At 39.5% G+C, this 144,179-nt stretch overlaps 10 protein-coding genes across 12 annotated transcripts; all 10 read right to left on the reverse strand.

Annotated features, from left to right (window-relative positions):
• Nucleotides 1-8,114: 8,114 nt before the first annotated feature.
• LOC119731730 (plexin-A2-like) lies at nucleotides 8,115-84,134 on the reverse strand. 3 transcript variants are annotated; one of them, XM_038204956.1, is made up of 33 exons: nucleotides 83,863-84,134; nucleotides 81,148-81,149; nucleotides 61,377-62,595; nucleotides 60,790-60,984; nucleotides 60,214-60,345; nucleotides 46,672-46,787; nucleotides 40,705-40,843; nucleotides 39,650-39,806; nucleotides 37,452-37,657; nucleotides 36,159-36,290; nucleotides 32,382-32,483; nucleotides 30,766-30,868; nucleotides 29,718-29,896; nucleotides 28,141-28,289; nucleotides 27,514-27,640; nucleotides 26,477-26,622; nucleotides 25,153-25,320; nucleotides 24,546-24,687; nucleotides 23,122-23,382; nucleotides 22,585-22,734; nucleotides 21,676-21,904; nucleotides 20,374-20,531; nucleotides 19,877-20,142; nucleotides 18,970-19,087; nucleotides 17,871-17,966; nucleotides 17,497-17,653; nucleotides 16,741-16,850; nucleotides 15,577-15,658; nucleotides 14,311-14,483; nucleotides 12,593-12,753; nucleotides 11,057-11,269; nucleotides 10,232-10,385; nucleotides 8,115-9,446 (listed from the first exon to the last, which is right to left on the reverse strand). In XM_038204956.1, exons 3-33 carry the CDS (start codon nucleotides 62,523-62,525, stop codon nucleotides 9,351-9,353), a joined length of 5,766 nt encoding a protein of 1,921 aa, XP_038060884.1. In that variant the 5' UTR covers nucleotides 62,526-62,595; nucleotides 81,148-81,149; nucleotides 83,863-84,134; the 3' UTR covers nucleotides 8,115-9,350. The 3 variants fall into 3 exon arrangements, with proteins under 3 accessions (XP_038060884.1, XP_038060883.1, XP_038060885.1); XM_038204955.1 differs by lacking the exon at nucleotides 81,148-81,149; XM_038204957.1 differs by lacking the exons at nucleotides 81,148-81,149; nucleotides 83,863-84,134 and adding an exon at nucleotides 65,151-65,273.
• Nucleotides 84,135-88,886: 4,752 nt separating this feature from the next.
• Nucleotides 88,887-90,149, reverse strand: LOC119732310 (gastrin/cholecystokinin type B receptor-like). Its single transcript, XM_038205768.1, has one exon. The coding sequence runs from the start codon at nucleotides 90,147-90,149 to the stop codon at nucleotides 88,887-88,889; it is 1,263 nt and encodes a 420-aa protein (XP_038061696.1).
• A 3,272-nt stretch (nucleotides 90,150-93,421) lies between these two features.
• On the reverse strand, nucleotides 93,422-94,955 carry LOC119732597 (ficolin-2-like). The gene has a single exon (XM_038206172.1). The coding sequence runs from the start codon at nucleotides 94,748-94,750 to the stop codon at nucleotides 93,701-93,703; it is 1,050 nt and encodes a 349-aa protein (XP_038062100.1). The 5' UTR covers nucleotides 94,751-94,955; the 3' UTR covers nucleotides 93,422-93,700.
• An 11,418-nt stretch (nucleotides 94,956-106,373) lies between these two features.
• Nucleotides 106,374-107,961, reverse strand: LOC119732642 (ficolin-1-like). Its single transcript, XM_038206266.1, has one exon. The coding sequence runs from the start codon at nucleotides 107,798-107,800 to the stop codon at nucleotides 106,751-106,753; it is 1,050 nt and encodes a 349-aa protein (XP_038062194.1). The 5' UTR covers nucleotides 107,801-107,961; the 3' UTR covers nucleotides 106,374-106,750.
• A 1,885-nt stretch (nucleotides 107,962-109,846) lies between these two features.
• LOC119732312 (ficolin-3-like) lies at nucleotides 109,847-110,900 on the reverse strand. The gene has a single exon (XM_038205769.1). It carries the CDS (start codon nucleotides 110,898-110,900, stop codon nucleotides 109,863-109,865), a length of 1,038 nt encoding a protein of 345 aa, XP_038061697.1. The 3' UTR covers nucleotides 109,847-109,862.
• Nucleotides 110,901-116,068: 5,168 nt separating this feature from the next.
• Nucleotides 116,069-117,388, reverse strand: LOC119732313 (microfibril-associated glycoprotein 4-like). The gene has a single exon (XM_038205770.1). It carries the CDS (start codon nucleotides 117,143-117,145, stop codon nucleotides 116,069-116,071), a length of 1,077 nt encoding a protein of 358 aa, XP_038061698.1. The 5' UTR covers nucleotides 117,146-117,388.
• A 2,346-nt stretch (nucleotides 117,389-119,734) lies between these two features.
• Nucleotides 119,735-120,829, reverse strand: LOC119732314 (ficolin-2-like). Its single transcript, XM_038205771.1, has one exon. The coding sequence runs from the start codon at nucleotides 120,827-120,829 to the stop codon at nucleotides 119,774-119,776; it is 1,056 nt and encodes a 351-aa protein (XP_038061699.1). The 3' UTR covers nucleotides 119,735-119,773.
• Nucleotides 120,830-128,243: 7,414 nt separating this feature from the next.
• Nucleotides 128,244-129,299, reverse strand: LOC119732315 (ficolin-2-like). The gene has a single exon (XM_038205774.1). It carries the CDS (start codon nucleotides 129,297-129,299, stop codon nucleotides 128,244-128,246), a length of 1,056 nt encoding a protein of 351 aa, XP_038061702.1.
• A 5,357-nt stretch (nucleotides 129,300-134,656) lies between these two features.
• Nucleotides 134,657-135,898, reverse strand: LOC119732316 (microfibril-associated glycoprotein 4-like). The gene has a single exon (XM_038205775.1). It carries the CDS (start codon nucleotides 135,713-135,715, stop codon nucleotides 134,657-134,659), a length of 1,059 nt encoding a protein of 352 aa, XP_038061703.1. The 5' UTR covers nucleotides 135,716-135,898.
• Nucleotides 135,899-139,546: 3,648 nt separating this feature from the next.
• On the reverse strand, nucleotides 139,547-141,204 carry LOC119732523 (microfibril-associated glycoprotein 4-like). Its single transcript, XM_038206081.1, has one exon. The coding sequence runs from the start codon at nucleotides 140,962-140,964 to the stop codon at nucleotides 139,930-139,932; it is 1,035 nt and encodes a 344-aa protein (XP_038062009.1). The 5' UTR covers nucleotides 140,965-141,204; the 3' UTR covers nucleotides 139,547-139,929.
• Nucleotides 141,205-144,179: the final 2,975 nt, after the last annotated feature.

Raw genomic sequence — 144,179 nt, forward strand, 5'->3', positions numbered from 1 at the left:
TTTCGTTTTCAAAGGCTATTCCTCCAGGAAAAGGGTTGGAATGCATTCTAGGGTGTCTGAGGCAGCTTCCCAGAACGTTTGGAGCAATTTCATTTTTTGGCCAAAATTGATAAAAATGTAAGGGGTTAGCCTTACTTTTTCATCAAATTTGGCCAAAAAATAATTTTTCTTCAAACTTCGCAAACATGACTCTTGATGGAAGGGGAGTTTCATTCAATATTGAAAAAGCTATATTCTTTGAAGATTTGGGCAAAAATAATCATTTTTTAAAGAAAACAATAATTTTGACTGATTTTAACCCATAATATCGACGCAATATTTCGTTTTCAGAGGCTATTCCTCCAGGAAAAGAGTTGGAATGCGTTTTAGGGTGTCAAAGGCATCTTTCCAGAACGTTTGGAGCAATTTCATTTTTTTGGCAAAATTGAAAAAAATGCAAGGGGTTAGCCTTACTTTTTCATCAAATTTGGCCAAAAAAAGATTTTTTCAAACTTCGCAAACATGACTCTTGATGGAAAAGGAGTTGCATTCAATATTGAAAAAGCTATAATTTTGAAGATTTGGGCAAAAATAATTATTTTTTAAAGAAAACAATAAATTTTGACTGATTTTTACCCATAATATTGAAGCAATATTTCGTTTTCAAAGGCTATTCCTCCAGTAAAAGGGTTGGAATGCGTTCTAGGGTGTCAAAGGCATCTTTCCAGAACGTTTGGAGCAATTTCATTTTTTTGGCAAAATTGAAAAAAATGCAAGGGGTTAGCCTTACTTTTTCATCAAATTTGGCCCAAAAATAATTTTTCTTCAAACTTCGCAAACATGACTATTGATGGAAGGGAAGTTTCATTCAATATTGAAAAAGCTATAACTTTGAAGATTTGGGCAAAAATAAACAGTTTTCAAAGAAAACAATAATTTTGACTGATTTTAACCCATAATATCGACGCAACATTTCGTTTTTAAAGGCTATTCCTCCAGGAAAAGAGTTGGAATGCGTTCTAGGGTGTCTGAGGCACCTTTGCAGAACGTTTGGAGCAATTTCATTTTTTGGCCAAAATTGAAAAAAAATGTAAGGGGTTAGCCTTACTTTTTCATCAAATTTGGCCAAAATATGATTTTTCTTCATACTTCCCAAACATGACTATTGATGGAAGGGGAGTTTTATTCAATATTGAAAAAGCTATAACCCTGAAGATTTGGGCAAAAATAATCATTGTTTTAAGGAAAACAGTAATTTTGACTGATTTTAACCCATAATATTGACGCAATATTTCGTTTTCAAAGGCTATTCCTCCAGGAAAAGAGTTGGAATGCGTTCTAGGGTGTCTGAGACATCTTTTCAGAACGTTCGGAGCAATTTCATTTTTCGGCCAAAATTGAAAAAAATGTAAGGGGTTAGCCTTACTTTTTCATCAAATTTGGCCAAAAAAAGATTTTTCTTCAAACTTCGCTGTAATGAATCTTGATGGAAGGGGAGTTTTATTCAATATAGAAAAAGCTATAACTTTGAAGATTTGGGCAAATAACAATCATTTTTTTAAGAAATCATTAATATTTTGACTGATTTTAATCCATAATATTGACGCAATATTTCGTATTCAAAGGCATTTTTCTGCAGTAATGGATTGGGAATGCGTTCTAGGGTGTCTGAGGCATCTCTCCAGAACGTTTGGAGAAATTTCCTTATTTGGCCAAAATCGAAAAAAAATTGCAAGGGGTTAGCCTTACTTTTTCATCAAATTTGAAGGGGAGTTTCATTCAATACTGAACTTAGTGATCCCTTTTCTGTTCTGACAACAAAATATAAATATCTCAGCTGGGCAGATAATGAAATACAACGTTGTTGTCTGAAAGAGGGCGCCCTTACGTGATGTCACTTAAGTTTGCAGACCAGTAAATCGGTCGGAAATTGCCTGCGCCGGCAAATATCACGATTTGCATGCCCTCAAAATCTTCGGTATTTGAGCATGCTGTGGGCAATGAACTCGAGGGTTTGTGAAAAATTTGGGTGGAAGCCGTGCACAGAACTGTGAGCTTGTAGTTCCGTTCAATTTGGATGAAATCGGGGCCCTTAAAGCGCTCTATTTAAATCTACAGTATTTGAGTATGCTGTGAGCCTTGAACTTGAGGGTTTGTGAAAAATATGGGTGGAAGCCGTGGACAGAACTGTGAGCTTCAAGTTCCGTTCAATTTGGATGATATTGGGGCCCTTAAAGCGCTCTATTTTGCAATGGAGTGTATGCATCGTTTTTCAACATGGCGATGGGCTTCAGGACTATTTTCAGGGGTGATCATCTTTGGATGGAATGGAAATTTCTCCTAAAAGTCATTAGTTAACCCCCCGAAAATTGAAAAGAAAATGAAAGATGATGAAATAAGCTTTAATTTGATATGTGTCTCGAACACCTTGGAGAGTTGTGAGTATTTTTCCCGAATTTCTGAAGTGTGAGCATTTACCATTGGGGTCTATGGAAGTTTATTTACTGGTCTGCAACCAGTAAATCATTGCATAAGACAATTAAGCCTTAAGCCTAAAGGGGCCGGGGGCGGAATCCCGTCAACTTTTTCCGCGATAGCTTAAAAAAATTTGTTCGCAACTCGAGCTGTTTTGACGTTTTAGCCTCAAGCCTTGCGCATCTTTTGATACCAAAAACATAAAAGTCGGACAACGGGTTACCACGCAGCGAAACATTTTGCCGGCGCTACGCACCGTGAAAACTGAATTTTCCCATATACGTAGTGTACACAGAGCAGAATTACCATTCATGCATATGGATAATTAATAAGCCATAATTTCAAAACCCTTTGACCTATTGTCATGAAATTTCTTGGGTATGTTAATGATACATTGTTCTGTGCATGTACCGAGTTTCAAATTATTTAGTCACTCGTTGGCCAAGATCTTGGGGGGATCCTTCTCCCCCCTCCAGAGCTGATCAAAATAGCCCCCGCCCTTTTAGGGCTAAGGACAAGGTCGTTTCCGAAGTACTTGTCTGGTACGGCTTAAACTTTCACACTATATAGGAAGTGGCTTACAGAATTGTCATAGACTCGTGTGTGGTTTGAAGCCAGAGCCGAGCCTCACGGCCATATATTCGGTACATGGATTTATGTACATAGAATATGAACCTCCAATGTCTCTTATTAAAAACATCGGGTGCCATGCTCTGATGAACAAAATGAAACAGTAGTAACAGAACACTGATACGAGAAAAAAAATTGTTGCTATGTGGTGCTGAAAAAACAGCAGTGACGCAAAGGCCATGTCGCAACCTCGTGCCTATAATAGCACACCCACGCCTAGGCTATAGTATTGTATTATCATGCAAATCAGCCTCCCCCGCAAAAATATAAAGAAAAAAAAAGCATAATATACTCAGACGAGTTGAAATTCACAAAGGGGAATTGGTAATCAACAAATGCATTTGAATTTATTTATTGGCCTACATCTCAAAACTGCACTTTAATAATTAAAATAATAGAGGCTACCGTTAACGTTTATTTTAAAGGTTTATTTGAAAACCGACACATTAAAGGGGCAGGCTATTTGAAACTGAAAGGGTACTTGATTCAGAAAATGCAACAATGGATGTTGCCCATTGACGTTATTTATTGCCCTCATAGTCATAGCTGTACAAGTAATATTTGAGGGAAAACATTTAGGAATAAAAACAAATCCATTTAGAGCGCACTTTCTGCCCAGCCCCACCCAACCCCACCTGTCACACAGAGAATTAAAGTGGCATATTTGTCTGGTTTACCTGTTCTCTCTCTCTCACAGCACGGCAACGACCAATCCTTGTCAGATCTTGTAAAATTCCATCTCCATTCTATCTGTACTAGGCTTGGTGAGTTTTTACTTCATCCACTTGACATTCAGGAGATTAAATCCACACTTTTGTCTATCAAGACTGCATGAAGATCGAAGGGAAGAAACAGTAAGAAAATCCGCGTACCGATTAGGGGAGTTCCCCGGTTTCAATGGCGGCCGGCGGCGTATTGTTACTGCTAGGGCGCGGCGGGTAATGAATAATTCAGTGTTTTCCATCGCGGCAGTATGTTTATTCATGATTCAGAACAATGATGTCAAGAGCATTGTTGTTATTTAGTCATCCAGTTACAACATTTTAAGGTCGTCGTCGAGCTACCACAGTCGCCTTGTGGATAGCGAAATGAGCTATGGATATAAAGATAATCGAATCCACGTCGTTGCTGCTCATTTTCATCGACTATTTTTTTCTTCTCTAAATTTATAGTTGAGATAATTTTAATTTAAGGGGAAAAAAAGAAAACGAACCTAGGGCAAATTAAAAAAAAACCCAACATGTTTCTCGTCCCCGCCCGCTTCCTTTTAAAAATTATTTTATATTTTTGAATAAATGCAGTAAAAAAAACCACCAAAAAAGTCCACAAATTCGGCGGTTAAAGCAAATGCATCTAAACTGTTCATTGTAGACCAAAACAACTCTAAATGACACTGTAAATATGTTCAGTTCCTCTTGTCCAACTTGTCTTTCATTTAAAAAAGTGTCTTTGAACAGTGGAGACACCAACGATTGCAGGAAATTTTCAAATGGTGGCCATCTTGAAAAAAAAAAAAAAAAGCCCCTCTCCCCCCCTTTTTTTCTTCAAAAACCCGGACGAAAAACATGTTTTTTTATTCGGCCTTAGAGTCTTGCAATGATTCAAAGGAAAAACTGAATTATGCATATAACCCCCAATTCTCCTTGGGAAAAATATGCCGGCTCCCACCAGTCACAAACTCTGGCAGAGTAGTAGCGCAAGTCTGGATATACAAGTATGTTATTTGGTGTCAACAATTTGTATGTTTTACTTCACACTAGTATACACATGATCTTTTGCCTTTTGGTAAATAAAGGGAAATGCTTTCAAATATGGATTACACTGTTTGCCACACCACTCTGCCCTCCAACCCCAAACCCCTCCCCCCAAAACAACCGAACAAACAAACACACAACCAACAAACAATCCAAAAACAATAGAAAAAAAACCCAAGCTTCAAAGCAATGCAATATAGATTCAAATGCTCTGTTTTAATTCCAAAAAGTGTTAGATTCAACTCTTTGCCTCAGGCTAAGCGTTCTTTTTGACAGAATAAGGTCAATCAAGCTTTTATAATCTGCCGATCTACTATGATTCACTGTAGACAAAGAGTTCAACAAAAATGCAGAGTAATATGAACAAGTAGCAAAAATATATTTTTTGTCCAAATAAAAAGCCAAATAATAATATGCAAATAATACGCAAATATACAGCCATAAATGCAATCAATAAAAATCCAAAGAATAATTCAAACTAATATTAAAAAAAAGAAGAATATGTCAGAAAAGTTAAGAAAAAGTCAATCTTATACTAACTCAAACAATATGTGGTGGTTTCAACTTGTTATTCTGCGATGTAACAAAAAATATAAGACAATTCAGATCCTTGATAATCAGCAACAACTCCAAATTTAATAGTTATCTGGTCATTAAGTACAATAGAAAACATTCTCATTGCATTGGCAAATACGGAGAACTACAATACTGGATCTTTTGTGCTAAAAACTTTGCAACATGTTAGTACGTATGTGAAATATATTGTATACTCTGCATCAAGGGACAATTTCCTAGAACACTCAGGTATGATATTTTGGCTAAGCAAATTGCTTATACGCTATAATTAATCTTGGTTAAGGGTATCTTCATTATCTGCTAACATACTCTCTGCTTACATTGATTCATTTCAGGTATTCTTCAGATCTTAAATACAAAGCAAGCCTACATTCATTTGCATAGCATTTGCATAAACACCATGCAAGATGATTATACCTCATACATATTCATGATTTAACCTTGCACTGCCATTGGTCAAATGTTTCCAACTCATTTCAAGTTGACAATGACATTTTATTCTTTCTCCTGTAGATAACTCGAGAATAATGAATACATCGAATTTAAGGGTGTAAAACTTTATGCTTGTTGCTTTACATAAACGGGCAAAGGACATTAGACAAATTGCAGAAAATATCAAGAATATCTTTGCAGGGTGGTGTAGCAGTTTATACAAGGTGCTTCAATAAAAATGACAAATTGTGAAAAGTAAAAAAAAAAAAAATTATATTTCAATACAAAAGTATTACCTCATTAGACAATGTGACATTCAAAATGCTGTGATAAAAGTAAAATTCAGTTCAAAGAATTTTGGAATGGTATAAGAATTCGAATGTGTTAATTTTTTTCTTTAAAAAATATTTTCAATTATCTTACAAATGTGGAAAAGATCGGTAAAAATACATCTCGTGCAGAGCTTCAGTAAGTACTGATTCTGTTTTGCGTTAATAAACTGCACAATTATAAGAAATGGACGTACATGTACAACATTAGTCCTTTGGAATTTGCATAATATACAATCTGATCTTAATCATTCTAGCACAAATATTTACAGAATTAAGCGATAATGCACTGTCCTAATCTACAATTGCATAATTTCTGGAATAAAATATTCTTCAAAGGAATCAGTTGTGAAATCATCAAACACTTAAAGACTAAACTTTAGCTTAACTTCCAAGAGTCCCGTAGAAAGTATCTAGAAATATGAGACAAAATTATTACATATATATATCAACTACACTGTATATCACATCTATATAATCCCAGACGAACTCATCACACATTTATTTCCTGAAGTTTGCTCCTTTAAAATACTCAAGTGTTCACTTCGACGTACAGCATAAGGCCAAAAAAAAGTCTCCGGTTTCTGGTATGGAGCTTGCCCAAAAAGTGGTGCGGCGACGCGGCTTTTTTTTTTTTACCTGATTTTTTTTGCTTCAAATGTCGGCTGATGACTGCAAATGGTGCCCGACTAAACTTAGTGCAAATATATTATGGGAGTCCAGAGAGGCCACATAAAGCTTATTCTTGACCATAACCCAATCTAAAAACACGTTAAAATTGTGCAGCAGCAAGATTCCAGTCAAACCAGTGAGTTTGGCGGTTTTGAGACATCATCTTTCATTGAAAAAAAAAACTTTTCCATTTTGCCGACGCGCATGGCTACGGCGACGCGCGCGCATACCAGAAACCGGAGACTTTTTTTTTTGGCCTAACACCTGTCATTCTATAAAAAAAATTCTACACAACACATAAAAAAATGTACTATCTGAAAATCTGTGTTGGATCTGGGTCCAACCCAGGGTCAGTGAAATGATAGTGTGAAAGTCCTGATGTGTAGTACAAAACATATTAAGTCATGAAAACTTGCATAGTACCTTGGGTAAAACAAGTTGAATTAACACTTGCAGATGAGCACGATCGGCACACACGTGTGTATCTGCGAATACCAGTGTATTTTACTGTTATTTCTCACTTGATTTTTAAAAGCAAAGAGCTTCAGTTTGAAACTGAAGCAAGATTCATTTTCCTGAATGCTATGTACAAGAGCAACCGTGGAAGACAGAACATTCTCCATGCTGCCAAAATAGAAAATAAATATATTTTCATGCTTGCAATAAGTTATATCCAATATCTTACTTTTATCTACTAACACGTTAAGTCTGTTTATAATTTCTTGATTATAATGAAATATTTGCATAGCTATTCAGCATATGAGTGTGCCAGACATGTTTTCAAATGTATTTGCAAGATTTAACTGAGCCACTTTCTGACCTGAATCTACTTCATCTTACCATTTCAATAATGGAACAGCCCAAGACAAACACTCAACATGATTGGCTGACATCACAAACTTGGTGGTAATCCACACGCTCTCATTGGCTGTACACAACTTGGTTCATACCAAATTTATGATTATGGTATAGTCCAAGTACACAAAGTGGAATAACCCAGGCGCAACTCTTGTTCTGATTGGCTGAATTCAGGGAGTTAACTCCACTGTCAACTCCATTATTAGACACTGTAACAATTTAGGCCAAGTTCGCGCAAGGACTATAGTTGACCAATGGTTAACTAACGTTTGCCCGAACTCTGTCTAGTCAACGGTGGTTGACTACGCTAGTCGACTATTTGGAACCAGCTTACTGGGGTTGGTTGCTTCGCTGGTAACCAACAGCCGCTCGCATTCATAACGCTAGCAGAGAGCCAGGATCCAGAAGTTTTGCGATGACATTTTGACCAGCATTTGACGAGAGACGTTCGCACGTTGCTATCAGTGCGCAGGCGTAAGGTACGTCACAAATCAACCACTAGTCGACTAATGGTCCTTGCCCTAACTTGGCAATAACTTAGTAAGCTAAACCTTACCCAGAAAAAAATATAATAAATATGGCGCAAGCAACTTTTGACCATAAAGTGTTTGTGCTATTTTACAGCAAGTTTTGCTCTATCACTTCAAAAAAAATGCCAAGTGCAGAGATACTACCCAACCTCTAATTCCACTAGAATAACTTAAAACTAATAAATGCTTGGAAAACTACGAACTCGAAGGAGTCCAAGATCTGACTGCACCTTCCTACAACCCCGAAGACACCAACGGACAATGATTTCACATTCTTGTGATAAACACAAACTGGTCATAAGACAATTGGATTAACCTATTGGATAAGTAGTACAATTAGGAATTGTCTTTGATAAAATACTAAAAAAGCTGAACCGTTTTTAAGTATCGATTATACTTTCTCAGAAAACTAGTATCATAGGAAAAGTTCAAATTAAGACTCCTGATTAAATAGAGAAACATTTTGTTATAAAAATGTCCTCATAAAAACTATCCTTTTTTTTTAGATACTTTATTCATTTTTTTTTAATTCAGTATTAACTTTTCAACCTTTTTGAAGGTTATATCAATTAATTGATACTGATTTTCCTAAAACTGTTACATTTTGTGCTTACATTGATTTACATTTTTAACCATCCGCTTGCAACAACTTCAACATTCCTAAAATAAGACAGAACTATTTAAAAAGAAATTGTGAAAAACTGGATTAATGAAACATTAATAGTGAATGTTAGTGACTGTAAACTTATATGAATCAAACATTTACTGTTAAATTTGAAAATCAAAGCTGTGAAAAGTGGACACAATAATTGAACAGGGTCCATACCTAAATATCTGTCCACAGATATTACTCAGGCAAAATTTTCATGGAGGTGAACACCAGTGTGTGAGTGGTACAGAAATTGCACAATATTTTAGCTTGTAATCTCACGTTCCTCAGCAAATATATTGCTTGCTCAGCACTTTCCGGCAAAGTCCTCCATGAAAATTTTCACTGTTTGGATTCCACTTCCAGGGACAAAATTGAGGGTAAATCATCACTGTCGGGTTAGGGTGTTTGTTGGAGAAGAAGATGCAAGATGTTCATATCAAACCTGAGACTCCTTCAGTAATTGTCAAGCAGAGTCGGCCATCAGACGGAAGATGTCTTCCAGCTTGTCTCCTAGGCCTTGCTTCTGGGCCTCCTTGTCTTCGTCCAGGGACTGCAGGATCTGGTGGGTTGGGGGAAAGAGAGGGGTCAAAATGACTGACTTGGACTAGCATATGGTGCTGACCTGCACCTCATTTTTAACATCATAAGGAACGATTCAGAATACAGTGCATCAGTGAAATGCTCATGGGAGGTAGGGGATTTACCCTGATAAGTATAATATAAGTTTGGAAACTGAAGTTGCGACACCACCTTTAAAAAAAAAACAAAACACAAAACAGATGTTGCGTTTGAGCAAAATGTAAAATTTACGATACAGGGTGATGAAAAATCTTTGTTTTCCATTGACCATATATGGGCATTGGCACTTATTAAAGCATGGAAGCATGGCGAATAAGTGATCACAACTACCAAATTTGTCCAAATGAGCTAAAACTTTCAATATGTGATGCGATCAAGCTAAATGAGTCGTTTGTCGGGAATTTTCATTTACAGGCCAGAAATAGGGCCACTTCATCACATCACTTCATCACATCTCTTGGTGTTCCGACTTCCATAATTATTGAACTAAAGATGGTACCAGCATAAGGTTTTCACAGCAGTAATGCTGAGATTGTGCTCTTTTCAAATCTGCAATAAAAATTGTTTGACTGGGGTCGACAAATGACTCATTTAGCTTGATCGCATCACATATGTACTTAGCATGAGTGTCTCAACTACCATACCAAATTTTGTAAAAATTGATCGTTAAATATACACTGCATGCATGCCGACAATTCCATCAGATATCGTTGTTTGAAAGTACTCCATGTCTGATATCTCTCTTCCTCTCAATTCATAGCCTACCTCACTCTTGAAGACGCAGGCGTAGCAGAAGTAGAGCTCATTGAGTGCATTGAGCGGCTGGAACTCATTCTGGTAGCGGTTGGTGTGAGAGGCCAGCATAGCACTCATGTCCTGGTCACTGACTGATGCCATATCGCTGATGTCTTTGTAGTATCTGAGATAAAAACAAGAACAGAAACAAAATCTTTACAATTGGTGTCTGGGAATTCCTAGGTTAATATTGGGCAGTACACTAAGGCCAGCAAGCTTAAGATTTTTTTCTCAAATTAAATGATTCATGCTTCTCTTTTTATTATGGTCTGGACGTTAATTCACAACAGGCTTTCCCATCCACCTGTTACGTAGAAGATTTCTTTATTGTCTTCTCTCAACAGGTTTCTTCGAGCTACAGTTTGAGCTACAGCTCTTGCAAGCTTTAGTGCCTTGGGCTTTTGAGGAATCCTTGGTTTCATAATAGTGTTGTAGTCGAGTCCATCACAAGTCCACAACTCCATTACAAGTCCATCGCAAGGACTTGTGAAGGACTTGTGATGGACTTGTGATAGACTTGTGAAGGACTTGTGAAGGACTTGTGGTGGACTTGTGATGGACCTGTGACGACTTGTGATAGACTTGTGAAGGACTTGTGAAGGACTTGTGATGGACCTGTGACGACTTGTGATGGACTTGTGATGGACTTGTGATGGACTTGTGATGGACTTGTGATGGACTCGTGAAAGACTTGTGATGAAGTGTGATTGACTTGTGATGGACTTGTGACAGACTCGACAACAACACTGATTCATAACAAGAAACGAATAACAATTATTATTTTGAGGAACTTACTTGGCGACCCACTGCTTGTACTGTGGGATATCCTTGGCATACAGCAGCTTGTTGGACGGTGAGTCCTTGGTCAGATGCTGTTCAGATACTGAGCAGGAATCAATGAGTGTCTGGCCGATGATGGACACGCAGGCGTCTACCGTGTCCGTCTTGTTGATGTCAAACAGGATGGTGGGATTCATGATCAGGTTGACCCAGAACCGAAGCTGAAGGCTGTAGGAATGGGGGGGTGGAGAGAGGATTGGAAATTTTTAGTTGTAAAGCACTTTTTTTGTTGGGAATCTTTCTGAATCTGCAAAGAAATCAATTGCCACAATTTTGATATTATGACAATATGATCAAGTTCAAGAATGACCAAGTTCAAGAAAAATATATATCTCACCAGTTAAATGTAATTTTATTGATAATAATAATATTATTGATAATTTGGGAGGCTAATCATCCTTACTCGCAGCTGAGAAGATGAATTGCGAAGGACGCGGCTACAACGTGGTCGAGCCGCTGGCATGTAATGGCATTTCTGGCAGCCAGCCACATCGACCCATATATGACCACGGAGCACAGCCTGAGATCGGAAGTGTTTGATTCTTCCGCGTGGAGGAAACCGGAGGGCCCGGAGAAAAGCCTCATGGCACAGGAGAGAACCAATGCACAACTCTACTCACATATGGTAATGGTCCGCGGCCGGGAATCAAACCAGGGCCACAGTGGTGAGAGGGGAGCGCTTTACGCACAAGCCAGGCAATGATGCAAGGAACAGCCTTGGTTAGCCACGAGGCATCCCATTTTTAAGGTCTTGAACTTTCAAGGGATCGACCGAGATAGTTAGAAGGGTGGGTTTACCCTTTGGCTCAGGTGTAACAATGAGCATCTGTACTACATGGTATAATATTGTTCTTATTCCCTGATCAATCCGTAAAACCATAGCAGGCTGGGGCAGGCTGGGGCAGGCTGGGGCAGGCTGGGGCAGGCTGGGGCAGGCTTGGGCAGACTGGGGAAGGCTGGGGCAGGCTGGGGCAGACTGGGGCAGGCTGGGGAAGGCTGGGGCAGGCTGGGGCAGACTGGGGCAGGCTTGGGGAAGGCTGGTGCAGACTGGGGCAGGCTGGGGAAGGCTGGGGCAGGCTGGGGCAGGCAGGGGCAGGCTGGGGCAGGCTGGGGCAGGCTGGGGCAGACTGGGGCAGGCTGGGGCAGACTGGGGCAGACTGGGGCAGGCTGGGGCAGACTGGGGCAGGCTGGGGCAGGCTGGGGCAGACTGGGGCAGGCTGGGGCAGACTGGGGCAGACTGGGGCAGGCTGGGGCAGACTGGGGCAGGCTGGGGCAGGCTTGGGGAAGGCTGGTGCAGACTGGGGCAGGCTGGGGAAGGCTGGGGCAGGCTGGGGAAGGCTTGGGCAGGCTGGGGCAGTTTTGGGCAGTGCGGGAGGGTGGTTTTGGGCAGTACAGGGGGTAATGTGTTGAAGTAATATAGCCACGACTGCTGATTTTTGAGAACTGAGTCGGGGTTAGGTTAAGCGCTGGGTCAGAATCCGAACGTCCTACCAGTTGCTCTTCCAGGCATGTGCGACATCGGGGTTGGTGATGCCATGCGACGTGGCCTGCTCATCCAGGAAGTCAAAGAGGTACTTAACAGCGAGGGGAACGTCCGATTCACCGTTGAAGATGGTCTCCAAGAGCTCGTCCACAAATTGCTGCAGGATACCCTGTACGATACAGAAAGATAAGGTTGTCAGATTTGAAGATTTGAAAAAAATTGTACTGTCCCACCTTTTTTCCCAAGTTTCACCACAAAAAAAGTTTCTTTTTTTCTTAAATACTACGTTTCTTGCAATACAAAAAGCTAGTCACTTTTGTACGAAAATTCAAACAAAACAATTAAATAAAACGAGTTTAGTTATTGATAATTACTTTGATAATTCGATTCTTGCAGTAGACTGGTTCCTGCCCCTATCAGGATTGATAATGCATGGATCGGGAACCAGTCCACTCACGAGATGGAACTATTCATACACAACAGTAGACTGGTTCCTGCCCCTATCAGGATTGATAATGCATTGATCGGGAACCAGTCCACTCGCAGGGTGGAACTATTCATGCACAACAGTAGACTGGTTCCTGCCCCTATCAGGATTGAAAATGCATTGATCGGGAACCAGTCCACTCGCAGGGTGGAACTATTCATGCACAACAGTAGACTGGTTCCTGCCCCTATCAGGATTGATAATGCATTGATCAGGAACCAGTCCACTCTCAGGGTGGAACTATTCATGCACAACAGTAGACTGGTTCCTGCCCCTATCAGGATTGATAATGCATTGATCGGGAACCAGTCCACTCACGAGATGGAACTATTCATGCACAACAGTAGACTGGTTCCTGCCCCTATCAGGATTGATAATGCATCGATCGGGAACCAGTCCACTCTCAGGGTGGAACTATTCATGCACAACAGTAGACTGGTTCCTGCCCCTATCAGGATTGATAATGCATTGATCGGGAACCAGTCCACTCTCAGGGTGGAACTATTCATGCACAACAGTAGACTGGTTCCTGCCCCTATCAGGATTGAAAATGTATGGATCGGGAACCAGTCCACTCACAGGGTGGAACTATTCATACACAACAGTAGACTGGTTCCTGCCCCTATCAGGATTGATAATGCATGGATCGGGAACCAGTCCACTCGCAGGGTGGATCTATCATGCACAACAGCGGTGCAACCTCAATGCTTTGTTCAGACGGTTGCAGACACCCGGCATAGAAAGAAAACTAGTTTTCTTGTTTAATAAACCACATCGGTTGGTAAAAAAAAAAAAAAAAATAAGACTCTGTCGATGAATCGACAGTACATCTTTAAAGGCACGTACAAGGCTTGATAAAAGGCAGAAAAGGATCTACTGGTTTAATGAGAAAATTTTTTCTCACAGTGAAGATAGGTATGGTACCAAATACACCATAAAATTATTCTGCCTGAAATGGTATCGTTCAAAAGAAAACAATAATCAAAGACGATTATTAAAAATGTGCCTGCAGGCACACTTTTTTATGCGCTTTAGCAATGGAATTAAGTTACCAGACCCGAAAAGTGTACACGTGTTGCCTTTGTTTTCTTAGAATGTATAGATGCCATTGAGCTGCTAAAACTTCCACAGGTTAGTTGCTATGCACCCTCCTCAAGATTTTGAGCAATTTTGTCGCTTCAGACGAAAATAAAATGCACAAAAAGCCAATAACCCTAGTACCGTTAACCCAATCCTTACCTTTGTAGTGAGTAGCCTAGGGAGATAGATCTCAGCCATCATCTTCTGGTCTCTCTCCCCCTTACGTAGACTACCCGAGTCTACATGCTTGACCAGATGCCACAGGTTGACTCCTTTCTCCTGGTCTATGATGGGTGAAGCTGAGGTGGCAGGGCTCTGCATCGTGCCTATACCTGCAGGTTTGGGGACAGGTTACATTCAATATTTAGCTCATAAAAAGCAGCTTTGCTACATTGTATTTATATAATATTGCATGGCTTTGAGGGGGATACAAGAATATATTGCATGTATAAGATAATATTGTTATTGCAAGTGCACTATAATAATAATAATAATAATAATAACAATAATAACTGTATTTATATAGCGCTTTTTGCCAGAGGATACAAAGCACTATATTATTGTATCCCCTTAAAAAAAGCCATCCAATATTATTATTAGTGTCATCTTGGTTGCTTCCAGGTATTTTTCAGCATCTTTAGTTCTCAAAGTTCGTCAAATTCTTTGCCAACCGAAGCGAATCTCGCGCCGCTTGTACATGTAGCTGGCATTTTTGTTGAATAAGGCAGTACCTAATGTGCATGCGCGACAGCTACAATCTGTTCACTGGTTAACAACTGTGAGTTTCTACACTCTTGATTGAGCGGGAACCAGTGAAATTCATTGAATACCCGGATGAGGACAATATCAAAAATAATATTGCAGTCATCCGGGTAGTTTTACTGACATAATGTTGCAGTCATCCTGATACTTTTTACGAAAGTATACAATACACTGATCTATATTTACCACTGGAAGTCTGATACAAATACTAATACATTGTATTTCTTCACAGATGAATTCCTACAACCATAGAGTGCTGGGTTGGTAACAGGCGGGGCAGTTTAGGGCAGTACACTGCCAAAAATGAGTTTCTTAAGCAAGAAAAATATTCTTGAATAAAAAATACAATTCTTGTTCGGAGAAGTGTCATAAGAAAACCTTGTTTTGGAAAGAAAAATTTTCTTAAAATTTTTGATATTTAAATATTAAGAAAATTGTTCTCACATGAGTTCTTTTTTCTTAGTCAATTTCCAATTTCAAGAATATTTTCCTTATTTAAAAAATATTTTTTTTGTAGTGAGAACATGTTTCAAAGTTCAGAACTGCTAGGTTAACAGAATAATACACCTTGTGACTTGTATTGAAACTTGGTTGGCTAAAACGTGACATTTGTGCCGACCGTAAAGTAGATGCGTCAGGGTTGGGTGTCGTGGTATGGCTTACCATATTTCCTTGCTGGTGTGTTGGGCAGGGATCCACCATTAGGCTGGGCTCTCACTAACCTCAAGGTTGCACCATCTGGCACCTACGTGGAAAGAAAAAGGATAACTAAATTATAATTACATAATTCTTGTTTTTTTTTTGGTTTGCACAATCTGTTTTTTTTAATTTACTGACTTCCACTTATTTCTTTAGACAAGTTCAATTAAATATACCTTAGGATCTTGTTAATACACATTCTGTTAACGACAACAATCTGGTTATAGTTGCTGTGGAAGATGGCACCGTCAACATGCTTTGTCAAACCAGGCTTGGGAACTTTGGCACTGGAACCCAAGAAATTCCCAGAATACCTCACGTATGCTATATTCAAGTTGAGGCACACGCATGAGGTATGCTTTGGATTTTTTCGGTCTGAGTGCAAAAGTTTCCAAAACTGAATCTGATTCATCCTGTTGATAGTCCCCTCTGATAGGCTTGCTCATGCTTGTCAGTATAGAGGCGTGTGTCGGAACCAGGTACCCGAACGCTGGTGTCAGGAAACGGTTCCAGATTATGGAATTGGGTACCCGTAACCAACTTTGCATATTAGTTTGCATATTACTTAAAAAAGGTTTCAAATGCCATTCAAGGAGCATTTTCAACATGAAAACCAGGCTAAATGGAGAAACAAAACAGATTCGTGTATATGATGCTTGCGAAAATGCAACTTAATGCTACATGTAGGCCTATTGAGCTCACTGTACACACTTCAGGCATGCAACTTGGAAGTAACAAAAAAAATGGCGAAACTCTAATCTTTACAAGACTTTGTAAAGTGTTTTTCAAGTGAAAAAAACGAGGAAATCAGCTGATCCCAAGAAAAGTTGCATGCCTGACACTTGTATCTTGCTGTATCGAGGCACTAGTGTGGTAGTATTATTGTGCGGACTTTTAAGTACAATCTGTAAAGCAACTTCCAAGACTTACATTTTGGGGTTGGTTTTTTTTTTTTTTTTTTTTTTTGATCGGGTACCCAATTTCCGTACTTCCCATAAATGCAAAGCCCTGCTTGTCAGGGCCCAACTGGGAACCAAACCCAATTCAAGTCTCGGACTAAAACTATCAGGGGTGGAAACTGGCCACGTAACTGCTGGGGAGGTATATATGCAGGGCTCCCGTACTGACCTGGTAATGTGCTAGGGTATTGATGCGTTTCCACTCTCCATCAAATCTGCCTCGCCAATCATCATCTAGGAGGATCATGCTGCTAGGGCCGTCCGGCCTGTCACTCCATTCTGCAACAATCATTGAATAATGTCAATTACTAGGACAATAATAAAATCACTGGAAGGAGAAAAATAATGAACACTCTAAAGCATAGTTACAAAACCATTCAAATAAAGTTTGACAATGAAAATTTTTGTTCGTCTCACGGAACTTTTTTATTTTATATTTATTGCAACTTGACTTGTGAATGAATCTATTAAACTCTGGGTAAGGCCAAAAAAATACTCGGTCTCTGGTCAGACCAAACTTCCGGAATTGATGCGGCGACGCGGCTTTTTTTTTTTTTTTTTTTTTTCAAGCTTGGATTGTACAGACAAGGTGGGGTACTATTTTTGCATTTGTTGGTGTCCTCATGTACATTGGTGTCCTTCATAATTTGCCTTGGTGCCCTCGATCATTTGCCTTGGTGCAATTTCCCATTCCTTGGTGCTCCTTGGTACAAAAATTTGAGGAGGTGCGGCAATAGAGGCTTCTGTTGGAGATACCGCGTTTTTGGAAAAAAAAAGGATTGACGCTCATGATTAAAATCGACGCGCGCGCTGACCAGAGACTGACTATTTTTTTTTTTGGCCTAATGGTTGTAATGCAAATTTAGTTTCACTATTGCAACAATTGTAAAAATAGTTCAGATGTGGTAAAAACAAAGTTTCTCACCTAAATCTAGCTCTTCTCTTGTGGGTCGTTTACTGAACGGACAGGATTTGTAAATGGCATCCAGAATCTTGTCCTTCGTTTGCGAGATGGTGTCGCAGTCCAGCACCTTCAACTGGATGGGTTCTGAGGTGATGTCCAAACTGTTGGTGTAGATGTTCTAGAATACAAGCAGCACAGGGATAAATTTCTCAACATGGAACTGTGAATTTATTTCAACTGATCTACAAATATCATCAGCGTAGCATTTCTTTTCTAGTAATTTATTTTTCACTTGCTTGCTTGACTCCGTGAAATTTGAAACTGAAATTCCCTTAAGTTTCTAAAAACCATGTCATTTAAAACTGATTACTTTTGTTATTACGAAGGATGCTTACCAGTGTTTTAAAGTCAATCTGCTGTCGGATGACTTTCATCTCACTCAGTCCGTACCGGGCTTCGCCGGTAATGGCATCCACTGGACCCTTGTCAATCTGTAGGAATAAAAAAAAAACAGAAGAAATCCAAATTATTAGATTCAGATAAAGAAAATGTTAGGAAAGATACAATTCAAAATTTGGCTTCAAAAGCAAATCCAAAAGTAAACAATTAGCCGGATACAGGCAATGAACAATCTGGACTAATGTCCTTCAACAAAAGTTAGATATTGAACAATAAATTTATAAATTTGCAGGGCCAGAAGTTTAATTCCTCACAGAAGATTCCCACAATGTGACCTCTTTTAATTATTTCAATAAACTACAGAAAGGTTACTTCTTAGCAAGATTAGGATCGATGTCAAAATGCAAAGGTATATGAATGTCAAATTCACTTCTAAATGGTTCCCTTGTAGGATGTTGCCAATGTAAAAACAATTTTACTATGTGTTATTTTCTGCTCTAAGCAGCTTTGCAATTGTGGGGCAATTGGGTGGCATATACTCCTATGGTTAGGGTTCATGACACATGAAACAGAGGGTCAGATTTTGAATCCTGCAACTGGCCATATATTGTGTCCTTGGGCAAGGCACTTCACTCCCACTTGCCTCTCTCCACCCAGGAGTATAAATGGGTACCGGCATTAACATGCAATGGACTAGCATCCCATCCAGGGTGAAGAGAAATATTCTCAGTCGTTTCATGCCACTGAAACCGGAGATAAACGCCGGCCTGATGGGCTATATTGACTGGTGACGGACTTTACTATTACTTTTATATACTATTACGTTTATATACTACTACTGGTTAGTTCTCTGATGATGTTTACTTGCATTTATTGCCACTAAGCCATATTTCTCCTTAGCAGGATCCAATTTCATGTAGCTGTTTAAATACGGCTTAGCACACTGTTTATGCTAAGCATATATGGCTGAGAACCAGTCACGAGCAATACGCAACCCATGCCATTTTGGCTGGTAACCATTTTTTATTAGCAGATATTTTTTAGGCTGAGCAGTTCCGTGAATCTAGGCCCAGTTGTCTAACTGGGTGACGTTACCTGTTGCTTGATGGCGTAGAACAAGTGGAAGAGGGGTTTCCCCATGTTGTCCTTCAAGGAATCATACATCAGGATGGACAGCCAATGAGACACTAGCTTCTCGACGACGGCCTCGCTCCTGAAATCACAAAAATTATTCAAATTATATATTCAGGTCGTTACTTGAAAATGGTGGATTGGAATAATGAGGATTTGTACAGAAGGCTTTGCTCTTAGACTGACCAAAAAAACAACGAAGACAAAACAACAAATCAAATAAAAAAATCCATTCCAATGCGACTGATGAACTGTTCAACTTGTTGTTAAGAATCCTGGCAGGTGTTTTGACTTTCATGTAACTAGAAACTAGAGTTTTAGTCAAGTCTATTACTAGTAAAATGTGAGGCTTTCTGGTAAAATGAGACATAACTGGGCAGAGAATTAGGATTTTGCAGGTATAAGGACAGAGAAGAAAATTATCCTCACAATACTGTTTGTTGCACTTCAGTCGGACATTCCGTTGACAAGTTATGGCTGTTAAAAGTTCACATTTATTGACATGTCCAAAAAGTAAAACACTGGAAAAAGGGCTTTTAAAGTTTTGAGTTTTGTTGTCGTGAAAATGAAAGATGCCAGGTGTTTTTCCTTAAAACAACTTTATTCCACACTTTTTATACTATTTCTGTAAAATATGTTCAGTAGACAAATCAAAGATTACAAATATCAAAAATCTAAAAATGGAAAAAAAAGTCAGCCCCATTGATTTTTTTCAAAACCTTTTTCTCCACTATGAGTTTTAGTAGCTGCTAGGCATTTCTTTACTTTTAAATGTACTATCGTAAGTCAGATCACAAGTACAATCAAGAGTGAGGTCACAAGACATAGGCCTATGACCAACAACAAAGAACTACAAAACTGCTCCCCATACCTTCTTAGCAGCAGCTGAGGTCGTCCCTCCTTGACGTATAACTTGATGTGTTCCTGGAGAAGGAATTTCATGGTCTGCGTCAGGAAATCCATCTTGTTGTGCAGAGCGATGGCCAGCAAGGAGGCGATGTTGCTCAAGTCACGAAGAGCCAGGGTCTTCTGAGCCTCCAGGGTCCGGACGAAGATTGCTAGGAAGGTGTGGTTGCTGATCAGGTTGCCAAACTGGACCAGGCCCTTCTCTAGGATGTTGCGCTTGACGCCTGAGATCTAAACAGGCCGAGATGTGGGAATGTAGTTGTGATAATCCTAGACATTTCGAGTTGGATTCTAGGGTTTTGACATCAAAGGAAAGCTGAGATTATGCTTGATGCTCGAGTCTGAGCAAACTGAAACACGGGAATGTATTTGTGAGAGTCCTAGACATAGTGGGAATGTTTTTGATGCACGGGAATGCATCTTTAAACGAAACTGTTTTTTTTTCAATTGTTCTTGACTTACGTTTTCACGTACGACTGGGATCTCTCTGAAGACAGTATGGCAGGGATTATCCGGGAAGAGAAACCTTGCCGCATAGTCGCGGTAGTCTCTGAAGGGTATCCCGGAGCCTTCCACGTCGCTGCTCACTGTCAGGACTGTGATTTGCAGCTCGGCAAAGGCTGCAATGGAGAAACGGAGAGAAGTCATGACTTGGCTCTAGGGAAAGGGTGATATCAAGTACGGGGGTAGGGGATGTGCCCATCTGACATAGTATTCGAGTGAAACTGGAAGAGATGTGTGCCGTCATCAGAGCTTGCAGCTCTAGGCTTGAGGCTGACTACATAAATTCCTTGGAATCCTGTTGAGGTGAAGTCGATTATCACGGAGCATAAGCAATTTGCTGACTGTTACACTTCACACAATGAGCTGTGAGTTATTCAGCTTTAGAGTAACAAGTGTGAATTTAGGAGTAGAGGACACCAGCTGTGTGCGGCAAGCAGAGATTGCTGAATACATTATACAGAAGCTGTTCAAAAGTGCAGCCACGTCTTACTCAAACTGATTCAAAGCTTTGGTTTTGCCTTTCAATGGTGTAGTTTACACCCTTTGAGTACAAAATTAATTTTCTTAATTTCGCAGAGTTAAAAAAATGTGCTGAGATGCTCAAGACAATATTTTCAGCCCTTAGGCACAGGTTTACTGGCGTGCCTTGCCAAACTAGTTTAAAAGCATTGCCAGAGCTGTGTGAGTGTTTGTGAAAAAGAGAAAAAATAGATGCACCTTTAGATTAAACCCTACAGACTAATTCAGTGACCTGAATTTGAAGCCATTAATATTAATGAGGAACCACGCTCCGCACAATTGGTATGCGCAGTTGGTATGCGCAGTTGGTGTGCGCACAGTTGGTATGCACACAGTTGGTATGCGCACAGTTGGTATACGCACAGTTGGTATGCCCACAGTTGGTATGCGCACAGTTGGTATGCCCACAGTTGGTTTACGCACAGTTGGTATGCGCACAGTTTGTATGCGCACAGTTGGTATGCGCAGAGTTGGTATGCGCAGAGTTGGTATGTGCACAGTTGGTATGCGCACAGTGGTATGCGCACAGTGGTATGCGCACAGTTGGTATGTGCACAGTTGGTATGCGCACACTTTGTGCTTCTTGACCCATAGGGTTACCACAATGAGTGCTTGATTTGAGTTTAGGAATGTGTGTCACATGTGTATTTGCGCATAAACAATTCATCTCGGACACAGCTTCTATTTTTGTTCGCTGCGTTGCCCAAAGTGATCTGCATTAGTCTGTCGCCCTCTACTGACCGTCTTTGCACTCCTGCGCCACCCTCATCTCCATCTCGTCCCGCTGCGTCTCCATCTTCTTGAAGCGGCGCTCGTTGGCGCTGATGCGGCGCCAGATGCAGATGATGAAGAGCAAGATGAAGAGGATGAGCGCGGCCCCGCAGGCGGCACCGATGATGATGTGCAAGGGTAGCCCCTCAGAGAGGTACTCCAGACGACCCACCTTGACCACCAAGTTGCCGTGATGTACCTAGGGGGTGGGGAAGGGAGTACATCAGCCCTTAGGATTCAGTCATAAATGTTCAGGACAGATTACCAATTTGTAATAGTTGAGAGCCTGTCCTTTGGGATTTACTGTTTAAACACTGTTGAGAAGTGGCCAGAAACTAACACTGATAGTATAAACTGACCCCTAAATTAAAACAAATTAGTTTTAAGTCTTGTTTTTTTAACGAAATAACATGATTTATTTTCCAAAGTTGGAAAGTCAAGAAGTTAGGGGTTCGATTAATGTATAATAGAGCAATTAACATGGGTTTTAGAATTTTTTATATTAAAACTGTCTTTCAATGGAGAAACAAAACTGGCCCTGAAAACTGTCTAAACTTGCTGTCCAAAATCATCTGTTCACAGTTTGATTATATAATACTGTCACACTTATCTCATACATCATATCATATAAAGCTTGGATTGGGCCAGTATCGGCAACCAGACCCTAACCAGTGAAATATCCTTACACACACATGTGGAATATAGTGGTTCTTGTGTATGTGTCGAAATATTTCACTGACTCGACCCGCCTCATGGGTCAAAAGATTGAAAAGACCATGGATGTAATCAGACTTTTTATCTATTGTTTATGACAGATCTGTACACCCAAATGTCTTTGACAGATTAAACAAAACAAAACAATCCTTATAGATCACTTACTACAACGTCATAGGTCCGGCCAACTTCGTTATCAGGGGCTTCACATGATATGCCATCGGCATTATCAGGTTGCATCATTAGACTACAGGACTGATTGCCTACTGTGACTGCCACATCGCCTGTCATGAACGTTGCTTTGATGTAACGACCCTGACGAATGTGGAAAAAATTGCATTTTAAAGACTGTTAGAACAGGATATGATACAAATTTGACATTACTGTTTGTGTGCTACATCTTTATGCTCACTCAAAGATTAAAAAATCACAGCAAAAAACATCAAATGATGGAAAAGACCCAATTTTTATGGAGTTTCTAAGCAGCAGTAATGCTTAGCAAATGTACTTGCTCAGCAAAAAAACGGCAGAGAATCAGTCACAGTTAATAGAATTCTTATAACATTTTGGCCGGTAATCGGTTTTTGGTAAGCGAATAATTCATCTGCTCAGAATTTTTTTTCAGCTCATTAGATCTTTAAAATCAGCTTCTAGTGAGTATTATTGTTATTTTTAATTAGATGAAAATCAACATCATCTCACCTTGATTTCTAGTATCTTGCGCTCATTATACACCACTGTCTCAGTCTTGTCAAACATGAAGTATTCTGGGTCGACAAACACTTGGAAATTGTTGGAGGATGGAATGGTGACTGCATCCATGACAAAGTCGATGTTGTTACTCGGCAGCATGAAGGACGGTGGTGAGGTGCTGTCGTCGAAGGTGAAGGCATTGGCAAGTTCTGGGATTTTGAGATCGGGCGACTTGCAGGTCATTGAAGTCGCACTATTCACGGTACACTTCTGCAACACAGATAAAAAAAAACAACTTAAAAATGGCAAATCTAGATTTTTTTATTGCCATCATGTTAAAGGGAATATACATCATTTGCTTTTGCTGTAATTTTCAGAAATGGATGGAATTGGGGGGTTGGAAATATATAGCAAATATAGTTACACCGACTTTTTTGAGGTTTTGGTTCGAAAATGCTATAAAAATCAAGAAAAACAATCATTTTCCTGTAGTCTGGTTCCCTGACTCCATATAAGAAGAAACAGAGCAGTTTACATACATTGGGGAATTGTAAGGTCAGGGAACCAGTCTAGCTGGCTTGTACCCGTTCATAGGTGTGTAATCGATTGCAAACATGTGCGATGGTCAATTGGGGCCAGTATTTGAAAAAAAGCCAGTTTTTTCCAATGCTGGTAGGCCGATCAACGTTGGAAATTGATACAAAAATACCACTTTTCCTGAAAATGACAGTATACCAGGTGCCATGATTTTACAGGATGCTTAACACTGTCATTCACTAACAGTCCAGCAAGGTATTTCAAAATGGTTGGGTAGTTTTATTTTTTGATGTTTGAAAATGTTGTATTTTCCCTTTAACACAACATCTTATTCTACAAACTTTTTAGCCTACCGACACAATTGAAAATAATTTTTGTGCACTGTTGTCTAGTCTTGTTATTAAAAGGAGGCTGAATGTTTGTTGAAATGTTTGTGAGTTAGTTTGGTTGACTGAGATCATATCTTGATAGCCAGGTGAGTCAGGTTGGCGTAGCGGTACTTTCCTCGCCTTCCACCGCTGTGACCCGGGTTCAAATCCCGCCTGGGCCAATATGTGGATTGGGTTTTCAGTCCCTGCCTGATTCCGTGGGTTTTCCTCAGAAAATCCTTCTGGGTTTTTCCTCCTACATCTGAAACTGTAATTTCTTCACACTATCTTCTCTTTGCTGGGCCCCATGGGAGACAGTAAATGGGTTACCCAGTCAAAATAACAAATAAATAAATAAACTAAAATAAAATAAAACGAAATAAATAAATCTTGATGCATTCATCTATGACATTAGAGGATAGAGGTGACACTGTGATTGATCCAAGCTTAACTTGGATACTTTGTGCAGCTTTGTTATCATTTTATCATGAGAGTGCGCATACATGTATCGATTGTGACAGTATTTACCGTGGTGATGGTGGTAAGAAGCTGCTGGTCTGCCTGTCTCTTGGCCCGCATGTCTTGCCGGGTTCTCTCGATACGAAACATCATCTTGGGCTCCTGCACCACATTCAGGTTGCTTCCTGTTATCGGCAAGTCCAACCCACCACTGCACATAAGAACATGCAAAAAATGCCACATTTTCAGTTATTGAAAGAAGCTTTCTAAGACAAGTCTCTTGAACATGTTAGTAACCATAGTGGTCAGAAGTTGCCACAACTGAAATGCCAATAACGGTCACAGATGTACGACATTCGAGGCGTTTCTTAACCCATCAGCACCTGTGCTACATTGTTTCACGTTACTGATGAATCATTCAAATCATAGAGTACACAGGCAGTTTACGGCACTTTTTTGGGTTGGTACAATGACTGGGCGAATTTACTAATAAAACATAGAACTTGGGAACGTTCTCAAAATCCAAGCATACATTGTATATTTCAGGTGTAGGCTTTCAAATGGCACCAGACGCTAACTTGTTGAAAGACTATGTCATAGCATCACTGTGATGACCAGGATTTCCAAAATACTCTTTCCCACAGATCATCCAAACTGCACAACAGTGCCAACGTACCTGAGGATTGTCTGGTCGCGTTCCTGCATCGTGATCACCGGATTCCCTTTGTAAGAGAAGTTGCTGGAACTCATAGCCGTCCCAACGAGGTCAAAGGTCATTATGATTGGCCCCTGGATGAGGTCCGTGCTTGCGGATGTGACGCAGCTGATGACATCAGACGACAAACTGTTGCACAAAGACACATACACACCGTCAGGCAAGTGTACAAACTCAAATCATCAACATTACCGTAAAACAAATTCTGGGCGCAAGATGGGGGCGTTTGTCTATGAGTAAATGGTCTATTCTGGTTGAAAACATGATGAAAAATACACTGAATTCCAATCAGGGCCCAATTTTACAAAGCTACTAAACATGACATACACCAATTCCGTTGTGAAATTACGATGACGGTTATGCCATTTTGTATAGCTGTAAACATGTCATTGAAGGGTGGTACATTTTGTGAAATACCAATGCGATCACAGAAAGTGGGCAACTTGGATTAGTCTATACTGCTTAGGAATTTAATTTTTCCCCCACTTTTTTTATTTTAAATTTGTGATTATATGTCTTGGATATTCTGTTAATGCTTCAAACCGTAATTTTGTTAATGAAGGTGTTTTTTTTTTAAACGATTTTTAAGGTGCACCAGTTCAAGAAATACATGACCCCCCAACTTTTACAGGCAATTTTTCTAGTCTTGTGATATAATGAAATTTGAAAGGGCATAGTTTTGCCACGGAAATTAGATTTTTAATATATTTCAACGATATCTAACAACTTTTGTTTGAGTAACTGCCCAGAAAGAGTTTTTGTTTTCACAGATGTGATCCACAGGGTGGATTAAAAAAAAAAAAACGAGATATTATTGCTAATTGGAACAGAAGTAGGGCACATGTGAATCAAAGGGAGATATCCTCTGTTAGGTTTCCTTTGGTTTGGTTCCTTTCGCGTGCCCTAAAAAAGCGGACCCCACACCATGGCTTCGCAGGTTGTTGAATCACAGCAAAACTTCCCCACAGGTTTGAAAAAATCCTGGGGAGAACCCTGCAGGACGGTACGAATTAAATTGAAAAGAAATATATCGATTAAATATCTTGAATGCTTGATAACCGGTAATGTTTTTATACAAATATTTTGCGAGAGAACACGCATGAGCATGCAGAACTGAAATAAAAAAATATTACAAAATAAAATTATTTCCCGACCTACCTACCTGGATTTTTTTCAGACAGTTACCATAAACACACAATTTTTGTTGTTTGGCCTTAGCAATATCTCGGTTTAGTTTTTTACGATCCACCTTGTATAGGAAAAATAATAACATTATTTGACTTACTTTGTGGGATCACTGATGTTACATGGCATACCAGCCACAGTGATACTCCTAGTGCCTCCTGCATTCAGATGTTCACCTGTCAGTGTGACCTTTGACCCACCGGCCATTGGTCCTAGAAGTGGATGGACACCGGTGATGCTGGGGACCTATTAGAAAAAAAAAATTAAATTATACTAAATATTTTTTCAGAGGATACCAAGATCTGTTCAGAAGAATAGGAGGAATAAATAAATTCTTTTCATCTACGAATTACAAATAATGACATTCGTTACGGAAGACAAAAAGTCCGCTTTTGCGTGGAATTGCCCGTGTACATGTATGCGAGCAATTAATTTGTAGCTTGTGCACATGTGTAGAACCCCCATAGTGCAATGTGTACTACAAAGACACTTGTAAAATTTGGCACAGTGAAAACCATCAGAGAACCAGTCACAGTTAATAGAATTCTTATAACATTTTGGCCGGTAATCGGTTTCTGGTAAGCAAATAATTTGGTTAAAAATTTATTAAAGCTCATCTAATTAGTCCTCCTGTTTTTAAAAGGTCACAAGGGATCGAAATTTTGTTCCTCATCTCCTAGCCTACTGTTAACAAACCAATGGGGGTCTTGACCAATATTGACCCCAGTAATAATAACATGGCTCGGAATGCATGTTTTCATAGGGCTACCAAAGAACCCAGTGATTGCAGAATTCTGTGCTAGCATTGTTAGCACAGAATGCTGAATAGGTAAGTACAAGTAAGAATGCCGTACTTAGCAGAACCATGACATTGCCCTCCAATGAACCTGAAGATACACTATCTGTGCTACTTTCTTTTAGTTTTGGCCCAGAAAATAGATGATGTTCTTAAATTTTGTTTGAGCGCTAAAACAACCCATATTTGTTTTAAAGGGGTTGCAGATGCCAAAAAACAGGAACAAGTTTCTTTTTCATTACAATTTTGTTATAAAATAAAACGCTTGTGTCAAAATGCGTTACATAAAATTGTCAAGAGGACAGAACAGGATTCAGTCAAAGAAAGGATAATCAACTTGCCACGAAGTAGAAATGTTCTCCCTTCGTCGTTGCTTCATCTTCCTCCATGGAATTCTCCCTGCCTATCATTACCACCACTGGACCATTTGCTGCCCCAGCCGTGCTAGCACCAGTCTTGCACACAACCCTGTATAAAAACCATAATGAAAGTTATTTACTCAATTACATGTACAATGTAAATTACACATAGTCAAACACAAAACACTCCATTCTGCTTGGAATTTCCAGGGCAGAAATGCGAAATTCACACGTCGTTTGCGGCCCTAGGGCCATGTGTGTAAAGGGCACCTGCTTTGGTAAATTCCTGCACAGTCCAATAACCTGTGCGCGCTGAAACATTACACTGCTAAGGATTTCTTGGAACCAGGACTAGTTAGAACCAGACAGGGGAACATGGTGCTTGTGTTCTTGGGAAACATACTTTACTACAATAACATCTCTCCACCTAGGACTACACGTTCTGGTTTTGAGGTGCTGCAGAAAAGTGGTTTCGTCATGTCCTAATGAACAGGGGTAATAATTGTGAAACGTTTTGAGACTTTGGCGCAAAACAGTACCTAAGCACCACATCATTAACTTTTAAAAAATTAACTGTTTTTAATTGGGTATTTGTCTTAAACTGATTACCTTTCTGCAGGTTTGTACTCTGATTCTATCATCTGACATGACATATTAGCCACAGTGACTCGTTTGATATCGCTGGCGGTCTGCCCCAGGTTATATCCCTCAATGACCACTCTGGTACCTCCGGCAACATGACCACTCTTGGGCTGGAACTACGGAATGCAAGACCACAAAATGCATGACATCAACCAAAACACAATGAAATCTAGGGGTAGTTAGGGCAAAGTCTAACAGTATCATGAAATCTTTTTAGGTAACTCTGGATTGCTTTTAAAAAATACCCATATTTTGTTATGGAATAATTACTGTAATTTAGAATTATTTGTGACCAACAATAATGTGGTTCTTGCACAGGTAGACTGTCCACCATGTCTAATCACAGAAATGAAAGCCTTTTTTCAGGAGATTGCAGATGCCTAAACAGAAAAACAACGTTTTTTCATTTTAACAGTAAAACAAATTATACAGTTAGAGAGGTCTGATATATTTCATCTTTAGCAAAGACTTCTTCAAAGGTGAAACAAATTGCGAACAATTTGCAAGGAGAAAAACTAAATTGGCTGAAGTGCACACATACCGTAAGTACCTATTTTTATGGTGGTGGTGATGGTTGGGGATTTACTTAAGAAAAGTTCAAGTCATTATTAATTAATTTTACACACATTTGGATTGATGTCTAAAGCTTTGCAGAATCTAAGATTGAGGTGTTGTTTATTGACTGCTTTAACTCACGGTACAGTAAAACTAGCCCCGCTCAGTGATTCATGGAGCGTTCTAATTTCTTTCACCTTCTTCTTGAGAAAATTGAATGTTCAATGGATCCGCTTGTTGAGAGGGAGTTTTACTATGCCACTTGAGCCAGTCAATAGTTGAATAGAATGCTAGTACACATGTGCCAGCGCCAGTACATATTATACAAATATTGAATGCTTCGAGTGGTGTAGTAAAACTAGCCTCCCGAGGTGATCCATGGACATTCTATTTTCCCGAGGCGAAGCCGAGGGAAAATAGAATGGTCCATGGATCATCGAGGGAGGTTAGTTTTACTTCACCACGAGATAAAGCATTCAATATTTGTTTTATAACACTTCACCCACAGATCCTGCTTGATTTTAATATTTTAAATTATTTAAATCTGAACACTGTTGAAAAAAACTTCGATTTCAATACAAAATTGGTGGAAAATGTATTTCTCTCTTCCAAACTAACCCTTCACGAAATGTTTGAACCCAAGTCTGCGGCGCGCTCTCTATGGAACAATACGCGCTACGCGCACACCAGCATCCATTTGCACAAAAATACCGCGCCGTGGAAATAGTACTTTGGTTGCTAATGGTATAGTACTTTGGTTGCTACGGGTATAGTACTTTTGGCCATGCACAGAAAGATAGCAAAATTAGAAAGTAACATGTGACTCGCTCTCGGCCAATCAAGACACAGAATCTGTGGGTGAGGTGTTATAATGAGTATTATTGACCGATTAACCCAATGTACCCTCCAAAACTGCCCTGCAGTTACTCTCTGCACCGCCCAGCACTCTACAGTTTTATGACTTGCTCAATGAATCTACAGATGCCTACCGAGGTGATGTTTGGATCAGGGCACAAGTCCTGTCCACTCAGCCAATCCTGCCTGTCTGTGCACGCCGTCGTTATGCTACACATCTGAGACGGTTTACACCAACCGCAAGAGAATTTGGCATCGGCCAGGAGGCATTGGCCACAAGTGCTGCGTTTGACTCCACACTTGTACAAAGTCACTGAATAAGGAAAAGTGAAGATTGAAGACAAAATTACTTATTGAATGTTCTGATTAAAAAACCTTATTACTGCTTAGAGGCAGGTGAAAATGTTTGTCCACACATACGTAGCTGTTTAAAGGTAGCACCTATCATTTTTCATTTGTGCATTTTTTTCATTGAAGCAACAAAAATGCTCAGATTTTAAAGAAGGGTGCTTAACATCTAACCTGATGAAGTTTTAGCTCAGTGAATGCTGTACTTTCCGAGAAAAACAATATTCTAGGATCTTGATATCAAATCAAAAGTTGCCGAGTCATGTTTTGAATTCCGAAATAAGCGTCTGGGACACGTTCTCATTCAGCCGATTGCAGATACGCGATGTCGGGCTGAACTGACCAATAATAGCAACCGCGCACGTGTGCGCATCGTCTTATTGCTTGCGCGCACACCCATTCACGGCTTCGCTGAATTATAATGTAGAAACAAATTGGAAATGACCTTCTTTTATTGTTTTCTTCAAAATGACAGCATGCCAGAAAGTGCCATTACTATCGTTAAACCAAGTATGCTTTTCAACAATAATTTCATCAGTTACTTTTTGGATAGCTGCAAATGATCTACTCTTCCTTTAACTTAAATCAAAGTCGGAATTCAGGATGGAGGCAACTGATTCATTCAATCTTCATCTTCAAGCATCACACAGATTCACTTATTGTCAGTATTCCATCATTTACACATTTATTGTACTTTAATCTTCAAGTTCCATGATAACTTTCTGGTTCTGACCCCTTCAAATCCTCCGTTTGAATGTTGGAAGGATCTGGTATAGTTGGGATTAAGGGATATAGGCACTGAAAGTCTTCTGAAACTTGATGATTTGTTTTTACCAGTTAGCATGGATGGGTTGTCCAGAAAATATCCTCCATGTGCATCTCCCCAGCGGATCTGCAAGTCCGCAGTGACCTCATTCTCATCCATACTGTAGCCGTACTGTTGACAAAAGAAATCAACACCCTTTGGATTATTGGCATGCCTACATATCATTTCCAATTTATGGTCAAACTGGAAAGTAAAAAATTGAAAGTAAGGGGATAATGAAAATAAAACAGGTTTACCTGAAGGTTACCTGAAGGTTTAGTTGAAGGTTTACCTGAAGGTTTACCTGAAGGTTTACCTGAAGGTTTACCTGAAGGTTTACCTGAAGGTTTACCTGAAGGTTCACTGGAAGGTTTACCTGAAGGTTCACTGGAAGGTTTACCTGAAGGTTTACTGGAAGGTTTACCTGAATGTTTACCTGAAGGTTTACCTGAAGGTTCACTGGAAGGTTTACCTGAATGTTTACCTGAAGGTTTACCTGAAGGTTTACCTGACGGTTTTTACAGGGTACCTTAGGGATCAACCTCGAGTTGCTGCTAGTCTGGTTCCCTGACCCGACAATTCCCGGAAGTCAATTGCCCCATTTCATCTGAAGTAGGGTCAGGGAACCTGACTACAAAAAACAGCCATATTATTCTTAGTTTTCCCAGCAACCATTAACACTAACCTTTAAACAGGTCAGTGTAAAAATATTTCCAATAAAATACTAACCCCCAAATCCATCTCTTTCTGAAAATTACAGGAAAAGCAAATGTTGTACATTACCTTTCATAATAAAAAATATCAAACAATGGCTATTCTTTATACGGACAAAGAGTGCAACACACCAAGTCATCCTTACAGTGTATAAACAATATATACATAAATATATGTGTCTTCACTTTTTTTTTTTTTTTTTTTGCCAGTCTCTTCTTCCATGGCCTGATTACACTGCAACATGCCCAGTAAATCGACTCTCCTTTTTCATAATGCATATATTCATTAATCATGTAGAATTTTAAAGCCTTGCTCCACACATTGAATACAAGAATGAGGTTTGTGAAAAAGAAATAAAAGCAACAGTGTTGGTGGTGAGAGTGTTTTCTTGACGCTTCAGAAAGTATACCTTTCCATCCTTAGCAAACTTCTGTTTTTTTCCTTCAAGACAGTGAACTTACCACATTTGTCATATACATGAAAGTCCTAGAAAAGAGATATACATGTACTTCGTAAAATTCTGAACCTGTAAATGTATTTCAACTTTATTGACAATTTGCTGAAAAGGCAAAAAAAAAACTTAGCTGTTTTTTTCTTAAGCGTTTTGTGTCTTCTTTTGTTTTTACCCTCGATCATTCCAATATTTCACCAATGATTCTTGATAAACCCAAGGACAGATCCAAGGAGGTAACTGTGGCAACTACCCTAAAATAATCTTAGTTTTTCTTAAGTTCCCTGGAAAAAACGTCATCACTACAAATTGCAAACTCTGATATCTGCCTAGGAGCCTGTGATCTTTTATTCATTGGTTTAAACACCTCACCTTCACCCCGCCCCTTGAAGATCTTGGGGGACAACATCCCAGCCAGCCCCTTCAAAAAAATTCCTGGACCAGCCACTGAAATCATTCACCTGGAATCTTGTTTCTTACCTCCATGCCTGAGCAAAGAATTCTTGAGTCACTGAGTCTGATGCCTGGAGTCGTTTTCTCCGTTGCCCATCCGTTATGCCTCAGAACACACATGTAGCCAGACTATGGAAGAAATAGACGTTAATTAAACACATGCATCAAAAGTGGCTGACAATAATGTTAAACAATCTGACCACAGTAGCCGAATCCATCATGATGGAGACAATCAAGAGTCAATAACGTCTACCAGAGACGCGCCTCCATGTCCGAAGCTCGAATGATTGTTTACTGTGCATGCTGCGCAGTAATGAAACTGTCTTCTCTCGCATAAAGTGACGATTTGTTGAAAGTTTCAGCTCGAAGAGTAGTTGAATTCTTGAAAGATAAACAGATGAGAGGGAGTTTCATCATTTGCTCCAGTTTTTTTTAAGGTGCACTTTCCGTGTTCTTGATATTGTGGTGTTTATTTTAAGAACAACAATTATTTTTTTCCCTTCTACATGTACTTTGGGCATCAACAACCCTCTGAATGGCAACAAAAAAAAATATTCGGTCTCTGGTCAGACCAAAGTTCCGACGCGGCCACGCGGCTTTTTTTTTTTTTTTGCTTTTTTTTCTTTTTCTTCAAGCTTGGATTGTACAGACAAGGTGGGGTGCTTTTTTTTGTTTTGTGTCCTCATGTACATTGGTGTCCTCCATAATTTGCCTTGGTGCTTTCGATCATTTGCCTTGGTGCAATTTCCCATTCCTTGGTGCTCTTTGGTAAAAAAAAATTGAGGAGGTGCGGAAATAGAGGGCGCTGTTGGAGCTACCACGGAACATTTTGGAAAAAAAAAGATCGACGCGCATGATTAAAATCAACGCGCGCGCTGACCAGAGACCGACTTATTATTTTTTTTTTTGGCCAAATAAAGGTTTTTTTTTACATTGGGTTTACTTTGTGCGCAATCAGAACCGCCATGCACGTAGACTGGTTCTCTGCTCCTACATTATTGATTCTAATAGGGGCGGGAACAGGTTTGCCTGTGAATTATTGTTAGGTTGCAAATGATTTCATATTTGTCATGTAATTACGAGGCTGATTTGTAGGTTTATTTTAAAGGCAGAGTGGACCATTTGCTGCTTTCCAAAACGTAACCGAGAAACAATTGATAGAAAGCTTACTTGGTTTCAAGATAGTAATAACACTAAACTCCCTGTGAAATTATTCCTTCTGGCATGTTGTCATTTTGAAGAAAACAATAACATTTTAATAATAACATCTTAACATTTTTAATACATTTTTTTTCGCTGTAAAATTGTATGTATAAATCTAGTTTAATCATTATAACTGTATTTTTTATAAGTGTTCTGTTTTGGAGCTTTCATCATCAATGTTTAGACATGTAAATTTTCCATTTTTATCTTTTAAATGGACAATAGGCCTAAATGAATTTTATTTTATTTATTATTTATTATTATTATTTAATAAAAGAAGGCCATTTCCAAAGATGTGTCAAGTGACACATTTTTGGAAATTTCTGTTTGCAGTTGGTTTGTAATGGGGCGAATTCGCGAATGCAATGTTGACACGTCGCACACACGCGCGGTTGCTAATATTCATTGGTTCAGTGTGTGTGACATCACATACCCTGTAGCTGCAATCGGCTGAATGAGAATCATGTCTTGAATGCTCATTTCGGGATTATGTCACGAGAGGGCGCAATTCAAAACATGACTTGGCAACTTTTGAATTGAAATCGAGATCCAAAATTTTGTGGGTATTTTTCTCGACATGTACATGTACAGCACGCGCAAAGTTAAAAGTACATGTACATCAGGTTACTTGTTAGCACTCGCCTTTAGATTTTGAGCACTTTTGTTGCTTCAAACGAAAAAAAAAAATGCTTCATTCTACCTTTAAAGGTGAATAACTTTTGTGTACTGCAAGACACATGTACAGTTGTTGTAAATAGCAATTAAATTTTTTTTATTGTTTTTGCGGTGAAAACAGCACGGAAAGTTCCTTAAAATAATCAAAATGTCACTGCTTGATGCTATGCAGTTAGGCATGTAATTAATCATTTGAAAAAAAAAATGCACTAAAAAAAATAAAGTACATGTGCAAAGAGTTGTACATGTACATTAAATCTATTTATAGTGTACATTTTCCCTTACAATGTACATGTACATGTGCATGTACCCAAACATATTAAAAAAACCTCTTGCCAATTATCATTTTGAGTAAAGAAAATCGTAAGGTTCAAACTCGGATGGGCTTCAAACGATGATTTTCAATCAAAATTACATGTATAAGGTTTTTTCCCCTTTTATTGCCATTTTCAAGCACACCAAAGTGTGCTCCAACGAGATGTCAATATATTTTAACACATGCTGTCTTTTCCTAGTCTTTTTTTTTTCCATTCAAGTTAAACGATGCATGTACATCACGTAAATGTATATGGGTCAATGTAATGAAAGCAGACAGCCGGGAAAGTCTGTTCGAACAATTTCCTAATTGCGGTCTGAATTTCTTCCCGCAAAACTGTCCAGTTCCTAAAATGTTCTTCTGTAAACAGAACCCTGCAGGAAAATAACGCCCGATTTCCTCTGCTGTGAAAATAATATTCGGTCTTGATGACGGGGTGCGGGATAATCATGTTGATCTTTGCAGAAAGTGACAATGGTGTTTTGAATTCATCAATAGAAATCAGATATCTTGGTGTTGGCGTAACAGATGTTATTATCCGATAACATTGTAAGTGGTATTTTAGTGTTATCCTGAGCGATAACAATGTTTTGAAATCGCAGGGAATTTGATCTTAATTGTCTGCGCAATCGTTTGCCAGGACAGGATATGGAAACATTGGAAACTGTTGGATGTCGTTTCAGGAAACACCAAACAAATGTCAGGGTGAGGGTCAGATAATTTAGTATGTATTGAGGATAACAAGTATACATACATGTTATATGAGTAACTTGAGTTTATGCACAGAATCAATCTAAGTGGATATATGTCAATAATATCTAAATTACTTAATGAATGGTAACATTTGAAGGCACAGTTTTGTGTGATTTTTCTAGCCAGCATCACAGCAGAAGGCAATTCAATACTGCATTCGTTACTTCTTCTTTATTTACAAATCTATTTGCTACCACTTACATGTATATACATGTATGCTGATCAAAATTTAACATAATTCAATGGCCCTATGCAAAAACAAATAAAGTTTTTCTCTATTTTTACACAAATGTACCTGAAATTCCCAAATCTATTAAAGTAATTGCAACACCCAAAAGTATCTTAAAGTCAGTTCAGCTTCCAATATACATGTACATGTACAGAGTTGAAATAAAATCATTACAAGTCATCACAAACCTATTACAAGTTGGTCGCAAGTTGATCACAAGTCAATCACAGATTGGTCACAAGTTGATCACAAGTCAATCAGAAGCCCTGCCACATGTTAATTACAAGTTGTAAGTTGTTTACAAGTCAATCACAAGCCAATCACAAGTTGGTCGCAAGTTGATCACAAGCCAATCACAGATTGGTCAAAAGTCGGTCACAAGTCAATCACAAGTCCTGCTTCATGTTAATCAGAAGTTGTTTACAAGTCAATCACAAGCCAATCACAAGTTGATCGCAAGCCAATCACAAGTTGGTCACAATTCTATCACAGACCAATCAAAAGTCGATCTTAAGCCAATCACAAGTCGATCACAAGCCAATCAGAAGTTGTTCAGTAAGTCAATCACAAACCAGTCAAACGTCATGTTTTACAGCACACGTAGTTGCTTTTCAGAGTTTGCCCTTACCTTTACAGGGAGTCTGGCGACATTCACTGTGAAATTTTGAAATTCTGGTTCCCCAGCTGGAATGAGAATTTCTGGAGTGTCTTCAATCCTCGGGCAGAAGTCTTTTCCCTTCCTTTCTGTGTCTGTTTGTACCTGTAAATTGATTTACGTAAATTAATAATTTAATCTTTGCATGTTCTGATACAATCTTTGCAGTCTAATAGATGCAGTCAATTTTTTTTGGGTCAAAATTTGGCTTTGCAATTGTTGACGCCTCATCTAGTTTTTTCCCCAACCAAGAAACAAATTGCACAGCTGACTGTAAGCCAGTTAGAGCATGGCCGATGAGATACATCAATGTGCATATCAGACCTTCACATTTTCAACCAGTAATATGTGTGATAATCAAAACACACTTGACATTTCAAGACATCAGGAGCAATTGACCTGGATCTGGTACATGTACATCACAGGATGTGATTGTTAAAACAGGTTTGAGGAAAATGTTTATAATCTTTTTGAACAAACATAACAGAGCAAGGCAACGTTTGGGCAATTGATGCACAATTGGGTTGTGACTGAGAAAGTTAGTGCAATAAGCCTCTGTACTGATGACGTCACATGTTGTTTACATGTGTGCCTTTTTATGGGAGCCTGATGGGGACGATGGTTTCGTAGCCCCATAGAAAAGCGCACAAGTAAATAAAGTATGACGTCATCAGTAAAGAGGCTTATTGCGTCTTAGAGTATGTTGGAGAAATGCGGTGACTCCTTAAAAATTTAGTTTGAAAATTGTGTCTTGAAATTCTGTGTACATGTACAGTGAGTAAAATAGAGTTTCAAAATGGCATTGTATTACTTAAAAAGCTAAAACAAAAGATTTTCTGCCAAGGATTTCTAACGACTTTTCTCCAATGTTTTGGTAGCACGGCAAATAAGTACAGTTAATTGTCAGGGAGTCATGTTGGGGGAGGGGGGGGGGGGGGGGGGGGGGGAGGGGCAGTGTCTCATAGCCCAATTTTTTTCGCATATGTTTGCAGAATCTATTATCTGCCACCAAGAAAAGCTCCACCTATTGTCCGATAGGGTCCAATCCTGCCAGCTTTGAACAGTACCCCTATTGTCAGCTTTACAATTTTTTTTTTTTGGGGGGGGGGGGGATGGACGGACTTGGGAAAAATAGCCGGCAAACTTCCAGCACGAAGAAGTCAATCATAGATTTTGTTATCACACCGCCCCCTTCAAATTGATTTGACGACGCCCACATCAATTGTCTTTGCTTATTGTTTTTTTCCAAATGAAAGTAATTTTCACCTGTTGTCCAACGATGACACCTGAGGCGTTGCAGCTGCTAGCGTTGCCCATGCACCTGTTCTCAAAGACACACCAGTTGCACAGGTAGTCGGCCACACACTGGGTGCAGCTATCAAAGGCACTGCAGTTGTAGAAGTCAAAGGTCGTGTTGACGATGAGTTTGTTGGTCTCGGTGGCACGGAGGGAGAGCGTCACCATCAAGTCGCCTGGACATTTTTTACAAAAAAAAAGAAAAAAAAAGTGAATATAAAACAAGTGGTCCGTGGACCACATGTGTCACCCTTGTTGACCTCATTATACTTTTGATGTATGACCTTAGTGACCTCATTCGACCTTTGACCTATGCTATTTGACCAAAAATATAAGCCACATTATCTCTGCTACTCAATGACCCTTGAGTCTAAGTTTCATGGAATACTGGCGAATACAAGGGACAGTCATTTGAAAAACTTGAACCTTAACTATAACATACGGACAACAGACAACAGATGTACCGGTATACAGACAGTACAGCCTGTCTAAAAAAAAATGGTACAATCGAAAACGATTTTTTTTTTCAATATTAAATCTCAACATAAGTAAGTTGTTTTGAGCATCACATTAAAGAAACAAGACCAGGCTTTCCAATACTTTTTGTTTCATCTCATTTGCTTTTGTCAATCCAGAAATAACTCCAGTTTACTGCGGAACACAAAAATCGAGTTTGTTTCTTTTGCCAAGTTGCAATCTTTTGTGAGCTTCAAGACAGCATGGCACAGTACTCGAAACAACTCTGCCCATGCATAAAAGTGGCACAAAATCGATTTGGTGTATCGCAGTAAATTGATTATATCTCTGAATTGACAAAAGCAAATAAGATCAAACAAACACTATTGGAAAGCCCAGTCTTTGTTCTTTAATATTATGCCAAGTAAGAATGACTAAATTATTTTGAAATTTCATATTTAACCAATTTTTTTTCTGATTGTACCTTTTTCTTGAGACAGGCTGTATACAGACATACAGAATTAAGGACTCGTATTTCCCGTGGGTGACACGAAAACCTCCAAACTAGTAGGCAATAGTAAAGGTGATGCCAGACTGCACAAAATTCTATTCCATTCATTCAGCATGGTTATTTACTGAGCATTTTTCATGCATGTATCTACACAATGGGCTAGATTTACCCATGCGTTGGCGTTATGGGGTAATTCTACTTTTGAATACTTTTGAATAAAGAGTCAGTACTCCAGGTTTTACTCGTTCCAGATTGCTTGAGACTTTGTTTGACATGTTGTTTGAAATGCATGTTTAGATGTAGACGACTTCTACAAATGCAATCAAGAGTTGGAGGGACTACATGCACACAAGGGAGAGGGTTACATGCACACAACGATGAGAACAATTTTACTGTAATCATGTCTCAGATGAATGATCAGTTTTGTCTTTCATCGTACATGTACGGTACTGTAGCTGCATGCAGTTGGTAAAAATGCAAAGCTGCACTGCCCTTTTTGCAGTTTATTCTATGCTCTCAACTTTAAAAATAAAATACAGTGTACTTTAATTTAGCCTACAACAGCAAGCAAACTATGATTTTGCTTTCATTTTTGTTGTATATTTTGGTTACACCGTTTTATTACACTGCAAAGACATGTGTGCATTAATAGTCCTCATTAGTACTAGAACTACTAGTATTTTTCGGGCTTCCAAAAAATTGCTAGAAGTGTAATAAGAATGAGAAAAATCAGATGATCCAAGGAACAATTGCATCTTAGAAGTTTGATTCTCAATGTAAGGCCCACTTCATAGAGCTCTCTTCATAGAGCTGATATGCAAAGAACTTTTGTTTGTGACAAGGGCTGCGTCAAGATTTCTTGTCTACCTGTATGGCCGGTGTAGTGTAAAATTTGGACTCTATGAAATTCGTTGACTCATTGGTTGTATTGCGCATGCCTTGGCGGACATGCAGCGTGTGTCAAATGAGAGGGATGAGTCCAAGGTTAAACAGACCAGATTTCATAAGGAGTCCAAATTGTATATGACACCAGCAGTAACACATGTGTATATGGGAACTGGCTTCAGTTAAACCATAACTAAGTAATTCTCATGTCTACTTATCAGCTGATTCAAGCTGAGCACAAAACTGTGCCGGGCAACAGTTTCAGCTTAGCACATCCAAGGAGTTTTGGGTAGGAATGAATGTCAAGGGCGCTTACCTCCTTGCAGCGTTGGCAGGTTGGCTGGGGTTGAGCACTGAATGAGGGCGCCCTCTATTGACGTGACCTCCGTTGAGCCCAGATAGTCAAAGACGCACTGGTACTTGTGGGGCAAGCTGTTGTTCAGTACAGGCAGGCTGCTCACATTCAATGATAGCTACGACAGATACAAATTGTCCATACAGAATTGTAAAGAAAATACTACTTTTGAAAGCTGAAACAAATACTTTAATTGGTTTTATATAGGTTTTCCCGCCCAATTTCCTGAAATGTTCATTCACTTCTGAAAATCATTCATTCATTTTCGTCTTTAATTTGAATGCACATCTTTATTCCCATTTCAATTCAACGAAAGTTCAATCGTTTCATTGTCTGTGCATTCGGTTTTGACAAACAGATGGCCAATTACATTACCTGTGCATTCATTTACGTAAGCATACCTTTTCTAAATTGATTTCAGGTACAGCTAATTTTATTGACGGTTAATGAAAAAGAAACTCCTAATTGTATCAGGAGCCGATGGCATTAAACTAAAAGTGACTTAAAATGGTGAACGTTTGAAATCGCCCTATAAAAGTGAAAAAGAAGTCTTGTAAACGAATCTGAATGGTGTTGCTAATTCACTTCATTGATTGAACTGATATGGAATCGAATGCTCTGGTAGCAAAAATGAAACGCTTGTTCAGAGCGATTCTCAAATTCAGACGAAAATGAATGACCGATTTTCAGAAGTGAATGAACATTTTAGGAAATTGGCTGGGAAAACCTATACTTTAAGCCTCATTTGTTAGCAATTTTACATTTATTTAACCATGACTTGAAATGGAGAACTTCAGGAACGTATTCACAAAGTGTCTCAAAAAATAAAAAACAAGTAGGTACATTTCACTAAGAACGCTGCATTTTTATTAAAATAAAAAAACCCACTATTTCTTGGGAATTGTATTTAGCCCTGCAAATGCAATTATTTGAGAACAGCATTTCAGAACAATTATAGAATACAGAGATGAAAAAGAAGACAAAAAATGTTCTGGGCTACTAATCTAGAATCTTACCAGAGCAGTGGCGTCACTGGGAATACTGGAAGGCGTCACTGATTGGATCTCAATGCAAGAGCTTCTGCTATCTATCCATCGATTGGTCGATGGCTCATCCGTTGCACCTGGGCATTCCATTTCAGTGCGTCTTGTACACCTGGGACAATCAACGGACAGGTGATCAACTTAGTAATCAATGAGATGGTGTGAGATATGAAAATCTGGAGCATGATGATGACAAAATCAGCTTAGATTAAGAGTGTTTTGCTTTAAGAAATTTTACCAAAACAGTACAAGTCAATCCTAGTAGACTATACTACCGGTTAGGCAGAGTGCACAAAAGTCTATTCAGTTGATCAGGGGTATGAGTGACCACTGATAAAAATAGCTGAAAACAGCTGAAAAAGGTGTAAAGAGGCTGAATTTTGGAGATATCTTATACTTTTGTACACAGCAAGTGAGGGAAAAAGCTGAAAAAAGCTGAAATCCAAAACCAAAAGAAAGCTGAAATCAGCTTTAAAGCTGAGATTTCACACCCCTGGTTGATTCAGAATGTCTTTTCATGCATGTGGTCTACACAGTGGGCCAGATTTAGGCAATTTCATTGGCATTACAGGGTAATCCTATATGACAGCACTGCCCAGCTCGCAAGTGGTTGTCAGTGAGTGAGCTACGAAGAGGACACTTTGCTGGCCCTCTTGGGGAAAAAAAACCCAAAATGAAGGAATGTTGCAAGTTATGAAATGAAGAGCATATCTAAAGAACTACATACATGTACAAGGCTTATTCAGTTGAAACTTTGTATGTACACAATCAGGGATTTGTTATAGATGAAAATTGAAGTGACGTCATGATGACGTCATCATGTACATTTTGTACATGTATCGGGTATGATGATCATGATATTCTACCAAAACCATTTCAGATAAAGAATGTTTAGAGAAATTTCACAAAAAGCAGAAACTGGTATGAATGTGGGATAGACAGGGTTATTAAAATGTGAAGGACAAAATGTCAATTTTCATTTCATTAGGAAAACCCTCAGATGTTGCAGAGATGCTGTACTTCATATTGTTTTGGTGTAATTGCATTTTGTCTTAAAGTTAGGGTAGATCATTTGTAATTTGAGCAATTGTGTTCGTTTGAAGCAACAAAAGTGCTCAAAATCTAAAGACGGGTGCTTATAAACAACTAACCTGATGAAATTTTAGCTCTGTGAATGCTGTATATTCCGAGAAAACAATATTCTAGGATCTCGATTTCAATTCAGAAGTTGCCAAGTCAAGATTTGAATTGCGCCCGAAAACAGCGTCCACAACACGTTCTCATTCAGCCGATTGCAGCTACATGTACATGTACGCGATGTCATGCACTGAACTGACAAATAATAGCAACCACGCGCGTGTGCGCTTCGTCTCAATGCTTGCACGCATCAATTCACAGATTCGCTGAATTACAAACCATTCCAAAAATGCCTCACTCGACACATCTTTGGCAATGGCCTACTGTTATTGCTTTCTTCAAAATGACGGCATGCCACAAAGAATAATTTCACAGGGAGATTCGTGCTATCACTATCTTTAAACCAACTTACAAGCGTTTGAACAATAATTTTGTCAGTTGTCTTTTTGGATAGCTACATTTGATATGCTCCACCTTTAACCATACATCTACCTGTACTTTGTCATGCTTCACTTTTCATCATAATGCGAAACAGAGAAAAAGGTTTTCATTACAGAGGATCATATTCGACTTCCTTCAAAACTAATGCCCAAGGTTTCACGGGCTTAAGTCTTTCCTATCAGATGTGGAAACTGAAAGGACTACCTGTACTTCTAAATGATATGACACAATCGCCGCTGCACCATTCCTCAGGGAAATGTAAACCTGATCTGAAAGTGAAATTTCCTTAACGATTTCCTCAAAATTTGTCCCCCAACCAAAAAAAATCTACATGTATTGTATAGCTAAATGGATTGCCGTTTTAATTTCAGTTCATAGGACAGAAACTATTACCTTTTGCAACCATGAATCTTAGTATCCAGATAAAGTATTGATTTACTGCACAGGTACAGAAGCACTGAGGTATTAAATTGGACAGAAGTGTACAAGTAGCGTGTTTCATTTTTTGTTGTTGAATATTTCACCATCTGTCAAAGGTTTAGTGTCGGTATTTTCTTTCGTTGCATACCGGAATCCCTACAAATCTGCTTGCACTGTTAATAAATGTCACGGCCAGAGTGTGGACATTTTTGACATACACGTAGAAGCTAATAAGTGGGGCGCTAATATAGTTTACAAATGTACATGTGCCAGGTACCGGTATATACCGGCTAAGGCCAAAAAAAAAAAGTCTCCGGTTTCTGGTATGGAGCTTGCCCAAAAAGTGGTGCGGCGACGCAGCTTTTTTTTTTTTTTTACCTGATTTTTTTGCTTCAAATGTCGGCTGATGACTGCAAATGGTGCCCGACTAAACTTAGTGCAAATATATGGGAGTCCAGAGAGGCCACATAAAGCTTATTCTCGACCATAACCCAATCTAAGAACACGTTAAAATTGTGCAGCAGCAGGATTCCAGTCAAACCAGTGAGTTTGGCGGTTTTGAGACATCATCTGTCATTGAAAAAAAACCTTTTTCATTTTGCCGACACGCATGGCTACGGCGACGCGCGCGCATACCAGAAACCGGAGATTTTTTTTTTGGCCTAACCAACAAAAATACAACCATAAAACATTTGCCTTTTTAAAAAAGGGATTGGTGGCTTTCTATATTTTGGGTATCAGATTAAAGCTGATAGATTTTCCTTCAAAAAAGTGATATAATCATAAAAATAGCACTTTGGGTTGCTGAGAAATTGACAATTGTGTCAAAGTAGTCATTTTTCATCCTTTACACAAGTACCGGTACTTCAAACAGTAATAACATGTTACTGTAAGCCTACTGTGCAATTATCTTTCATTTGGGCAATGTATAATATTTGGACATATTTTATGATACTGAAAAGGTTTAAAATACGACTAAAAAGGACGAGATACCTGTTCAAGTGGAAAGTAAAAGGTACATGTACATGTATTGCCATCAAATTAATTTTTACTCATGTCATATTATTTGCCGTGTTGTTTGTAAGGATTAGGACATGCACAAATACGGTAGGTGGTGCATTGAAAATCCCTTACTGTGGTAATTTGTGTGTACTGGATGAAAAATGACTACTTTTACATAATTGGCATTTTCTCAGCAACCCAAAGTGCTAATTTCACGATTGTTTCAATATCTAAAAGAAAAGCTCTCAGCTTTAATCTGATACCTAAAACATAACAATCCACCGATCCTTTTTTTTTAAAAGGGAAATGTTTTAGGGTAGCATTTTTTTTGGGTTTACCCTGTAGTGCTTAATAAGGTCTCTCAAAGCATTTCACAAGTAGTAAGTTGTCTTGGAAGATTCTTGAATTTCACTCCATAATGCACCACCAATAAATGCGTAACGGTGCCCCAGGCAATGGTTTATGCATAAACCTGCCTCTGGCAGTAAAAATGTTTTATGCATAAACGTGAACACCCCCACCCCGATCTCCCCAGCAAAAAATGCGAAACATTAATATTTATAACAGACACATTTCTGTTGTGGTGTGAAAATGTGGTTTGACGTGCATACTGAAATGAAACGGGTCACATGCTCAACATGCAAATCCAACACATGATCAAGAAATGCCTACAGTGCAAAAACACATACATACATGTACAAAATGTAGTCATGTTATGTACAAGAATATATTTTTTCCCCACATTGTCTCTTGTGAATCCCACCCCCCCCCTCAACGTGACAAGTTTATGCATGAAGTCCACAAGGAAAACATAAAAATCACGGTTCCATACAAAAAAATCCACCGCTAACCTATTAAAGTCTTAAGGCTTCAATCAAATATGAAATTGCTACTTTGTAAAAAGTAATGAAGGCAACTTTACCAAGACGTTTACAAGAACGAGTAATCACTTGCTGTATTGTCATCGTATCCTACCCCACAAAAGTGTCATGTTCAATTAAAAAATGCTTGCCAACTTGACAAACTTGTACCCTCCAGATGAGAAACCAATCTTATTTTTCTTCCGTTAAGGTTGGGCGGTGACTTACATCTTAGCGGGTGCCGTTTGGTGGAATTAAACGGTTAAACCACAGATGTTTAATGTGCAGCGTGCATCTGGATTTTTGATTTGGCTCAGTGAGTCTTGAACCCTCGGCATGTGCATGAACATGTGGTGAAATCTGCCAACCATGTCCAAGGTTACATGTTTGTCTGGGTTTAAAGTCCCATATCCTATATTAATTTACGCAGAAATAGAAAATTGCAAAACTCCTCGGAAAGTAAGAGATGTGTTTGTTGTGACAAATTAGGGAACTGTGGCTGTGATATCATTTACTTGTAAAGGTAGAATGGACCGTTATATATTTGTGCATTTTTTTTTCGTTAAAAGCAACAGAAGTGCTCAAAATCTAAAGACGGATGCTACACGTGAACGACTAACCTGATGAAGTTTTAGCTCAGTGAATGATGTACATATTCCAAGAAAACAATGTTCTGGATCTCGTTATCAATTCAAAAGTTGCTGAGTCATATTTTGAATTGCGCCCTCCCCTGGCAAAATCCAGAAATCGGAATTTGGGACATGATTTTCATTCAGCCGATAATTTGTAGCAACGTAATGTTGCACACTAAACCCGACAGACCGTAAGAGCAACCACATGCGCGTGTGCGTTGTGTCAATGCGCGCACCCATTCACGGATTCACCCAATTACAAACCAACTACAAATGGAAATTTCCAAAAATGTGTCACTTGACACATCTTTGGAAGTGACCTTCTTTTATTTGTTTTCTTTTAAAGTACAGCATGCAAGAAGGAATAATTTCACAGGAACTTTAGAGTCATTACTATCTTAAAACCGAGTATTGTTGATGTACAATGTACCCTAACGTGGCGCGGCCCCTAACGTGGCGCACTTTGATTTTTCGCCTGTAGCGCCTAGCTAGAGCAAAAGTTTTAACTGAAATTTCAATTTTGGCGTGATTTTCCTATTTTATTTTCAAGTGCAAAGTGAAACCTTTGAAAACGCCCCGAAAAATAAGAAAATAATTTTCTGACAAACATCTGGCTGGGTATGTACCGTAAGTAGAAATAATAATAATTTATCAGAATTGATCAAGTTTACAGAAATTCTTAAATGTTAATTTGGAATTTTCCGAGATTTATTTAAGTGCACCACGTTAGGGAACACTCCGCCAATTTGTGCCCAATTTCCGGACGCAACCGTTTTTTAATTTCGGCTTAAATTTTATGAAACCGAAATTGTTCACGGAGGTTAAATAGCAAGCATTAATAAGGTAAAAGTACCATTATTTTACTGCATGAATTTGAGGTTTGTCAACAAAGAGGTTTGGCAACACTACACGAGGAAAGTTGGGTAAGCTTCGAAGTGGGCCACGTTAGGGAACACGACTATATAAGCTTCTTAACGATTATGTGGTTGGTTACTTTTTGGAAAGCTACAAATGGTCCACTTTGCCTGTAAAAATTCTGTTCAAATTCTGAACCAAAAAGTTGAACCCACTGAAAACATTTTTGTGCATGAAGTTGGGTGATTGACTTAATGTCATGTAGTAAAACGTCAAAATAAACACCAAATAAAAAAAATTGACGCAGCAAAATTTCTGAACTTTAGGCAACTTTTCGTGCTGAAGCAGCTGTGTATACATCAGTTAAGTTTCTGCCTTGAATGACATCACATTTTTGCTCATGAATATGGAAATTCACATTAGCATTAAAACTAAAAAGGCCCTAAATTACCTTTAAGGTGGTAATTCGAATAAATAATATTAAATAGGACACAAAAATGAACTTCAAGGACTGCATTCAAAAACCAAATTCTATGACATTACCCCTTTAAGTTGGGTTCATCGGTAACCAGCACAGGGGATGAATTGCATACCTGTTCAGTAACGGGCACCAGCCGCAGTGTGGGTCCCCAGTTCCGTCCATTCCGACACGCAAACAATCCCCGCATGTTGTCAACAACTCGCAGGTCTCGATTGGAACCTTGGTGATCTGTCAATGTCATAGAGAAATAACAGACCAATATTGTCGGTTAGAAATGTATTGTGTTTTACTGAAAGGAGGAAGTTAAAGAATTTCAATTACTTCAAACAGCCCATGGGATCTGAAAAAGAGAATATTACATGTATTTGCATCCTGTGGAGGTGGACAAATCATTAATATTTGTTTGACAATTTGTGCACAAACACAATTAGAAATATTTCAATTTAAATAGTCAAAAATGAATGCAAGGGGAATGGTTGGGCCTCTTATTCCCCCCCCCCCCACCACCACCACCGTGAAAAACATTAAACACAGTGGTGAGAGAAATCAGAGATTATGAAAAGTGTTTTTTGAAACAAAACTGGCAGTTCTTTGAACAAATCAGCACAAGAGAAATACGGATTGGTTTGTACACTACAAGGCGAGTAAAAAAAAAAACGCATTCCTTATGGCACGACCAATTTTTGAATGAAGTTTTGCCTGTAACACTTTCAAAATATAGGATATAAAGCCCAATAAATGAGCTTTCTTTCAGTACAAGAATCATTCAAATCACTCACGTACTTTTCAAGTTACGGCACTTTGAACACAGACACAATTTTAAGTTCTGTCCACGGATCACAAAAAGGCACATGTTCTTGCAGCAAAATGAAAACAATTCACATACATCCCTATGAGATTTGTTTTTGTTTTGCTGAAAGAACACTTACTTTTTTGTGATCCATGGACAGAACTTCAAAACAATATTTCCGTAACTTGAAAAGTACATGAGTGATCTGAATGATTCTTGTACATGTACTAAAAGAAAGCTAATAATGACTGGGCTTTCAAATCCTAGATTTTGAAAGTGCTACAGGCAAAACTTCATTCAAAAATTCGTCCTGCCATTTGGGATGTGTTTTTGTTTTTGACTCACCCTGTAGAAGAATTGGCTACGAAAAGTTTCCACTGATAAAAAAGGTCAAATGTTTTTTTCTTTCTCACAGTTAAAGTCCATGTTTAATGATCAGATAATCAGATTCACATTTCAAGAAACCCCTGAAATGCACATGCACATTTTCCATCGGTAAACTTTTGATACAACTGACAAGGTACATGTACATGTATACACGTACAATGTACATGTACATGTACACGAACATGATGTATCACAAGTAATCAGTCAGCCTTGTAAGTTGTAGCGAGGTTCCATAAATCCGGGATGATCCTAAAATCCTGAACCACTAGCAAACCAAAGGAGACTTTTCTGATTGAATTCTGCCATCCAAAGCGTCATGGGTTTCATGTTTTATTACTTCTCCTGAAAAGCCTATGGCCAAGATCGCAATCGCTTTCAATCCTCACCGATTGCTTTTTGTGAATCTATTCTCTGTGATGAAAAGGGCCCGGAGCCTAGTTTTGCAAGCCTTACAGAATTACTTGACGCGTGATTTTTCTGTACGCCTTTGGAAACCGACTAAGCATACAAAGGTTTAGCAAGTATCAAAACATAAAAGGCCGTTTAATCACAGAAATAGGAATTAGGACGAGGAGTGAAAGACATTAATTTTGATGACCAGTGTAAAATCCTTCAAATGACTACAGATTGAAACTCTGTATAAGACAAGCAAAGACGTTTAATACAAAAGTGAAAGAACATTTTAAAGGTTTTTTTTTTCACTCAGTATGATGTTTTTAAAGGTCATGGACAGCAACTGGACACATTCAAAAATGAAACTGTGAATAGCAGGATCAAGCATTCTGTGAAATGGTTGCACCATATGCTGTCATTTTCGAGAAAAGAGGAACATTTTACCATTATTTTCTCACAATGGTATTGACCAAATGGAAACCTACATTTGTAATTTTCACAGTTTTCGAGGAAAAAAACCCTGACATTTACTGAGGTTACATTTTCAATAATCTGCCTCAGATTAAATGCGTTGCTGTTCCTTAAATTGGCAAAAACACATTTTTTTTGTAAATGGTTTCCTTTTGCTTTTAAACTGTTTCCCAGACTTTTTGAGGAGAATATTACACAGTGGAGGCCGCAGTGCCCCTTTAAACTGAGAAACTGCTGGACCAATATTACATGTGTGATACATGTGTTGTCATGTATGCACAAATTCCCCATGTGCAGTCTGGCAAATAACTTTTATGCTTCGCTGAGCATATTTCTCATCAGATGTCAAAGTAATATTTTCAAACTTCCGAATCTTAGCCAGGCATGAAGACACAGGTATGAGCACTTTATACAGAAGGAAAAGAAAGAAAGAGAAATTGAAGGCCATTTCTTGTCTTTAATTAATTTTGGTTTCAAAAAACATGTTTACTATGAAAATGATGGTGCTTGAAAAGATCGTTAAAAAGTAAAATACAAAATGTCACACAACTACATTGTAACTAAAGCTTGGGAATATGCTGTTTTCGTGTAATTAACGTGTGAAGGAATTTTAGTACAAAATTTTGATCCAAAACAAAATCCAGCCATTGGAGTGCTATTCATAATTCCAATCACACATATTTCTTTTCAAAATGTTCTTCAAACACATGTGGGCACTAGGATTTGCTAGGCGTATAATTCTAACAGTACATGTTGTATAGAACATGGGCCTTATTCATGAGTCAGCCATATTGAGTTGAAAGTTTGGTAAAATCTTACTTTTTGGAACTTGGAAATGAAAGCAAGCTTATTTATCATAAATTCCAGTCTGCTTCAATGAATAATTTAAAATTTGTAATTAAACATTCCCTTATGTTTAAAGCCATATTTAAAACAAAAAAAATTACAGTAAAATAAGGAGTGCATTGTGCCTGCATAAATAGTCTGGCGCCATCCCATTCAACAGTTATCAATTAATGAAATACATTCAGGGAACTCCACACCAATGGCGAACTCGTGAATAAGGCCCATGGTATCACACAGTTTGGCTGAAAATTGGATGCTTAAAATATCAGTACATGAGTGTCACATAAACAAAATGTGGTTTTCCCAACATTTTTTTCTGTAAATATTTTATATGGATTTCCTTAGATCGAGACGTTGAAATAAGGCAAGAAAAAAAACAAAAACCTCTTTTTGTGTGTGTGAAATCTGGCTAAATGTCACCTTTAAATTTTGTTTCCTGATTTTTGTTTGACATCTAAAGTACATCTGAAGGCCAACACATTTGTATTTTATGCAAACATGTTCCAGTAATGTTGGGTCAAACAATAGATAGAAATACAATATAAATACAAAGCCAAGTCAAACAATACATATCACTTTCATCAATAACATGATAAACTGTTAAAGATAACATCATCAATTTGTTTGGATGTGTGGTTTATGTGCATTGCTTGTAATAACGAGGATTTCCTGCATTGACTTTGTGCTTTGATTATAGGTCAAATTCTTCATCCTCTGTAAGCGTGGAAATAATTATGATAAATTCCTGTTTGCTTAACAAGATAACAGTATGTAAGTCTTTTCTGCTGATACAAATATGACAGCGATTAGATTTCAACTGAATGTATGTATGCACAGCAGGATGCCAACATAAAGTTATCCTGGGATTTTCAGTAAAAAAACCCAAAAACAAAGTTTCTTGTGCAGTGGAGAATTTATGGAGGATATACATGTAAGGTTCCTAGCTAAATTACAGAAAGAATGTTGTTCTTTTATCTGGATGGAAAGCTACTACATGTAAACGTACAAAATGTAGTGAACATTGAAACAACAAGGCAAGACCAGAAAGCTGGTCCCAGAGTGCACACATTCTATTTAATTGATTCAAAATGGCTATTCACTGGAGTCTTTTTTCATGCATCTGGCATGTCTGGTGTACACAATGGACTGGATTTTTAATGTCCCATTATGGGGTAATCCTATACAATGGCACTGCCTGGCCATCTTCAACAGTCACCCAGTCAGTCAGTCAGTCTGTCAGGTACAAAGAGTACTATAGGCCCTCGTTGGGTCCAGCAAAAATGAACAGGTTTTTACATGCACAAAATTATATTCCACCGATTCAGAATGGTTAAATTCACTGGATTTCTTTCACGCATTATAGATGAACAAAATGGGCTGGACTTAGTCCATTATGAGATACATGTAATCCTATACAATGACACTGCCCGGCTCTCTTTAACAGCAACCAGAATTGGTAATCAAGTGAAACTGTAGTGATATGACTTTCAGATTTTCAACTTCCGTTGCAAAGCAACCAGGATATGATTATCAATATGTTAAACCCATTAAGATATATCCTGGTTCATAAAAATGAATTAATGAAACAGAGCGTGTAAGTTGGACCTAAAAAAACCTGCGAGATTTACGAGAATGCAGCACATCTGGGCGCCATGTATGTACATGTAGGATCAACAATGTGTATAGCCTGCTACCCGTACATGTAGGCCTATACATTGTGTGTTGGCTTGCATTTATTGTGTGTCCTTTAACTGGGCCTATATCCCATCAATGGAAAGGAATGGGTATTTCAGAAGAAAAGAAAGCAATACAATTTACAACATACATGTATGAAAAAAAATTGTGAATTGATGACTATCATAAAATAAAAAATGTTGACCTCAACTTCCGTTCAATCAATCACACAGATGACAATTGGGTGAATTCAGAAGGAGTCTGTGACTAGAATAGCCTGTGTTTGATAAAAAGACGTTCGCAGGAAACGTGTAGGTGAACTGGTGAGACTTGCACGCTCATTACCGCCCTGAATCCTTCACAATCCTCTTTGCCAAAGTGGAAGAATTTGGGGGATTGAGGTTACATGGCAAAAGTGCGTTACTGATTTCGTAGGATGCACTTTGTCAAGGTCTTGGGCCAGAACTTGTGTTGTTTTTGCTCAGCCATGCATACGTGTAAGGCGAAGTAAAAAAAACCCAAATTTCTCGTCCCCGCCCGCTTCATTTTTGGAGGCCGCCTGGATTTTTTTATTATTTTTTATTTTTGAAAAATGTAGTAGAAAAACACCAAAAAAGTCTACAAATTCATCGGAAAATAAATACCACTACCAATACAACTCTAAATGACACTGTAAATATGTTCAGTTCTCTTGTCCAACTTGTCTTTCATCTTTAAAAGTGTCTTTGAACAGTGGAACACCAACGGTTGCAGGAAATTTTGGAAAGGCGGTCATCTTGAAAAAAATAAAAATTAAAAAATAAAAAGCCCCGCTTCCTCCCTTTTTTAAAAAACCCAGGACGAGAAACTATATTTTTTTTCTCGGCCTAATTATAGGCCTGGATAATGCTTGAAATCCTCCGTACTGCTCCAGGATGTCACTGGCTCTGCCTCAACATATTGACAGTCACTGCCGCAGGAGTTTGCAGGATTCAGGCAGTGGTCACACCTCCACGAACCATATTCAAGAAATAATGGAGGAATTTGCAGGATTTGAGGCTAAAGTATGTTTTTTTGCCATGAGGCCAATTGGAGGATTTTGCAGGATTGAGGCTACATCCTAGCAAAAAGGCCTAGGGAGTTAGGGATATGTAGCGTTCACTTTAAGTTACCCTGCACTGCGCCTTTAACGCATCTTGTATATATGTTTAGTTCAGAGGTCAACCTTCGCGCATTCAGTTTTCGTTTCGTTATCGTTCGTCTATGCTATTTTCTGTCACACACGCAATATTTACAGTGCTTTTCCTATAATTTCGCTTGGAAGTTACAAGCTAGAATCCACGCTATTCTTTACATGATTTATTAAACATCGGCAGAGCTATTCCAGTGAGCAATCCAAGTTTCTCTCGTGGATTTTTGTGAGTGTTTATTGACCGAACTTTGTGAGCGTTTTCACCACGTGAGTTGAAACCAACTCGCCCCGCATTCACGGCGCGGGCAGTCGCCCCGTTCGCGTTGCGTTGTGCATGGACTCGGCCCAGTTTTGGCTGTTTACATACTGCAACTTGGTGAGTCACTTAACTTGCAATAAACTCGGGAGTTAAAGTAGGACAGTACAACTAATTTCTACATTGGTGACCCAGACCTGAGCCGAACAACATGGAAACCAAATCTGACTCTGATCATGCTGATTCCAAACCGGGCACATCCAAAGGTGCTACTGCTAGTTCATCTCCATCTGCACCCACAACATCAGCTGCAGTGACTTTGAAGTTGCCTCCATTTTGGCCCAGTGACCCTGCCCTTTGGTTTGCGCAAGTGGAAGCGCAATTTCTAACCCGTAACATCACTCAGCAACACACCAAATTCGCATACGTGGTTGGTTCCTTGCAGCCAGAGTTTGCAACTGAAGTGAGGGACATCCTCATTTCACCCCCTGAGCATAATGCCTACGACAGCCTGAAGACCGCCCTCATCCGTCGAACCTCCGTATCAGAGCAGAAAAGACTGCACCAGTTGCTAATATCGGAGGAGCTGGGGGACCGCAAGCCTTCACAATTACTACGTCGTATGCGGCAGTTGTTAGGAGACAACACGCTCGAAGAAAACATCCTGAAACAACTGTTTCTTCAGAGATTATCGACCAACGCCCAACTAATCCTGGCATCAACATCTCAAACGACACCCATTGAGCAACTCGCAGAACTTGCAGACAAGATTGTTGAAGTTTCTGTCTCACCTACTGTACATGTGGGGGCAGTTTCATCCAGCCAGCCTGGCAGTTCGTCGCCTCTAACAACCATGCCAAGTTCAGATATGCTCACACTACAAGCCAAAGTTGACCAGCTAACCCAACAAGTCAGCGCTCTCACATGCCAACTCTCCGGTCAGCCCCGTGGGAGATCGAGGAAGCGTGACACAACCCCACCCAATCGACGCCCATCTCGCAGTCGCAGCCCATCACACTCTGGCACTGACTGCTGGTATCACTGGCGATTCGGCGCTGATGCCAGAAGGTGTGTGTCCCCATGCTGCTTCAAACCCCGACAACAACAGGGAAACTCCGATGCCAGCGACTAAAGGCGACGAGTCTCCCTGGCACCGACACCAATAGTCGCCTATTCTTCATCACTGAACGCAAGACAGGGGCCCGGTTCCTGGTAGATACGGGAGCGGAAGTGAGCGTTTGGCCTCCATCGGCTGCGGATAAACGTCATGCCCAGTCTTCATCTATCAATCTTCAGGCGGTGAACAAATCTCCCATCAACACATATGGTGAGAAGTCACTCACTTTGGATGTCGGGTTGCGTCGAGTCTTCCGTTGGGTGTTCATTATCGCGGACCTGCCAAACCCAATAATTGGAGCAGATTTTCTCCAACACTTCGGACTGCTAGTCGACGTTCAGCGTTGCAAACTCATCGACTCCACTACAAGCCTCACCGTAGGTGGAATCGGTTCAGATGCTATTCCCATCAGTCCAACCGTTGCCAAGCTGAGTGAGTCGCCCTATGAAGTGATCCTCGGACAATTTCCAGAACTGACACGTCCGACTTACACTGCCAAGGACGTTAAGCACTCTATAACGCATCACATTGTGACTAAGGGTCCCCCAGTGTCAGCTCGCCCAAGACGCCTGGCTCCCGACAAGTTCATCACGGCGAAAGACGAGTTCAATCATATGCTTGATCTCGGCATCATTGAAGCTTCGGACGGTGCATGGTCGTCGCCTTTACATATGGTGGCCAAGAAGTCAGGTGACTGGAGGCCGTGCGGAGACTACCGTGCCCTCAACCGTGTTACAGTACCCGACCGCTATCCGATTCCCCATCTGCATGACTTTACAGCCAATCTGGAGGGTAAACGCGTGTTCTCAAAGATCGACTTAGTACGCGCTTACCACCAAATTCCAGTCCATCCTGACGACATCCACAAGACCGCCATCACAACACCTTTCGGTCTGTTCCACTTCCTTCGCATGCCCTTCGGCCTGCGGAACGCCGCTCAGACTTTCCAACGATTCATCGACATGGTTACGCGAGACTTACCTTTCGTGTACGCCTACATCGATGACATCCTGGTCGCGAGTGAGACAGAGGAGGACCATCTTGAGTACTTGCGTCTTCTCTTCAGCAGACTTTCCGAATATGGCATTATCATCAACCCATCCAAATGCCAGTTCGGGGTTCCCACCCTCGATTTCCTGGGACACAGAATCGACGCTGATGGTATCCGTCCCATGAGAGACAGAGTCGACGCGATTGCAGAGTTCCCTAAGCCTACCTCCACCCGTCAACTGCGCCGATTTTTGGGACTGGTAAACTTTTACCGTCGTTTCGTGCCAAACTGCGCAAGCGTGATCGCCTCGCTGACAGACCAGCTGCGAAAAAGACCCAACCAGTCACGCAAATCAACCAAGCTGAATTGGACACCCGAATGCCAGACAGCGTTCCTGCAGATCAAGCAATCACTCGCTGACACCACACTTCTCGCTCACCCTTCTTCGGTACTACCAACTGCCATGATGGTGGACGCCTCGGACACGGCAGTTGGCGGTGTGCTTCAGCAACTTTCCGAAGGAGTATGGCACCCCCTGGCCTTCTTCTCTCAGCGTCTTAAACCTGCAGAGAGTCGCTATAGCACCTTCGGGCGCGAACTACTGGCCATGTACTTGTCAGTCAGACACTTTCGACACTTCATCGAAGGACGAGAATTCTGCATTTACACTGACCACAAACCGTTGGTGTATGCTCTCAACTCCAAACCTGACCGGCATTCACCTAGAGAAGTTCGTCACCTGGACTATGTATCTCAGTTTACATCCGACATTCGTCACATCAAGGGCACAGAGAACGTTGTAGCGGATGCGCTTTCCCGATCTCACATCAGTGCCTTGACAACATCAACCCAGATTGACTTCGAGCAGATGGCCATGGATCAGACACACGACCAGGAACTACACAGAATCCTGGAATCACCCACATCCCTGGACCTCAAGCAAGTTCCGATACCGACCTCAAGTACATCCATCTGGTGCGATGTGTCGACAGGTCATGAACGCCCTTTCGTACCCCAAAACCACAGACGGAGTGTGTTCGATTCCTTGCACAATCTGTCTCACCCTGGCATTCGAGCAACACTGAAACTGGTTGGTTCACGCTACGTCTGGCCACGCATGAACTCAGACATCAGAGCATGGGCCAAGGCCTGCGTCAAGTGCCAGAAGTCCAAGGTCCACAGCCACACCAAGACTCCGTTTGGAACCTTCGCATCTCCAGATGCACGTTTCGATCATGTGCACATAGACATCGTGGGACCACTCCCCCCTTCCCAGGGATATTGCTATCTACTCACATGCGTTGACAGGTTTACACGCTGGCCAGAAGCAATACCTATACCCGACTGCACCGCTGAAACAGTCGCCAAGGCCTTTGTGAACAGATGGGTCTCCACCTTTGGTGCTCCGTCTACGATAACCACAGACCGCGGACGACAGTTTGAGTCGGCCCTGTTCCACGCTTTGATGGTTCTCCTAGGTACCAGACGCACGCGAACAACATCGTACCACCCCATAGCAAACGGTATGGTTGAACGCCTGCATAGACAGCTCAAAGCCTCTCTCAAATCGAGTACTAACCCTCAACGTTGGACCGAAGCATTACCACTCATCCTCCTCGGGATCCGCACGGTGGTAAAGCAGGATCTTGGTTGCTCCACCGCCGAATTGGTGTTTGGCACCACCCTGAGACTTCCAGGACAGTTTGTTGCACCCCCCAACGATACTGGTAATCTCGCCGACCCTGCAGACTATGTTCACAGACTGCGACACACGATGCAGCACATCAGACCCACACCGCCTCGGTCGCGAGACAGAACTGCACAAATTCACAAGGATTTGATGTTGTGCAAGCATGTATTTGTCCGTTGCGATCATGTGCAGAAACCCCTCCAAACACCCTACAAAGGTCCATACCGAGTACTCAGCCGGACAGACAAGTACTTCACACTCGACCTGGATGGAAGGCAGGACACAGTCAGCTTAGATCGGTTGAAAGTTGCATACCTCGATACAGATACCACCCCTTCCCAGCCATCTACCCTAGAGCTTAAGCGTGTACAGCCATCTCCTGCCATCCCTACGCACACGGTTGATGACCAACACACAGCAACACCAGCAGCTCAACGGCACTCGCGTTCCGGCCGGCATGTTCATTGGCCATCCAAGTACACAGACTTTGACTGTGGTTGATTTAACCTGAACACTTATCGCTCGCTTCAATACCATTTTGCGATCTAGAGGGGGGCTACTGTAGCGTTCACTTTAAGTTACCCTGCACTGCGCCTTTAACGCATCTTGTATATATGTTTAGTTCAGAGGTCAACCTTCGCGCATTCAGTTTTCGTTTCGTTATCGTTCGTCTATGCTATTTTCTGTCACACACGCAATATTTACAGTGCTTTTCCTATAATTTCGCTTGGAAGTTACAAGCTAGAATCCACGCTATTCTTTACATGATTTATTAAACATCGGCAGAGCTATTCCAGTGAGCAATCCAAGTTTCTCTCGTGGATTTTTGTGAGTGTTTATTGACCGAACTTTGTGAGCGTTTTCACCACGTGAGTTGAAACCAACTCGCCCCGCATTCACGGCGCGGGCAGTCGCCCCGTTCGCGTTGCGTTGTGCATGGACTCGGCCCAGTTTTGGCTGTTTACATACTGCAACTTGGTGAGTCACTTAACTTGCAATAAACTCGGGAGTTAAAGTAGGACAGTACAACTAATTTCTACAGATATAACAAAATCAATTGTGTAAAATCCTCAGACAACACAACGCTCTTCACATACATGTAAAAATTTAAAAGAGATGACACTTACCAAAACTATTCAACAAACAAGTACACAAATATGTACTTCTTTCATTTTGTATTGTAGTACTACCCTAGTACACACACACTACAATGTACATGTATGTGTATTATGCAAGACCAAGGTCCAGTTATTTTCCCACGATGTCAACCTATTTGATTCATCACCAGAAGTCTCTGATCATAAACTCGGAAATTGTTATGCCGTCCTCAGACAAGCCCCGACATGCAGCTGGGAATGCTTGGTTCAACAGGTGGGAGATTTACAAAAACAGTCCAGGCAGGGCGGGCTGGGGGATGGGAACACATTTCACCTGAGTGGCAGAGCGTGCCAAGAAGGGAGGAATGAGGTTTCAACTTTATACTATTAAAAGGTGTTTTTTTCCGGAAAAAAGTACATGCAGTTTTGTACAAAGGGGACGAACCTGTATTCTTTCGTTAGCGATTGGCTCATATGCTGCTGTGGGGGGATCACCACACCTCCTCCACAGCGAATCTGTTACCTTCCCAGCATTGAATAATGCCGGTACCCATTTAACACCTGGGTTGAGAGGAGTAATTGAGGTAAAGTGCCCTACTCAAGGGCACAACACGCATGGCCATGATGGGGCTTGAACCCACAACCTCTCGATCACGAATCCTGTGCTCCACCGACCACACGTGCCCCAAAGTCTTGGTTTTGGGACAATTTCTCTGTCCTGAATTTTTCTTTCCCAAATTCATTTGTTTTTCTTTTTGGTTACATGTTTGTTTAAATTATTTTGTATTAAATTATAATCAGAAAAGTACATTCAACCGACAAGCACATATCTTGTTACATATTTGTACATGTCACAAGACAAGTGACAAACTTTCCAATGTGGAAAAGTTATGTGAGGTGAAAGTACCGGGTAAAATGAATGTGCAATTGTAATTATCTTGACACGCAAATGTGTAATGTAGATACATGCACATGTTGAATTTGTAAATGTCATGAAATCTTGGCTAATTTAATGATACATATACTGGTGCTTAGCACGCAAGAAATAGTTTTCGCACTTTCCGTGTTTAAAGGGAAGATACAACATTTGCAAACATCACAAAACGAAATGATCAAATTATTGCGAAATACCTTACTGGATTGTTAGGGAATGACAGTCTGAAGCATCCTGTAAAATCGTGGCTCCTGGTGTGCTGACATTTTCAAGAAAAAATGGTATTTTTCCAATGCTGGTCGGCCGACCAGCGTTCAGAGTTGGAGAAAACTGGCTAATATTCAAAAATTGCTCCAAATTTTTCATAATTAGTTATTCCGCATTTTCTTTGCAATTGATTACACGCCTGTGAAGAGGTACAAGCCTGCTAGACTGATTCTCTGACCTTACAATTCCCCAAAGTCTATTAATTGCTCCCTTTCATCTTAAGTGGGGTCAGGGAACAAGACTGCAAGAACATGATTGGTTTTCTTGGTTTTTCCAGCATCTACAAGCCCAAATGTGAAAAAAAGTCATTTTAACAATATTTGCTATAACATACATGTACTAATCCTCCAAATCCATTAATTTCTGAAAATTGCAGCAAAAGCAAATGTTGTACATTCCCTTTAAAGGCTGTGTACATGTAGCTTGCAAAGTTATATTTTTAATTAAATAAAGTAAAGATAGTATCTCCAACTTTGTCTGTTTCCACTTTTCGTTCTCTGAAAATGCTTCGTGAGTGGACTGAATCAATATTTTCATGAGCGGCATCATGTATGCACATGGGATCCATAGCAACGACATGTTCCCACGGTTTCCATATTGATGGTACAGTTTGTACATGTACATGGTAGACACCAGTTGAATTGCAACACAACACAGTGTCTACCATGGTCTATGGGAAGTTTTTTTCATGTATGACCTCATCCTAGGTATTTTCCCACCATACACCCTCAGCAGACAACACACCAGCTTTGCCCATATACAGTCTTGTCACACCCCGGTGAATTTTCTCAATACACCCCCACCACAGGAGTTTCTGGCATGAAAAGAAAGTTCCTTCCACAGAACGGATTTTCTCCCTTTTTTTCCTTCAACAAATGAAAAGAAGTTTTAACCGGCGTGTATTAAGGGAATGCACTACTGCTGTACCATTTGTGAGTCATCCAAGCCTTTTGAAAAGGAATAAAAGAGTGGATTTTCTTTTCAGACGATATTGAAAGGCAGAAAGTTGAAAATGGTATTAAAATTCTTTTATAGGCTGGCATTTATGGCCTGCTTTAATAACTGTTAAAATGCTGGAGTGGAGGAATGTGTGTTTTACCCCCAAGGTTGCAAGTTGGTTGGGGCAAACCCTGGGTGTTTCCAAATTTTATAGGATTGTCCTTAATACTGTGAACTTCATTTTGAACAAATAAATGAATGCTTCTGTGCAGCATTTGTCTTCTCAGATGAATTAAAATTGAAATGACTAAAAAACAAAATAATAAAGAAATTTGTTGATTCTTTGGTGGTTGCCAGATGTTGTGCAAATCGCAGATCAAAATTTGAACATAATTGAAAATCATCTTTTTTTTTCTAATCATAATGAAAGAAATTTTTTTTTTTTCCCAAATGAATTTTTTTTTAGTATTTGCTGTTAACGGGGAAAACAAAACAAGGAAGTTATAAAATGCACTGAAATGAAAACAGTAGTCTCAATTACAATATAATTATGGAACAATAATATTATTAGAAGAAGTTTCCAAACTTTCAGTTTCATTAGACAGATAAGATTGATTGCATATGGACTCACCACACTTTCCGTCATGAGGAAGACGTACTGCTTATCCGGGCTGATCATCAGCCCGTTTTGAAGGACCGGGGTTCCGCTAGCGATGGGTAGCTCTTCGTAAAGAAGAGCTTCAGTTGGAGACTGCACACGTAGCTGGATAATAAAAGTGACAAGATGTTAATAAACCTTTTGATATTTGAATTGCATCCAGAGTATGGATGCAAATACGCAACTTCAGGCTGAATGTTTAAACTCCTAAACCTAAGAAATTCTGTGCTTTTATTACGTCAAATTTGCTTTGCTTTAGTAGCGGATCTAGAGGAGGGGTTGGAGGGGTTGGGGGGGGGGGGGGGACTTGCAACCACCCTGTTCAGCCACTGACTAATGTTATGATACTAGTAAAATGGGGCCAAAAATAATAAATGGAACACTGGAGTTCCTACATGTAAATGTATTCTGAAATTGTCTTAGAGTGCAGTAGAAAGCATGTAGTTTAAAATTTCAGTTTTCTGGCAATTTATTTTTTTTCATTTCACTTGATATTCTCCCTGCAGGCATTTTGTTGTCTAGATTGATACTACTCCTGTTTCCACTTACCTTTGTCAAGTTGCCCAGTTCATCTCCTAGGAGGATGACAGTTGCCATGTTGTGGGGCATTGCTGCAATGGCTGTGATGCTGCTAAGACTGGAGTAGATTGCTTGTCCTTCGATTGGTAGTTGTAATCCACCAAGGGGGGCATTGGCATCCGCAATATGGCAATAGTCTGGTCCCTGGTCTCTCAGTCCCTCAGTCTAAACAAAAGTGAACATGATTGGACTTAAAACAGGTCTAAAACAAGTGTTAAAGGTACACATGTTCATGCCAAGATCACCAAAACTTCACGTTTTGAACTGTTTACTTAACTTATTTCAATGACAATTACATTTAGTGCTAGAATTTGAAGACCAAAATTTCCTACACCGAAATTCTTGTGCATGGTATGAAAATGGTGAATTTGTGTGAATATTCTTCTACAAACATGTACTTTTTAATTACATGTATCCAAGTCCAAATACATGTAACAACATTTCATGGTACACGTAAACACATTTTTGACAATTGATGCTTCTTAAAGAAGCAAGTATTGGATATGCAGTCTTCAGACACCAAAGAAACAGAAACAAAGAGATTTGTTCTTGCTTACCACTGCTGGTATCGTGAAACAAGTGCTTGTCTTTGCAAGCCAATCAACGTCTGTTCTGTCTGATCCCCTGTCATTACACTGCTGTATTCTTGCTGCAAACCCTTCATTTAATGTCCTGACTGGATACATACAAATGATGGATTTCTGCTCTTGCGCTGGGGAGCTGTCCGATGAAAAGGTCACAAAAAGCATGTCTTCTCCTTGTGGCAAACCAGCATCATACAAATCAGATCCAACTTTTGTGACGTACGCCGATTTCGCTAGATTGTAGGTGACATTGTTTGCATCTTGGCAAACTAGAGGAAGCTCAATATAAGAATTAAACTTATCGGACTCGGACTCATCCTGTTGGCACACACGGACAAGTTTTGTGTACAATGGAGAAGCTTCGTTAAACGTTTCAAGCTGAGTTGCAATAAGGTAGCTGAAATGGCCACTGGAAAACCCATACATGTAGTTGACGTCAAACGTAAACCCAGGCTGTGCCGCTTCAAATGTCGCTGCAGGTATTTTCAAACCAGCCGCTGGTCTAAATGTGTCAAGCGCACGCCTCGATACTGTTGGTACTGTTGTTCTGATCCAATTTCCATGCGAGGCACCCACATACAAGAAATGTCTGCTCCCGGGACCAGGGGCGATGAAGGCTACGTTGGTACCCTCCTCATTGTTGGTAACCACCTCAACTTCTGACACTGCAACAGCATCACTCAGATTACCCAATCGGCGTGTCTCGCAAAAGCCCTGGTAGACCTGTCCGCATGTGATCAAGGTTTGGCTCTCCGTGTCCACAACAAGGGCTTTGTTGATGTTGTTGGTGGATATCTTGGTTTCCATGCATGAAGCTGGAGGTGGTCTACATAAAGGGTTATCTTGCACTGGCCCTGTCACAAGCTCAAACTCCAGGGCCAAGTCACTGGACAGTTTGTAGATTCTGTTCACCGCTCCAACATAAACGCTACCCGTCGCCTCGTCTTCGGTCATGCGCTCCAGTCTCACGAAATCTGGATCCGCCGTTTGATCAAACTGTTGGTAAGACACGGCAGCGATCGGTGCAAGGAGGAGGAGGAGTTGGGCAAGTAGGACCCAGATGGCCAGGTTCATGGTGGGACGTTTATGGGACGGGGATGTCAGAGACGAACAGACAGCCATGATGATCTCTACTTCTGTTAGTTATCATGTGGAAAAGAATTTGCAGTTATCCCTGGAGTTCGGGCCGGATCTGCAGAGGAAGAAAAAGGAAATGCTTACTGTTAAGAGTACCGGTAGGCATACAAGATTTAAAAGGCACGATAGAAAACAGACTTGTTTTAAGACAACAAAGAAAACCCAAGTACATGTATACTAATATTACAAAGTTTGTTTTTTTAATTGTTTTGTTGCCTGTATTTTTGTGGAACGTTTTTTAAAAAACTTTTTTTTCTCAAATTTGGCCAAGAAAACAAAAGAAACTCAACAAGAGTGTTAGCGACTTAAAATCAAGCAATAACATAATTGCGTAGAAACAGGCGGTACAACACAATCACCAAAGTTTTATGCAAAATTAAATGTAATAATGAAATTAAATGAGTACTTCCACACAGAAAGCTGCTTTGTACTCGGCTCAAAAGTGAAAACATGTACATTTGCAAACTTGTGACGTCTCGTCAAGTGTTTGCGCTGTGAATTCGCAAAAACTGAACTCATTTCAATTCCGGTGAAATTCGCAGCAGATGTTCCTGAGGCAAAATTCGCTGAGCATTTGCATCCGCATTCCAAAATGTAAACTGCCTTACAAAAAAAACCCATTACAGACAACATCCACAAAACTAGTTTATTAATTAATGAGGAGTGATATACACTGGAGCAGGAGACGACCCATCACTTTTCATGATGGCTTTAAATGTCATTTTTTTCACCCAGCATTTTTTTCGTGACTGTGGAAACCCTGATGAAGTGTAACCTACATGTAAGAGAAGGTTTGAAAACATTTTGTTTTCAGTCATAACAGTCTGTTTGACTACAAACAACTTTAAAAGTTTATCATGAGAACAAAAATTTATTTTGATATCACTGGACAGCACTTCACTCAAGTTAGCCAGCCTCTGTTCTGATTCACACGCGAGGAAAAAAATTCTAGGGTTTTCAAAAAATTTGAAAAATTTACAACCATGTTGGAAACAATTATATTTAACTGGCCCACTTTACTCTGTTTTAGGTCATGTGTCAAGGATGTTGTCACAACCATGTGATAAATAACAAACATCTTTGGCATAATTTTTAACACCCAAGTATTTCTGGGATGCACAAACGGAAATCCAGGCTTATGTAGTTGACGGTGGATCACTTCCTTCCACAGGGACTAAACACATCCGTTAAACACTGTAGTTACAACATCCTAAATATATAATGATTCTCTCCAAATAGTGTGTCATCAGTCCTTGCAGAAGGATCAGTATGAAATGCCACACTGACTTCAGTGATCCAATTTCCAGGTAAAATTAAAACAAGTTCCTGAAGACCAGAGGTACAGGTACGGTACTACTCCTAACTTGACTTTAGCCTTGGCTCCAGCCAAAACTTCACTCTGAGAAACAAGCATACTACACGTAAGGCCAAAAAAAAAAGTCTCCGGTTTCTGGTATGGAGCTTGCCCAAAAAGTGGTGCGGCAACGCGTTTTTTTTTTTTTTTTACCTGTTTTTATTTTTTTGGGCTTCAAATGTCGGCTGATGACTGCAAATGGTGCCTGACTAAACTTAATGAAAATATATGGGAGTCCAGAGAGGCCACATAAAGCTTATTCTCGATCATAACCCCATCTAAAAACCGTTAAAATTGTGCAGCAGCAGAATTCCAGTCAAACCAGTGAGTTTGGCGGTTGTGAGACATCATCTTGTATTGAAAACAAAACTTTTTCATTTTGCCGACGCGCATGGCTACGGCGACGCGCGCGCATACCAGAAACCGGAGACTTTTTTTTTTGGCCTAATGAAGGTCTGGTGTACCGTACATGTACAAATTTTTATAAATCTCACCAATTTTAATTCAGTCTAGAATCAAGTCTACAGTACATTCCTCAGGTCTACAGGTCAAATTCAGACTTGAACCTGGCTTAGGTACATGTAGGCCTACTTATTCAGTTTTGAGCTAAAGTGGCCACGAAATCCACATGAAATCCAGTATATATACTGGAATTCGTGTGGGATCAGACTGACGTTAATATTTCCAGATCAACATTGTTGTCATCTACCCGGTAACTTCTTAGTGAAAACTATGAGCAAAAACCTTTCATATGTACAGGTCTTTCAATAAACTTGGGTTAAGTCCACTTTTCTTCCTGTCCCGTTACATCTGACATTTATAATTATGATGCACTCCTTAATGCAGTCAGATCCTCCAAGAGTGATCACAAATAGCAAACTATACCTACCCAACAAAAACAAATCATTTGACGCCATTCTTAATGGTGCAATGTACCGGTACTTGAACAGCAAATGACAAAGTACCAAAGTAACTAGGGTACCAACTTAGACAGGAAAAAGTGTCACACTTTTTATCCTAGTTTTATGACCTTGCTACACATAATAAAAGCCCACAGTCCACTGAGAAAAAAAGTTTATCCATGGAGCTATCCTTTTTATAGCTCCATGGTTTATCCAAGTCCAATATTACTACAGAAAAACCTCAGAGACCCGCAAAAATCCAATTTCCAATCCTACACGATCTGCCTAACCATCAATCACATTATCCAGACAAAACAACCCACCATGCAGTAAAACAAAAAGTATGCGACTTACTGACATAGCCACCCACATTGACAGGCATGACACTGCTGGATATATCCTGAGTTTCCTTGCTCAACGCTGGGAGTGAGCATCATTACATTGAACTACACTAGCAACGATGGCACAACTGCAAGAAATCAAGGCCAACCTTCCTGACTTCAACTGCATTTACTCCCCCACACATCATGAGTGGTTTGACCTACACAATACCCACACATGTGCAGCTTGCAATCACCAACAACCAATCAAGTACGCGGACGTGAATGAATGCACAATTCGCCCGTTTACCGGACAAAAGGAAAACTTCAATTGGATTTCCTTTTATTTCCATTTCTCTTGGGACGTTTCTCTCTCAAAAAAGAGTGCCCACGTGGGTTTCGGCACTCAGGGGACACAATTGAAAGAATGAACAGCATCCGGAAGTACAGCCAGTTTCGGAAAGGGGTGGAGAAAGGGGAAAGATAAAAAAGCCTAGGCCCGAGTTATTTTATAACAAGTGGTTCCTCCACTTCCCCTGTGGTTTTCGGCAGTTTTATTTAGAGTTGAGGTCAGCTGCTGGTCAGCGGCCACATTCAACCTCAAACAATCCATCTATTCTGCCACAGATTCATCAATCACGTCCAGCTCCGTCAAATCACTAAAGAGTTGTACTTTTTCTTTTAAATACAAAATCTTAAGCAAAGTCATGGCACGTTTCTCAGAGCATTAATTTTATTTCTATAATTCAGACTTACAACAGCATGTACTGTAGGCCTATTTTTTTTCTGATCTTGAAAAATCAAAGTCGTAATCAAGCCAAAATAAAACAAGAAATGTGCCTCCAAAAATCCCAAACACAAAAAAACACAACCTGAAAATCCCACTGCTCCCAAAAACCCTGAACCAATGAGAAATGAAAAAAAACAAACACAAAAAAAACCCAACAATGCAATACACACAACGAACATGTGCATTGTAGGCCTATATTAGGTTTAGATCATAATACGAATATATCTCAAGTCATTAAAGGGAATATACATCATTTGCTTTTGCTGTAATTTTCAGATATGGATGGAATTGGGGGGTTGGAAATATAAAGCAAATATAGTTACACTGACTTTTTGGAGGTTTTGGGTTTGAAAATGCTACTAAAACCAAGAAAAACGATCATTTTCCTGTAGTCTGGTTCCCTGACTCCATATAAGAAGAAACAGAGCAGTTAACATACATTGGGGAATTGTAAGGTCAGGGAACCAGTCTAGCTGGCTCGTACCCGTTCATGGGTTTGTAATCGATTGCAAACAAGTGCAATGGTCAATTGGGGCCAGTATTTGAAAAAAAGCCAGTTGTTTCCAACGCTGATCGGCCGATCAGCGTTGGAAATTGATACAAAAATACCACTTTTCTTGAAAATGACGGTATACCAGGTGCCATAATTTTACAGGATGCTTTAGACTGTCATTTACCAACATCCTATTAAGGTATTTCGCAAAAACTTGGTAGTTTTATTTTTCGATGTTTGCAAATGTTGTATATTCCCTTTAACAAAACAAATGCCAAAAAAAAAGAAGGAAGAATTTCTTGTGAAATATGTCACAAGTAATTATTTGTCAATTATCCCATCTCCGCAGATAATATAGTTACACAATGTGTATGGTTTAGTGATGAGCCCCGATAAGGTTTCCAGTAAATTGGTTTAATTCCAAATTTCCCTCTATTATTGCGTGCCGAGGTCCGGATGTTGTCAATCATAACAAAGCCATGTCCTGGCACGGGGCTATTGGACTGGATGTGTCCGTCTTAATATCCTGTAATTGCTGCCAAAATTAACGCGTCGTTAGCTGAAGACAAAGGAAGAGCTGACAAAGGGCTACAATGCCGGTCAGCTCAAAGGATGTAAATTTTCATTTCTGATGCTCCTTTTTAAAAGGAAGTATTGAAAATGTATGATTATTGTGATGTAATTTTGAACAATTGCAAAAATCTTTCTAATTATGTACAGAAACTATTATCAGGCACGCAACTGGGAAGTCACTATAAAAAGAGAAAATTCTAAGATTGACAAGACTCTCTGCACTGACTGCAGTGTTTTTCAATTTTTATGGCCAAAAAATTATAGCCCCCCCCAAAAAAAAAAAGGAGGAAATAAACTGATCTGGGGAAAAGTTGTATGCCCATGTAAATATATGGACAAATAATATGGTAAATTCAGGACAGCACTACAAAATGTAGAGATTTGGAGAAACAAAATATTTCACTTTCAGCTGACACTGTACATGTGTGTACAGTGTACATGTACACATGGCCATTTGAACAGCATTGAAGTTGAACCAAATCTTTCATGATGTTGGAATGTTGGGCCTGGAGAATTACTTACCGGTACTCGTTAGGTAAGGCTATGTATGGATTACAATGTTCTGGTACACAGTAAAGCTCTTAATACCCAACAGCCGAAAAAGTGGATTACATAAATATTGGCCTTCAAGTTCCGGTAAACAACTTCATGAATGATTTTCAACATTTGCAGGGGCCGATGGAGGGGGGGGGGCTGGTTGGGGCAGCTGCCCAGCCCAACATCCCTCCCCTCCCCAAATATTTTAATAATTATGTATTCGATGGACAAAAATCCTGCATTTCCTTAACTTTTCTTTCAATTCTTGATTCACCACATCAGGCCTTTGCCTTTTATGTCATGACTACAATTCCTCATTTGCACCCCCTTTTCCCCATTTTGCTTCAACACCCCCTACCACCCCACTTTGGAAAATCCTGGATCCACCAATATTTTGACTGGCTCTCTGATCTTGTGCAACAGCCGACCATCGCTGCAAATTGATACAAAAATTCCGCTTTTCTCAAACAAGACAGTTTACCAGGTGCCATGATTTTGTAAGATACTTGAGACTGACATGTTGTACTTCACTTACAGTCAAGTAAGGTTTCATAATAATTTGTTAATTTTGTTTTTTGATGTTTGCAAATGTGGTACTACCATTAAAGGGAAGAATTTGCAAACATTTCAAAACGAAATGATGAAATTATCACAAAATACCTAACTGGATTGTTAGGGAATGACAGTCTAAAGCATCCTGGAAAATCGTGGCTCCTGGAGTGCTGACATTTTCAAGAAAAATTGCATTTTTCCAACGCTGGTGGGCCGACCAGCGTTGGAGAAAACTGGCTTTTTTCAAAAACTGCTTGCAAACCTTTTGCTGCAAAAACTGCAAAAACTATTTGCAATTGATTACACACCTGTGAAGGGGTACAAGCCTGCTAGACTGATTCTCTGAATTTACAATTCCCCCAAAGTCTATAAATTCTCTGTTTCATCTTAAGTGGGGTCGGGGAACCAGACTACAAGAAAATGAATGATTTTCTTGGTTTTTCCAGCATCTACAAGCCCAAAACGTGAAACACGTCATTTTAACAATATTTGTTATAACATACTAAGCAAAAGCAAATGTTGTACATTCCCTTTAATACTTTATTCAAGTCTGTATTGGACATGTGTGATATTTTTTAACAACTGTTCACTTTTTCTTCAGAAGAGACATATATCTGTACACAACACCATTTGTTCTTTTTGTAGTGACGCAATCGTTTTGTCTCCACAGTGATTTTGCAAAACCTTTTGCTTTGAAGATTATTCACGCATACTGCACAAAGTATGTATTCCAACTTTCCAAGGACAGAATTTACTAGCCCATGAAGTACATGTAGGTATGGTTAAAAGCCTTCATTTAACAAACTCAGTAGTGCTTTGCAACTTCCATTCACTTGTAAAAAATACAACACCTCACGTGCGGCAGTGTCTCTAAAGTGCAAGTACCCCTGTTTTTGGGGTTTTTTTTTTCAGAAGAGGGCAAACGTTTGATTATGCAGGGTGAGTCAAAAAAAAAGAAAGGAAACCCAAATAGCAAGATCATTTTTGTCATGAAGTTCTGTATGTAGCACTTTGAAAAAGCCTTCTGTAAAATCGTGGCTCCTGGTGTGCTGACGTTTTTTCTGACCAGCGTTGGAGAAAACTGTTTCCCCCCCAAAAAAAACTGCTCCTAATTTTTCATATTTTGTTATTCCGCATTTTCTTTGCAATGGATTACACACCTATGAAGGGATAAGCCTGCTAGACTGATTCTCTGACCTTACAATTCCTCTTAAAAGTGTATTAATTGTTCCGCAGGGAACCAGGCTACAAGAGCATGATTGGTTTTCTTGGATTTTCCAGCATCTACATGTACAATGTACATGTACAAGCCCAAAACAAGTCAGTTTAACAATATTTGCTATAACGTACTAATCCTCTAAATCCATTTATTCTTGAAAATTGCAGCAAAAGCAAATGTTGTACAGTCCCTTTAAAGAGGTTGTGGAATGCTGAAAGTCGTTTTGTTTTTAAATTTTTTTTATTGTAGAGTAGACCCATATATGACAAAGTCCCATTCTTTTGTAATGTGCATTTATATGTTTATAAAACTGAAATTCATCGAGTAATTTGTTGGTCGGCGAGCGCATATTTGAAATCAACAGTCGGCGGGTTCTTCGTAAAATGAGAAAAATCGTGACATAATAAACAGGACTCGTTTATACTACGCTGCACCGGGAGTCCTGTTTATTACGTCATGATTTACTATGTTTTTTTTGCTGCCCCCAACGACGATTTTTACACAAATTGCACGTTCGGGTCGAAACAGGACCTGAAAAACAGCTCTCAAAAGTACCTTTTGTACTCATTTCATGACGGACACAATAGTCGTTTATATTTCATCACACCTTAGGCTACATATACCCGAAAAATGACGGAAATGTCTTCGAGCATTCCACCACCTCTTTAATTCCAACGCTCTTGCTTCCAAGAGAGTCTGACACAGCAACATCTCTTGTTCATACAGCGAGTGTACTTTGTGCAGTGAATACCAGTATGTAAATTAATGCATATTTTCAGGCAATATCAACTTTCAAGTTTTCACCTGCAAAAGGAAACAACCCCGTCATACATAATTCTTGTCAAACACCTGCAGCCTGGAAGTGTCAGGGTGTTCTAGAAACACGCATTCATTGGTTGGGACAAGGGCAGACGGGTTAAATAATATAAATAGGTGCCTTCAGTTCCACTTGAGAGTGACATGTTTACAGCCAAACTGTGTGGGAAATCCCAGATAGTGGATTATTGTGGGCTAGCACGTACACATGTAACGTGCTGAAATGTTATTAAAGATATAGTCCATCATTTGTAATTTGTGCATTTTGTTCGTTTGAAGCAACAAAAGTGTTCAAAATCTAATGAAGGTACTGAACAACTAACCTGATGAAGTTTCAGCTCAGCTTCAGCTGTATATTCCGAGAAAAACAGCATTCTCAATTTCAAATCAAAAGTTGCTGAATCATGTTTTGAATTGTTTTGAATTGCAGCCATACATGTACGCGACGTAGCGCACTGATCTGACGAATTATAACCGCGCGCGCGTGTGCGTCGTTCCAATACTTGTGCGCGCTGCGCTGAATAACAAAACGAACTACTAATTTAAATTTTCCTACGGTGCTTCTTAAGAATCACCGTTGGAAATGCCTTCTTTCGTTGATTACTTCAAAATGACAGCTTCCCAGAAGGAATAATTTCACAGGGAGTTTAGTTCCCTTACTATCTTTCAACCAAGTTTGTTTTTCAACAATAATTACGCCAGTTACTTTTCGGATTGCTGCAAATGATGGACTATACACGTGTAGCTTTAAGTAAAGGAATTCATCAAGAAAATATGTACAATGTACAAGTAGGGCTTTGCTATCCGAAGAGTCCATCATTCACCGACTATCTAAATAACTTTTTATTTAATAAAATACATCAATGTATGCGACAATGTGTGCAGTTTCAAGTTTCGTTTTCAGTTTCAAGTGTCGTTTCGGTTTGTGGTAACACCATGTGGTAATAGCTACTGTCACTCAGTAGATATTTAGTTCTGATATTAAGAACTTGTCCTGCTTATTATCAACTTTCGCTAAGTAGTTTTAGTTCTGATAAGAACAGTCCTGCTTTAAGTTCTAAAAACTAGAACTTGTCTTTGGTCTCAACGTGTCAAATAGTCTGCTCTAGTCATCATCAAGAGTTTCAAATTTGACAAAAAATTATGTTTCAAGTTTGACGAAAAATTTTGTACATTTATTTTAGCTGAGTGGTTTTATTCTTTGTTAAATGTCAGATTTTTGTGAACAGCCACTTCACATGCATGATTTCAGCTTTGAGGAATATATCAAACCCACTTGAAAATTTAAACTGTCAAATAACTCGTCAGCTACTAACACATATCAATACATTCTCATCACTTTTATAAACCTCAATGTCAGTGTTCGAAAATTTTGATCAAATTCAAGTTTAAATATTTGCGCAGGATGCACAGCACTACATGTATGTACAGTACGAAGTGTTTCATCCACGCAAAGGTACGTGTAAAAAAACAAACATGTCCTACTTTTGATCCTGCATGTAAGCAACTCTGTTTTTTTATCATGGAATTAAACCAAATTGAAAGTGGCAGATTCTGAAAGTGTCTTTTTTTGTATGGCATTTAAATCTAACCCTCTTGCACAAAACCGATGAAAGTCATTCCATAAAATTTGACATGCCTTGCTCACATGATCTGATTTGGTTTAATTCCATTGGTAAACAGAAATTTAGGATCAAAAGTCGGACATGTGTTATTTTTGGATCTGTGCACATGTAAGGATTGTGTGATTTCTGCAATCCAGCCCATCCTGTATACTTCAAATTTTCAATAAATCATGTATCATTACCCAGGACCACAAGCATTAAATGCTATTATAAAAGAGGAAGAGAAACCAGTAATATGCCAGAATATTAATTTTTTTTCAGTTTCAGAATCGACCATCACCAAAGCACTTCTTTTCCGCTAAGATGTGGTTGATGGGTTTTGCGAACACCCTTAGGGAAAAAAATAGCCCCTTCAACTTTCCACTTGAAGCCGTTTGCCTTGTGGCAATGCCACGGGCCAGACAGCTTCAAGACTTGAAGCTGTCTGGCCCATGGCATTGCCACAAGGCAAATGGCTTCTTCAAGTACATTATATGTAAATTTTAGCATCTTCAAACCTGTGCATAAAATTTGAATTCTGTGCAACTATTCTATGAAAAAAAGAGTCGTATTTAGCGTATGGGGACGTATACTCATTCAGTCTCCTGACGATGACTAGAGCAGGCTAGTTGAAATGTTGAGACCAAAGACAAGTTCTTTTAGAACGTAAAGCAGGACTGTTCTTATCAGAACAAAAACTACTTAGCGAAAGTTGATAATAAGCAGGACAAGTTTTTATCAGAACTAAATATCTTCTAAGCAGTAGTTATTACCACATGGTGTTACCACAAACCGAAACGATACCGATACTCCACCATACAAAGCCTCAAATCTTATATACTCATTCTTGTTCAGTAGTACGAGGTACATGTATAATGTATTTATGGGGACCGAAAATGCTGCGGGGACAGAAAGTCATCATAATTTGCCTAACGATGAAAAACTTCCCCATAACGGTGTAACGCGGTGTAGGCCTACCCATGTGTACGGTACATGTACGTACATGTGTCATTATACACTACCTTATGTGTACCGTACATGTACTGTACATGTATACTTTGTCATTCCCTGAGTCAGAGTAGTGATGCACCAAATGTATAGATTTGATGCTATTTGGCAGCCTTTTTGACTCACCTTTCACACAGATTGTGATGAAGTGACGCACCCCATAAATTGTTAGACCAAAGCATGACTTGAAGCACCCCTGTGCCACAGCCAAGAACATGATGCACTCTTGACGCACCACTGGGTGGATGGGGGGGGGGGGGGGGGGGGGGGGGAGGGGGTATTATGAGAAGCCAATCTAATCCAAGGTGCACTGGAATCCAACAAGACTTCTGCAGCTGCAGGTATCCTGGGATGGGATAGGCTCAACAAGCATAAAATTCAGCCCTTTTTGAGAGGCTCTACTTTGATCAAATGTCAACAATCCTATGAATCTATAAATACTGGCCGGGCATAACTTATACTAAATCTGTAATTTACAAACATATAAACTTACTTCAGCCACTGTATAGTCCATTCTGCATTTTGTTCGTTTGAAGCAACAATAGTGCTCAAGATCTAAAGAAGGGTGCTGAACAACTAACCTGATGAAGTTTCAGCTCAGCTTCAGCTGTATATTTCAAGAAAAACAACATTCTAGGATCTTGATTTCAAATCAATAGTTGCTGAATCATGTTTTGAACTGGGCCTCAATTCAGCGCCCGAAACACGTTCTCACTGAGCCGATTGTAGCTACGCGATGTCGCGCACTGATCCAACGAATTATAGCAACCGTGCGAGCGTGTGCATCGTGCCAACGCTTGCACTTGCCTATTGAAAAAAACGAACTACTAACGGAAATTTCCAACGGTGCTTCTTAAGACGCACCGTTGGAAAGGCCTTGATTTGATTTCTTCAAAATGACAACTTGCCAGAAAGAATAATTTCACAGGGGGTTTAGTCCCCTTACATGTACTATCTTTCAACCAAGTATGTTTTTCAACAATAAATACGCCAGTTATTTTTTGGATAGCTGCAAATGATGGACTCTGGCTTTAAATTTCTCCTCCAAATTTCCACTACATGTACATGTACTGTATGTAATGTAGTATCCGTATTGTTCTTGTTTTATGTTTATCGAGTACATAGTTGGAACCCACTGAACTTGCAGTGAAGACAGATGTTGCACCCAATTCTCTTCCCTTGTTCTGTGGCTCAGCCCGGCCTTCACCCAAACATGACAGAACATTCCTGATCCATCCCCCCCTCACTTTTGGTTGTTTATTTTCAATTTTACGGATGTTGATCTTGAAAGGGGAAGGGCATTTTTACCGCTGGACCTACACCGCCCGCAGCTGTGGGAACCGGTTACAAGTTTGTAATAAATTGGTCGATTTATTTGTCTTAGGCAAAAAAATGACTGAAAGGTGTTTATTTGACTTTGGGGATTGTTTGGTCATTATACTGTGGCAAATTGGAAGTGCAAATTTGTAGTGATTCTAAAAATACCACCGAGTTAATGTTGAAGCTGAAGGTTTTAGGGAGTATAACAAATTCTTGTTTCATAAAAAAAACAGGTGGTTTTTGGCAGAGGATAGCGAACAACATTCACAAAGTTGCACTTAATCTCTCCCAAAAAAAACATGGCTTGACGAAATGAATGTAAGTTCATTCATAGCACAATGTTCATTGTACCGGTACATGTACCCGTACCAGAATATTTTGGCTTGAACTACATGTATATGCATTTCCTCCTGGTTGAACAAACATGATCTACATGTACTCCGAGAAAAAAACTTACGTTTCAGCAAGCCAACATGTACATGTACACACACTTAAAAAATATTGTTGAGACCGAAAAAAATTCAAGGAATTCCCAAAGTGTTAAAAACAAATTCCTCCCTTTGTGCTCCATCAATAGTCAGGAGTGAATTGTCATTAAAAACACAGCTCAGTTGAAAGCATTGAATAGATGAATGATACTTTACAAAAGTCTTTCAGCGGGCAATCACTGCTGAGAAACTGCCCCACAATCCAAGGAATTCTCTACACAGAAGGTGCAGACAAAATGCTTGAAGGACTTTCTAGTATCAATGAAGTCTAGGTATCACTGCCTCTAACTTTTCTAAGCTCAACTCTATAGACTGAATACCTGTGAATGTACTGAATACAAATTTCACTGAAATGGCCTCCCAACGCCTACTCCCGACTCTAAGTTGTTAATTGAATGAGAACAAGTTACCCCTACAAGGGGGGGGGGGGGGAGACTTGGGTATGTACATTTAGCTTCCTGGCCATGGTTCTACAGTGTCAGTAAAGGGACTTTGAATTGGGCAAGATTCACGTAACAATTTCTTTAATTTACGGTATGACAGAATAAGGAAGAATTGTGTAACAGACACATACAATGTACATGTATAAAAGTTTCTTGATTCTGCGATACATACACCTGGAGTAAGTGAACACATGCTGCAATTTACCGGTACTGTAAATTTAAGACATTTTAATTTATTCGTGCCTTTAGGTTTACATATGTACATGTACATGATATGAAATGCTGTTCTTTAGGCCCCAGCAAAATCCAACTACGGTAAGTCTGATGACAGCAGAGTGAAATGGCGCTGAATTTAAATGGAATCCATGCAATCCAACAGTTTATTACAACCTTAAATTATAAATCAAAAATATGCCAATACATGTATGTATGCTTTAGAAACACGTTAATTAAACAGAATACCGTTAACAAAGTACATGTACATGTGTATAAAAGATATTTAAGCAAATTACAACTTAAGTTATTTTCCAACTTGCATGCATACAAGTGTACGGTACCTTGATGGTTTTTGGGCCGTTATCGTTATTTTTTTTCTCAGCCTTAGAAATGAACACAAAGGAGAGCTTCACAAATAATTCAGATTTTCTACAATTATTTTGATGTGTCAGTCTGACTCTGAGAGTAGAGTTAGAGAATAATCCTTTATTTTAATGAAACACATTGTACAAATGTACACAGGTATAATTTCTGCATGCACACATCTTATACATGCATGAGAAGCGGCCTTAAAGCAAATGAAAAGTTCAGAATAATTGGAGAATTCTTGAATATCAGTAGTTCCATTCAACAGAGAGACCGCCACATTAGTGTTCATGTCGCTTCACCACAATGCAGTCTGGTACACCCTATTCTTCTGAATCTTTCAACAATGAACAAGTTTTACAACCACACTACCACTAGACATTCCTCAACATTTCCCACAACACCAAGGGCATGTGCAGCATTGGTATGCCAACTTGCCTGTTGAAAGTCATAAAGAATCGGTGGGAAAATACACACTTGCAATGCAATGTAACTTGACAGTTTTATTACAAACATTGTAAGATACTGGTATAATTTAAGCACACTTTAGGTCATAGTAATACAGTATCTGTAAAAAGTCTGTCAAATAAGATCTGATCTTTTAAGAGAACATTATGTTAACAAAATAACACTGGGGTGGGGTTCGGGGCCTGCTTTTAAAAAGGGCCCCGAAAAAAATTGATTCTACATGTAGATGCTCTGTGGTGCGATCTGAGGCAATTTCTGACCACTTTTCAATATTTTCTTTGCAAAAGATACTTGTAGTGCATAATAGTGCCCTGTAAATGAGACACAAGTTCAAAAATCTGGGGGACATTTGACATTGTGTCCCCCATCCTTCATGTTCCCTTGTCCCCTGCCCCCCCCCCCCTCCCCAGGATCGACGCCCATGGCTTGATGCCAAATTGGTACCTCCCAACCTTTACAGAACTTTGTAAGTACGGTACACGGTACCGTACATACCGGTACACATTCAATACAGCATTTGCGTTGAGTTTGAATTATTTAGGTGTTTTTAACAGCAGTCGTACCGGGTACTTCCACATATCATGCACATAACAATACCCACTGCAGTGCTTACACATTGCGTGTATGCTTAATCCTTCTTGAGGCTTCTAGAGAATGATGCCATTGTGAATGCACAGTAATTGGTCTGTGAGTCAATGAACTCAGAAAGTTACATGGTGAAAAATCCATGGATTAAAAGTAACCTCCAAGGGTAAACATGTATTGCATAGATCTACATACATGTACGGTACATACGTGTACATTGTACATACTGTACGTGTACGTGTACGTGGACATTCCTTCCTCCATGGTGTACATGTATGTATATTGTATTTGTACGAGTTTGTATTCATTCTTCAAGCAAAATTGATGGAGAAATATATAAATCATTCAGTAGGCCTATTTGTTTGTTCAATGTTACAAACCCTCATCCTGATGTCTCCCCATAAAATAAAAAGAAAGAGTTTGAACAAAACCCACCTTGAAACAGCACAACATACTGTATTTACCCACACCCAAAGATTTCCAAGAAGGCAGCGCAAAAATAAATCAAAGTTTATCCAATCCAACCACTCTCCATCCTCCCAAAATATCCTGGGAAAGTTTACCAAGTTTCAGACAGGTTTGCAAACATCCACAAACAGATGTCTCCTTGTTGATACTTTTTTGTTTGTAATTCCCCCAATCTACAAGCATAAATCATAACTTCAGCGCCCTGGGGCACAGCAGTTTGTCAACCTGCAGCCTGCAGCCAAAGACCCAGAGAAACAGGTTAAAGGGACTACCACACACACGACCTGCTCACAAGTCCATACATCATGTTCATGTTCAGGTACTTCCCAAGTTGTGATCAGACCTACAACTTTAAACATAACGCAAACATAGAGCAAGATAGAGCAAGAAAAAACAAAAGGTTCATGTACATTGCATGTATTTTTAAAATAAAACTCTTTTAATAATTTTAGTTCATGGAGGTAGAATTATGTCTCACAGTCACCTACCCATGGTGAAACTATCAGGTCAGCTTTAGTTGACGTTTAAACTCCCTAGCATAATTTACTAGGAACCATACCCATTCTGGCAAATTCCAACACCCACATGGGAAACTGTACACACACACACTGTTGGACTTAGTTTCTGGAGGTATGCCAAACCCAATGTACATGTAAAAGACCATCAGTTTAGGGGTACTGTACCTATCCCAACAGATTCCAACAAAACCTGAGCTGCTGGACTTTGATGGGTTGAGTTCGGTTTAGGGTTAAGGGCCTACATGTAAATCACACAATCCAAATATTCTGTGTTTTTTGAGCCGCATCCATTGTGAGATTTCAGGAACCACTGAACTCTGGCAAGAATCCAACATGGCTTCAATGAGGGTCCGGTGCTCTACATGGGTACAATTCCATTCTGGTTGGGACCAGGGTTAAAAGGCTCTACCTGGGTAGCCGACCTGTGTACACACTGGTGCAAGTGTGAACGGTATGCCATGCTACCTGGGTTCGATGGAACCAGGCTCTGCATACCGATACGGTGGACATGTATTGATTTGAACAAGGGTAGGCAAGACGATGGTACGAATTTAAGGCCTTTAAATAGATTTTGAATTTTTGACCCAGGGAAAACCTCATCTCAACCCTGGTCCTATAACCAGGGTTGGATTTTACCTATTTATAAGCGCCGGACCAGTGTAAAGCCCTGTTAGATTCTTGTGAGTTTCCAAACTATATTTTGGATAGTGTGGTGAAAAGCCGAGTACATGTCTCCCAGAAGTGACTGCCAACAAATGCACTTTGTACAAAAAACATTGATCACTGAATCTTAAAGTCAGCGCTACTGAACAAGAAAATACAAAGACTCAACCAAAGATTGCACAGTCTCTGCAGCACAGAAGCTCATTGAATGAACATTTCAATAGAGATCCACAGAGCTACAATATACATGTACAGTTATTTCTTTAAGGCGACCTCCCACAAATTCAAGGGGTCAGAGTTGTATACAGGGACCCAAGCAAAGGGGTGCCACTTGAGGTTGAAAGGTGGCAATTTCTATGATTGATTGGGTGCCAGGAACAGGTTGTCTTAATGGCAGGCAGTTCACAGCATCTTTTATGGTCTTGGTCTTGGCTTGGGAAATTCTCATCAAGCCTACCAATTCTATACACAGTGTCTTCATGCTGTTCTTTTATTTTTTAAATTGATTCATGGCAATGATGTACACAATGTATGGATCTGCAAAAGTTTTTGGATGAATATTTTTCATGAAAGCTACGCACAGCAGGGCTGGATTTCGAAACAGTTTTGTATTAGATTATTCGGACTTGATCGAATGTACACCGGTAGGGAAATGCGATTCAAGTTTATCATGCGCCATGGGTTAAAAAAAATTTTTTTGGGGGGGGGTTTCACTTCCAATAGTGAGTAAGATACTGGTACCTCTTGTAGGAATAACCTGTTCTCACGGCTAACTCCAGCAATAAGGTCCCCAAGGCCCAAAGGTTCACTGGCTACATTAGTCTGGATGCCAGTAATTGCTCTGGAATTATAGAAATTTATGAAGAAATGGAACCGAACCCCCCCCCCCCCCCCCCCACCCATTTGAATGGTCTCCTGATCATGCATACATTTGTACATTTGCAAGGGTCAAGATGCAGTAAACTTTGAAGATAAGGATGAAATACCGGTATCTGTAGAGAACAATGTACACGGGACACACTGATAGTGTAGATCATGAACAAGTGGGTTCTTGCAAATTTTGCAAGCCTCAACTGAAATCAAATTTTCCCATCAAATTGGCCTACATGTATGCAACACTTGCTTTTCCTTCGCCCCTCTTTCCATTACAGTCTCTTCCACTGACCCTTGAATAAATGCGCTTGTAAGAGGGAGGGACCGTTTCCCACGAAAACAAAATAAGAAGTTGATGACAGAGGACTGACCTCAACCTCAAACCGGGCCAAACGCTGGCATCTGGAGTTTGGGTTAAAAACTGCCTGCAGGAAATATTAAAATCCAATTAGGCGGCGAACCGATTCCCGACAAAAAAAAAAATTGCACCGTTGACCGGGATCAAGGATTTAAATGGAAGATCTGGATGGTGTGAGAAGTGAAAAGAGGACCGGAATGATTGTACGAGTACAGCTGGTTAAATGATTTTTTGCTTCCCCCTCCCAAGTTTGAAGCTGAGCTAAATATTTGTTGAATGCAACATTGTTCAAGTGCAACGTTTTTGCCATTTTTTTCGTTTTTTTATTGGAGCTGACCTTGATAGACGGACAAGGGACAAATTGTTCTGGTTCTACATGTATGCAGCTATTGGACTTTCCAACAGATCACAGTTCGCTGTGGTTGGATTATGATGGATTCAGCAGGTTGCCACAAGAAAACCTAAAAAACTTTAGTGTTGTTGTTTTTTATACAATGTAGACACACATTTTGATACAGATCTGTATTCCTGTAGACTGCTACACCCCAACTGTGCCACTGTGCCAACTACATGTACATTGTACATGTACATGTACATGTATGGCTAAAGGCATAGGCCCTATAGTTTGACCATACAGTTGGGCATGTATCTAGGCTAACAATAGCCAAACTACTTTGGGAGTACCCAACTATGCATGACTTAGACATCAAACACCTGGAATACAGTGTATTACATTGTGTTTACTCACTGAAAAATCAATATAACTACAGTGAGTAATAGGCAGGGCAGTTTCAGATGCAGTGAATATTTAAAGGGATATCATGTGCGATAGTCTCTGAAACTCAAACATGTACATCCTGAGCAAATGTACGGTATGCGTACCTGTATTCCCTGTTGGCTTACTGTCAAACAAAGAATAAAAGTCATCCAAACTGAATACACAATAACCAATGAGGAATGATACAAATATTTGAAAAATGGATTTTCTCTGACTTTTTTTTTACCTTGCCATCTAAAATTTCTAATTTGGCATACTAAGGCCAAAAAAAAAAAGGCTCTGGTTCCTGGTATGCGCGCGCGTCGCCGAAGCCATGCGCGTCGGCAAAATGAAAAAGTTTTTTTTCAACAAAAGATGATGTCTCAAAACCGCCAAACTCACTGATTTGACTGGAATCCTGCTGCTGCACAGTTTTATCGTGTTTTTAGATGGGGTTATGATCGAGAATAAGCTTTATGTGGCCTCTCTGGACTCCCATATTTGCACTAAGTTTAGTCGGGCACCATTTGCCGTCATCAGCCGACATTTGAAGCAAAAAAAAAAAACAGGTAAAAAAAAAAAAAAAGCCGCGTCGCCGCACCACTTTTTGGGCAAGCTCCATACCAGAAACCGGAGACTTTTTGGGGGGGGCCTAAGAGTAATGTACATAATAAAGTGTACCGGTAGGCCTAATGGCACAATTGATAGGCCCTACAAGTAAATGTGCAAATTTACATGGAATGCTTTTGAAATACTGAATCCCACAAAGCTAAATTTTATGCTTTGTTAAACACCTCTCTGCTGGCACTGTATGCATTATGTAGCCTCTAGACCCTTCTGGGCAAGCCAAAGATGAAATGAAACATTGAGTAAATGGATCATAATAACTGTCTAGTACAAAACAAATGTAAATCACCACTCTTGCAGAAAATATCCAATACGCCCCTCCCCCCCCCCAAACTCCCTTTCATTACAATCTACAATTGCCAACCAAGGGAACAAGAAAAAACTTTTAAAAAAAGTTAAAGAAATGAGCCTGCGAATAACACACCCACACTGCAACACCCATCTCATATTTCATGTTGATGTTACTTTCAATGTGACAAAAGTTTTAAGTTACAGCATTATAGCTATGGGCCAAAGGTTAAGAAGCGGCCCCACTTGTTAGCGGGCCTCTTGCCGAAAAACAGTTTCCCTGGACAAGCCGGCACCCTTGAAATTTACGACATCTGCCTTGGTAGGGGATTGTGCACAGCAGGGTGGAATTGGAGAAAAAAACACTAAAATAAAACTATAAAAGTACATGTACATATGTACATGATAATTTGTTGAGGTGTTTTGGAGCCAAAATGTCATTGAACGCAGACACAATAATTCAATTGAAACTTGGGTAATAAACTCTAAAAACTTTTGCACAAAAGATCACTTCACCTGTAATTTTACTTGTAAAACTAAAAATGTGGTTTATGTAAATTACTTTATAATATGAACGTCATATAAATGTGTAGGTGTGCACACGTTGTAAGTTTCCATATATCCCAAACCAATTACAATACCGCTGGGGAAAAAGGAAAACACATATAATTTTTTTTTTACATCTGAAACAGTGACATTTTTAAAACTGTTTTGGGAACTTTTAAAAACAAGTACAGGTCTACATGTACACTCTGTAAGCCAACGCAACTTTAACTGCTTTGTCCAACTTCTTATTTTGTATAGCCTACAGTAAAAGTTCACAGTAAAAGTTCACTGCAAAATAAAAAAAATGAATTCAAATAATTTGTGTACAGGTTCAAAAATTTCCCCCTTGAAAATTCAGGTCTGAACTTGTCTTTTTCCATAACCTGTCCTATCCTACATGAAATATCTGGCTGACAATGATAAGACAAAGTGTTGCTAGGGGCCTGGGGAAATCACCTATTACCCAATCCATAAACCACAAGCTGTCCACGTCTATTAGATTGTACACATTCTGGGCTATTTGACCTTGATTGCACTGTCTAGAGTCAGGGAGCTCCGTACCCTGGGTTCAACTACCCACGCCTGGTTCCCACGGTCTACCCAATCTGCACTTGTGGTATGCCGACCGCTGGCCAACAGACACTGGTGGGCAAGTCCATCGGAAATGATTCCATCAATCAGTCCACGAGACAGGTACATGTTTGCAGACACAGTACAAAGTTCAGCATTTTTTCCCCCTGATTATTTCAGTCAGATTTGACATTGGTGATAAAATTCCTTCTGATAGCTTTGTCAAGTGCTTGCAAACTCAAACTTCAGCGTTATTGCAAACATGTAAATTTTGAATAACAATGCGTTTGCCCACACTTTTTAAAAATTTAACGGCCACACAGCTTAACATTTAGGATCACTAAGAACATTCTGTACATTTATGTAGAAATTAAAAAAAAACGTAAATTTAATCTTTAAATATTCATGTTTAGATGAGTGATGTACAGTATAATTTGGAAATTAATTGACATGAAAAAGTTTGAATTTGGAAGGATATTTGATGTTTTTTTCTTGTTTTTGTTTTCCCCTCATTTTTGTATTGATAATAAATTAGGCCAGAAAATAGTTCTGCTTCCGGTTTCCCTACCTACCCTATTCTGACAGCCCCTACCCTATTTTTTTATGGGAAAAATGAGGAAAAACACCCAAAACCATCAATTTCTACCTTTTACCCTTGACTACATGCAGACGCCTACATATTATCGCACACAAACAAATTTGCCCCCTCCCCCCAAAAAAATTCTCTATCTACCTACCCTGTATTTACGAATGCCATGTAATCGGAAGCATTTTTTTTTGGCCTTGTGGTTGTGTATGGCGATCGTGTATTCTACGGGCCCGGTTCCTATAGTATTTGAGCATGATAGGGGAACAAAATCCACTTTTAAATTATTTGACCAACATGACCGACCAAACTAGTTGGCGACATTTAAGAACATATACATGTAGGTACATGTCACAGTTAAGGGCAGGGTTGGATTTTTGAGGGAAATTTGGGGGTAAAATGACAATCACAGCGACAAAACGCAACAAGAAAATAAAAATGGCGATGACCGTGCGATGTTCACTAACCAGTGAGCACGCAAGTCCCGCTGCACGGCACCAACCGGCCCGCAAACTGTGTATGAAATTTGTAACTTCTACCTCAAGAAACTGTTCAAAAATTACCAAAAAAGGTGTCAAAACATTGAGAGAAGTCTGCTTTAGGTTGATATCATTCGTTTAGAAATGAAAAAAAAATTCTTGATTCTAATTAAATTTGATCGCAACAAAACAGGGGCCCTACACGATCGCCTTACAAGTTACAATACATGTACATGTAATTAATTAAACTTCTCATTTCTGACTAGTTTTGAAACGATAAAATAACTCCACTGTTTCCAAAATATGAAGGTTTTTTTCAAGCAAATCTGGATAGATTTTGGAGAGGCCGTAAGCCCATAGGTCTATTCAGCTGAAAACAATGAAGGGAGATTGTATTTGTACATGTACTGATGTACATCGTTCATAAAACTTCATCCTGATAATCATACATGTAGCATCATCATCGTGGCGACAATGCCAACACAAAATGTAAAGTTTATCTCTCCCGTGTCTTAAAATCGAACCAAAAACTCACCACACGCACGTTGCCGTCGAAGTTGTTGCCGATGAACCGTTGACACTCCGGACCGGACATTAGTCGTCGAAGAAGTGAAGAAAGCGTCAAGAAATTCCCTCAAACAGCCCGATGATGTACCGACACACCAGTCACTAGTGATATTGACACCCACCCACTATAGTCCTAAGAAGTAGTAGTACTAGTAGCGCTGATGTTGTAAAATGCATTCCGACCACAGATCCGACGTGCACTGCATTTCACAACATTCTTCCAAGCGGTTTGATTTGCAAAGTTTGGTCCAAAAAGCGACTTTGCAATAGCGCCCTCTATCTCCATCTAATCAAACCACCTGTTGCGTCTACGTGGGCGTGGCCCATTCAGAGTTTTCATAATGAATAACAAAACATTCCACATTTTTTGCACGTGATTCATGTTTCATTCACGAGCAAAGGCGAAACTGGGGGAAAAATGATAAAAGTTTCAAGAAATATCGGGTTTTTTTAATTCATAGGAAAAGACAAATACAATATCACCGTGTCGGTTTGTGCATGTATTTTAAATGTTGCGAAATAGGCATATAGGCCGATATTGAAAACCTTTGATCAATTAAAAAAAAAGACAGAACAAAGGAAGTAAGATTCGTGCGTATTTTTCGAATTGTTTATACAGTTCCAAAGGGGTTGGGGGTTGGGAAATGAGTCAATCATAACTTCGTTAAAACTTTTTGTATTGCATGTTAATTTATTGACAACAGAGGGCGCTATTCCAAAAAGTTAGCGTACATGTACGTCATAGAGCTGTATACAGCTAGATGGTGTACGTATAAACATAGCCGCCTGCCCCAATTTTGTCTAGCCCCCTCCCCCAAAAAATCCATTAAAAAATGGCAGTAGCCAAATTTAGAAATTGACGTCATCTGCAAATTGTCTAACCCCCAACAAAATAGTCGTGAAAAGGGGGTATTTGTACACTATTAGGTAATATAGTGTGCGTGATTGTAGGATTTTATCAGCGCCCCCCAGCGCCTAAGTGTCCGGGAAAAAACACCGGTCTACATTTCAGCACACCTCCCTGCAAACATTTCTGGATCCACCCCTGCTTAATTAACGTATTTTTAAACTTTAAAAATCCATGTTGACTTCCATTAGGATTGTATTGCAAATAAAATCCTGTATAGTTACGGTCATAATAACTTGATTAATTGAGGTTTTTTTCTGAAATGAAATCTTTTGATGCCAAACATCATGACAAATGAGTGTACGAAAATTCATTTTAATGTAACGTGTATTTCTTGAGTTGTTGGCCCGAAATTGGGTTAGGTGGTGGAGATCGAGACCACTATAATAGAGGGCGCGCCACATAAATAGTGGTCTTAACAATGCATCAACACGGATGCTGCACAAGTGAAGAAAAAGAACATCATCGTTTCCGATGAACTACTCAGGAAATACAAAATGGATTAAATTGAAATTTCGTGCAATTAGTTTTCAAGATGTGTAGCATGAGTGGTTTGAATGGTGTGAGAAACCGTGGAGCTATAAATATAATATGATCGTAACAATCTAGTGTTTTAAACGTTAAAAATCCATGTTGACTTCCATTAGTGGTCTCAACAACGCATCAATACGGATGCTGCACAAGTGAACAAAAAGAACAACCTCGTTTCCGATGAACTACTCAAGAAATACAAAATGGATTAAATTGAAATTTCGTGCAATTAGTTTTCACGATGTGTAGCATAAGTAGTTTGAATGGCGTGAGAAACCGTGGAGCTATAAATACAATATGATCGTAACAATCTAGTGTTTTAAACGTTAAAAATCCATGTTGACTTCCATTAGGATTGTATTTGTTGCAAATAAAATCCTGTATTGTTACGGTCATAATAGCTTGATAATTTGACGTTTTTATTATGAAATGAAATCTTTTGATGTCAAACATTGTGACAAATGAGTGTAAGAAAATTCATTTTAATATAACGTGTATTCAGTGGCGTAGCCAGGAATTTTTTAGGGGGGGGGGTGTGAAAAGTAATTCTGTCCCCCGGTTAAACTGTCCGGGGGGACAGAATTACCTAGGTAAAAGTGTCCTCCCCGGCCCGTCAATTATGTCCCCATCCAGGTAATTCTGCGTCCCAGGGTTTTTTGTCCCAATCTTTTGAAACCCGGAAGGCCAGTTCTCTTGATTGGTTTTATGAATTCACTCTACAAGTTATACATTTTGGACTTTTAGTCTGCCCTTCATGAATATAAAAATATTTAATTTGGCCTAATAGATGATATGTGAACACAACGTTTCGATTTGGAGTACGGTGAAATCTATCGCGATTCTACCGCGATAGGTCAATACAGCGGCGATGCATGGCGATGGCCCTCGTCTCATTGATACAACGCCTACTTGGATTGGTCTGTGTTGCCATCATAGCGCGTAACGACATTTCCTATTGGACGAATTTCCATTGTAGAGGGAGACGCATATGTACACATGTGATAATCACTGCCACATATCTTGCAGCATGTACTGGCGCGCGCAACACGCTGCTGCTCTCAGTATATACTGCATAGGGACACATTTACCAGGGGGACACTTTCACCGTTGGGCAGGGGGACAATTTTACCTGGAGGGGGACAAATCTACCAAGGTAAAAGTGTTCTTCCGGACACATTTACCGGGTCACGTGCTGGTAAATGTGTCCGGGGGGACACATTTACTAGGGGGACAGAATTACCTGTCACACCTGCTATAATGTGTCCGCCTGTGCACAAAATACGGACATAGCCAACTTGGTTAGGGTGTATTTGTACACTAGAATTCTGTAATATAGTGTTAATAATCGTCGGATTTGAACAGCGCCCACATTGAAACTATGGTGCGATCCCCCCTCGCCCCACCTATTGATGTTGTGGAGCCAAGTGTGCGGACAAAGAAACCTGTCTACATTTCACCGATGCTTTGCTGACGAAACCCCCCCCCTGCAAAAAATCCTGGATCCGCCCCTGTTGTCCTCTTCTTCACGAACTCTAAATATTTCATCGTTTCAATGTCTTCGTAAATAAACGAAATCGAAACAAACTCCACGAACATCGACGCTGCCACATAAGAATGGACGGTGGTATTACGCTTAAAAAAAAGTAGGCCCTTACCCCCCATATTGCACGGAGAGTATATTAAAAGGTACGGCCTAGCCTACGGATGATCATCTGCTCGAGCGAAATTATATTAACTCTGCTTATCAGCAACCCAGTTAATTTCTCCTTTTCATAAGAATTATGATGAAAAGGAGAAATTAACTGGGTCGCTGATAAGGAGAAGTAGATCTGATTAAAAGCTCCATTTATAGCCTCGAAAAACAAGGTTAATCAATCATGCTGACAGGAAAAAAAACTTTGCCATTAAATCGTCCCTGTCTCGGCAAATAAGCAGCCATGCACGTCAATATCCTTGATTGTTACCGTAGAAACTTGGCCTAGCTTCACGACGATTGATGCCTTCTTGTTCCTTTAAAGGATGTATATACTTGTACGTAGCACATCAACACCAAAAGCAGAATGTTATGAAATCTCTGATATTAAAATCCGGCAGGTTCAATACTGAATCATTGTTTTCGTCCTCTTTCTTTTTTTGGAAATCCGAAGGACTTAAAAGCATCATCAATTCTTTTAAAAGAGTTTGATCTTCCAGGACGATTTCCCACATCTTCTGTTCGCCAGTTCGCCATTTTGTAAATTAACGGTCTCTTTGTCTTGTCAACCATTAATATAATTATTAATAATATTCACACAAAAAGACAATACATTACCCGATCGTTTCTATGGAAAATCAAGATAACACATCGCCGTTGCTCTCAGTCATAAGTAACTTCAAAACGACCGGCAGTTGACATTTCATGCCACTTGGCAAATATTGCCAGCTCTGTTTGTCATCGTGCTTGATAGTTACCGTGGAGATGTCGCCCAGTTTTTTTATGAGATTGATCACATCAGTAATTTCTTGATGATTCTTTTTTTTTTTTTTATCTGAGCGGGGCTATTAAAACTATATTAAGAAATTAATGCCGCAATCAATCTACGTGCTTGTGCGCACTCCATAACTTAGGAAAGCGCACACATACTCAAATTTGTATCCCCGTGGAGACATCGCTTTGTTCTCGTGTACAAAATCGTGAGAGGGTCAAAACCTATTTTTCAAATGCTCATATTTCAACCAAAGATACTCTCCTGGCTTGGAATTCCGACTAAAATATCCCTTACATAAAATACTTAAATTTACGACTGATAAGTATACCTTGGATATTCCTAGTTTTTGAGTGGAGACCTATTCGCCTTTAGAAATTGCCTTGTGGAGACCTTTACTATATTTTGTTCCGTATTATACCCGGGTCTCCGCAAGGCATCATGTTTCGAAACACAGAAACGCCAAGAAATGTCGTGTGTCCAAAAATGTCTGCGTTTCGATATTTTACTGACAATTTATAATATATATTATTTATAATTACGGGGCCTGAGGTAGGGAAATAGCTCAGTTGGTTGATTATTTGCCTCGATAGACTCCTAATAGGATCGAGGATCGATGTGCTGAGGGGGGGGGGGGAATGTCCCCCACTCTGAAAATACTCTAGTTAAATTTGACCAGAAAACAGCCAAACTTGTATTCTAAAAAGCCATATTCACTGTTCAATTTGGCCTGACACATTTCAAGGTCAAAAGTGACACTTTTGCGGGTTTAAAACCACTTCGCGCGGGGATTTTTTTGCCGAAAATTTCGATTTTCGTATAAGGCAATTTTAATTTGAGATCAACACACGGGTCCGTCTCACGGACTTTGTGTCATGTGTACAACAGGCACGAGGGATTAGCGTAGTTAGACGTCACCCGGAAGCGAGTCGAGGCAATCTTGACGTCTTGACCCGTCATCCATGCCTGTGTACAAAAACAGCCAGTGCGTGTCATCAAGTCCTCCGACGAGAACTGGTTAAATTAAGACTTCTCTGACTCCTTTCCGAAACCTCTGACGAACATCCGAATTGCAATCCGCCAATCTTTTTAAGAGCAGCGTAGGAAGTTCATCTTGCGGAGCACCTCCTTACAATCTTTCCTGAATCGTCTGTTCGCGAAGCCGTAAATCAGCGGGTTGACCACGTTGTTAATTAACAGAGCAACCTGCATATTCTGGACTATATCACGCAACAACACTGGCGGATCATCCGCAAGAACCGAGAGAATGTTGCATGTGAGATAGGGTAGCCATGTTAGAAGGAACACCGCACTGGCAATGAAGAGCATCCTGGTCGTCTTGCGCTGAAGGACTGCACCGCCTTCCCTTTGAGGGGCGGGTCCTCTTCCGTTGCCTGGCTTTGCGCTGGGTTTTCGTTCATCACCAACATCATCTTGCATTGCCTGTCGGGTTGTGGGTGTCAGGAAGAGATGGCCAGCAACATCTTGTGGAGGTCTACAGGGAACAGTGCTTGAAGGGACATTGTTTAGGTTGAAGTCGGTACAACCGTCTGAGCTGGTACCTGCATTGTTGCTGAACATCGATAAGGTCCTGTCGATAAGGGAACTGTCCATTTCACAAGTTGCCGCGCTGGGCTGTGTACATTGTTCCAGAGGTAGGTTGTGTTCAAGTTGTACACCATTTGGGTCTTGTGGGCTCGGCTCGTCATTGTGAGAGGCACATACTTTGACGTGTTTCCTGACTCGGGCAAAAACCTTTCCGTAACACAGGACGACCGTCGCAAACGTACCCAGGAACGATACCGACATCAGTACCCACGACAATGTGCCGAGCGTTTGCGAATAAAACAACAACACGAGATAACCAGGGAGGGTAAGGAAAAATGCGCACAGCAGAGCGACCAAGGTAGCTATCTTACCCCGCATATGGGTGAACAATCGCTTCTGTGAGCGGCAAATGCAGTCGTAGCGGTCCACCGCCACGAGCCCGGTGATCAGAAAAGAGCTGACGACTGCGGTACCCTCCACAGCCGAGAAGACAAAGTATGCGTTGACCCATGATGTCCAGTCACCGGAGAGAATGAGAGCCCGTGAAGTAATCACAGGGATTCTCAACACACAGACAGTCAGATCTACCCAGGCTAAGGCCAGGATTAGGACATGGGTGCTGGTCTTGCGAGCTTTAGTCCAGTAGACACGGAGAATAAGGCAGTTACCTGGAACGCCGAAGGCAAACGCCAAAATATGGACGACGAGGTGGAACACATTTCTGACTGTGTAGTCAGGGATCTCAATGTCCCAAGTAAACTCAGGAGGCTCAAACGTTACATTTGATCCCCAAATATCCGACATGGTTGGTTGCACTATGAGCAACAGATCTCAAAATGTTCTGTTATTGTATTTAGGCCCACTCAATGTCCAAACACCCAGCGAAACTCTGATGGATTTATTATCTTGGAATCGTCACCGTATAAATGCAGATGTCGCAGACAGACCCCGCAACGGTTACATTTCGACCAATGACAACACCGTATGATGACAACCGTTGACGTCATTGCCGGATCAATCAACGGTATTGCTTTTTCACCACAAACGTTATAATTTATGCCCAAACGGGGCTGCGATGATGCAAAAGCGAGACAAGATGCGAAAGCGGTCCGTTGAAAATGTACAGTGGTACAAACATTCGGGCCATTTTCTCGCAAGTTCTCTAGGATTTCTCGATTTTTTCTCTGTACAACTAAATCGTTATGGGAACTACTTTCTGGCCTAACTATTTTCTGGGGGGGGGGGGAAATAAGATCGTCTGTCTATCAAGGTGCACGGTACTAAATTGAAGTGAGAATTTCTGCGCGAGCCCATTTGCATGAACTTTGTTTGAAAAAGAAGACCGTTGGATTAAAAAGGTTGGAATGTGTTAATATAGCCGAGGACCAACTCCCTGGTTTTTGAGCTTCCATTCGAGGGCAGACTAGATAAAATTACGGTTGGAAAGAGGGTCCTATTTGCCTGAGAAAGTAGAGGGATGGCATTTGTAAAATGGCTGCATGCAGGCTTTGGAAGTATCACTTTTCGGAAGGTGAGTTTTATTGGTGTGGATATTTAAAAATGTAATTGGCTATCCCACCAAAAATCGTAAAGAAATGAAAAGATAAAGGACACAACAATTTTTGTTTCCTTTTAGAAACCCCAGTGATGTCGGCTTGCATGTTATTTGACCCTGAACTTTTGTTGAATTTACAGTTTTCAATGGGGGTTGAATTGGTGCAGTGCACGCTTTATATACAGGAAAGGTTGCAATTTCCCCCAAACCACAAACTGTTCATGACTTCGGATGGTTTTTGTTGGGGGGGGGGGGAGGGGGCTATTGTTTTCGGTCATCGCAACTCTTCAGCTGTTGTGCTCACCTTGTACTCTTTTGACAAAACGGTCTCTAAGTTGTTGGTAGAAATGCGAAAAACCTCAATATTTTGGAATTATCGTCATGATATAACAATAATTCAGGGTCTTATTGAAAGAAAACTGTGTTTTGTGTTTTTCTATACACTTAAAATCGACCAAAGCATAATTACATTAAAAGCAATAATTATTGCACTTGATCTAATACTGCACCATATGATGTCAAAGCCGTATGCTGAGCCGGCCAGCTGTAGGTAGTCCACAGCTGCGGCAGCCTGCTGGACTGTTTTCTTGCGATCAATTGAGCGCACGCCCTCATGCGCCCGATCTGAGCTTAGCGCACAAACCGTCATTAGATTTCTCCAGACGAGTGTTTGTTTGAGAGGGCGCCCTATACTGGGCCTGTGACAACAACAAAACCGGCAAGAATCTGGACGAAGCCGTAGAGCGCGTCCGAAGTACTTGGCCACGGCTGGAAATAGCACACAGATCGGAATTAGCTGCAGCCACTTCCCATAGACAGCCACTTCCCATAGATCTGTGTGCTAAATTCAGCCAGCCGTAGCCAAGTAACTAGGACGCAGCTGGAACATATAGGGCCAAGTTCGCGCAAGGACTATAGTTGACCAATGGTTAACTAACGTTTGCCCGAACTCTGTCTAGTCGACTGTGGATGACTACGCTAGTCGACTATTTGGAACCAGCCTACTGGGGTTGGTTGCTTCGCTGGTAACCAATAGCCGTGCGCATTCATAACGCTAGCAGAGAGCCAGGATCAGAAGTTTTGCAATGACATTTTGACCAGCGTTTGACTAGAGACGTTCGCACGTTGCTATCAGTGCGCAGGTGTAAGGTACGTCACGAATCAACCACTAGTCGACTAATGGTCCTTGCCCGAACTTGGCCTCGGTTGTGTTTAGGTAAGGCCCCACCAAGCGTCACGATAAGCCTGTGATCGATCATGGTGTAGGAATCACTCGTCCCCACCGCCCTGCCCAAGGACAAGGGTGACCTCATTTCTTTGACCTCTCATTGAAAGAATTTATTTTCCCGGTGGTGAAGGGTCAGCCCTTACGTGTGCACAGAGTAGCGCGAGGAGTGCACGTGCGGGATTGCTTACAAATCTTCGTTTCCTTTACAATATCTTTTGAGCGGTAAGGACGGGCGAAGTGATGTGGGGGAGTTATAGGTCTGTTCCAGGCGTTGGCTCCTCCTGTGCTGCCCTCTATGGTTTAGATGTGGGTTTTCCCCTTATCACGTAATAAGTCTGTCGTATGGGTCTGTCTTCACTCCTTGGTTTACACAGATTTCTATATCTATTATGGTGAAGGGAAGCCTATTCGGTGCATAGGGCTTTTCTTGGGCCATGACTTTCTTCGAAGGTATACATGTATATGCTACCTCCTAAAATTCGTGAACGATTCGTGTGAGATTTGCGGCCACTAATCAGAATCCCGGAAACTAATTAACATCCCAGAATCAAGTATTTTGAGATTTAGGTTAAAGTTGACGTCCTTAGGACAAAGTTGTGGGTGAACGGCTAGCCATCCATATGTTCTTTGAAACAACAGCCCAAATCGCTTTACAGCTAATCACACGGCTAGAATCACATTGTCGCACACTCAAACACTTTCAATCAATCGAGAAATGATACTCAATCAGGGATTGGTTCTTGTCACTCAGTTTATTCAACGTCATTGGTCATTGGAACCATTCTTTTTGGTATCGCAATATACAAGCAAAATGTAAAATGTGCATATTAATTCACATGCAATGAAAATAATTAGTTTTTTGGCCCTCATGCCATATCTCAATGAGTGTTTCATGGTCAATTTAATTTACTTTCAATAAGCCCAAATAGGTCGACAAATCGCTTTGAATCGTGCATGATTTCGAATTTTTGGTGTATTATTTTTACTTGCATTTCAAACAAATGCCCGCCCCCCCCCAAAAAAAACACCAAAATGTGCAACGCGATAATTTATTTAGTGAAAAACAGTTAACACTGCAAAGCCCACTGACAAAGGAGGAATAAGTTTTGTTAAACAAAGACCGTGTTTTACGTTTATTTTTTTTTTCAGAAGGAACAACTAGAAACCTAAATATTTTGCAATTTTGCAATATAATATAAGTAATTAAAAACGTCAAAGCAAACATTGAAATAAAATCAGAATAGCTTAACAATTCTATTTTTATTAATTTTGTTTGCATTTATTTTTGGCTTCAATAAGATCAGAATAAAGCAAAGAGTTAAAAAAGAATAACCCATGTTTTTCTACGACAGGAATAACACTTAACCGCAGTTTCTAATCTGATGATGATTCTTGTGCAATATTCTTCTCCATGCCAGTGAGTCTCTAAAACGAGTCTCAATCATTTCTTTCCGTAATGTAATTTCTTTCTGTATTTGTGTAATATCTTCCATTAAAATAAGACTGTGTTCATGCAGACATATGTCTGCTTCCATAATGTTCCATAATTGTTTTACAATATACCGCTTATGGTCAAATTTCACGCATTTTCATGCTACATGTTTCCAGAGAATAAGATGATTTCCATGATTCCCATTGCACACCCTGGTAACTACCTGCATTCTCATCTGGGAAATATCGACCATTCAAGTGAGAATACCAACAACTATTAAACCACCAGGCTCCTGTGTAATGATTTGCACAACTATTACTGGAACGATCATTGTCACGATCCTTTGTTGAGAAGGGACGTCCTCTGTGATCCCACCTGGAATATGTGTGATACCCAAGAGCAAGAGAGTCACCGGCAGTGCTGCTGGTATCGTATTGGCCAATATTCAGATTGTACTCACCCGGGGATATTTGGAAATCTGAATACTTTGCCCATGCCATGTTGTTCTCCCAGTCCTGTAAATCAACGCGTAGCTCCCATGTTCCACGTGAATCATCAGACGTCAGAGTCACCAAGTTGTCATTGCCCAACCAGAACTCACCGGACAAATCACCAAAGCCAGACTGGTACTCGGCCCAGTTACGGTAGAAGTCCACGTTGCCATCTTGTCGCCTCTGAAACACGATCCATCCCCCGCCGTCAGTTTCCATGTCGCAGTAGACACTAAGACCGCCATTACCGAATCCCTCTGGGTAGATTGTGTAGATACTGCTTGAATTATAACCGGCATCTAAAAGCATCTTGCAACTTCTGTAGCGATTCATGGAGATATCGGTCAGTGAGTAGAGAGGTGTGTCCTCATCTGCATCAAAGTACACACTCCCTTGAGTTGCACTGAAGTCTTCGGGATGCTCTCGTCTGGTGGCGAGGTTCAACTCGCAGATTTTATTGCAGTCATTAAAGTTGAACGACTTGCAATGTTCATCCATGCTGCATTCCCGTCCGCAGATTACGCGAGATCGCACAGTTTTGGTTGCATATGCAAACTCCTTCAGTGCGCTATTTTCAGCGGCATAAAACGGATGTTCCCCGGTATAAGAAGTTTTAAATCCAGAGACAGGCAGCGTAGCTCCCAGGCATATGGTGGATATTATGTGAAACAGTTCTGAGCGAAAACTGTTTTTCGCCATTGTTTCGTTAATTTAAGTCTTTGTTATGACGAAAGATATAACATCGATCACCTTGTTTTCCATGTGATGCTTTCCAGGTAGATAGTCCAAAAAGCGTGTAACAACATTGAGCGATTAATTTTTTTATCAACAACGGTTGTTTAGGGCTAACTTTGCAGGCTGTACTGCTTTCAGTAGCTGTCTTCTTTTCACAACTGCTAGATTGCTCTATTGATACAGAGGCCTGGCGATGATGGGATTTTGTAGTTTACGAAAAGGAATGGGTCGACGTAGACGATGTGTATCTCTCTGATTGGTTATTAAAGTTCATACGTCATTCTACGTCAGTGGCTTTTGTTAATTAATTGTCGTCATAAAATAAATAAATAACGAGCAGTTTTCAAGTAAGTAGTCATATCGCTGGCAACAATAGCTCTTGCAATATTGATTTAGTTCCAGCGATTCTACTGAAATTGAGAGGGGGAATATTGCTCTCGTGGGAACAATATTCTGGTTACTATGCCTGACCCTTAATACCACTAGCTAATTGCTTCGAGGGGAAACGATTACCAAAGATGCCTCACTCTAGGAGCACGAGCTCATTACGCTCAAGGATGAACGATTACCAAACCTTTATTGACAGCCTGAAATTAAATAGAACCACAGACATTCAATGTTGTGTTGTAGGTCTGTCTGTCTTGACTCATTGGTTATGGCAGATTACATTTAAGTATAAGATTTGAGGCTTTGCATGGTGGAGATACTAATATTATTAATAATATTCACAGAAAAAAAAGATAAGCTTCATCAACCGATCGTTTCTATCCTGGAGAAGAAAGATAACACATCGCCGTTGCTCTCAGTCAAAAACAACTTCAAAACGGGCGGCAGTTGACATTGCATGTCACTTGGCAAATATTGCCAGCTCAGCTTGTCATCTTGCTTGATAGTTACCATGGAGATGTTGCTCATTTTGTTTATGAAATTGATCACATCAGTAATTTCTTGATATTTTGTTTCTTACCCTGCGCAGTACTATTTAGACTATATTAGGAAATCAATGCCGCAATCAATCAACAGCCTTGAGGCTTGCGCGCATAATAATCACTGCATAACACAGGAAAGCACACCCATACTCTAGCATGTATCCTTATACAGACATCGTGGTTTGAGCATTATGCTGTGTTTAGGTAAGCGCCACCAAGCGTCATGATAAGCCTGTGATCGATCATGGTGTAGGAATCACTCGTCCCCACCGCCCTGCCCAAGGACAAGGGTGACCTCATTTCTTTGACCTCTCATTTTGAAAGGATTTATTTTCCCGCTGGGGAAGGGTCAGCCCTTACCTGTGCACATAGTAGCGCGTGGAGTGCACGAGGCGGATTACTTGCAAATTTTCGTTTCCTTTATACAATATCTTTTGAGCGGTAAAGACGGGCGAAGTAATGTGGGGGAGTTATAGGTATGTTACAGGCGTTAGCTCCTCCTGTGCTGCCCTCTATGGTTTAGATGTGGGTTTTTTCCTTATCACGTAATAAGTCTGTCGCATGGGTCTGTCTTCACTCCTTGGTTTACACAGATTTCTATATCTATTATGGTGAAGGGAAGCCTATTCGGTGCATAGGGCTTTTCTTGGGCCATGACTTTCTTCGAAGGTATACATGTATATGCTAGATCCTAAAATTCGTGAACGATTCGTGTGAGATTTGCGGCCACTAATCAGAATCCCGGAAACTAATTAACATCCCAGAATCAAGTATTTTGAGATTTAGGTTAAAGTTGACGTCCTTAGGACGAGGTTGTGGGTGAACGGCTAGCCATCCATATGTTCTTTGAAGCAACAGCCTAAATCGCTTTTCAGCTAATAACACGGCTAGAATCACATTCTCGCACACTCAAACACTTTCAATTAATCGAGAAAAGATACTCAATTATTGATTGGTTTCGTCACTCAGTTTATTCAACGTCATTGGTCATTGGAACCATTCTTTTTGGTATCGCAATATACAAGCAAAATGTAAAATGTGCATATTAATTCACACCCAATGAAAATAATTAGATTTTTTGGCCCTCACTCCATATCTCGATGTGCGTTTCCTGGTCAATTTAATTTACTTTCAATAAGCACAAATACTAGGTCGACAAAACGCCTTAAATAATGCATAATGTCGAAATGTTGCCATTATTTTCAAGTTATTACCATTAATTACTTGCATTTCAAACAAATACTCCCTTCCCCTAAAAATACCGAGTTAGTGCAACACGATCATTAGTGAACAACGGTTAACAATGCAAAACCCATTTAATATCAAAATATGTTTCGTCAATTAAAAACCTTGTTTTACATTTATTTATTTTAAAGCAGGAACAACCAGAAACCTAAATATTTTGCAATTTTGCAATAAAATGTGAATAGTTTGAATGTCCAGACCCCATCTTTTAAACGTTATCCATGTGGGCATCAGGGGGCGGGGCTGCAACCCCCACCCCCACAATGCAACATTTTATAATTACTCCTGCATGAACGCGAATCTCTAGATATTTTTTTTGATTGATGAACATCTCAAGATTATATTTTGATATGATATCCTTTTCAATGTGGTAGCTTATTATTGATTATCACCCCTTGAATGTCCACACCAAAGATCCTATAGCGCCGCGTAGCAGAGCCTTCGGGCTATATGATCTTTGGTCCAGACCTTTTTTTTTCAACGAACCCTTTCGGCATCAGGGCGCGGGGTTACACCCCCCTCTGCCCCACATTGCAACAATTTATAATTACAATTACTGCTAGATCTAACAAAAATCTGCTAAATCACCCACAATTAGCCTACACTAAACATTAAAAACAATTATATACTCACATATAGATGTTATACAATTTTCTCTTTGAAAAGCAAAAAAGAAATAAAATGTAAAAAAAAAATTAAAAAATTATAAAATTTTCTTAAGAAAATGAGTAGGTTAATATTTTATTTAAAAATTGGCCGCGTGTCTAGCCTAGCTTCCATTAAGTTACTTTACTTTGTAGTCGTAAACGTCAGGGAATCTCGACGCTAGGAACATGCCTGCCTATCCCCGCTAGTATAGTATTCAAGGGTTTGTTTAAAGTGATTGAAGCATGTTCAAAACAAAATGTGCTATAGTTTTTAATAGGATCACCGATTTTACAGAATTCTGCTAACAATCTGGTACAAATTTCCATATGCTCTATAGATTTTCTGCTGGATTCGCATTTTTTTTCAAGCAGTCTGTCAAGTCTAGCCGAAAATCGTGCGGTACAAATTAATGTACACCATTTTCGTCTGCTCAATTTTTTTTTAACCATACTCCCTCGTCCAATCAAATTAGCTAGATTGACGAGAAGACGTCACCAACATACTTCTGACCAATGAGAGACAGGCCACGAGAGCCACGCATGCTACGTCACGGATACCTCCTGGAACGCCCTCCCGTCTTATTAAAATAGGGCATTTTTTCCCTGAAACTGATGCTACTCCATCTGGAAATGAAGACTATTCCATCATATTTGTTTCTTTTTTTTCTGTAATTGACAATTTCCATAAATGATGAAAGTTTTTGCATTGTGTTTTATATGTATAAGTGGAGAAATTTAGAATGCGGAGAAATACACACTGAATACTTCGGCCAAAGGCCGCGCAAAGACCAGTACGGAGCAACAGCCAATGATATAAAACATGACACGTTTTACCTCCATATCATTACGTCATGGAAAATTACCGAGAACGGGGCTGGGTCAACGGACTCTGTACTGGCGCAGGCAGCTCACAATGTCTTCCCGCTGAGCACAACTTGATACTTTAATCTCCGAGTCTGCCGTCCAGCTTCAATTAAGCCTCAAACGCGGAAACTTGTACATCATACCCTGGAGTCTTCATGGGCGCAAAAACATCAAATTTCATGAATTTGGACGTTTGGAGTCTTGCAAATCGACCAGAAAACCGGCCTCATGTACGGGGTCACTGCAAAGCTTCGACGCAGACATGTTGCGTCGTCGTCACCCATATTGAAAAACTGACTTGCTGTAGGCCTACAGAACTTGTCATAACTTTTGTTTTATAGAACTGAACTGGACTTCGCAAAGCATTCCTTTGAAAGCTCATTTTGTGCTGAACTGAACTGAATGGATACGTGGAATTTTTGTGAACTCATAATTTTGTCGAATGATCTGAATGACGGTTTTGGAAAATACTGGTCAGGCTTTTGGAGTTCTTCGGGGTGACTCCAACTTTAATTAAGGAACTATCGAGGTGAGTGAAAATTTATCATCTTCTCCTCCCGTCACACAGAACCAAAAGAGGAAAAATCGTCCCAATATTCTGCACTTTGAGCAATATGATATATGATATATCCGCCTGCCTTTTAGACTTCATTTCGAAGAAAGGTGGAGTCAGAAAATATTCATTCTTTTCTTTGACTTTGATCCTTGAATCGCATTTAAGTAAAAAAAATATATGTAATGTTATCTGCAATAATCATAATGTATTGCATTCTGTACATGACGTTGTATTTTGCATTGTTGAATATTTTCCGATACAATTCTGCAATTCTCTTTAATTAGCTAAAGAACATTGGAATATCGATAAGCACGAAATAGTCATGTGTGTTTGTTGCCAACGAAATCGCGTCCATTTTAGCCAACATTGAGTTAGTCTTTTTCATTGCTGAATAGCCTATTGAACGTTGAAATTCCATTCTTGTAGGCGAAAACCCTTTGGATTCAGAGGTATTAGCATGTGAATACCTGCCAATTTGTCAAAATCTTACATGCACATGCCTTTTGGTGCATTGCGCATTTCACGCATTGTGTCAAAAGCTAACTCGTGGTGCGAGTATGCACGTGGACCGCTCGTGGCCGGCGCAGTGTGGGCGTGGTAATAGATCATCCGGTGATTCTTATTGGTTGAAAAGTTGAAAGGCCGCGCGCGCGGTATGCAGCCAGGTGCACCGTTTTTGCTACACTTTCAAAGACATTCCAGCAAGGCAGGGGCTTACAGGGATTTACTCAAAAGTTGAAGTAAACAAGTTTAGATTTTTGTTGAGGGTTCCTTGGAATTTGGATTGCTTTTTTGTTATGATTGTATTAAAATGACAGGTTTAAAACTTATCAGATACAGAACAAATAGTTTCGAACTTCTATGTAATTATTTGAAGATGAAATGAAAAACCTGAACACCATAAAGGAGTCATCAACGGATTTTATCATAAACCTGAATTTATTTAATGTAAGCATACTATTTTGAGTATTATAGGGCGGAATTCCAGTGGACCAAAATTTTTTTTTTGGACAATGTATCCACGGATCTCAAATTTGTATAGAATCGCTCAAAATAATTAACTTTACACCATTAGCTTTAGGGTAACTTGTATATTATAAATACAACTATAAGTTCAAGAGGACAGCAGAAGAAAAATATTGAGAGCTGCATTATTATGATTGTATGAATAGAGATGTCATAACAGATAGCCGACGGAATTATTTGAAACTCAAATGAATTGGAGAAGACCTGCTTTTGCGATCGAGACCGGAGAAATTCGACGTTTGGAAGAAGGCAAATAAGACAAAGTTATGATTGTATTAAATGAATGCTTACGGTTCAGGTTTAAGGCGTAGGATTAAGGCGGGGTAGGTTGGGGGTATAGGCACGTGGCGCGCGTAGGCAGCCGAGCACACCAGCAGCAGCGTAAGGGAGCTTGACATGGCACAGCCATGGTGTAAAAATTAACTTATAATAATATTTTAACAAAACAATTTAAAAATTATCTTTTTGGGGCACAGTAAAAATCGTCGGGCAAATCGTAACTTGATCCTTAAAAAAAATTAACGGAACTCAATTAAAAATCTACATCGAGATAGTGTATTGTAATGGAAAAATACAATGTTATCAATATTAGAAAATTTCTCTTTAATATCGATTTTGGTTTTTGAAACAAGTAGACGTTACTGAGCTCTAAGCTTACATGGGTTGATGAGCATCCGTCATTTAAAAAAAATAGAAGGACATCGTTGGGTTAGTTTTCGCGATGGTATAATTGTATGTATGATATCGTCTTCCCGAGAAAGTGTTCTTGGTTATACCTTGTAAGTACGGTGAGATGCCGTCTTCCCGAGAAAAATATACTTCCCGGGTTGATGATATCTTATGAATAAGATATCGTCTTCCCGAGATAATGTCATCACGGGTAGGTGATATCTTGTTTGTAGGGTGAGATGTTGTCTTCTCGAGAAAAAATCTCTCGACGATGACATCTTGTAGGTGAAATATCCTCTTCCCAAGAAAGAAAATATTTCTCGGGTTGAAGATATCGTGTTAGTCAGATGTCATCTTCTCGAGAACAAAATGTATCTCCGGTGGATGATGTCTTGTAATTTAGATATCGTTTTTCCGAGAAAATATTTCATCACGGATTGCTGATATCTTTTAGGTGAGATGTCGTCTTCTCGAGGAAATAAAATATTTCTCGGGTTGACTATATCTTTTGGGTGAGATGTTATCTTCTCGAGAAAATGAAATATTTCTCGGGTTGATGGTATCTTGTAGGATATCGTCTTTCTGAGGAGATTATTCACTGGTTGATGATATCTTATTTTTCATATTTTCCGATACCTAATCAGTTAATAATTTCATTAAAACGGATGATGTCTACCTTCCGTGATAAAAAAAAGAAGATTTTATCAACTCATAGCTACTACGGAGCTCTTTAAAATATAGTTATTGTAAAAAAGGTCTTTTACTGAATCAAAATCATTAAAACAGCTTTTCTTACTGGAAAATAAAATGAAAATCTTAAGTTCAGAAAAACTCGATGAGGTTTCCTGTTTTGAGGGATACCAACGAATAAAAATGAAGGCAAAGCTATATATGTAGCCAAATAAAATATAAAAATTAAAGTGCATAAGCACTTTAATTTTAATAAATGTAAATAAAATAATAATACATCAATAAATAAAATTTAGGAAGCTTTAGCGTGCTGCAAAAGCGAGCAAATAGCAGCTTGCAAGACAATTAGGAACTTTGGGAATCGGGGAGGGAACGAACGTATTTAATTTATACCAACGTTATCCTGACAATGCCTTTGTGCATTGGCAAAAGTAACGCCAGTTGAAGTATGAAGAAAATTAAATTTTAACGTTTGGGATTTTATTTGAATAACAAACTGAAGAATCTGCGATGAAGACGGATAATTGGAGATGTTATCATATCAACAGAAATCAATGTTATAACTTGCCTGCGGCCGCATCACAACCGTATTAAGTTTGCTGATTTTTTGTGTGTAAAGCCGAAGGACTTACCTTGAAGAAATAATGGTGTAAAGATGTTCATTTTGCACTCATTTTCAAACTTTTGCGAAATAAGTCTGAAAACTCAATGTCCATTGGAATACCGCCCTCTAGAGGTGAAAATATATGATTGAGAAAGACGACACCCTTGATGGGTGCTACTATTGAGAAAAGCGACACCCTTGATGGGTGCTACCATAATCTCACCCTTGATGAGTGCTACTTTTGAGAAATACAACACCCGTAATGTTACCATTGAGAAGGACGACACCCTTGATGGGTGCTACTAGCACCCTTGATGGGTGCTATGCTACTATTGAGGACGACACCTTTGATGGGTGCTACTATTGAGAAGAACGACACCCTTGATGGGTGCTACACCATGTACTTTATTGATTAACACGACACACTTGATGGGCAACACCCTTGACGGGTGCTACTAGTGAGAAGAACGACACCCTTGATGGGTGCTACACGACACCCTTGATGGGTGGTACTAAGGCAACACCCTTGATGGGTGCTACGAACGACACCCTTGAGGGGTGCTACTACTGTATTGATTAACACGACACCATTGATGGGTGCTACTTTTGAGTAACACAACACCCTTGATGGGTGATCGAGAAAGACCTCACCCCTGATGGGTACTTCTATTGAGAAATACGACACCCTTGATGGGAGATTCTATTGATAAAGACGATACTCTTAATGGATACTTCTATTGAGAAACATAACATCTTGATGGGTGCTAAATTGTTAACAAATTAATTCAGTATAGAATTATCAATGTATAAAGTTGTAAAACCTGTAAGAGATTATGTTTTGTAGATAGAGAAGACAAAGAGAGTTAAAAATAATAATTATATTTTCCAAGGAACCTCTCCGCACGATTAATAGTTCATCAGACACAATCTTACCAAGCACCAGATGGGAAAGGAATACAAATCCCGCCGCTTGGATGTGCAAATAAATTTAAAATAATTTGTTTCGTAATGCCAACGTTTTCGGGTGTCAGTAATGTACGATTCCGAAAATAATCACGTATTCGAAAGGAGCACTAGTGCGCTCTCGGTTCGATTGAAAACGTCTTTCAAAAAAAATAACGTGTAAAATTAAAAGGCAAAAATCTTCAAAGGAAAAATTAATCAATGAGGAGAAATTCTAAGAGCGTAAAAGTGAAATCGAAAAAAAAACCCACCTAAATGTCAATCATTTTGTTCGATAAGAGTAGACGATGGATATCGACCTGCGGGTATATTAAAACGGCAAATGTATCGTTCGTTAACGATTACGAGTGAGTTCGTGTTGAGTTTGAGCGCGAACAAAGTTAGCGTCAATCATTAAATTTTGTCAATCATTTGTGCGATTTGTGAATCGGAAAAAAATAAGACATGGACCTGCGGGTATAAATTGAAACAACGAGTTTATCGTTTATTCACGATTCACGAGTTCGTGTTGAGTTCGAGTGCGAACAAATTTAGCGTCAATCATTAATTCTTGTCAAGCATTTGTCAATCATTTGACCGATTAGTGTATAGGAAGAAAATAAGACGGTGTATATCGACCTGCAGGTATATTAAAACAACAAGTGTATCGTTCGTTGATTACGAGTTCGTGTTTGAGTTCAAGTGTGAACCAAGTTCGTGTTCGAGCTCGAGTGCGAGCAAAGTTAAAAGAGTACAAGTAACGTACAACAACGAAATATGTACACGACTACGAGGGTCCGCAGAATAATTGATAGGGCCATGTGAAATTATGATTGGGCCATCGTGTATGATTGGGCCAACTGCTAAACTACGTAGCACCTGCTACTTGTATCTAGGAAGGATTTTTATGTCGTAATCATGATGGGGCCATGTGTAGTAAATCGTCCTGCTTCTCTTCCAATTTGCACCATCTATACATTTCTGTTGTATTAGGTCTACTGCTTGACATTTAAAGACAATGATTGTGAGCTGTAGTAGGGTCAATGTTTGTACGAAATATTTTTTTCCGTCTGTAACAATTCGTGTTAGATATTTAGGGCCATGGGTACGAATCAAACTTTTTGAAATTCTAGTCGCATCTATCATGTATTTTCTCGTCGTTCCATATTGATTGTCATTGTGAAAAAATCCTAGGGCCATGTGTACAAAACTGTTATCGCCGTTTTGAAGATATTTCTGCCAGACCCAATTTTTGTTGCGTTATCTTTTGTACTTATGTGACAGATTATTTACAGGATTCCAGGGCCAAGTGAACATGTCTTACTTTGTTTTTGTAAAAAAAAAATCTTTCCAATTTATTTTGCAAAATTATTTAGGGCCATGTGAAGTAGTGTAGAGATCTTCTATTCCTCCGTTCTGTAGAAATTTCTGCAATTTTCTTGAAAGCTGCTTGTTCATCGCGTCTTGAGTGCGAATCATCGTGTAATATACTCTAGGGTCATGTGTAAAGTATCTAGAGCTATTTTGAAGCTAAAAAAAGCTCACATGTTGGATCTAAGTTTTCTTGTATACTCTGTAAATTCCTCACCTGTTGTAACTTCACCATGGTTAATGGAGTGAAATACTCTATAGGATCATGTTTAAGAATCTACTTTATTTGTCCATGTGACAAAAGTTTTCTTGGAGATCTATTGTTTAAAAAAGTTCTACATGTATAGGGCCATGTGCAGATCTTACAGATTCAGTGAAACATATAGCGGTCGTGAAACGTAATCAGGATGATGGTTTTAGCGATTCCACGCATTACGCGTTCATTAAAAAAACAGTAGTACTTATGTTGTGGATTTTATTTTATCAGCTTTAATGGTACATTGATGAAACATTGATGGAAAGATGGTCGTTTAGCTGGTTGTAATATTCCCAAGGTTACTGAATTATTAATGGAAGTATAGAGACACGAGGATTTTGTAACGGAAAGGTTTTACCAACGAAGCGTTTCTGAGACACTAATGGTTCCACATTGGCTTATTCATGAATAATTGATTGGGTGCTTTTAACTGAAGTCTCAAGAACCGCGTGACAATTTAGGAAGGTCGGCTCGGGAATTCATCCACATAATGGGCGCCACGACAGTCCAGGTTTCGGTCCAGCAGCACCGTCGGCCTCGGCCATGATGCAACGATAAGGAGCATGCAGATCAGTTAAAGACGTCGCGGAGATGCTGGCCCAACGATGGGCTATTTTAACCCCCTCAAAATTTGGGGAGACAATTTTGTTTCATTACAAACAAAATCGCAAAAACGAGGTGTGTATAAAAAAACAGTGTTGTGCTAAAACTTTAACTGTGCTTAAATTGTAAGGCTGTGTTTGGTCATTTTAGTGAAGTTTTAAATGGAAAGTTTGTTGGATGTTATAGAATTTAACAGCTTCCAGATACTCGGTTTTTTTTTAAATCGCCATTGGTCATCCTTTGCTTGTCAGATATTCTTTTGTGAATCTGAATGATCCGGGCAGGATAAAATACTTTTTCCCCCTACACAATTTTTGAAACATTTTTCACAGCAGAAAAAAAACAGGAACCTATTTTGGAAATAGAAATAGAAATAGCCGTTAAACTACTTATGAATATATCTAACGGATACTTGTTTTAACACAAATGTTAACCCTTCAAAAATCATATTAAACCCTAAAATCAGAAACTTTAGTCGAGGATTTGTCTGCAGACTAAGTTGTCTTGCTCTCATGTAATATCAATTTGGTTAATTAAAATAATATCAAGTCAGTTAAAATAAAGCAACGTACAACTGAGTCTGTGGTCATGTAATTACAAGTAAAAACTAGCCACGTATGTTTCACCTGTGTTTTTGAAATTGCCATGCTCTTCTGTACATATTGGAATCGTGCCAACGTATGTTAAGCCTGTATTGGCTAAGCATTGTTCCGACTTGGGCATCAGTAATGGGGTTTTAGGACATTTTTTTTAAAGAGCAAAGCATCATAATTTTCCCATGGGAAAAAGGGAAAAAAAGTTTCTTTGTGTGTGTTTTAATGGCAACCATACTTTGAGTAAAAGAAAATAGTTGTCAGCTAAAATGTTAGGATTGATAATTTTTCATGACTGTCAAGTCGTTTGGACTATGTTAATATGAACGATAAATAATGAGTTCGGACTATTTTCACAGAAAACTTTGTTTTTGTGCCGATTTGGTTTTTTACGTTTTCTTGCGATAACAACAACATTTCAACAATCATGATTGACGTTAACGGTCATTTTAAATTGAATGAACTTATTTGTCGAAAGAAGGTGGACCAATGAAATCGAATGACACATCTTGGCGATAAAATGCTGTTGTAAGGCAGCATTTAATGTCAAATGATATTGAATTGGTCGGGTATTAAATTAAACGACGTTTAGTTGAAATTGACCGAAAAAAAACTTTATAAATTATTTAGTCCAAAATGCGAGTCCAAAAGCAAGCCTAGGTCAACGCCTGTATCTTAGACATTTGCGGAATTATGTAACATTTAACTTAGACACTGCTGGTGGTCAGATGCATTTTCAAAGTGGGGAGGAAAGAGCCTTCTTTCATTTTCCGAGAAGAGATGTACAGCACTGCATGTGCACGTGCACTTTCATTTAAAAACCCTTTGTGAGTAGATAAACAGTTCGTGTGCAAAGAAATCACAAGTGATCCCAAATTATTAAAGGCGAGAAATGTTACTAGATGACCATGATCGTGCAGTCATTCATGACGTACATGCACCACCATAAAAGAACTACGGAATCTTAGGTCATGGTTGAATTTCTCGCATTTTCATGCTACATGCTTTAAGAGAATAACGCAGTTTCCATGCAAACCATTGCACGCCCCCGTCACTACCTGCATTTTCATCTGGGTAATATAAACCGTTCAAGTGGCAGCGATAACATGCCTTAAACCACCAGCCTCCTGAGTTCCTTTGGGCACAGTTAAACTTTATGGCATCATTGTCACGATCCTTTGTTGTGAAGGAACGTCCTCTGTGATACCCAAGAGAGTTACCGGCAGTGCTGCTCGCATCGTATTGACCAATATTCAGTTTGTACTCACCCGGAGATATTTTGAAATCTGAGTATTTTGCCCATCTCGTGTTGCCCTCCCAGTCCTCTAAATCAGCTCGTAGCTCCCATGTTCCTTGTGTATCATCAGACGTCAGAGTCACCAACTTGTCATTGCCTAACCAGAACTCACCGGGCAGATTGCCAAAACCAGACTGGTACTCGGCCCAGTTACGGTTGAAGTCCACGCTGCCATCTTGTCGCCTCTGAAATACGATCCATCCCCCGCCGTCAGTTTCCATGTCACAGTAGACACGAAGAATGCCATTACCGAATCCTTCTGGGTAGATTGTGAAGATACCGGTTGAACAATATCCGGCATCTAAGAGCATCTTGCAACTTCTGTAGCGATTCATGGGGATATCAGTCAGTGAGTAGAGAGGTGTGTCCTCATCTGCATCAAAGTACACACTCCCTTGAGTTGCATTGAAGTCTTCGGGATGCTCTCGTCTTGTGGCGAGGTTCAACTCGCACAGTTTACTGCAGTCGTTAAAGTTGAACGACTTGCAACGTTCATCCATGGTGCATTCCCGTCCGCAGATGACACGAGATCGCATTGTTTTTGCTGCATACGCAAACTCTCTTAGGGCGCGATTTTCAGCGGCATAAAACACATGTTTCCCTGTACATGTATAAGAAGAAGTTTCAAATCCAGAGACAGACAAGGTACCTCCCAGGAATATGATGGATATTATGTGAACAAGCTCAAAACTAATCATCTGTCTCGCCATTGTTTCCATCATGACGAAGGATTTAACGTCGATATGTATGTCAGCTAGTTTAAATCACTGGGAACAAATTCAAACGATTTGTTGCGTACGATGGTTGTGTGACCAAAACTACAAGCCATATACTGCAAAGCTGTCTTATTAAGACCAATTCTTGATAGCTCTATTGATATAGATCCGGCGGTGATGGAATTTGGTATAGCTAGGCAAGCAATGGGTATATAGGTAGACGATGTGCAATTCTGTGATTGGTTATCAAAGTTCATACGTCATTCCATTCAAGGGGCTTGTAATTGGTCAATGTTTCCCCCACTGACAAACCGTAGCTTTTGATTGGATGTGTGCTCATAATTTCTGTAGGCGTGAAATGCCGGTTTGTAATGCATAGGCCGCGTCCAAATAACTTGTCTAATTACTCCTCTAATAGCTTTGTCTGCATGCGTTATGGAAGAAGCTGAATGCCCTTGCTATTGACACGTGAGTTATTGCCGGCCGCAGGCAGTTAATTATGAGTCTTGCTTTAGGAAGTCGTACTGAATATAACGCTGTAATTAAGAGGTACCAAATAAAAGGCCATTGCGTTCATCTCATCAACGTCACGTTCTTTGATTCTAATCTCAAAACTGAATAATAATTTAAACGACTAGTCCGGTATTGAAGGTCTTGTTAATTTCAGCAACAGTCATAATAAGGAGTCTCATCGGATCGGTGTTTATGCCGAAAGCAACGAGCTTATATGGTTATATTACAGTGATTGCTAAACTTGAATTGATTATTAATTATTTTAAAAAATCCGAATTCTTAATTTTTTCGAAAGTGTACAATACGATGATTCATTTTTATACTTGGAAGCCCGTTATAAAAAATAATTTGGGAAATAGCCGCCTATTTATCACACTGCTAGTATCACAATTTCGCACACTCAATATTTCAAATCAAACGAGAAACAAAAGTAATAAGGCATTGGTTTCATCACTCAGTTTATTCAACGTCATTGGTCATTGGAACCATTTTTTGTATCGCAATATACAAGCAAAAAAGTTTAAAATGTGCATATTATTTGAGATCCTTAAAATTGTGTTTGACGCTTCCTTTTCCTTTTCGTGTATCGATGTGTGCTTAATGGTCAATTTGATTTAATTTCAAAAAGGCTAATCAACGTAGAAATAAGACCTTATTAGCGATGCATGATGTCGAAATTATAATTTTGCAATATTATCATAACAAGTCATTTGTTTTATTTTTGAGTCTTTGTGATTTCAGTAGGAACAACTAGCTACTCAAATAGTTTGCATTTCTGCAGTAAAATTGTGAATGACAAATAATGATATCAAACTATTTGAACAAGTAAAATTGATTTTTTGTTTTGTTTTATGGATTTAAAAATATTTTATGTGATAGTATCTGGAGTAAAAATGTGTTGAAAATGTTTGATTTTTTTTTTGGCGAGAGAACCACCCGTCCACAGTTTCTAATCTGACGTCATATTTTGTGCAACAAAATGTTCTAGAATATAAGTATAAATAATTATTAATGAAATCAGACTAGCTTAACAATGGTGAAATTTCACTTTTGTCTTTTGGTTCTGTTTTTGGTTTTAAGTGTGTGTTTACTTTTCTAAAATCGTTCGAATGAAAAAGAGCTAAAACAACACTTTTTTTGCAACTATAATTTTGCAATAAATACGTACATTTAGTTGAAATTGACCGAGAATTTTTTTTAATAAATTTTTTTTTTTTCCAAAATGCGAGTCCAAAAGCAAGCCTAGGTCAACTCCTTTATCTTAGGCATTTGGGAAAATATAAAGCATTTAACTTAGACACTGCTGATGGTCAGATGCATTTTCAAAGTGGGGAGGAAAGAGCCTTCTTTCATTTTCCGAGAAGAGATGTACAGCACCGCATGTGCACGTGCACTTTAATTTAAAAACCCTTTGTGAGTAGATGAACAGTTCGGTTGGAAAGAAATCACAAGTGATCCCAAATTATTAAAGGCGAGAAATGTAACTAGATGACCATGATCGTGCAGTCATTCATGACGTACATGCGCCACCATGAAAGAACTACGGAATCTTAGGTCATGGTTGAATTTCTCGCATTTTCATGCTACATGCTTTAAAAGAATAATGCGGTTTCCATGCCCGCCATTGCACGCCCCTGTCACTACCTGCATTCTCATCTGGGTAATATAAACCGTTCAAGTGGCAGCGATAACATGCATAAAACCACCAGCCTCCTGAGTTCCTTTGGGCACAGTTAAAATTTGTGGCATCATTGTCACGATCCTTTGTTGTGAAGGAACGTCCTCTGTGATAGCCAAGAGAGTCACCGGCAGTGCTGCTCGCATCGTATTGGCCAATATTCAGATTGTACTCACCCGGAGATATTTTGAAATCCGAGTATTTTGCCCATCTCGTGTTGCCCTCCCAGTCCTCTAAATCAGCTCGTAGCTCCCATGTTCCTTGTAAATCATCAGACGTCAGAGTCACCAACTTGTCATTGCCTAACCAGAACTCACCGGGCAGATCGCCAAAACCAGACTGGTACTCCGCCCAGTTACGGTTGAAGTCCACGCTGCCATCTTGTCGCCTCTGAAATACTATCCACCCCCCGCCGTCAGTTTCCATGTCACAGTAGACACGAAGAATGCCATTACCGAATCCTTCTGGGTAGATTGTGAAGATACCGGTTGAACAATATCCGGCATCTAAGAGCATCTTGCAACTTCTGTAGCGATTCATGGGGATATCAGTCAGTGAGTAGAAAGGTGTGTCCTCATCTGCATCAAAGTACACGCTCCCTTGAGTTGCATTGAAGTCTTCGGGATGCTCTCGTCTTGTGGCGAGGTTCAACTCGCACAGTTTACTGCAGTCGTTAAAGTTGAACGACTTGCAACGTTCATCCATGGTGCATTCCCGTCCGCAGATGACACGAGATCGCATTGTTTTTGCTGCATATGCAAACTCTCTTAGGGCGCGATTTTCAGCGGCATAAAACACATGTTTCCCTGTACATGTATAAGAAGAAGTTTCAAATCCAGAGACAGACAAGGTACCTCCCAGGAATGTGATGGATATTATGTGAACTAGTTCAAAACTAATAATCTGTCTCGCCATTGTTTCCATCATGACGAAGGATTTAAAGTCGATTTGTATGTCAGCTAGTTTAAATCACTGGGAACGAATTCAAACGATCTGTTGCGTACGATGGTTGTGTGACCAAAACTACAAGCCATATACTGCAAAGCTGTCTTTTTAAGACCGATTCTTGATAGCTCTATTGATATAGATCCGGCGGCGATGGAATTTGGTATAGCTAGGCAAGCAATGGGTATATAGGTAGACGATGTGTAATTCTGTGATTGGTTATCAAAGTTCATACGTCATTCTATTCAAGGGGCTTGTAATTGGTCAATGTTTCCCCCAGTGACAAACCGTAGCTTTTGATTGGATGTGTGCTCATAATTTCTGTAGGCGTGAAATGCCGGTTTGTAATGCATAGGCCGCGTCCAAATAACTTGTCTAATTACTCCTCTAATAGCTTTGTCTGCATGCGTTATGGAAGAAGCTGAATGCCCTTGCCATTGACACGTGAGTTATTGCCGGCAGCAGGCAGTTAATTATGAGTCTTGCTTTAGGAAGTCGTACTGAATATAACGCTGTAATTAAGAGTTAAAGGCCATTGCGTTCATCTCATCAACGTCACGCTCTTTGATTCTAATCTCACAACCGAATAATAATTTAAACGACTAGTCCGGTATTGAAGGTCTTGTTAATTTCAGCAACAGTCATAATAAGCAGTCTCATCGGATCGCTTATTATGCCGAAAGCAACGAGCTTATCTGGTTATATTTTATATAAAAGTGATTGCTAAACTTGAATTGATTATTAATTATTTTTAAAATTCGAATTCTTAATTTTTTCGAAAGTGTACAATACGATGATTTATTTGTATACTGGGAAGCCTGTTATAAAAATAATTTGGGAAATATTATTATACTAACTATATCGTGTAGGAGTTTGTGATCAACATTAACCATTTTAGTACATGGCAGACAAAATCTGAGGACGCTTTTGGGAGATGGTAAATTCGTGTTAATAAGGCTAATAGACACGTCACGAACATGTTACTATTCATCGACACGAACGCGCGCCCAGACATTCAGCTTAGAGCAAGTTCGGGCGCGAACTAAGACCATAATTCGACAAACTTCGCTCTAACTCGCTGAAGGATGGTTGGACTACTCTCTTCGACTATTTGGAACAGACCACGTGGTATGGTTCCGTGGTCTCAAAAACGAGGTTGTGGATGACGGTGCATATATTGTAGCCATACGTGTTCTGAAGCAAGAACCTTAGTCGCCTTACAACTACCAATCACACTGCTAGAATCACAATTTCGCACACTCAATATTTCAAATCAAACGAGAAACAAAAGTAATAAGGCATTGGTTTCATCACTCAGTTTATTCAACGTCATTGGTCATTGGAACCATTTTTTGTATCGCAATATACAAGCAAAAAAGTTTAAAATGTGCATATTATTTGAGATCCTTAAAATTGTGTTTGACGCTTTCTTTTTCCTTTTCGTGTATCGATGTGTGCTTAATGGTCAATTTGATTTAATTTCAAAAAGGCTAATCAACGTAGAAATAAGACCTTATTAGCGATGCATGATGTCTAAGTTATAATTTTGCAGTATTATTATAACAAGTCATTTGTTTTATTGTTGAATCTTTGTGATTTCAGTAGGAACAACTAGCTACTGAAATAGTTTGCATTTCTGCAGTAAAATTGTGAACGACAAATAATGATATCAAACTATTTGAACAAGTAAAATTGATTTTTCGTTTTGTTATATGGATTTTAAAATATTTCATGTGATAGTATCTGGAGTAAAAATGTGTTGATAATGTTTGATTTTTTTGGACGAGAGAAACACCCATCTACAGTTTCTAAGCTGACGTCATATTTTGTGCAACAAAATGTTCTAGAATATAAGTATGAATAATTACTAATGAAATCAGACTAACATAACAATAATGAAATTTCACTTTTGTCTTTTGGTTCTGTTTTTGGTTTTAAGTGTGTGTTTACTTTTCTAAAATCGTTCGAATAAAACAAAGAGCTAAAACAACCCATTTTTTTTGCAATAACACTCCACTGCAGTTTAAAAGCTGACGTCACTTTTTGAACTATAATTTTGCAATAAATACGTATATAATAGATATGGTAGCTTCGTTACATCCGTTTATCTGACTTTATCAGCCCTGTCATGTTGTAGAAAGTTCAACAGGTTAAATCCTTCAAAACCATATATTTATCGGATAATTCCACCTCACTAATATAAAGAACTTTTTTTTTCAAAATAAGAGCATAAGCAGTACAGTTTGCAGATTTAATTGAACTTTTGCGTGTGGTTAGGCCTTCTATTGATCTGTCACCCAAAAAGTAAAACCTGAGTGGATACCAGTCTGTACCCACGAGTCACCGGCAGTGCTGCTGACATCGTATTGACCAATACTCAGATTGTACTCACCCCAGGATATTTGGAAATCTGAGAACTTTGCCCATGGATATTAAAGGCCAGAACTGGTAAAAGATGAACATATTGTACAATTCGGAAGAAAAAGACTGAAATAACCCATTTTTTGTGTTTGCAATAGGAATGACACTTAACCGCATTTTTAGGCTTAACTCCAGATTTTTTTTGGTGGAAATTTAATTGTGCATAAAACATATCAATAAAAAATATGGAACTCAAAATCCCATTATATTTTCCCCCCAATTTTTACATTTTAACAAACAGCGAGAACATTCACATCATATGTAATTACAGAGACATAGTTATGTATAGCATGCAATTATTTTTTTTCGATTATTGTTATTGTCATAATAGTTATTGCGGAAAATTTACGAGGATTTTAGTCCTTAAAACATGCACTTATCGGCGCATTAAACTTCAATGGAAAACAAACAAACGTTACATCCTGTTTTGGGATAAAATGTGTAAAAACCTTACTTCCTATAATAATATTAGACTCGTGGCAATATTGTTATAGTTCATGCAATATGTGCGTTTATCCTCCGAAAAAAGCCAAGCGGCATTATACATTTATGACTAAGCTATATAATGTTCATGGTCCAATTTCACGCATTTTCATGCTACATGCTTTCAGAGAATAGGGCCAATTCCATGAAAACCATTGCACGCCCATTAAACTAACTGTATTCTCATCTGGGTAATATGGACCATTCAAGTGAGAGAAAAAACACCCTTTGAACCACCAGGCTCCTGTATATCTTTGTGCACAATTATAATTTGCTGCATCATTATCACGATCCTTTGTTGTGAAGGGGCTTCCTCTGTGATGCTGAGAGGCTTTCTGACAACCTAGAGAGTCACCGGCAGTGCTGCTGGCATCGTATTGGCCAATATTCAGATTGTACTCACCAGGGGATATTTGGAAATCCGAGTACTTTGCCCATGCCGTGTTGTTCTCCCAGTCCTCTAAATCAACTCGTAGCTCCCATGTTCCACGTGAACCATCAGACGTCAGAGTCACCAAGTTGTCATTGCCCAACCAGAACTCACCGGACAGATCGCCAAAGCCAGACTGGTACTCGGCCCAGTTACATGCGAACCTCAATGCCAGACGGGTTCAGGCCGTCATCTGCGGGTAGCACACCCTGACATTTCCGGCTTCGCTCACTGTGAGCGGGTTGCAGACAGATATTTCCGGCCTCGCTCGTTGTGTGTTTATCTGTCATCCGTTCCAAATATCTCAAAACCTTTGCATGTATACACGTCATCCGACGTGAACTGGTTAAGGCAGATTGCTATATCTGTAAAATATGGAAGGAGCCAGAAATGGGTGGGCCTCAATTTATTGTTGAGGCCGCTTTTTCGTTAAATGGGTTTAATTTGGGCCATGGTCTATGATATGTAAGCAGATTCGGCGATTAATTAGGCAACTAGACAGCGTATGACATCGAGAACCCGACCAATCAGCGGGCGCCTTCTACACGCGCGTAATGCGAACTCCCGGCGTGCGTAAACATCACGCCGACTGTGAGTGACATTTTTGTAAAGGTTTTTGTATTACAAAAACTTGACGTCAAAATTGATCAATCAAATTCTTAGTCCAGATCTCGGAATGAAATGACGTCACGCATGCTTCGATAATTATATCAGACGTTCTACCGGAGTTAGGCTCCGTGGAAAACGGGTGATACTGAGACTAACTTTACGGAGATGAACGTTAGATCTCTAAAATTCCTAGACACATCTTTGGAGACTTGCGGCAACCAATGGGAATCCATAATTGTGGTTTAGATTGAAGTTAACGCCCTGACAACGAGGTTGCCATCCAAACGTATTTGAATCATAAGCCCAAGTCGCCTTACTGCTGTCAATCACGCTGCTATAGAATCACATTTTCGAACGCTCGACCCTTTAAATCAATCAAAAAGAAAAACAGTCCTGCATTATATTGGTTCTCGTCACTCAGTTTATTCAACGTCATCGGTCATTAGAACCACTTTTTTTATCGCAATATACAAGCAAAAAGTAAAATGTGCATATTATTTAAGATCAAATGAAACTTTTTAGGGTTAGCTTCAGCGATGTTATCATCATTACAAGTGATTACCATTGAGTTAGTTCTCGCATTTGAAATAAATTGCAACACCCCCCAGTTTTTGCAACACTAACTTAAGTGAGCAACAGTTGACAATGTCAATTCCATGCCAAATAGAGGAATGAGTTTGATTGGTGGAGAAGCATTTTAAAATTCTTTCTTTGACAGGAGGAATAACCAGCAACCAAAATATTTTCCACTTGTGCAGTAAAATATTGATTAGAAATTATGACGAAAGTGCTGGATTGAAATGATGTTTGATTTTGTATTTTTTTTTTTTTAAAGAATAACGGTCATCCAGTCCGTAAACTGACGTCATTTATGCAACGTTCCATTTGTGAAAAATAAATATTAATAATAAATTATGGAATCAGGCTGAATTAAATTTTATTTTGTTTGTATGTTTGTTTGTTTATTTGTTTCTATTTTCGCTTTTGTGTTTTTTTCTATTCTTTTTTTTTTTTTTTTTTTTACTTTTCTTTCCCTAGAGCTGGAGAGAAAAATTTGGTTGAAATAACACAATGAGTTAAAATAACTCATTTTCTTGTGAAGTAGGAATAACACTTAACTACAGATCTATGTTTACGGTGTAATTTCGAGGAACGATTAACTAGTGCCTACTAAAACAAATGAACAATATAACGTTCATGGCCCAATTTCACGCATTTTCATACTACATGCTTTCAGAGAATAACGCCGTTTCCATGCAGACCATTGTACGCCCTGGTTACTACCTGCATTCGTATCTGGGTAATATCTACCATTCAAGTGAGAGAAAAAACACCGATTAAACCACCAGGCTCCTGCGAACTTTTCTGCACAATTATGATCTGATGCATCATTGTCACGATCCTTTGTTGTGAAGGGACGTCCTCTGTGATATTGAAGGGCATGTCCTCTGCGATACCAATAGTGACCGCTCTGATATCTTAGAGAGTCATCGGCAGTGCTGTTGACATCGTATTGGCCAATATTCAGATTGTACTCACCCGGGGATATTTGGAAATCTGAGTACTTTGCCCATGCCGTGTTGTTCTCCCAGTCCTCTAAATCAACTCGTAGCTCCCACGTTCCACGTGAATCATCAGACGTGACAGTCGCCAAGTTGTCATTGCCCAACCAGAATTCACCGGACAGTTTGCCAAAGCCAGACTGGTACTCGGCCCAGTTACGGTAGAAGTCCACGCTGCCATCTTGTCGCCTCTGAAACACGATCCATCCCCCGCCGTAAGTTTCCATGTCACAGTAGACAAGTAGACTGCAATGACCGAATCCCTCTGTGTGGATTGTGTAGACACCGCTTGAACGATAACCGGCATCTAAGAGCATCTTGCAACTTCTGTAGCGATCGAAGGAGCTATCAGTCAGTGAGTAGAGAGGTGTGTCCTCATCTGTATCAAAGTACACACTCCCTTGAGTTGCATTGAAGTCTTCGGGATGCTCTCGTCTTGTGGCAAGGTTCAACTCGCACATTTTATTGCAGTCGTTAAAGTTAAAAGACTTGCAACGTTCATCCATGCTGCATTCCCGTCCGCAGATGACACGAGATCGTACAATTTTGTTTGAATATGCCAACTCTTTTAGGGCGCAATTTTCAGAGGCATAAAAGGTGTGTTTCCCTGCATAAGAAGTTTCAAATCCAGAGACAAACAAGGCAGCTCCCTGGCACATGATGAATATTATACGAAACAGTTCCAGACGATTCAAAATACTTTGCGCCATTGTTTCTATTACGGATTAAGTATTTTTTTTTTTTTTTGTTATGACGAAAGAAATTACGACGATCTCATTTTGTCCGACGTGATGTTTGCAGGAGATAGTTATAATTGTGTGGAACAAAATTCAGCGATTTGTCATGTCTGATGTAACAATAATTATATCAACAACAGTTGTTAAACAACTAACATTTCAAGCCATACGGCTTTCGGTTGCTGTCTTCTTTACACAACTGCTAGAGTGCTTTGTTGATACTGAGGCCTGGCGATGATGAGATTTGGTAGTTTACAGACAACAATGGGTTGAGGTAGACGATGTGGAACTCTCTGATTGGTTTAACTTCATCCACGTCAGTGGTTTGTAATTGGTCAGTCTTTCCACCAGTCACCAACTGTAAAGCCTTTGCTGGCGGGAGTTTTTATAAGCCATTACACCATCAGTCTGATATTATGGATATATTTACTCTGTGAAGCGCTGAAGTACAGTCTTCGTTCTGTTAATTAATTGTCGTCATAAAAAAGTAAATTACCAGCAGTCTTCAAGTAAGTAGTCATATCGCTGGCAACTATAGCTCTTACGATACTGTTTTAGTTCCAGCGATTCTACTGAAATTGAGAGGGTGAATATTGGTCTCGTAGGAACAATATTCTGGTTATAATGCCTACCCCTTAAGGCCACTAGCTAATTGCTTCAAGGGGAAACGATTACCAAAGATGCCTCACTCTAGGAGCACGAGCTCATTACGCTCAAGGATGAACGATTACCAAACCTTTATTGACAGCCTGATATTAAATAGAGTCACAGACATTGGGAGTTGCGTTTAACATCCGATGTAGGTATGTACGCTGGACTCTTTGGTTAAGGCAGATTACATTTCTTGTAATACTAAGAGAAGGGCAAATATATGGGCAGTGCTCAATTTCTGAGGAGCAGATTCCGTTAATAGGGTTTAGTTTAGTGCTCGACATGCTTCGAATATGTATGTTAGATCTCAAAATTCGGGAACGATTCGTGAGAGACTTGCGGAAACCAGTCATCACCCTGGGTCCAGGGTTCAGGGTAAGGTTGAAGTTGACGCCCTGAAGACGAGGTTGTGAACAAAAGGGTATCCATCAATACGTGTTTTGAATGGTAAGGCCCAGTGGCCTTACACAATGCCAACCACACTGCTAGAATCACATTCTTGCACACTCAACACATTAAATCAATGGAGAAAAAAATCAATCAGGGATTGGTTCTCATCACTCAGTTTATTCAACGTCATTGGTCATTGGAACCTTTTTTTTGGTATCGCAATATACAAGCAAAATGTAAAACGTGAATATTAATGAAAATCCGTTGAAAAGTATAAGGGTTAAGGTGGCCTATTCCTCCCGCGTCTCGATGTGTGTTTCATGGGCAACTAAATGTACTTTTAAATAAGCACTGGAAAAATGACAACACGCCCTGAATTATGCATAATGTTGATAGTTGGGTCAGTAATATGGTTATTATTACAAGTAATTACTATTGATTTGCTTTCATTTCGAATAAAACAAATTACAGCCCCCGCAAAAAAAAAACACCCACGACGTTTTGCAACACGAAATAAGCGAGCTAACAATGAAAAGTCCATGCCAAAAAAGTGGAACGAATTTGATTTGTCGAAGAGCATTTTACTTTTCGTTCTTTTACAGTAGGAATAACCAGCAACCCATATATATTCCACTTGTGCAGTAACACGTGTATTGGAAATAATGACACCCGACTAATTTTACAAGTTAAATTCTATTTATTTTGGTTTTGGGGATTTTTAAATATTTTCTTGCGAGAGTAACTGTATTTAAATGATGTTGACTTGTGTATTTTGTTTGCCAAAGAATAACGCTCAATCAAGTTTGTCAGCCGACGCCATTTGTGCAAAGTTCCATTTGTAAAATATAAATATGAATAATCAATAATGGAATCAGGCTAAATAAAATTTTAGTTTGTTTGTTTGTTTGTTTGTTTCTGTTTTCGGTAATGTGGTTTTATTTGTTTATATTTTGCTTTTTACTTTTCTTTTTTCTTTCCACAATAACTGGAGAGAAACAAATCGGTTGGAATAACACAGAGAGTTAAGCTTTCCATTTTCTTTTGCAGTAGGAATAACACTCGACTACAGTTCTAAACTGACGTCATAATTTTGTGGAACTATCGTTCAATAAAAAAAAACAAATCTAGGTTTTCCCAGTTACTTTTACACTTGTATCATTTCAATTCCATAGAAAAAATAACACCAATAGATTTCATACTTGGTCCAATGTAATCGCAAAGTAGGAGGTTTTGATTTGTCCTAGTTTTGTTAAATTCGTCTCATGAAATTTCAACTATTCAAGTGTTAAAGTAACTGGGAAACTGTTAATGAACATTTTTAAATGTCAAACATAAATTGTGGAAATCATTGTTAAAAAAATAATTTTAACAGTAACAAGGTTAATTAAATGGATCACACATCCAATCCTCTTGTGCAAACAGAGCGTTTTAAAAGATTAAAAAAAAGGTCATGGGCCAATTTTACGTATAGCACCTTGATTGGTGAAAGGTGAACGTACTGTACAATTTCCCATGATTAACAAGCGTCAACACATTAAAAGAATATTAATAAAACAATGTTTATGGTCCAATTTCCCGCATTTTTATGCTACATGCTTTCAGAGAATAACCCGATTTCCATGAATGCCATTGCAAACCCTGGTAACTACCTGCATTCTCATCTGGGTAGTATTGAGCATTCAGGTGAGAGTAAAAACAATTATTAAACCACCAGGCTCCTGTGTACTTTTGTGCACAAGTGTATAGATCTGACACATCATTGTCATGATCTTTTGTTGAGAAGGGACGTCCTCTGTGATACCACAGGGGATTTGTTTCATGCCCAAGAGAGTCACCGGCAGTGCTGCTGCCATCGTATCGACCAATATTCAGATTGTACTCACCCGGGGATATTTGGAAATCTGAATACTTTGCCCATGCCGTGTTGCCCTCCCAGTCCTCTAAATCAACTCGTAGCTCCCATGTTCCATATGACTCATAAGACGTCAGAGTCACCAAGTTGTCATTGCCCAACCAGAACTCACCGGACAGATCGCCAAAGCCAGACTGGTACTCGGCCCAGTTGCCGTAGAAGTCCACGCTGCCATCTTGTCGCCTCTGAAACACGATCCATCCCCCGCCGTCAGTTTCCATGTCACAGTATACACGAAGACCGCCATTACCAAATCCCTCTGGGTAGATTGTGTAGATACCGCTTGAACGATAGTCGGCATCAAGGAGCATCTTGCAACTTTTGCAGTGATCCAAGTAGCTATCAGTCAGTGAGTGGAGAGGTGTGTTCTCATCTGCATCAAAGTACACACTTCCTTGAGTTGCGTTGAAGTCTTCAGGATGCTCTTGTCTTTTGGCAAGGTTCAACTCGCACATTTTACTGCAGTCGTTGAAGTTAAAAGACTTGCAATGGTCATCCATGCTGCATTCCCGTCCGCAGATGACACGCGATCGAACAAGTTTTTGTTCATAGGTAAACTCTTGTAGTGCGCGATTTTCAGCAGCATAAAACATATACTTCCCCGTATAAGAAGTTTCAAATCCAGAGACAAACAACGTAGCTCCCAGGCATATGATGAATATTATTTGAAATACTTTCTGAACCACATAGGTCTGTTTCGCCATTCTTTCAGTTTGTTGAAGTCCTCGTTATAATCAACGGAGTTCTGATGATGGAGACGTCTATAATAGATCCCTCTCGAAATTGATCTACTGCACGCAAAGATTATTTGATATATGGAGCGGCATATGTTCCCAAAGAGAGTTCCCTATTTACTATGGCTACTCCTTTTGCTGGAGGCCACAAGCTTATTGCAGTCAAGGATGATTACCACACCTGAATTGACAGCCATATAATAAGAAAACTTAAATCAAGTCACGAATATGTGGAGTCGAGTCCACAGCAACACCCCCAAACGTTCATGTACTTGGAGGCCTGGCAATTGCTCTGTTAAAAGAAATGTGAAAAATTCTCAATATTTTAGAATGATCACCGTTATTTGAGGGTCTTGTTGATGATGACCACATTTTTATGGTTGCTCATACCGTAAACATCTACATAATCTGCAGACCTATTATGTTCTAAAATGAATCTGTTACATGTTGCATATTTTTTAACAACCCTTTCCATGATGGTCACACTTAATATTTCCGTCCGTCATTTTTGGAATACAATTTTGTTTCTTCAAGGTCCAGTTTGTGCGGATATATTTTAACGACCAACGAACTTAGCCTGAAATACGAACATTCTGATACAAAATTCCATCTTAGTTTGCTTGTGGCGATTCCATACCATTTTATTCACTATTGTGTGTTTCATTTCTGGCAATTTCATGCTAGCCTTTTTTAGAGAATAATCCGTTCCACTGAGTACACCACATCCCCATTCACACTTAGCAAAGGAATATGTGCTAAGCCGGTTTTAAACAAGTACATTTAAAACCCGGCAAGTGGACTGAACGCAGATAATAGACTCTACAGGGTGACCCCTAAAAATGCAACCCTGAAACATTTGCCTTTTTCAAAAACATGATCTGTGATTGATATGTTTTAGATATCAGATTAAAGCTGAGAGTTCTTTTCTTCAAATACTGAAAAAAAAGTAATCACGAAAACAGCATATTGGGTTGCTGAGAAAATGCCAATTAAACAAAACTCCTTTTTGGTCAATTCCAATGGTATTACTACAGTTGAGGGATTTACCCTGTACCTTTTTGTGCATGAAATGCATGTAGCGGATTGTGTCCCAATCTTTACAAACAACTTGACACATAATATGACAAGAACACCAATGAATTTGATGAATATACCTGTTATTTTCCATATGAACAGGTATCTTATGCTTTTCAGTCCTATTTTAAACCTTTCAGCATCATACACAATGTGAAGAAATAAAAAAATTTGCACAGATAAAAACAATTTAAAATGAGTGTTTTTTAACTGTGCTAATGTCATTGGAATGGACCAAAAAGGGAACTAATGTTGTATTACAATCGTATAATCTCATTGGTCTGTAAATATTGGGTAAACGTATAAATTGTGGAGGATTTAAGGCCAGTATTCGCTTTGTTTATTTGTTGTCGTCATAGAAAACGCCACTGTAATAATAATGCACACCAAACCATAAAGACATTGCGTTCATACCAAATGCACGCTCTTTGAATCCATTCTCAACAGTGAATGAGAAAGGCATTATATGCATTGAATGGCAAGTCAGAGATACAGACGTTTGTAATTGGAGCAGCCATTTCGGCAGTAAGCAACTTCACATGATAACACGGACTGTCACGATATCGATTTAGTTCCAGTGAAGCGAATGATCGAGTTTGAATGGGACATATTGTTGTTCTCGAGGGACAATTCTCTGGTTACTATGCCTACTCCTTCTGCCAAGGCAACACAATTATTGTGGTCAATTAATTGTCGTCATAAAAGATACATGACTGTTATAACGAAGGCACTTGGAATATTGCGTACGTTCATATCAATTTCACGTTCTTTGACTCCATTCGCATCATTTAATGGGAAAGTAATAGTGATAAATGCGCCCATCATCTAAGCAGGGGTCTTTATAATCAGCAATTTGGGAATTATAGCACGAACTGCCACGATATTGATTTAGTTTCAATTAATTTAATGAGATTGGGACGTATTTTACCTTGAGGGACATTTAAACGACTGATCAACAGACCGAACTTACAGTCTGAAATTAAATAAAGTCACTTATATTCGGAGTTATGTTCACAAAATCCCAACTCATCTGTGCGTATTAATGACATTACGATTGCTTGGTTGGAAGACTTGTGAAAACGTCTCAAGATTTCGAGAATACTCGCCATCATTCAAACAATAATCAAGGCCTTTTTGAATGATTACTGTGTTTCTAAATTACGGGAAATCTGCCTAGCAATTTTTCTGCAACTAACTTTTGTCAGTGTCTAAGTAGTCAATATCTACGTTTCCACAAGATGTCAGAGCCGTGTGGTATGGAGCGCCACCAAGCGTCATAAGCCCGTGATCGATCATGGGATAGGGTTCGCTCGTCCAGATCCACCGTCCTATACAAGGGCGCTGATGACCTCCCATTTGTCGGAGCTCTCATTCGACGGATTTTGGTTCTTCGGAAGCGCGATGGAATGAACGTGCATCGCTAATATTAAGTGACCTATCATCAATGCCTAGCGAAACTGATTCTGTGAATGGATTAGCGATCACCAGCGGCATTAGATAGTGCGTTGGGGACGGACGAAGAAATGGCAAACTCTTCCCTGGGCATTGGCCTCCTCTTGATGGGAATCTATTATGCAAACGTGCTACCCTCTATAGTTTAGATATCTACTTCTACCCTCGCCACGCATTCACATCCGTTGTATGTCTTCATTCAATGGTCAATGCAGATTTCTTCTGGACAGGGCAAATGTATTGGTAGTGTTTAACTTAAGGGATCCCATTGCGTTAATACTGCTGTCAATCACGCTGCTGTAGAATCACATTTTGGCACACTCGACCCTTTAAATCAATCAAGACAGAAAAACAGTCCTGGATTATATTGGTTCTCGTCACTCAGTTTATTCAACGTCATTGGTCATTAGAACCACTTTTTTAATCGCAATATACAAGCAAAAAGTAAAATGTGCATACTAATTTAGATCAAATGAAACTTATTAGGGTTAGCTTCAGCGATGTTATCATCATTACAAGTGATTACCATTGAGTTAGTTCTCGCATTTGAAATAAATTGCAACACCCCCCAGTTTTTGCAACCCTAACATAAGTGAGCAACAGTTGACAATGTCAATTCCATGCCAAATAGAGGAATGAGTTTGATTAGTGGAGAAGCATTTTAAAGTTCTTTCTTTGACAGGAGGAATAACCAGCAACCAAAATATTGTCCACTTGTGCAGTAAAATATTTATTAGAAATTATAACGAAAGTAACTGGATTGAAATGATGTTTAATTTTGTAATTTTTTTTTTAAGAATAACGGGTCCTCCAGTTCGTAAACTGACGTCATTATGCAACGTTCCATTTGTGAAATTATAATACCAATAATAAATTATGGAATCAGGCTAAATTAAATGTTTTGTTTGTATGTTTGTTTGTTTGTTTTCTATTTTCGCTTGTGTGTGTTTTTTTTAATTCTTTTTGTTTTTTTACTTTTTTTCCCTAATAACTGGAGAGAAAAAATTGGTCGGAATAACACAATGAGTTAAAATAACTCATTTTCTTGTGCAGTAAGAATAACACTTAACTACAGTTCTATGTTTACGTTGTGATTTTGAGGAACGATTAACTAGTGCTTACTAAAACAAATGAACAATATAACGTTCATGGTCCAATTTCACGCATTTTCATGCTACATGCTTTCAGAGAATAACGCCGTTTCCATGCCGACCATTGTACGCCCTGGTTACTACCTGCATTCGTATCTGGGTAATATCTACCATTCAAGTGAGAGAAAAAACACCGATTAAACCACCACGCTCCTGCGAACTTTTCTGCACAATTATGATCTGCTGCATCATTGTCACGATCCTTTGTTGTGAAGGGACGTCCTATGTGATATTGAAGGCCTTGTCCTCCGCGATACCCATAGTGACCGCTCTGATATCTAAGAGAGTCACCGGCAGTGCTATTGACATAGTATTGGCCAATATTCAGATTGTACTCACCCGGGGATATTTGGAAATCTGAGTACTTTGCCCATGCCGTGTTGTTCTCCCAGTCCTCTAAATCAACTCGTAGCTCCCATGTTCCACGTGAATCATCAGACGTCAGAGTCGCCAAGTTGTCATTGCCCAACCAGAATTCACCGGACAGTTTTCCAAAGCCAGGCTGGTACTCGGCCCAGTTACGGTAGAAGTCCACGCTGCCATCTTGTCGCCTCTGAAACACGATCCATCCTCCGCCGTCAGTTTCCATGTCACAGTAGACAAGTAGACTGCAATGACCGAATCCCTCTGTGTGGATTGTGTAGACACCGCTTGAACGATAACCGGCATCAAAGAGCATCTTGCAACTTCTGTAGCGATCGAAGGAGCTATCAGTCAGTGAGTAGAGAGGTGTGTTCTCATCGGCATCAAAGTACACACTCCCTTGAGTTGCATTGAAGTCTTCGGGATGCTCTCGTCTTGTGGCAAGGTTCAACTCGCACATTTTATTGCAGTCGTTAAAGTTAAAAGACTTGCAACGTTCATCCATGCTGCATTCCCGTCCGCAGATGACACGAGATCGTACAATTTTGTTTGAATATGCCAACTCTTTTAGGGCGCAATTTTCAGAGGCATAAAAGGTGTGTTTCCCTGCATAAGAAGTTTTAAATCCAGAGACAAACAAGGCAGCTCCCTGGCACATGATGAATATTATACGAAACAGTTCCAGACGATTCAAAATACTTTGCGCCATTGTTTCTATTACGGATTAAGTATATTTTTTTTTGTTATGACGAAAGAAATTACGACGATCTCATTTTATTCGACGTGATGTTTGCAGGAGATAGTTATAATTGTGTGGAACAAAATTCAGCGATTTGTCATGTCTGATGTAACAATAACTATATCAACAACAGTTGTTAAACAACTAACATTTCAAGCCATACAGCTTTCGGTTGCTGTCTTCTTTACACAACTGCCAGAGTGCTTTGTTGATACTGAGGCCTGGCGAGGATGAGATTTGGTAGTTTACAGACAACAATGGGTTGAGGTAGACGATGTGGAACTCTCTGATTGGTTTAACTTCATACGTCATTCCACGTCAGTGGTTTGTAATTGGTCAATCTTTCCACCAGTCACAAACCGTAAAGCCTTTGTTGGCAGGAGTTTTTATAAGCCATTACCCCATCAGTCTGATATTATGGATATATTTACTCTGTGAAGCGCTGAAGTACAGTCTTCGTTCTGTGAATTAATTGTAGTCATAAAAAAAGTAAATTACCAGCAGTCTTCAAGTAAGTAGTCATATCGCTGGCAACTATAGCTCTTACGATACTGTTTTAGTTCCAGCGATTCTACTGAAATTGAGAGGGTGAATATTGGTCTCGTAGGAACAATATTCTGGTTATAATGCCTACCCCTTAAGGCCACTAGCTAATTGCTTCAAGGGGAAACGATTACCAAAGATGCCTCACTCTAGGAGCACGAGCTCATTACGCTCAAGGATGAACGATTACCAAACCTTTATTGACAGCCTGATATTAAATAGAGTCACAGACATTGGGAGTTGCGTTTAACATCCGATGTAGGTATGTACGCTGGACTCTTTGGTTAAGGCAGATTACATTTCTTGTAATACTAAGAGAAGGGCAAATATATGGGCAGTGCTCAATTTCTGAGGAGCAGATTCCGTTAATAGGGTTTAGTTTAGTGCTCGACATGCTTCGAATATGTATGTTAGATCTCAAAATTCGGGAACGATTCGTGAGAGACTTGCGGAAACCAGTCATCACCCTGGGTCCAGGGTTCAGGGTAAGGTTGAAGTTGACGCCCTGAAGACGAGGTTGTGAACAAAAGGGTATCCATCAATACGTGTTTTGAATGGTAAGGCCCAGTGGCCTTACACAATGCCAACCACACTGCTAGAATCACATTCTTGCACACTCAACACATTAAATCAATGGAGAAAAAAATCAATCAGGGATTGGTTCTCATCACTCAGTTTATTCAACGTCATTGGTCATTGGAACCTTTTTTTTGGTATCGCAATATACAAGCAAAATGTAAAACGTGAATATTAATGAAAATCCGTTGAAAAGTATAAGGGTTAAGGTGGCCTATTCCTCCCGCGTCTCGATGTGTGTTTCATGGGCAACTAAATGTACTTTTAAATAAGCACTGGAAAAATGACAACACGCCCTGAATTATGCATAATGTTGATAGTTGGGTCAGTAATATGGTTATTATTACAAGTAATTACTATTGATTTGCTTTCATTTTGAATAAAACAAATTACAGCCCCCGCAAAAAAAAAAACACCCACGACGTTTTGCAACACGAAATAAGCGAGCTAACAATGAAAAGTCCATGCCAAAAAAGTGGAACGAATTTGATTTGTCGAAGAGCATTTTACTTTTCGTTCTTTTACAGTAGGAATAACCAGCAACCCATATATATTCCACTTGTGCAGTAACACGTGTATTGGAAATAATGACACCCGACTAATTTTACAAGTTAAATTCTATTTATTTGGGTTTTGGGGATTTTTAAATATTTTCTTGCGAGAGTAACTGTATTTAAATGATGTTGACTTGTGTATTTTGTTTGCCAAAGAATAACGCTCAATCAAGTTTGTCAGCCGACGCCATTTGTGCAAAGTTCCATTTGTAAAATATAAATATGAATAATCAATAATGGAATCAGGCTAAATAAAATTTTAGTTTGTTTGTTTGTTTGTTTGTTTCTGTTTTCGGTAATGTGGTTTTATTTGTTTATATTTTGCTTTTTACTTTTCTTTTTTCTTTCCACAATAACTGGAGAGAAACAAATCGGTTGGAATAACACAGAGAGTTAAGCTTTCCATTTTCTTTTGCAGTAGGAATAACACTCGACTACAGTTCTAAACTGACGTCATAATTTTGTGGAACTATCGTTCAATAAAAAAAAACAAATCTAGGTTTTCCCAGTTACTTTTACACTTGTATCATTTCAATTCCATAGAAAAAATAACACCAATAGATTTCATACTTGGTCCAATGTAATCGCAAAGTAGGAGGTTTTGATTTGTCCTAGTTTTGTTAAATTCGTCTCGTGAAATTTCAACTATTCAAGTGTTAAAGTAACTGGGAAACTGTTAATGAACATTTTTAAATGTCAAACATAAATTGTGGAAATCATTGTTAAAAAAATAATTTTAACAGTAACAAGGTTAATTAAATGGATCACACATCCAATCCTCTTGTGCAAACAGAGCGTTTTAAAAGATTTAAAAAAAAGGTCATGGGCCAATTTTACGTATAGCACCTTGATTGGTGAAAGGTGAACGTACTGTACAATTTCCCATGATTAACAAGCGTCAACACATTAAAAGAATATTAATAAAACAATGTTTATGGTCCAATTTCCCGCATTTTTATGCTACATGCTTTCAGAGAATAACCCGATTTCCATGAATGCCATTGCAAACCCTGGTAACTACCTGCATTCTCATCTGGGTAGTATTGAGCATTCAGGTGAGAGTAAAAACAATTATTAAACCACCAGGCTCCTGTGTACTTTTGTGCACAAGTGTATAGATCTGACACATCATTGTCATGATCTTTTGTTGAGAAGGGACGTCCTCTGTGATACCACAGGGGATTTGTTTCATGCCCAAGAGAGTCACCGGCAGTGCTGCTGCCATCGTATCGACCAATATTCAGATTGTACTCACCCGGGGATATTTGGAAATCTGAATACTTTGCCCATGCCGTGTTGCCCTCCCAGTCCTCTAAATCAACTCGTAGCTCCCATGTTCCATATGACTCATAAGACGTCAGAGTCACCAAGTTGTCATTGCCCAACCAGAACTCACCGGACAGATCGCCAAAGCCAGACTGGTACTCGGCCCAGTTGCCGTAGAAGTCCACGCTGCCATCTTGTCGCCTCTGAAACACGATCCATCCCCCGCCGTCAGTTTCCATGTCACAGTATACACGAAGACCGCCATTACCAAATCCCTCTGGGTAGATTGTGTAGATACCGCTTGAACGATAGTCGGCATGAAGGAGCATCTTGCAACTTTTGCAGTGATCCAAGTAGCTATCAGTCAGTGAGTGGAGAGGTGTGTTCTCATCTGCATCAAAGTACACACTTCCTTGAGTTGCGTTGAAGTCTTCAGGATGCTCTTGTCTTTTGGCAAGGTTCAACTCGCACATTTTACTGCAGTCGTTGAAGTTAAAAGACTTGCAATGGTCATCCATGCTGCATTCCCGTCCGCAGATGACACGCGATCGAACAAGTTTTTGTTCATAGGTAAACTCTTGTAGTGCGCGATTTTCAGCAGCATAAAACATATACTTCCCCGTATAAGAAGTTTCAAATCCAGAGACAAACAACGTAGCTCCCAGGCATATGATGAATATTATTTGAAATACTTTCTGAACCACATAGGTCTGTTTCGCCATTCTTTCAGTTTGTTGAAGTCCTCGTTATAATCAACGGAGTTCTGATGATGGAGACGTCTATAATAGATCCCTCTCGAAATTGATCTACTGCACGCAAAGATTATTTGATATATGGAGCGGCATATGTTCCCAAAGAGAGTTCCCTAGTTACTATGGCTACTCCTTTTGCTGGAGGCCACAAGCTTATTGCAGTCAAGGATGATTACCACACCTGAATTGACAGCCATATAATAAGAAAACTTAAATCAAGTCACGAATATGTGGAGTCGAGTCCACAGCAACACCCCCAAACGTTCATGTACTTGGAGGCCTGGCAATTGCTCTGTTAAAAGAAATGTGAAAAATTCTCAATATTTTAGAATGATCACCGTTATTTGAGGGTCTTGTTGATGATGACCACATTTGTATGGTTGCTCATACCGTAAACATCTACATAATCTGCAGACCTATTATGTTCTAAAATGAATCTGTTACATGTTGCATATTTTTTAACAACCCTTTCCATGATGGTCACACTTAATATTTCCGTCCGTCATTTTTGGAATACAATTTTGTTTCTTCAAGGTCCAGTTTGTGCGGATATATTTTAACGACCAACGAACTTAGCCTGAAATACGAACATTCTGATACAAAATTCCATCTTAGTTTGCTTGTGGCGATTCCATACCATTTTATTCACTATTGTGTGTTTCATTTCTGGCAATTTCATGCTAGCCTTTTTTTAGAGAATAATCCGTTCCACTGAGTACACCACATCCCCATTCACACTTAGCAAAGGAATATGTGCTAAGCCGGTTTTAAACAAGTACATTTAAAACCCGGCAAGTGGACTGAACGCAGATAATAGACTCTACAGGGTGACCCCTAAAAATGCAACCCTGAAACATTTGCCTTTTTCAAAAACATGATCTGTGATTGATATGTTTTAGATATCAGATTAAAGCTGAGAGTTCTTTTCTTCAAATACTGAAAAAAAAGTAATCACGAAAACAGCATATTGGGTTGCTGAGAAAATGCCAATTAAACAAAACTCCTTTTTGGTCAATTCCAATGGTATTACTACAGTTGAGGGATTTACCCTGTACCTTTTTGTGCATGAAATGCATGTAGCGGATTGTGTCCCAATCTTTACAAACAACTTGACACATAATATGACAAGAGCACCAATGAATTTGATGAATATACCTGTTATTTTCCATATGAACAGGTATCTTATGCTTTTCAGTCCTATTTTAAACCTTTCAGCATCATACACAATGTGAAGAAATAAAAAAAATTGCACAGATAAAAACAATTTAAAATGAGTGTTTTTTAACTGTGCTAATGTCATTGGAATGGACCAAAAAGGGAACTAATGTTGTATTACAATCGTATAATCTCATTGGTCTGTAAATATTGGGTAAACGTATAAATTGTGGAGGATTTAAGGCCAGTATTCGCTTTGTTTATTTGTTGTCGTCATAGAAAACGCCACTGTAATAATAATGCACACCAAACCATAAAGACATTGCGTTCATACCAAATGCACGCTCTTTGAATCCATTCTCAACAGTGAATGAGAAAGGCATTATATGCATTGAATGGCAAGTCAGAGATACAGACGTTTGTAATTGGAGCAGCCATTTCGGCAGTAAGCAACTTCACATGATAACACGGACTGTCACGATATCGATTTAGTTCCAGTGAAGCGAATGATCGAGTTTGAATGGGACATATTGTTGTTCTCGAGGGACAATTCTCTGGTTACTATGCCTACTCCTTCTGCCAAGGCAACACAATTATTGTGGTCAATTAATTGTCGTCATAAAAGATGCATGACTGTTATAACGAAGGCACTTGGAATATTGCGTACGTTCATATCAATTTCACGTTCTTTGACTCCATTCGCATCATTTAATGGGAAAGTAATAGTGATAAATGCGTCCATCATCTAAGCAGGGGTCTTTATAATCAGCAACTTTAGGAATTATAGCACGAACTGCCACGATATTGATTTAGTTTCAGTTAATCTAATGAGATTGGGACGTATTTTTTTTCTTGAGGGACATTTAAACGATTGATCAACAGACCGAACTTACAGTCTGAAATTAAATAAAGTCACTAATATTCTGACTTGTGTTCACAAAATCCTAACTCATCTGTCTTAACGACATTACAATTGCTTGGTTGGAAGACTTGTAAACACGTCTCAAGGTTTGAGAATAATCGCCATCATTCAAACAATAACCACGGCCTTCTTGAATGAATACTGTGTTTCTATTTTACGAGAAATCTGCCCAGGCATTTTTCTGCAACTAACCATAACATTGACTAAATTGTCAGTGCTTGATAAGTATCTACGGCTCCACAAGATGTCAGAGCCGTGTGGTCTTTAGTTGGAGCGTCACCAAGCGTCATGATAAGCCCGTGCATGAACATGGGGTAGGGTTCGCTCGTCCACCGTCCTATCTAAGGGCGCTGTTGACCTCCAATTTGTCTGAGCTCTCATTGGACGGATTTTGGTTCTTCGGAAGCGCGATGGAATGAACGTCATTGCTAACATTAGGTGGCCTATCATCAATGCCTTGCGAAACTGATTCTGTGAATGGATTAGCGAGCACCATCTTCATAAGATGGGGCGGTGGGGACCAACGAAGGAATATAGGGCAGACAGAGCCCTGCCCTGGGCATGGGTCTCCTCGGTTGGGAAAATATTATGCAAGTGTGCTCCCCTCTATAGTTTACAGGTCTATGTTTACCCATGCCACGCATTTACATCTGTTGTAGGTATGTCTGTCTTGACTCAATTGCAGATTTATTATCTATATGGGGAAAGGACAGAATGTTTGGATAGTGTTCAACTAGAGATAACCCATTGCGTTATTAGGGTGGTGTTGTGGGCGTGACCTTTTTTCGAAGATATATGTTGGATCTCAGAAATTCGTGAACAGATCTTTCGCGACGCGGCAACCAATCGGAATCCAGGAATGCAACTCACCTGCCAGGGTTCCTCGTTGAGACTCAGGTTGATATTGACGGCCTGAAGACGAAGTTGGGGTTTTAAAGAATAAGCCCAAGTCGCCTTATAGCTGCCAATTACACTGCTAGAATCAGATTCTCGCACACTCAACACTTATCAATCTAGAAATAAACTCAATCATGGATATAGTTCTCATCACTCAGTTTATTCAACGTCATTGGTCATTGGAACATTATAATTTTGTATCGCAATATACAAGCAAAAGGTAATAATGTGCACGTTAATTAAAATTCAATGAAAATAATGTTTTTGCCCTTTTCCCGTATCCCAATGTGTGTTTTATGGTAAATGTATTTTACATTCAAATAAGCACTCAGGATGACAAAACACCCTAAATCATGCATGATATCAAAATGTTGCTTTATTTATAATAATATAACAAATGATTAGCATTCGTTTCAAACAAATTACAACCCCCCCCCCAAAAAAAACCCACGACTTTTTGCAACACGGTCATTACTGAACAATAGCTGACAAAGCAGAGCCTTATGTGACAAAAATGTTTGATTGGGCGGAGAATTGTTTTCTTTCTATACAGTGTTTTAAAAAAATGCAAACGAAATATAACGGAATGCCAGACGTAGAATGAGTAACCAACATCAATAACATGGGTATGGTTTGAAACATACGCCCTTCCACTTTACAAACGTGCAAATTTGATATTTTTCGACAGAGTTATGAGTAATTTTGGAAGAAAGGTCAAGTTGAACATGGGACCAAGTTTTCAGATTGAGGCATTGGGACAAAGGTAGCCTAATTGCCTCTGTCTGGATATTGCCTGGTCTACACAAATGTGTTAAGCGAGTAAACACAATTCTAAACACTTTCTTGTTATTAATACCTCCTGCTAAAACGTTCTAGCATTTAAACATGTTTACAAACTTTACAAATTTTTTAGCATGAGGTGATAGGAAGAAAGTATTTAGAATTGTGGTTACTCGCTTAACACATTTTTCGTCGGCCAGGCAATTCCGCACAAAGGCAATTAGGCTACCTTTGTCCCAATTTCTAAAATTGAAAACTTGGTCCCATGGTCAATTTGCCGTCTCTTTGAAAATTACTCATAACTCTATCAAAAATTATCAGATTTGGACGTTTGATGTCTCATTTTAAAGTGAAAAGGCGTATCTTCTAAACCATACCTATATTATCTATTTTGGTTACACAGTTTACGTCTGGCATTCCATTATATTTTGTTTGCATTTTTTTATACACACTGAATTGCAGAAGGAATAGGCTAAATATTTTGAATTGGTGTAGACAAAAAAAACACGTAATAACATGAGACTAATTTCAAATTTTGATTTGATTTTAAATTCGAATTCTTTTGGTTTTGTGAATTTTTTTATATAAGTTCTTGTGAGATCAAGTGGAGTAACAATATGTTGAAATATTTAAAACTTTTTACAAGAGGAATACTACTTAACCGCAGTTTCTAAACTGAAGTCATAATTTCGTGAACTATAATTGTGCAATAAAATATGTAAATAATTTTAAGAGCCGAAACACCTAACATGTATTTTTTCTGTTTACATATTTACAATTTGCGAGATGTATTTACATAATGTTTAGTTAGAGAGACGCTTAAATGTCTTGCATTTTATTTTAATTCCGAAATTCAAGAAGATTTCTGTCCTTAAAAACATAAACTTAAAGGACGGGAAAAATGAACAATCATCTCGCGATTTGTAACATAAGGCGAACAACATGTTTATTTTACACGTATAAATACATTTTCTGCCTGTGGGTATGCCTATTGATAATCTAGCCCATCAAACATGTACATTTAGCATGGAAACAAGCTTTTCGTCGTAGCTGCATCCGTTGAATTTGCCTCAACTTCAACATTTCGGTTGGATCAAATGTGTACTTGTCATTATGTAACCTTTCTGTTATGTCAGATGCAAGACAAAATACAGGTATTCTTCTAATAATAACAAAGAAAAAAACAAATCTAAAATATATCAAACATTATTTAAATTGAAAATCAGGTCCCATCTTCATGTGCCAACAATGCCTTTTAAAAACTGAAAGGAAAATGCATGGGCCTATTTTACGAATCAAACGTTGAACACTTTTGTTGGAATATTCCGTGCCAGCCAGCCCAAAACGACTCCTGCTCATTTTCTACGTCAAAGATATTTGGGCTATATTTGGCAATTGAATTAGACAGTACACAGTATAAAACAGTCACTTTCATGAAAAAACTATTTCGGAATAGATCAATGTAAAATGCAAAAGCAATGAATTTTAAAAACGAGAAATGATAAAAGATAAACATACTGCACAATTATCCATGATTTACAAGCACAAACTCATTAAACAAATAATTACTAAATCAAAATGGTCCAATTTCACGCATTTTTATGTGACATGCTTTCAGAGCATAACCCGATTGCCATGAACGCCATTGAACGCCCTGGTAAATACCAGCATTCTCATCGGGACAATATTGACCATTCAAGTGAGAGAAATAACAATCATTAAACCACCAGGCTCCTGTATACTTTTGTGTACAATTATACATATCTGACGCATCATTGTCATGATCCTTTGTTGAGAAGGGACGTCCTCTGTGATACCACAAGGGATTTATGTCATACCCAAGAGAGTCACCGGCAGTGCTGCTCGCATCGTACTGGCCAATATTCAGATTGTACTCACCCGGGGATATTTGAAAATCTGAGTACTTTGCCCATGCCGTGTTGTTCTCCCAGTCCTCTAAATCAACACGTAGCTCCCATGTTCCACGTGAATCATCAGACGTCAGAGTCACCAAGTTGTCATTGCCCAACCAGAACTCACCGGACAGATCGCCAAAGCCAGACTGGTACTCGGCCCAGTTACGGTAGAAGTCCACGCTGCCATCTTGTCGCCTCTGAAACACGATCCATCCCCCGTCGTCAGTTTCCATGTCACAGTAGACACGAAGACCGCCATTACCGAATCCATCTGGGTAGATTGTGTAGACACCGCTTGAACGATAACCGGCATCGAAGAGCATCTTGCAACTTGTGTAGCGATTCAAGGAGCTATCAGTCAGTGAGTAGAGAGGTGTGTCCTCATCTGCATCAAAGTACACACTCCCTTGAGTTGCATTGAAGTCTTCGGGATGCTCTCGTCTTGTGGCGAGGTTCAACTCGCACATTTTATTGCAGTCGTTAAAGTTAAAAGACTTGCAACGTTCATCCATGCTGCATTCCCGTCCGCAGATGACACGAGATCGAATTGTTTTTGCTGCATACCCATACTCTTTTAGGGCGCGATTTTCAGCGGCATAAAACGTGTGTTTCCCTGTATACGAATTTTCATATCCAGAGACAGACAAGGTAGCTCCCTGACATATTATGGTTATTATGTGAAACAGTTCCAAACCACTAAAGATCATTTTCGCCATATTTTTCTCTCCAAAACTTGAAGTCCTAGCTGTGACTGAAGTATTAAACGTCGACGTTAGTTTTTCTAGTAATGTGTGCCAGATAGTTGAAATCACGGGGAACAAAACGACAAAAAATCAAGCCACACTGCTTTCGGTAGCTGTTTACTTTACACAACTGCTAGATTGCTGTGATACAGAGGCCTGGTGATGATGGATTGGGCAGCTTACAGAAAGAAATAGGTTAAGGGAGACGACGTGGGTCTCTCTGATTGGTTATCAGATGAATACGTCATTCCAGTTCAGTGGCTTGTTATTGGTCAGTCTTCCCGCCAGTCACAAACCGTAGCCTTTGATTGGCGGATGTCTCACCGTAAGCTTATTACCTCTCGGTCTGTAATATATGGATTAACGTTCTTTGTGAAGCGCTGAAGTCCTGTCTTCGTTTTAATTACTTGTCGTCATACAAACTAAATACTGTAATAACAAAGGCACCGACAATCAGGAGATTTCGTGCCTTCATATCAATTTCACGCTCTGTGATTCCATTCTCAAAATTGGATTAGAAGGTTAGTGATAAAGACGTCAATAATTAAAGCAGTCGTTTCGACAATCAGCAGCTTCACAAAATGACGAACTGTCACGATATCGATTTAGTTCCAGTGAATCGAATGAGATTGGGACGCATGTATTGTTACTCTCGAGGGGTAATTCTCTGGTTGCCATGCCTACTCCTTATGCCGAAGGCATCAAGCTTATTGCTTTCAGTTAAGAATGATTGACAAACCTGAATTGACAGTCTGACATATGCAGACTTGCGTTCACAAAAATCTCTACTCCTTTGTATTTATGAATGACATTACGATTGCTGGGTTGCAAGATTGAGAAAATGTCTTCATATTTATAATAAACGCCATCTCTCATTTCTTAACCTGTCATTGAACGGATTTAAAAGTGTGGGTGGGTGTGTGTGTGTGTGTGTCCCCCCACGCCCACATCGATTGACGTCCATGCCGAAGACGTGCCCGCCCGCCAGCCCTGCTAGAGTGGAGTTGGTGAATTTTCCTGTAAACTACAGCATATTTTACAGCATATGTCTTCTCTCGTTCGCCGCTGCCTTTTTGTTTCGTCGCGCGCGCCCTCTGTCTCGTCAAGCGTGCTGTCTCGTTGCAGTTCTTGGTCCTGTCAGGTTTTTTTTTAATTGTAGTAAAACTATGACAGACCCCAAATAATAATTGTTGTCTTATGTGCAACTGATTCTAGCAGGCTACGGTCTGACGTGAACTGCCCTATTAATTTTTCTCTCCCTCTTTTTCCTTTCTTTTTGAGTCTCTCTGTCTCTCTAAGTCTTTTTTTCTAAGCCCCCTACGCCCCCCGCCTGGATCTGCCCCTGGAGTCGAGTCACCAAAAATTGTGAATCGAGTCAAACTTGAGTCGAATCATTGACTCGAGTCATTACAACTCTGTGCTGAGATGGGTTTTTAGGAACTAATCTCTGTCCTAAATGTCGTGTCCGAATCAGCTGGCTGTATAACACACGCCTCTATGTGAAGTGGCTGTAGCCGCTACCCAGGGCCTTCTACACGTACGTTCCTAGTCTGGTTCCCAGACCTGACAAGTATTCCCGACGCTCAAGTCTAAATTGTAGGTCAGGCAGCCTCCATGGCTACAAATAAACATGACGACATTGATGACCCTTTTCAAAGCTCGGCTTCGTTTCCGATTTCGCTTTATCACTTATAGCGTTTAGTGTTCTGATCAAATTTGTAAATAAATCACTTGTTTCGTAATATCATACAGTTATGATAGTAAAGTTTGATGTTTCTGTAAGATAACATTGACTAATGTTGATCTGGAATCTTCAAAATTAGACGACCAAATAGCACTGTTAGCAGGCGGAGCCGAATGAAGACCGAGTTTTGGAAAATCTCGGTAAACGGTCGTCAAATTCAAAATTGTACATGACGCATCAAAAAGTTCGCCCATACGATCCGAGTATATTTGATGCACAAAATCGTCGAAAATTCAAGTTTTTTAAAATGAAAGCAATGAATTTTAATTATCAACTCATTAAAAAAATTTTAATAAGCAATTAGCAGTTAATTAAACCTATGTTATACTCGGAAATACTCGGGCGCTATCCGATTCCTCCCGTTTTAGTCACGTGACGTAAATTGTAACACAATGTATTACCGGAGGCTACCGGACCTAAGATTCATCAGGAATAGTCAGAATCTTTTGGTTTTGGAACCAGACTAGTACGTTCCAGCCGCACTTTTAACTGCGCATGTGCGACTCCTAGAGTATTGTATCCTCAAAATGTGATCACTTAGCATCTACATAGCTATGTAGATGCTAATTTTTGAGGACACTATTCCGTTGCTTGGGTTTTGTTGGGGTTGTGACTTTTGTCGAAGATGTAAGTTACTGTTAGATAATCCAAAATCGTGAACAGTTAGTCCGATACTTTTGGCAACCAATCGGAATCCAGAATCCCGGGTCCAGTATTGAGATTGAGGTTGAAGTTGACGCCCTGAAGACGTGGCTGCGGATGAAAGGTCGCCTCAGAAGTGCCAATCACACTGATAGAATCACATTCTCGCACATTTAAGACTTTAAATCGATCGAGAAAAAACTTAATATGTATTGGTTCTCGTCACTCAATTTATTCAACGTCATCGGTCATTGGAACCATTTTTGTTTTGGCATCGCATTATACAAGCAAGTAAAATGTGCATATTAATTCAGATTCAATGGAAATTCATAGTTTTTGCGCTCTTCTCGTCTCTTGCTGTGTCTTCTTTGTTAAATTGTATTAGCTTTCAATTCAGCACCCAGGGGTAACAATACGACCTAAATTATGCATATTGAAATTTCGTTTAATTTACATCATCATTATAAACAACAAACAGCCAGACTTTGTTCCCTGTAATTTCAAAGAATTTACACCCCCTAAAACTACTCCGAGTTTTGAATTCATAATAAATGAACAACAGCTAACGATACAAAACTTCTGGATTAAGTTCGATTGGTTGGAGAGAAATCTTAATTTTCATTTGTTGGCAGAAGGGACAACCAGTAGCCCACATTTTGGGGCTTCCATCATTGTGTGTAATATTCCTTTTTGTACAGTATTAATATTGATAACAAATAATAAGTTCAGACTAATTTTACTATTAATTTTTTTTTTACATTTTCTTGTGCTGCGCTAAACATAGTGAAACATTTTTTTGCAAGAGGAATAACACTAAAACACAGTATCTAAACTGACATCATTTATGCAATAAAACGTTAAAATAATAGTGACATTTGAATATACATGTACATTATTAGACAACGTTGAGGGAACGAGAATGCGAAAAGACAGAAGAAACTTGATGATGACAATCACAAACAGGAAAGCTATTTAACTTCCCCTCAAAAAATATTCAGCAAAACGTTCCATTCATTTCTATTATAACGCTTTGAATGTTTTTTTTTTCAAATTCAGATTGAACTATTCTTAATTTCACTTTTAGAATATTTTTGCATTCAATTTTGTGTTTATGCACACGAGATTTCGTTTCTGTCATTCAAGTTCGTTTAAGTCACTTCTTTTCTGTTGACAGACTTTCAAAATTACATTTTGAATCATTCTTGAGTTGAATATTCAAGCATATATTCGCAATTTAATTTCACAAAAGTAATTGCAACCAAATCAACACGGGCAGGATGTTGTCACCGTAGATTTGTTCTTCGTTTATCGGCAATCAAATGTCAACCTCTTGTTACTGGCTCGACAAAATTGAATGAACTTCACGACCATTAAATAACCTTATTTGTCAAAAGAACAAACGTAATTACATTACTCAATTTGGCGATAGAACGCGGATTTAAGGCAGCATTAAATTTCAAATTAGAGTCAACAAGCAAGCTAGGTTCTTTTCTGTATCACATTTCCCCCATTTGGGTGATTTTTTTCACCATTTAAATTAGACAGTGTTTGCAAAGGCGATTTGATGCGTTTTCAATGTGAGGGGAAAGTACGCTTTCTTCTATTTTCCGAAAAGAGATGTACAGCTAGCACTGCATGTGCACGTGAACTTTTATTTACAACAACACCTAATTTTGAACAGATTTACAATTTGCATGTGAACCATTCAAAAGTGATGCAAATTTAAGGCGCGAAATGGTACTAGATGACCATGATTGAACAATCATCTATGGTTTACATGCACTAGAAGAACAATCTTCATTCATGGTGCAATTTCACGCATTTTCATGCTACATGATTTCAGAGAATAAGGAACTGGTTTCCAATAAAGCCATTGCACGCCATTGTAACTACCTTCATTCGCATATGGGTAGTAGCGACCATTCAAGTGGGAGGCAAAACACCAATTAAACCACCAGGCTCCAGAGTTGTGTTGGGCACAATTATAATTAACTGCATCATTGTTACGATCCTTTGTTGTGAAGGGGCTTCCTCTATGATACTCAAGAGAGTCACCGGCGGTGCTGGTGACATCGTATCGACCAATAGTCAGATTGTACTCACCCGGGGATATTTGGAAATCTGAGTACTTTGCCCATGCCGTGTTGTTCTCCCAGTCCTCTAAATCAACGCGTAGCTCCCATGTTCCACGTGAATCATCAGACGTCAGAGTCACCAACTTGTCATTGCCCAACCAGAACTCACCGGACAGATCGCCAAAGCCAGACTGGTACTCGGCCCAGTTACGGTAGAAGTCCACGCTGCCATCTTGTCGCCTCTGAAACACGATCCATCCTCCGCCGTCAGTTTGCAAGTCACAGTAGACACGAAGACCGCCTTTACCGAATCCCTCTGGGTAGATTGTGTAGGTACCGCTTGAACGATAACCGGCATCCAAGAGCATCTTGCAACTTTTGTAGTGATTCAAGGAGCTATCAGTCAGTGAGTAGAGAGGTGTGTCCTCATCTGCATCAAAGTACACACTCCCTTGAGTTGCGTTGAAGTCTTCCGGATGCTCTCGTCTGGTGGCGAGGTTCAACTCGCACATTTTACTGCAGTCGTTAAAGTTAAACGACTGGCACTGCTCATCCATGCTGCATTCCCGTCCGCAGATGACACGAGATCGCGCATTTATTTTTGCATACGCAAACTCTTTTAGGGCGCAATTTTCAGCGGCATAAAACGTGTGTTCCCATGTATAAGAAGTTTTAAATCCAGAGACAGACAAGGTAGCTCCCTGGCATATGAAGGATATTATGTGAAACAGTTCCAGGCCAGTAAAGATCTGTTTAGCCATTGTTTACATTAGTTGAAGTCCTCGTTAAGATCAAGGGATTTAACGCCAATCTCAGTTTTTTTCTTGTAATGCGTGCCAAATAGTTGAAATTACAGGGATTAAAATTTAGCGAATTGTCGTGTCCGATTGAACTATGAGTAATGATTGCGATACGACCAAAATAAAAAACAACACTGCTTGCTAAAGCAGACTTCTCGAAATCACTTCTAGATAGCTATCTACTGGTGTAGAGGTCTGGTGGTGATATATTTTGTTACAGCTTGGCAAGGAATGTATTGCACGACGATGTGTAATTCAGTGATTGGTTGTCGCGGTATGATACGTAATTCCACACAAGTGGCTCGTAATTGGTCAGTTTACCCGCCAGTCACAAACCCTAGCCTTTGATTGGCAGATGTGTTGTAGGCGTGTAGTCTCATCGATCTGTAAGACATGGACGAACGTACATTTGTGATATGGACGTCTGTAATTTAAGGAGTGGTGACGACAATAAGCAGGTATATGATAGCAAGATCCCTAACGATATTGATTTAGTTCCAGCGATGCTAATGTAATGTTTGCAGGAGCAAAATGTTGTTCTGAAGATAAAACTCTCTGTTACTATGGCTAATCCCTTTGCCGGAAGCCACAAGCTTGTTGCATTCATTTATGATCACCACACCTGACTTGACAACCTTATATTAAAAAATTGAAATTACGTCACAAATATGGTGAGTCAAGTCCACAGCAATACCTCAAGTTTCATGTACATTTGTACTTGGAGGGCTGGCGATTGCATTGTTGAAAGAAATGCGAAAATGCCTCAATATTATAGATTGTCACTTTTATTTATTTAGTTCTTAATCAGGGCCTTGTTGATGATAACTGTGTTTTGTATATTAGTTCATACCTTAAAATTGTACGTAATTATCAGCATCGTCATTTCCTAAAAATATATCCAATATCAAGCATCTTTTGTTAATATACCTCGCCATAATATTTCATTTATCGTTATTAATGTACGTCTTTTTGTTTCGTTGAATATGATTTCGTTTGTGCAAGGTCCAGTTTGTGCGACTATAATTTCAATAACTAAAAAAATAAGCCCGTGAGACATACAAACATGATGATGTAAAAACTCCACCTTAGTTTGCTTGTAGCAAATCTAAACCATTTTACTCACTACATTGTATTTGGGTTTATTTCACGCAAATTCATGCTGCACGTTTTCAGAGAATATCCTCTCCTATGATATTACAATACGTCCCCATCCACACTTACTTGCTTATGTGGTTACTATTGAATATTCAAATTAGACAGTTAACCGTTGCGCACACATCAATTTCACGCCCGTTGATTCTTTTCTCGTAAAGTAATAAGAAATTCAGTGACCAGGCGGTATTGGACGCCTTTTCAATTTCAACAGCAGTATTCACAATAAGCAGTCTCACCGATGATAACAAGAAGCCTCACGATATTGATTTAGCTCCAGCAATTCCAATGAAATCGGGAGGGGGAATATTATTGCTTTTGAGGAACAACGTTCTGGTTATTATGCTCTACTTATTATGCTGAAGGCCACATGTTTATTGCGTTCAAGTAAGAATGATTACCAAACCTAAAGTGGCAGCCTAAAATGTCAATAGAATCGCACATTTTTGGAGATGCACGCACAAGTACAATGTATCTAAACCCTTTTATGTAGGTGTTTAATTGACAAATTATTACTAAATTTGTGAGAAGTAATGCAAAAAGTAAACCGTTGAAGAATTTTCTTCAAAATGTACAAATTAATCACGGACATACTGATTGATTACTTTGGTTTATTTGTTACTCTACCTAGAAATGCCATAACCTTTTTTTCAATAACGATGTTATAACGTTCACACTGTCATTTTCGACATGGCATAATCCATAACCCGTTGCACTTTTTCCATACTGGCGAACATGTACATCATTTTGTATACAAAACGTGACGTCAGAGCTGTATATAGACTCTTCACTATTTTTAGTTAGAGCGCCACCAAGCGCCACGATAAGTCTGTGATGTGGAAAGATCCCTTTTCTCCACCTTCGCTCGTACGGGCCCTGCCCTGCAAATAGGACGCTGGGAAAGGCTGATCTCTTCAAGCACTCATTGGATAGATTTTACGTGACCTGTGACGTAGCATGCAGCATATGAACTGCTACAGCTGTTTATCATACCCAGCGCGCTAACTGCATGCGAAGGTCATGATAAGGTACCCATAATGCCCTCCGTACTTCCTTCACAGGATTCTGTGAAACGACATCAGCCCTTCCCAGCGCCCTATTTGCAGGGCGGAGTTACGAGCGAATCCTCCATCGCCCTACCCTATAGGGCGCTGGTCACCTCTTATTTCTCTCAGTTGGACGGATTTTGTTTCCCGATTTTGTGTCACGGGTCAAGGGTCAACTCTTCCTTGTACACATAACAAGAGCGCGATGCGTGTACGTGCAAACTTCACATGTGATTTTGTGAAATGGGTTAGCGGTCACCAGCGTCCTTAGATAGGGCGGTGCGGACGAGTGAAGGGATGTAGGCTCTGTCCCGAGCATTGACCTTCTCTTGAAGGGAATCTACCGCGTACGTCTGTACTGCCCTTTATAGTTTAGCTGTGTTTCCACCTATCCAAGCCATCACATAATTATATGTTAGGTATATATGTCTGTCTTGACTGTATGGCTGATGCAGATTTGAATATCTATATGGGAGGGGCAAAATGTTTGGGTAGTGTTTAATTTCAGTGAGTCTATTGCGTTATCAGGGTTTTCTTGGGGCATGACCTTTTATGAGGGTATACGTTAGATCTCAAACATTCTTTCGAGGTTACTGCGACTATTTAGAATCCATGAATCTGATTCACTTCCCGGGCTCCAGTATTGAGATTTGGTTGAATCCGACGGCCTGAAGACGACGTTGCGGATGAAAGGGGAACCATACGTGGACTTCTGAAGCATAAGCACGAGTTGCCTTACAGCTGCCAATCACACTGCTACGATCACATTTTTTTTCACACTCATTACTTTAAATTAATCAAGAAAAGCATTGGTTCCAATCACTCAGTTTATTCAACGTCATTGGTCATTAGAATCATTTTGTTTATCGCAATATACAGCCAAAAAGTAAAATGTGCATATCAATTAAGATCCGATAAAATAGTTGGTTTTTGCCACTCATCCTGCATCTAGATGCGCTTTTTATGGTCAGTTTAATT

The sequence above is a fragment of the Patiria miniata genome, unplaced genomic scaffold, assembly GCF_015706575.1.
Source record: "Patiria miniata isolate m_02_andy unplaced genomic scaffold, ASM1570657v1 HiC_scaffold_24, whole genome shotgun sequence".
Taxonomy (NCBI): Eukaryota; Metazoa; Echinodermata; class Asteroidea; order Valvatida; family Asterinidae; genus Patiria; species Patiria miniata.

Bases quoted from the DNA above. Each gene is read 5' to 3' on its own strand.
- LOC119731730 (XM_038204955.1), bottom strand. From the start codon at position 62,525: ATGGCTGTCTGTTCGTCTCTGACATCCCCGTCCCATAAACGTCCCACC. The intron at 40,844-46,671 runs GTATGCAATTCA...TGATTGTCCCAG, and splicing joins TGGTGCCCGTTACTGAACAG to GTGTACAAGACGCACTGAAA. The intron at 26,623-27,513 runs GCAAGTTGATTA...TTTTTCTAATAG, and splicing joins GAGAACATTTCTACTTCGTG to GTCCCCAGCATCACCGGTGT.
- LOC119732310 (XM_038205768.1), bottom strand. From the start codon at position 90,149: ATGTCGGATATTTGGGGATCAAATGTAACGTTTGAGCCTCCTGAGTTT.
- LOC119732597 (XM_038206172.1), bottom strand. From the start codon at position 94,750: ATGGCGAAAAACAGTTTTCGCTCAGAACTGTTTCACATAATATCCACC.
- LOC119732642 (XM_038206266.1), bottom strand. From the start codon at position 107,800: ATGATGGAAACAATGGCGAGACAGATGATTAGTTTTGAGCTTGTTCAC.
- LOC119732312 (XM_038205769.1), bottom strand. From the start codon at position 110,900: ATGGCGAGACAGATTATTAGTTTTGAACTAGTTCACATAATATCCATC.
- LOC119732313 (XM_038205770.1), bottom strand. From the start codon at position 117,145: ATGGCGCAAAGTATTTTGAATCGTCTGGAACTGTTTCGTATAATATTC.
- LOC119732314 (XM_038205771.1), bottom strand. From the start codon at position 120,829: ATGGCGAAACAGACCTATGTGGTTCAGAAAGTATTTCAAATAATATTC.
- LOC119732315 (XM_038205774.1), bottom strand. From the start codon at position 129,299: ATGGCGAAACAGACCTATGTGGTTCAGAAAGTATTTCAAATAATATTC.
- LOC119732316 (XM_038205775.1), bottom strand. From the start codon at position 135,715: ATGGCGAAAATGATCTTTAGTGGTTTGGAACTGTTTCACATAATAACC.
- LOC119732523 (XM_038206081.1), bottom strand. From the start codon at position 140,964: ATGGCTAAACAGATCTTTACTGGCCTGGAACTGTTTCACATAATATCC.